This window comes from Zingiber officinale, chromosome 3B (genome assembly GCF_018446385.1).
Source record: "Zingiber officinale cultivar Zhangliang chromosome 3B, Zo_v1.1, whole genome shotgun sequence".
Classification (NCBI taxonomy): domain Eukaryota; kingdom Viridiplantae; phylum Streptophyta; class Magnoliopsida; order Zingiberales; family Zingiberaceae; genus Zingiber; species Zingiber officinale.
In genome coordinates, this window is record NC_055991.1 from 96,378,655 (window position 1) to 96,522,833 (window position 144,179).

General features: G+C 38.4%; 2 protein-coding genes across 2 annotated transcripts; one reads left to right on the forward strand and one right to left on the reverse strand.

The window, feature by feature from the left end:
- Positions 1-1,779: 1,779 nt before the first annotated feature.
- LOC122055047 lies at positions 1,780-3,228 on the reverse strand. The gene has a single exon (XM_042616446.1). It carries the CDS (start codon positions 3,226-3,228, stop codon positions 1,780-1,782), a length of 1,449 nt encoding a protein of 482 aa, XP_042472380.1.
- Positions 3,229-11,144: 7,916 nt separating this feature from the next.
- LOC121967141 (D-xylose-proton symporter-like 2) lies at positions 11,145-73,501 on the forward strand. Its single transcript, XM_042517187.1, has 14 exons — positions 11,145-11,418; positions 11,546-11,637; positions 13,666-13,744; positions 22,062-22,121; positions 22,209-22,275; positions 22,364-22,488; positions 33,769-33,870; positions 33,948-34,316; positions 34,468-34,515; positions 34,606-34,668; positions 35,287-35,367; positions 42,337-42,435; positions 43,325-43,462; positions 73,198-73,501. Exons 1-14 carry the CDS (start codon positions 11,341-11,343, stop codon positions 73,327-73,329), a joined length of 1,533 nt encoding a protein of 510 aa, XP_042373121.1. The 5' UTR covers positions 11,145-11,340; the 3' UTR covers positions 73,330-73,501.
- Positions 73,502-144,179: the final 70,678 nt, after the last annotated feature.

The window sequence follows — 144,179 nt, forward strand, 5'->3', positions numbered from 1 at the left end:
AAAAATTTAGCATTGAAAATCCAAATGGATCAATTTTGAAACCTGTAGCAATGTTAACCCAATCGCATTGAAAAAGAACAATTCGTCCACGACCACCATAATCAAGTGAGATGATATCAGTTAGTCGACCATAATAGATTGACTCATGATCATCATTATCATGCATCGCCTGCACCATAACTCCGCTATTCTGCACATTTTTGTTTTTTTCAGATTCCACCGTGCGAAATGCAAACCCATTTATGTTGAACCCATGATAACTAAATGCTACTGGATTTGGACCACGCGAAAGCACCCTAAGATCTAAGTCATCGATTCGTTCATTTACTCGATCAACCTATAAGGTACACATATAATTTTTTACAGTAAAAAAATTAACAAGTATATTTATTAAAAATTTATAATATCAAATAAATCACATATATTACTTACTCGTCTTGCAAACCATTCTGGAAATTGCATTCTAACCATGTCATCCAACTGAGAATTACTTGGGCGTTGGCCATATCTATGTCTTCTCTTCAGTTCATTTCTTATTTCACTGTTCAATATCAACATTAATATATAATTAGAAAAAATGATTGATCATAAAATAATAAAACATTATGCAAAAAAAATAAAAAATAGTAATACTTACTCAAGATATGGTTGCAACACTGCACAATTAGAGAGAATATATCTATGAGCTTGAGTCAGAGTTTTGTCATCCAAGGTAACTACTTGAAGCCCTTTTGTTGGTCGCCTTATATGTGGAAACATCGGTAGTGTGGGAAACTCATCATTTGGTGTCTCTTTATGTCGTGTTCCAGGATTGTTTAATGAGCTGTTACCATCTACATAACGAGAACAGAACACAACGCATTCATCTGCTAAATATGCCTCTGCAATGTTGGCCTCTGGTCGTGCTTTATTTCTAACAAAATTTTTAAGTTTCCCTAGATATCTTTCTATTGGGTACATCCATCGATAATGTACAGGCCCAGCAATTCTTGCTTCATACGCTAAATGTACCACCAAATGAACTATTATTGTGAAAAAAGATGGTGGAAATATTCTCTCTAATTGACATAAAACCAAAATAACTCCTTCTTCAGCCTTCTGTAATTCTTCTTCTTGTAGGGTCTTTGCACACACTGTTCTAAAATATTCACACAAAATAATAAGCGGAGCAGTTACCTTTTTTGACAACACGCGACGAAGAGCAATTGGAAGGAATTATTCCATCATAATATGACAATCATGGCTTTTCAAGCCCATAATCCTACAACGTCCAACATCCACACACTTTGAGATATCAGATGGCATACCATCAGGAACACGAATATCTTTTAATACAGAACAAAATATCTTTTTTTCATCTTTAGACATAGCGTAACATGCAGGTGGCAAATACTCTCTACCATCTGATTGTGCCCGAGGCCATAATTGTTTCATAATACCCAAATTCTTTAAATCTCTACGTGCTGCGTAATTATCTTTGCTCTTGTTGGCATCATCTAAAAGTGTTCCAACAATGTTGTCGCAAACATTTTTTTCAATATGCATAGGGTCCAAATTATGTCGGATCAAATTAAATTCCCAGTATGGAAGGCTAAAAAATATGCTTTGTTTTCTCCACATTTGTTCAATTGATCCTGTTTTTATTCTCACATTTGGTTTTGATGCATTACTCTTACCAAAAATTACATTCTTGTTTAAGGTCATTCATAGAACATCAGATCCCAACAATGGTGCCAAATCTAACTCACGTAGCTCTGGTTTGCCATAACTTGACATTGTTCACATTTCTGAATCTAGTGGTAGAAAACGACGATGCCCTCTGAATGACCACTTTTTGCCATGTTTTAGGTACACTGCATCTGTATTATCAGCACAAGTTGGGCATGCATTCTTGGCATATGTATTCCATCCAGACAAACAACCCAAACCAGGAAAATCACTAACTGTCCAAAGTAATGCAGCCCGCAGTTGAAACATTTTTTTGTCACAAGCATCAAATGTGGCAATTCCATTTTCCCATAAATCTTTCAATTCAGTCAATAGGGGGCGCAAATATACATCAATATCATTGCCAGGTGCTTTTGGACCTGGAATAAGGGTGGATAAAATAATAGAATAAGGCTTCATGCATTCCCAAGGCGGCAAATTGTAAGGCATCAGGACAATAGGCCAAGTACTATGTGAAGTGCTTTGATTTTTAAATGGATTAAACCCATCAGCGGCGAGTCCCAAGCGTACGTTTCTAGGATCAGACGCAAATTCATAATGACGTTCATCAAATTCCTTCCATGCTCGAGAATCAGCTGGATGCCTTAGATTTCCATCTGAAACACGTTTTTTGAAATGCCACTGCATATTTTCAGACGTCTTAGATAACATGAATAACCGTTGCAATCTTGGTTTCAATGGAAAATACCAAAAGACTTTGGCTGGAATTTTAACCTCGAGACGTTTTTTTCCACCTTTATACGATCTCCTTGATGATTTCTGCAAATTTTTCCATCTGGGAAGGTTACACACTTTGCAAGCCTGTTCATTCTCATTTTCTCCCCAATAAATCATGCAATCATTTGGACAAGCATGTATTTTTTCATAATGAAGTCCTAAACTAGAAATTAATTTCTTTGCTTCATAAAATGACTTAGGCACTTGAGCTTCAGATGGAAGTACTCGACGAAGGAAGTCCAACAATGCTGTAAATGACTTATCACTCCATTTTCCATTCACTTTCAGTTGAAATAACTCAACAAGGAATGACAGTTTAGAAAACTCTGTGCATCCGGTATATAGCTGTTGTTTCCCTTCCTCAATTAGTCGATAGAAATCTTTAACATTAGACTCCATCGGTGTATGACTTGTTGATGCTCCAATGTAATTTTCATTACTTGTAGATCCTTCATGAATTCCAAATGCATCATGCAACATTTCTTGTACCATCGGTTCATGGCTAGTTACTTCAGAAACTTGTTGCACTGAATAATGAAGTTCTTTGTTATCATGATCTTGTACAATTAGTTTTTCTCCATGAAAATTCCAAATGCGATAATCTTGTAAGATACCATTTATCATCAGATGTTCGTGTACTGTCTCACGATCATGACTCAATGAATTTATGCATTTGCAACAAGGACATGGTCTCGTGACATCTGGAGCCGCATCACCAAATGCATAAAGTAAAAAATATAGGATTCCCACCCGATACTCAAGACTGCCACGTGGCGCAGCCATCCATTACTTCTGCATAATTTGATGCTGTTCAATAATTTATAAAAGTTAAAACATTGAAGCAAGATTTATCAAAATTAAAGAAACTTCGTAGATAAAATTTCAAAGAACTCAATAAACATATATATACAATTCCTAAATATAAAAATGAAGCTTAGCATCATAGACACATTGTAAGCAAACTACAATAATAAAATTGAAAGATAATACGAATAACTTGCAGAAAAAGACAAATTAAATTAAGGGATTCATTGGAAAAATTTACAAATCTACCGGCCAACACAAATAAAAACATAATCGATTATAATTTTTATCACCATTAACATATAAAAACATTGTCAGCATACGAAAACTAAACCAAGAAATTACCTCGAGAAACAAAAATCAAAGACGATTTATGATGTTGATGTCGAAGGATGATGCTAGGGTGCAATTAATGTGATGTGTCGCTAGAATAGAGAGGATCGCTGGAACATAGATGGTCGATAGAAAAGAGAAGGTCGCTGAAACAAAGAGGGTCGCCGAAATAGAAAGGTTTGATGGAATTGTGAAAATAATATGAGATGCGAGCATGTTTTTTTATTAATCTCGTAGGTACCCTTTAGAAGCGGTCGTAAGTAACCTTTAGAAGCGGTTTCGAACCGCTCCTAAAAGAAACTTATAGGAACGGTTCTAATAACTGATTCTATATGTGTCAAATAGCAACGGTTTATCAACCGCTTCAAAAAAACTCAACTGAAGCGGTTTTAAGAGCGGTTAAACTTGACCGATTCTATTGGGTCTGCTTTTACAAGCGCTTTATCAACCGCTGCTAATATTGCGGTTCTAATGTCCAATTTTTTTGTAGTGTCAGAAAGAAGAATTATAGTGAATTGTCAAAGGTATGATCAAGGATCGTTGGTCTTGTTGGTACCCCAAGGTTATTTTGATGTGATCAAACAAGTTAGGTTAGGTCCTGTTGTGTTTAATCCTATGTCTAAGTGTGCAGAAACTTACGAGCACAGGATGTCTAGCAAAAGACGCAGCTAGCAAGAAGGACCGCATGGGAGAGAGCTAACGGACTCGTCGCGTCTGAGGGACGAGGTGCTGTGGAAGAGTACGCGGGCGGACGAGAAGGAGGCGCGCGACATTTTCGAGGGACGAGAAACCCGGAGCGGAAGCTTGCTCGAGAAGGGGGGAAGTTGGGTTTGGGTGAGCCCTATTCTGGATGGCTGAGATCACCTAAGCAAAAAGAATTAGAGCGGAAGACCCAGACTGAGGTGAGCAAAACTGGAGCAGAAGGTCCGGACTCAGTCCGAGCGCTCGGAACAGGATTTTATCGAGATCACATTTGACCGTGATTTGTTGTGAAGGAGATAAAGTTTTATCCCCCTCCAAATGGCTGGAACCTTTCCAAGTGCCCCAAGCAGGGCTATATAAGCAGCCCTGCTCCCATAAGCTAAATAGAATAAGAATTATTCAAGCAACACTTGTACATGCTTCTTTGTCTATTTTAGCTTCATCTTTATATGCTTCATCGCTGTAAAGAGGCTTCTCCGCCTGAAGGAGAAATTAGCGTGACTTTACTCTTTGGATTAACAACTTCCCCGGTTGTAACCAAGCAAAATTCTCTGTGTCTCTATCTTTTTAGTTTATTTTTTATTTTATCTATGCAAGTGTTTTATTCTAAGTTATAAGTCTGAGAAAGGTATTTGTTTTGTTTAATTTGTGCAGGGGCTATTCACCCCTCCCTCTAGCCGGCCGCTAAGGGTCCTAACAGGTCTTGGAGTAAGAGTCGACCTAAGCTCTGAACCAAGTAACCAAAACGAGTTCTTTATTTTCCGTTGCACTACTCTTGTTTCAACGCCTCAAAAGAAAAAGTTTTTAACGTGCGATATTTGACCCCCACCTCCTCTATGCATCTTTCGATCCTTCAGTTGGGTTCTTCTTTTGGTTTATCCCCAAATCCTCATGGGATATGAATCTCATGATTTTGGCATCAAGGCCATGTTAATATGGTAGATCCATACCATAAACATACATTTCATCGAACAAGAAATATACAAACTTAATAGATTAAATGAAAAGATGTTCACATATCAAAAGGATTACTCCCTACATCCTAGAATAAAAAAAAACTACTTTATAACAAAGGGATTACAAATAAAAGACACTAATAAAAGCATTAATACAATCCAAAACAAAGAATAGAGATGACGAAATGATTAGGGAGAAGATTCCCAATGTCTTGGGTATCATTCCTTGCTCCGGAGGTAGACAAATCATCTTGATGGAAGAAGATGACTTCTCTAGGGTTTCCCCTAGAGGGGGAAACTCTCTCCAAGGAAGGGGATGAAGTCCCTCTGGTCCAAGATGTCAAACAAGGGTTTGCTTGACCCTTTTATACCTCCTCTCAAGCTGTCCAGATCTGTAGGTTTATATGGCTCCACCATAATAGATTTTTTGACCCTTAGACCCTATTTTCTTAGGTTGGACCCTAAATCAAAGTTATAGATCTTAAAATTATCTACATTTCTATAGGCGTCATGACCTGTAACTCTAACCAAGTCAAAAGTGTTGGATCGTAAAGTTCACTAGAAGGGGGATGAATATCAATCGTTGAAAATCGTAAATTGAGTTGAGTAAGCAGCGGAAATAGAAAAATAAGAACAATGCTAACACACTAAGTTTTTTACTTGGTTTGTATCCTTTGTCGACTCCTACTCCAAGGCCCGCACTCGTCGAGTGCTTTCATTGGCCAATCCACTAATAGTTCATAAAAAGAATTACAAGATTAGTACAAGAACTATACAACTGAATTACCGACAACAAGAAAATTAAAATGTAGTCACAGGTTGTCAAAGGATCTTCCCAGCATCGCAAGAACAGTGTGTAATAGAGCAATCATAGAAGAAAGTTGTTATTCTTTGCTCCTGGTGGAGGTCGGTTTATATAGGAAGCTTCAGGCGCCCGGATCCCTTCCGGGCGCCTGGAGCGTGACGTCGGCTCAGCCAATCAGCGTGCTCCACGTTGTGACAAGATAAACTTTTGCATTCCGGGCGCCCGACCTCTTTTTTCCAGCAAAAGTTTTTTTTTTGCAAAAAAAAGATTAGTCCGAGGCAATAAATATTATACTACCATAGAAAATAAAAGTTAGCACAAATATATATATAAACAGAGTAGTAATTAGATTCTATCTCCTCGAAACTAGAATCTAGTCACGACCTCAACTTAGATTTTCAAAATGGATCTAAGTTGGATTGACGCTTATAGTTCCCTCAAACAGGGAACACGTCCTCACTAAGTCACTCCCCTCCAGTGACTTTACTTACCTTTTGTCAGACATCCGGTCAGCCCGTCGACCTATCTGCTCTTCGTGCCAGCTATCCAATCGGCCCATTGACCTAGATGGACTTCGTGTCAAATATCCGATCGGGCCGTCGACCTATCTGGACTTTGTACCAGCTATCCGGTCAGCCCGTCGACCTAGCTGGATTTCTTGCCAGATATCCAGTCGGCCCGTCGACCTATCTGGACTTCTCCTACACACTAAGTTAGATTGTTATATCACAAGTTCCTATGTATTTGTATCAATTTCTTGATGAAATAAATTGCCTCAAATATTAATTTCATCCAATATATTGAGATCCATAATTTTTTTAACATGAATGAGTTTAAAAAATCTAACTCTTGTTAAGAAAATTACGAATCTCAACATATTAGGTGGAATTGATATTTGAGGTCATTTATGTCATCAGGAGATCAATACAAATATATAGAAATTGGTTTCATACTATTTCGAAATCTCTATTTTTATATATTGAATTTTGTATGCATTTTATTTATATTTTTAAAAAATTACCAATTTTACGACGAACCTCTATATTCATCGCCAATTAGATTCATCAGCAATTTGTGATGAATCTTTGGATTGGCCACAAATTAGTAATTTTTAAAAAATACAAATAAATGTGTCTTAAATATGGGATATAGACCTAGAGATCTCAGAATGACATGAAACAAGTTCCTATATATTTGTATCAATCTTCTAATGATATAAATCGCCTCAAAAATTACTTCCACCTAATGTATATTTTTTTCATAGTTAAATCAATTAGATGAACTTTATAAATCTAATGACTTAGTGAAAAAAGCTATTGTTTGAAAATATTAAAGTCATTTTGATAATAAACAATCATTGATGTCAAAATATTGGGTGAAATTTATGTTTGAAGTCATTTATGTCATCAAAAGATCGATATAAATACATAGGAACTGATTTCATATCATCCCGGGATCTCTAGGTCTATCTCCTAAATTTAAACACATTTATTTTTATTTTTAAAAAATTACCAATTTGCGACGAATCTATAAATTCGCCACCAATTGACGATGAATATATAGATTCATTACAAAAGTTTATTTTTAAAAAATACAAATAAATACGCACAAAATTTGGTAAATAAATCTAGAGGTCTCAGAATGACATGAAACAAGTTTCTATGTATTCATATCAATCTCCTAATGAGATAAATTGCCTTAAATATCAATTCCACACAATATATTGAGATCCATAATTTTTTTTAACACGAATGAATTTGAAAAATCTAATTCTTGTTAAAAAAAAATATGGATCTCAATATATTAGGTGAAATTGATATTTAAGATCATTTATGTCATCAGGAGATCGATACAAAAACACATAGGAACTGATTTTATGTTATTATGAGATCTCTATACCTATCTAGATTTCATATGATTTTATTTGTATTTTTAAAAATTACCAATTTTACAACTAATCTATGTATTTGTCGCCAATTTGCGACGAATCCCTAGATTCATCACAAATTGGTAATTTTTAAAAATAGAAATAAATGCGTCTTAAATCCGAGGGATAGACCTAGAGATCTTGGAATGACATGAAATAAGTTTTTATGTATTCGTATCGATCTCCTGATAATATAAATAACCTCAAATATCAATTTCATATAATATATTTTTTATAGTTAAATCAATTAGATAGACATTATAGATCTAATAACTTAGTGAAAAACTATTGTTTGAAAATGTTAAGGTTATTTTGATATTAAACAATCATCAATCTAAATATATTGGGTGAAATTCATGTTTGAGGTCATTTATGTAAAAGATTGATATAAACATATAGAAACTGGTTTCATATCATTCCGATATCTCTAGGTTTATCTCCTAGATTTAAGATGCATTTATTTGTATTTTTTAAAATTACCAATCTGCAACAAATCCAGATTTATCGCAAAAGTTTATTTTTTTTTAAAAAAAATACAAATAAATACCTACGAAATATTGTAGATAGACCTGGAGATCTCAGAATAACATGAAACAAGTTTCTATGTGTTCACATGATCTCCTGATGAGATAAATCACCTCAAATATAAATTCCACCAAATATATTGAGATTCGTAATTTTTTGTTAACATGAATGAGTTTGAAAAATCTAATTTTTGTTAAAAAAATTATAGATTTCAATATATTGGGTGAAATTGATATTTGAGGTTATTTTTATCATCAGGAGATCAATATGAAGACAGAAAAACTAGTTTTATGTTATTCCGAGCTCTCTAAGTTCATATGTCTGATTTCAGATATATTTATTTTCATTTTTAATTTCTGTGTCAATCTGATATGAATCTATTGATTCGTCATCAATTTACGATGAATTTGTTGATTCGTAGTCAATTTACGATGAATATAGGGTTTTGTCGTAGCATTGACTGCATCATGTCTTAATCTTATGCAATGAACTCTATTTTCGTCGTAGAGTTTACAATATTATAACGAATTTCAAATTTTTACGTTGATTAGTAATGAAATCTGTAATAAAATATTATTTATTGTTATTTTACGATAATTTTATTTTGTTATCAATTAATGAATTTTGTTTTTATCACTAAATATATTGTAGATTTGTGACGTCCGTTTTAAAATTTTGTGCCAAAATTAAGATTGTTTTACCGTGTTTTTTTTAAAAACAAATTATTATAATAACATCTTTATTTATAATTTCTTTCCAAAAAGTACTCTACTTTCAAATAACTTATTAATATTATACTATTTTGGAATTATTTTAATTAAAGTTTTTATTCAATTATTCAAATGTCTAAGTTCCATCTAATTAACTGTCGTGGTAAATGATCTTCCTTGTGATTTATTTATATGTATAAATTTAGAGTACAATTTATATATATTTAAAATAATATTTTTTTAAAAAAAATTTGGCGGGAAAGCGGGAGATGAGTGAAATACCTTTTTATCACATAGATTCAAATTTTATTTTATTTTTCTGAATATTTAACCATTATATTATATTTGTGGGAGCATTATTTTGATTAAAATTATTAGAGTTTCGAATTGTTTAATTAAAATAATTTCATCTTAGAGCTAGTTTGAGTAATTTATTACTCGATCTTGAAATTGCTTTAGTAAAAAATGCGCCAACTTTAAAGTTGCTTTTGACTAAATCTGCCTTAAGATGATCAGGTTGAGGATTTATATTTTTATAAATACACCAGTTGCGAATGGAATATTCTAGAAAATTATAGGTATAAAGGCACCATTTTATTTTATTTTTATCAATTATTAAATATCCGATGCTATTTTAATAAAAGGAAAGAAAATGTAAAATCGGGAGAGGTGGAGTTTCAATTTTGAAATCGAAGCATTACAACGGAATTTATCCGAAGCGACTGAAGCTAATAAAGGGTATCGCTGTTATAATTTATCCGAAGCTAACAAGGGGTACCGCTGTAAGTAGAGTATTTTTTTTTGTCAAAATACGACCGTAGGAGGAATGTGAAAAACAAACTTGGACAAAAATAAAAAACAACCCTCATCATTTACAAAATCATCCAATTAAAGTCACATAAGTATCCTAATTAACATGATCTATCTAAAATATTTTTATATTATATAAGCTAATTACTAGCTTTTATAATAATATTTTTTTTATTTTACTTCTCTGAATGAGAATATGATTAAAACAATATTTAAACGACGAAAATAAATGATAGAGACTCCATAACATTCACTGTATTTTAATGAATATTATTTGATTATGATCGAATGAGTAAAAGTTATTATGTAACTTCTACATAATATAAAAGCTAGCAATTGGTTTATATAACGATGACTTTCTATCATTTTGATTTCGCTTCTTGTGATAACTTAGTTAAAATAATATTTTAACAAATAAAACAAACGTGTAGTTACTAGGATATTCATTATATTTTAAATGAATATAATCTAATTATGATAGAGCGTGTAGAAACTAACATATAATTTTTACAACGTGTAATAACTATCTACTAAAAATATAATGAATCAGATAATACTGAATCTGGAGAGACCGATCAAAAAAATATTGAACTAGGTAACATTAAACCTGCGATGGCCTAGTACTATGAAAGTTTATCACCGACTCATAGCTTTTACGAAAATAGGTTCATATATATAAAATCTGATTTGGGAAATAAAATCTCCCAAATCGAATGTCAAACCATATAAGATAACTAAGAGTTTATCCTCTACAGTTAGACTCCTTGATCATCGTTTAGTACTTTTACAAAATCATCAAATTACCACATCATCATATATCATATATCACACTACTACAATCCACCCATTGTGATATTTACAAAAAAAAAAAAATCTCATAAAACATTATGGAAGACTCAATCCTCTATCATCCAATCAACTCCATGAACTGTATTTTTATAGAAATTATTTAATAGTTTCTACCATACGACAACGTTGAATTTAAAATATTTTCAGATAAAATTATAAAAGAGACATACATTTATTTTTTTTTAAAAAAAAAGAGGTGTCAAAATGGTATTTTTCTTAATTTGGAATGCCTTTTAAAATTTTTACCAAAAAAAAACTTTAAACTCTTGTTTTGGGAAGGGGTGTCCTGGAAGACTGACGACCGCGTGTTATGGAGCCGCCGGTCCATCTTCGTCTCTACTCTGCAACTTACCTACCACATCTCCCTCTCTCAGGCTTTTAGTCCCTTTCTTCTCATTATCTCCAACTACGCGCTCTATTTAATTGGCGTCTGTAACAGATTCTTTCTCCCTTCTCTTAATCTGTTCCCGAAAGATGGCGTCCATGGAACCGGATTCCAATTCTAAGCAGCCCAAGTCGTGGACCTTCTCCGCTTGGTTTCCCGGAAGAGACGTCAGTCATCGATCTTCTTTTCATCTCACTTTTCCATTTTTTTTAAATTCTTATTTTGATTTCGTCATAATTTTCAATTGAATCTTCTACACTTGGGTTGTGCATTAGTATTTATTTCTTGAATTAGGCTGCGGCTGGTGAAATAGAAGACCCGAGGGAACCTCTGATCCACGGCGATGTATCTGGTGATAGTTATTCTGTGGCCGCAGCGATCCTCCCGTGAGTCTATTTAACTTCTTGTGCTTCTTGTGAAAAGAAGCAATTTTCCTCAATGATTCGTCAATCTATAATCTATGAATTTTATGTTACCATAGTAAGGAAGGTTACAGAGAAGTAGATTGGTGTCTCAAGAAACTATAACGACTATCAAATTCGTCTTTGTCATTTCTGTATAAAATATGGAGAAAAATTGAGCAAAAGCAATTACATAGATTTGGCAAAAGAAATGTAATGAAAGGAATAGATTATTCGCTTGTCAAGGTCTAGTGTGCTCCATTGCAAATAGATAGTACAACAATCGTGCTGATTTCAGTTAAGCATTTGGGATCACAAAGTACTGATCTATGGACCATAAACAACTAAAGGAGACATGGTAATTTTTACCTTGACCTTTTCCAACTCATCAATTAGTATCATTAATTTTAATCATCTACATCTACCCTGCCTAAATCCTTTCTTGATGGGAGTTTCATGCTCTATGACTACCATATGGCTATCAATATAATTCCCTTTAAATCTAGTTTATCACATGAAACTATGGATGATAAATCATAGAGAATCTGCATTTTGTGAAAGTTCATACAACCAAGATCACCATTTCACTATTAGTAAGAATATTTTTCTCAAACATGACCTTCATAAACCTTCTATGAGGGACGATAAATATGACTGAAGCCTGTTGTTGCTCAATGGTATTTCTTTTGAAGTTTTAAATGGTAGGGAACACTGAAGAACATCTTTAGGATGTTTCCTTTTTTGCTTCTCCGTCTAATTGCCGTCATATTTAACATGCTTCCATTTTGCTTCTATTAGTGTAATTGCCAAGACCTTTTTCACATATTTAAATCTACTTAAATTTATGTTTTTTAATATTCTGGAGATTCTTCATGAGAGATTTATTGTAAGCATGAAAATGCACGGTCTGAAAACTGGGCTTTCAAAAGCCCTAGTTGTCACACAATGATAAAGGACCTATTCAAAGTGCTTGACTGAAAATGCACTGTTTGAAAATCGGGCTTTCAAAGCCCTAGTTTTCACTAGCTTTTATGGTGAGAATGGACCTAGAGGAAGAGAAAGAATTGCGTGTGATCAAAATTAAGATTTAACTTGGGATTAAACACACAGACATACAAACACAACCTTTCGATCTCTTGAAATAGGTGCTACGCTTGCTCAGCTAAACTGCAATCCCTAATGGTCTGTTTGGGAGGAGGTGAGGGAAGGGTAAGTAAAGGGAAGGTGACATTTACCCTTGTTTGGGAAGAAGGTAAGGGGAGGGAGGGGGAACTTTTACCCTCCCTTACCCCTCAAATGAACTATTTTCTTACACCCCAAATCGGGGTGTAAGGAAGTTCCCCTCCCTTCCCCTTCCTTTCCTTCCCTTCCCTTTCCATTAATGAACCTCCCCTCACCCCCATCCAATCAGAAGGTAAGACTCTTTGGACAAGAGCAACAAGAGCAGCAATAGGAATTACAGTTGAGCATGCGTTTGAGACTCTAATCTATCTTTTAGCTGCCGTGTATACAACTACCAGCTTTTGTTAGTTTGAAGTATGTACCTAACCGCAGATGAAACTTATCATGTGCCTTCCAGTTCTTCATCTCTTGTCAGTCTTTCTCTTGGTTTTCCATCTCTTTCCATGCCAAACCCAAGGTGAGCTTCCGAGTACTTTCCGAAACTTTCGCATGAAGCGCTCTTTCCTCGTATGCTTACTTTGATATGAGGATACGAGGATACTCTGAACTTCTTTATCTATTTCTTTATCTTACACATACATGAAAGGAGATTTTTATACGAGACACCATTTCTTTATCTTAAGCGTACTTGTTTCAAGAATAGGCCTATGGATATAATAATTTATCAAGTGAAGGTTTTTGAAGCAGTGAATCCTTCTCCATCCTGTCTCTAAATTTCATTCTAAACTTATCTAGTGCTTGGCCTTGGATCAGCATGATCGTAGGTCTTTTAAAATAATGAAGATATCTGTACAGTATGGTGGCATGCTTGAGTAACTCAATGTATTTTAGGTTCTTATTCCCAGCTATAGGAGGGCTACTCTATGGTTATGATATTGGTGCAACATCTGGTGCTAAAATTTCTCTTCAGGTATTTTTTTTTATCAAAGTTTATAACTTATGTTCGTGACATTGTTTATAGTTTACTTTAGTACAATGATTTATAGATCTCAATTTATTCAGTTATTTGTCTTTGCCTGCAATGCATATTACTAATAGTAGATTTCATAGTTTTAAACCATACAAAACTTGCCAGAATAGTTAGTACGTGCAGATAGATAGGTGAGCTTGCTGATTTCAGTGTTGTATCCTTGTGAATCCAATATGTTATACCATCTGTCTGTATAGGGTAGGTACCAAATAGTATGGTGCTTTATACAGGTTAATGCTAGCCTAGTATATCAATATCAAATGCATGGAAGTAGAAGATTGTTTCAAGTACCCATGGTTACATGATTTGGTTAATCATTTTGAATAATGTTTTCATAAGCCAAAGGAAGGATAGGAAGAGCTCATTTATAATTGATAACATTTTTTTTTATCATAAGATCTCAGCTCTACAGATAAATGATAAACCAATCTCAAATAAATTACAGAAACATCTCTTGTCAAAACACCAGTACTTAATTGCACCAGCTTAGGTTAGCATAATGCTAAAGAACTCCTTAAGAAATTTGTAGGCATAAAAATTATATTTAAAAAGTATAATCACAATTTGATTTGTGCTTAAATTCAAAGACGTATGTAATACATGCCACCATTTCACTTGCACATTTAGTTGTCTTAACCTGAAAACATTATAAGACCATACCACTAATATATAACCACAATCTAAAATGGAAAAATGACAAGGTAATAGTAATGTTATAAAACAACACAAGAAGATATTATGAAGGAACTTTAACAATATGAAACCACATTGTAGAAGCATTAACATTAACACTCATTGGATGAAACTGCATCGTAAATCACTACAGAGGTACTTCAAAGTGTTGAAACAACAATATAGAAACAAATTCACAATAGGTAACACCAATAGCATGAAAATACACCTGCAATACTATAAATTCCTACAACAACAAGGAACCCTAATAGATTGAAGTCCCTATTTAGGAAGAAAGAATAGAATATCAATCAAAAAACAAAGGAATTCAAACAAAGAAAATATGAACCAAATTGCAAGCCTCAAATACTCTTAGCCCCGTGGCTCATCTCCGTTAGTTCTGAAGAAAATCCTTTTCACAAATGTGCACATAATGCCACTTGCAGTCCCAATCTTCATATAATGTGAGTTCAAGTGAATATTGAACAGGGGTAGGAATAGGTCCTCTCAACTGGGATATTCCAGGAAGGGTAGGACGTAAGAGAACTTCTTCCACTTTTTGCTAAATGTGAGATTACCGGCCAATTTGTGGAGAGATTGGATAACAACCTTTTTGCATGTAGAGTTTCCTGGGGAAAATACTGTTTGTTGGTTGTATTCTTAATTTGTTAGCCTCAGATAAAAATACTATTAAGGACTTGAAGAGTTGGGGGAAAACTGCGTAATTGTAAGGTCCTAATAATTCAGAAGTTAGACAAGGAAGATAGGGAAAGGGAGACAATGTTGTTAGTGATAGTGCTTAGAGACAATTGGATTTTAAAGAGAATTCATCGTAAAAGTTACAATGTAATTACATGTTATATGAACGAAATTATTTTTTTATTTACTATTTGTTAGATGTTCTAATAGCATCACTGCTTTAGTGATATATCAAGATAGATGTGTGACAATCATAATGATGTTATTGAAAGGGCCTTGATCTTAATAGTGATTTTGAGATAGGATATCTATTTCACTACTATACCAAGATGGACATATTAATGTCTAAACAAACACGTAGGTGATATTGTTGAACAATATCCTAATGGACATGAGCAGTTATGAGAACACATTTGGTATGCTGCTCAGTTTTTATGAGGGTCTTATGAAGATGACTCCAATTGGTCTTAAGATTTGAAGTTAGTTTCATCTCATAAGAAAAGTAACATAATCAGATGATGTTGGACCTTTAAAATTGTTACATATATACTTGTTGGACATTGTTGCTAGTCTTATGGAGATGAATGAGTAATCAATAGAGGACTTTTAACTCTTGGTAAAAGATAGAGCACATTGCACAATCAGTTTGATTGATGACCATTTAAAGTTCTCAAGCTAATGTTCCACTAGTTTATGGTTGTATTTTATGATTACTCGATGTACAAAGACTAATTGAAATACTAAGAGAACATTGCTATAAAAGATGATAAAAGGATTTATATTGCACGGTAACTGTATGATAGAGAGGCTTTTGTGGAAATCATCAATTTTAGAATAATGGGTAGTCTTAACACCCTACTAGAGATCAATATACCTAAATTGATGAAGAGGGTCTTCATGTGGTATCAAAGATTTAATAGCCTAAGTGCACTATCACTATTTCTAGGAGTATAGACCCACAAACACAAGGCTCAATCCATGACATGAGATGCATGTAGCTTGAGAGAGGACTACTGGATAATTAAGAGTTTATTATCTGAATTAATTAATTAATTAAGAGTAATTAGAATTAAATCTTAATTAATCTCTTATAATTAGTTTAGATCAAAAGGTCAAGTTTAGATCTCATATCTATAAGTATATGACTTATGTTGTGACAATCAATGCTCCTCCAATAGGACCTAGTTGTCTAACCTCTCTAAGGGTGTCAATTTGGGTGGGTCGGGTTGGGTTGGATCGGGTCGGGTCAGGTTGAGTTTTTTTTTAACCCAACCCGAACCCGAGTTCAACCCAAAACCCCTAAACCCGAACCCGACCAACCCGAACTCGACCCGGATAACCCAAAAATCCGATTCAAAATGACTTTTTTTTTGTTTTGACTATTTTCTCTATAATTCTTCATTTTTATCTCAATACTCCATCATTATCATACAAACATGATATTAATATACATCAAAACATCTTAATTTTCAAAATGAAATTTGATTTAACAAAAAAACCCCACTAAACCCTATATTTAGGTCAATCCGGGTCAACCCAAACTTGAACCCGACCCGACCCAACCCAAAACTTTTTAGCCCTTCAACCCTCCAACCCGAACCCGACTCGAACCCGAAAATGCCCAACCCGAACCTGATTATTTTCGGGTTGACTCGGCTTGGGTCATCGGGTCGGGTTCATTTTTGACACCCCTAAACCTCTCTCTCCTCTCATCCACGCTGATACCGACTACTTGCCACCAATGCCACTTCAATGAGCTTGACAAGACGTCCTCATCCCTCTCTTGCCAATAAGCATTAGCACCTTTATGGTATGATGAGAGTTTGCATCGTGTGGATAACCTAGAGGAAGTGTAACTTTGTGCATCTCTTACAAATGATGGTATGATAAAGTTTTTTTTTAAAGCTTTGTTTTCATATGCTGTATTTAACATTGTTGGGAAAGTTAGCAAAAAAATTAAAATAAGTTGCTTCCACCATGCCATTGTGCTTTTGAATGTTGTGATGATCCTAATAAATGCCAGATATAAAAAACCAATAATAATAACCAAGCTTTATCCCACTAGGTGTGGTCGGCTAGATATAAAAAGATCTTAGAAGAAAAGTAATGTTTCCATGGAGGGTTATAATCCCCGTTAGTTCAAGTGGGGGCATGGAGAAGGAAAGATTGGGGGATCTTATAAAGATTCTTGTTAGAAATGTAATGCATCCCATTGAAGTATAGAATCCCTATTAGTTTAGGTGGGGTATGGAGAAGGAAAGACTTGGGTAACCAGTACTTCTGCTTAATCATATTGAGCTTGTTTACAATCACCATAGAGGTTTTCCCATGCTCACTTAGCCTTCTTAGCTTGCTCCCTAGAAGGAAGCATTACATGGAGGGCGGTCCTCTTCTATGTGCTGTATATGAACTTACTAAAAGGCAGTTAAGCAATAGAGTTACTAAGGAACAGAAGTTAGAAGATAACTAGGGCATTTTTATCAGTTTGGTAAAGAGAATTTCACATTACTAATTTGTCTTTTTTTCTCATTTAAATTGGTTTGTAATTTGATGATACTAAGGTAGTACAATAATTAAGAGTTTAAATCATGATTATCGGTATATTGCTCCTAAAGGTGATTAGTAATGAAGGGTTACCTTACGACACTTGATTAAAGTATTGTCGATCCAAAGAGATGTGTCACTTAATACGGTAAGAGTTGTAGCATTATATTGGATCGTTTCTAGAGGAAGTAGTTTACTAGGAGGTTCATTTAAGGTTAAGCACTAGTGCATTAGTTTAAGGGTCAATGATCTCAAGTGAAGACTCAGGTCTGCTAGGAACTATTTGTTGTGCTAAGATCGGACTTGCCTCTAGGTCGCTAATTTTCTACTAAAGTTGTGGTTGAGGTAAGTCATTAAGTGACTTTCCATAGATTGGATCTTTTGACTGTATCTTAATAGATTGTTCACCCAAGGAGGGACGACTTCTACATTTCTAAGGTTGACATTGCTACTATAGCAGCCTTTTTTGTTGTTATGTTGGGTTTTCATTATGAGGGTTTGAGGTTTTTTTCTTTGTTATGTGTGGTTTGGTTTAGATTTGGAAGGGTTAATCATGGGCAATTTAAGGGAAAAATGTTACACTATATCTCATCTATATAGGATCTCATATGGATAGAACCTAAGACACTTCTCTAAGGGAGAAAAGAATGTTTGATCTAGCTATGCAACTTTACAAGTATTCAAGTGAGGTTGTAGTGAGTTGGATTTTGGCAAGTTCCTTTTATAAATAACATTTATAGAACCACTTCTATTCAATGATAATTTTGCATGTTGTACCTCTACATAATCTGTGTATAAAAAATGTTAGTGTTTTTTCATGTGTCATCTAATGCAATTAGATACATTATTATGTTATGTTTGTAATTTATTTTGATCTACATCCATTGGTTCACCTAGAGAGGATCTATTCTAAGCTGCCCAAGTTAATTTTCTTTAATCTAGGTTCATCTTGCATTTTGGTTTTAAGAAGACGTTTGCTATCTTCCACACCTTTCAAAATAGTGGTGATTTTTTTCTTTAATCATGTTGATCTAAGATGATTAATAAGTTATGGTGCTTAAAGAGCTAGTAGCATGATAAACTAGACAAAACGCATAAAATGTTTTCTATTATTTTTGAATGATGGATGATTATAAAATTAAATAATCCACTACCTATATGAAGATCTTTTTTCTTCTATATTAATGATGGATAATAGGAGAGCCTTAGTGCAACGGTTAAGTTGTTGTCGTGTAACATGGAGGTCACGAGTTCTAGTCTCAGAAATAACCTCTTGCAAAACAAGATAAGACTACATACAATACACCTTTCCTCGAGATCTCGCATTGGCAGGAGCTTCGTGCATTGGGTTGCCCTTTTATTTTAATGATGGATGACCATAGCTTTTGAATAAGTTTATCAATGTGATAGATGATAAACTATGATATGATGATATGCCATGGTTTTCTAGGTAAATAGCTAAATGTAGAATAATCAAACTAACCAACTAGTTTAACAAAAGGTAATTGTCAAAATAGAATTTAATTTATTTTGGGATTTTGTAAATCAACTTCATTTTCATTTTTGAAGTTAGCGATCAATGTCTTGGTGTGGATTGTTTGCAAATTAATTTAAGTGTGGATTATAAAACTAATCCACACGTCAAGTTAATTATCTCTAAATATAGACAAATAAATATTAGAAACATTCAAATTAAAATTTAGAGCATTATAAAAAAACTTCAACTAATGTTTATGCCTTACTAAAATCAAAATGACCATTGTGCATTAGACGCAAGCATAGGTTATTGTAGCATCCTAGTAGAACCGACTTGTATAATTTTTTAAGATCCCTATTAAGTTGTGTAGTTAGGATACCTTATTTCTCTAGATGTTCTAAAATATATCTTAGTTAACAAACAAAGTTGGATGGACTCTAATGTCACTCCTTTTTTTTTTATTGTTGTTGGTGCTCTAGACGTTGCTTCCCCTATTTAATTGCTCTCTTTTATAGTATTTTCTCCTTCCTGTGACTTGATAGACGAAATTGAAGGATGAGCTATGACAAAAAATCTTTGTTTGCCGGTTGATATAAACGCTTAATCAATACAATGATTTGATGTATCATGCCAGAAATAAAAGAGAGGGAAGAAGATGAGAAGAGGATCCCGTGGCGAGCATATTAAGGCCGGTAGCAAGTTGCATGCAGGTGTTTCAGGAAGGGTAGCAAGTAGGTGCTACTACGGTGGCACGAGCATGATAGCAGATGATGGTAGTGGCGGTGAGTAGTGATTTGTGGGTTGTGGCAGCGAGTGGGTGGTGGCATTGAATGGGTAGGACGAAGGCCGGTGGAAAGACAAAAGGAAAAAAGAATTGGAGTTATATAATATTTCCTAATCTTTTAAAAATACTACTAAAATAAATACAAATGAACCATTTGTATAAATTTGGTTCAATTTTAAACTAACGAAAGTAAATTCATATTGAGCTTAGTTTGAACCCACTAAATCCTAATCATTATATTTATTTAATAGGCTCCATCTAATCCAAATTTGACTTTTATCTTACCCCCAAAACTCAAAATATTAATTAAATTTAGTGTAATTAGTATTTGAAACTAAAATTAAAATATACTAAAATTAATAATGTAAAATTTGATATTTACAATCAGCAAACATTTTTTTTATGTCAGAGGATCGTGTGGGCAAATAATGAGAAAATTATGATTCAATGAGATCAATATTTTACTTATTTGTATCTTCTCTTTTGTTAAAATATAAAAAATAGAGTTTGACATTACATTTTTATTAAATGAAAATTTATTAAACTAAATAAACATAATTTATTTATTTTATTATTTTACATTTATTTTATTGAAATATCATTTAAGATACATGATAATTACAATATCTTGCATTGAATGGGTCAAGTTATTTTTAAAGAAAAAAAGCTCTATAAAGTTAAATTTCAAAGTATATTTTTTTTTGACAAATTTAAATTTAATTTTATTAAAAAAATCTTTAATCTTAAAATTTTAAATTTGAATCAAATTTGTGATTTTTTTTTTTATATTTTCATTTTTAAAATTATATTTATAAAATTCAATAAATTTAATTACATAATTTAAAAAATCAAATTTAAGCCTAAAGTATAATATTTTACATCTCAAAATTTAAAAAATCTTAGATCTTTTTTATTTTTCTTTCATTTTAATAATTATAGTTTGAAACAAAACCTTAACAATGAAAACCTTTTGGACCTTCCAATTGTGTGTTATAATGTTATAAATTCAAGAATAAAATATGCCCTAATTTATAGAAAAGTATAAAACAAGTCTTGTTTCCTCATTTCTTGCATAATTGATATTCCCTGCGATAATTTACAAGCAACTAAAAAAAATTAAAATTTAATTTAATTACTTGCAAACATTTTTAACTTTAAGGACTGAAATGATCAAATTAATCAACAAATATCAAGAAAAACAAATATGTATTAGCAATGTAATTAATTATTAAATAAATAACTAATTATCAATAAAAAAGTAATTAAAAAGATACAACTTATACAAATTAAAATTAATCATATTAGTTTTAATTCAATTGAACAAATATTGAAACCATACCAAATGGCATGATACAGTACCAAAAGTTCCCTTGGGGCGGTGCGGTGGTTAAGAGGTGTTGCCACATGAGGTCTTGGGGTCGAAACTCGACGCGTCCGAGTATGTCTCCCCCACTAATGGCTAGTAGGCAACCGTGATTTATCTTCTCTGTGTTGGCCTAGGGATGGGTTGGCAGGGGCGCTGGGGCAAGCAAATCACCTTTTGCCACATGATACAATACCAAAAGGTATTGTTTCGGTTAAAAACTGAAATTACGGTGTGGTTTAAAATTTTGAACTTTGATTAAAACCACTAAAATAGTGTTGGAACCGTTGGAACAGTGAGATTTATCAATGTCGCAATGGTTTCCATATTGGTCGGACGCTTGAATGATATGTTTCAATTTCATCGACCGCTATCAGACACTTGAAACCTTGATTGTGTGGCCAAAACCATAAACCTACTCTAATTCTTGATTTTCTGACCAATATATTAATCTTATTAGTATATGTACAACCAAATAATTTTTTTTGTCATCCTTATATAACGGAAACTATTTCCTTTCTTTCTTTCTTTGTTTTTTTTTTTTATTTATTTTTTTTTATTTTTTGCATATAATTGATTCATTGTAGGTTTTGAAACTGGTATAAATATGAAATTTCAAAGATAGCTGACTCACTATTTATTTTGACTCCTTAAAAAAATCATTTTGTGGCTGCTTTTTGGATTTTGACTAAGAAGTAAGAAACTTTTCTTCATGCAGTCAGCAACCTTAAGTGGGACAACATGGTATGGTATGTCGTCCATAGAGGTTGGACTAGTGGTGAGTTAATATCATGCTGTATTACAGAAAGCATATATTTGTGTAGTTCTAATCACTATTTGCTGTTAATTAAATTTTCTATGACAGGTCAGTGGATCTCTTTATGGTGCCTTGATTGGCTCAGTACTCGCATACATCATTGCTGACTTTTTAGGTCTTCTGTACAATTCCTTGTACTTTTGATGCAAAGATTGAGCATACTATATATCTTGAAACTTATACAACAGTGTATTTCAATGAAGGTAGACGGAGGGAGTTAATCCTCTCTTCTATGCTATACTTTGTTGGAGCTTTGATAACAGCATTGGCACCAAACCTTTCTATTATGGTGGCTGGACGCTTTATTTTTGGTATAGGGATTGGATTAGTAAGTCAACTAAGTTATCTGACATTTATTTATTTTTTGATTGTAACATTAACTTATGACTTTGTTTCCTATGCTTTTTATCAGAGATGCACATATTGGGTATCTGAAAGTCAATGATCTTCTAACATTTGTATTATTGTTTTTCTTGCTTGTTCTCATGACAATTCTAAATTATAAAATATGTAGAATTTAGCAAATAAATATTGTATGGTTTATCTTATAATGAGATATATGTGTAAATATAGCTCATGTTAAACTCCTAAACCTAGGACTATTTATGTAAGACTAAATCCACTAGATTAATAACCTAATGCAATGTCTCCAATACCGGCCAAACTAAAGCATAGATACTACCTATTTTCAACTTGTTATCTAAATTAGAGAAATTGAGAAATTTTCATCAACAACCATAAACTAGATGATAAAATTGAAAATAAACATAGTAGTCAAATGTAGACAAAATTAAAGAGATAATGAAACATGCAACTAAAGACCCTTAGACCTTTCATTAACAAAGCTCTAAAAATAGCTAGCTGAGTACATGAACACAGTCGGGTTGAGGGCAAAGGCTAGTAGTAGTCTTCTTTGTGTTGATGTGAGGTGTAGTCGTTGATAGACTATAAGATTAGGAGCAAAGCTTGTTCGTGGTAGTGCTTGTGTCTCCTTGAAGTCCTCATAGACGCTAGTAGCGACAATTCTCCACTATACTTGGTTTTGACATTACTTTTAACCATACACAACTATTTTCCCTAATGGCTTCGATAAATTAGTTTGTTCAATTGTCATTGTTGGTAGCTTTGTCAGAGGTTAACGTGGAAGCGACGAAATGTTATGGCAGTGAAGACAATAATTGTAGGATCGATGCCCCAATTGGGTGAAAAGTGGGTGTGTAAAAAGACAACACAAAATCCTTGCACAATCATAGATTCAAATAATCTCTAGCAACAATTGCATGTATATGACAGTATCAAAGTTTAATATGCATAGTGAAAGTAACATTAGAATAAATACACACTAATAAAAAAAATATACATGTTTTAGAATGCCCAATCCTCCACGACCTGTCATTTGGATGCAACACCCTTAATAATAGAATTGGTTGTCTTGTCTTTAACATGAGGTAATGAAGCAAACCTCTATAATAGAAGATGAAACCTCAATAAGGATGAGACATCAATGGGCTACAAATCTTGGCCCATTCAAAGCTCGCCAATAGGACTTCCATGAGCTAGAGAGCTCGACCCAACCAACAAACTTCTATAAATTATAGATCTTAACCCAAAGAAATGGGATTTCCGTGAGCTAGAAAACTCAACCCAACCAGTGGGACTTTGAGCTAGAGAGCTTGACCCAACCAATGGGACTTCTACGAGTTAGAGAGCTAACTCAACTAATGGGACTTCCATTTGTTAAGAGAGCTAAACCCAAACACAAATAATTTGTGATCTACTCTCTCATTATTATTAAATTCAAGTCCTAAAATACATCTCACTACTCTAATAAATTGAAATCTAACCTTAGTATGAATAGAGTTACCAAGAGAACTTTAACAAGGATGAAACCATGGATTAAAATCTCGAGCTTTTTCGTCCAATACCAGGTGAAACATCTCTTTCTACATGCGGGCCGACACTGGCACAAGCATGCCTCTTGTGTCGGCGTGCCGCGATGCGTTTGGATGTGTCGTGTGGGCCCGACGACACGTCCGGACATGTTGCCGGGCATGGGTGATGCGTCCGAACGCATTGTGGGAGCCCAGCGATGTGTCTGAACGCATCGAGTGAGCCCGATGCGTTCGGACTCGTAGTGCAAACCCGCCGACACGTCCGGACTCGCCGCCCAGGCTTGACAATGAGTCGGACACATCGCATAGGCCGCATGTGCTCGCGGTCGTCACGGAACAGAGGCAACAGAATAGGTAAGGTTTTTTTTTTATAGTTTTTAACTTGAGCTTTAATTAAATAACTTAGTTTAATAATTTTAATCAACTCCTAACTATGATTGAGATAATTTAAATAGACTTAATTAAAGCTTAATAAAATTATCTCATTAATTTAATATATATATATATATATATATATATATATATATATATATATTTAAATATTTATATTAATTTTTTTATTTTTTGGTTAATATATTTTATATTTAAAAATATTGAAAGTATATTAACACGGCACGATATGATACCGAAACTGTTTTAAACTATAGATGAAACCTTGAACAAGCATTTAAAAGTCCATTGGTGATTCTTTGGCATTTTAACAAAGATAGAGAAATGCTAGATGTGTTTTTTGTGAAGTCTAGTGTCGAAACAACCATTGAAATTACTAATAAATGGTCATACATTTTTACTCTTAGGTTGAACTACCTAGAGTCTTCTGTTAACCTAGCTTTAAGGAATCTGATAGTTGGAAGTTGACATTGAAATCTAGGCTTGGTCATCTTAGCCAATATACTAGAAAGGTTAGGTTGATTTTACATTCTGTGTAAGATAGCGGGCCAAATTATCTAGTTAGGTTAACCTAAGATAAATCTTATGGCAAATTACCGAACCACATAGATGAAATTTCGGAACCCAAATCATGTATCTAAGTTTTAAAATTATCAAATCATGTACCCCATACCCATTTTTCCCTCTTTCTATTACCATCGATTGCTACAATGTAGCAATCTACCAATCGATTGCTATAGTGTATCTACTAATTAATTAGGAATGATTCTCTGATCTTAAATAAATCTTAAAATTTGATTGGTGTTAAAAAATCACCGCTCTCAATATAGTGGGTCAAATTGATATTTGAGGGCATAAAAATAATCAGGAGAACTAGACGAACACACATGATGTGGTTCCATGTCATTCCGATCTTTCTAGGTCCATTAGTCGTGAGAGTCGTGATTTTTTGAACACAAATCAGATTTTTTGAACACATTCGTGTTAAAAAAATTGGGCAAATTCATATTTGAGGGTCTGGATATAATTAGGAGAACCTGGTTCCATATCATTTCGAGTTCACTAGGTCCATCAATCAGTTTTGGCCGAAACTGGTGAAAACCAACTGATAGACATAGAGAGTTCGGAATGACATATAAGATTCTACGTGTTCATCTAGTTTTCCTAATTATATTCATGCCCTCAAAAATCAATTTGACACACTGTATTAAGAGCATTGATTTTTGAACACAAATCAAATTTTTTGAACACATTCATGTTAAAAAAATCGTTGCTATCAATATTGTGTGTCAAATTAATGTTTCAGGGTATGGATATAATCAAGAGAACTAGATAAACACATAGAACCTGGTCCATATCATCCGCTCTCTAGGTCCATTAACCGATTTTGACCGAAACTAGTCAAAGGTAATTGATGGACCTAGAGAGCTTGGAATGATTTGGAACCAGGTTCTATGTGTTCGTCTAGTTCTCTTGATTATATCCATGCCCTCAAACATTAATTTGACACGCTATATTAAGAGCAGTGATTTTTTGAACACAAATCAATTTTTTTTAACTTATTCGTATTAAAAAAATTGCATCAATATTGTAGATCAAATTGATATTTGAGGGCATGAATATAATTAGGAGAATTAGACGAACATAGAGAGTGTGTTTTCATGTCATTACGAGCTCTTTAGGTCTATCAATTAGTTTTGGCTAAAATTGGCCAAAACCGGCTAATGGAAATTGGCCAAAACTAGCTGATGGACCTAGATAGCTCGGAATGACATGGAACCAAATCTACCCTATGTATTCGTCTAGTTCTCCTGATTATATCCATGCCCTCAAATATAAATTTGACACACTATATTGAGAGTAGTGATTTCTTGAACATGAAATGGATGTTTTTAATACATTTTTGTTAAAAAAAATACTGTTCTCAATATAGTCAGTCAAATTGATGTTGATGTTTGAAGGCGTGAATATAATTAGGAGAACTAGACGAATACATAGAACCTGATTCCATGTCACTACGAGCTCTTTAGGTCCATTAGCCGAGTTTGTCCGAAATCAGCTGATGGGCCTAGAGAGCTCGAAATGACATGAAATCAGATATATGTGTTGGTCTAGTTCTCCTGATTATATCTATACTCTTAAACATCAATTTGATCGACTATATTGAGAGCAATGATATTTTCAACACAAATCAGATTTTTTTAATTGATTGCTTAGTGTAACAATCAATTCTGGACTTTATTATGCTGATGAACAGTATCCTAAATTGATCGCTATACTATAACAATCAATTGGGATAATTGCGAAGGGGCAAAATGAGTATGAGATGCGTGATTTGGTAATTTTGAAACTTGGGTATGTGATTTGGGTATTTCGGATTTTCATCTACGTGGTTTAGTAATTTTAAATTAAACCTTGTCCCTAGAGTAAATCCTTACTCCCAAAGATATATTACAACAACTTCGAGTCATTTGAGTGCTCATCAAGTTTGATCCAATTTCAATGTAGATGCTTCATATCAAGGTTTAAAATTTTGAACCATAGTTTAGGGAGAAGAAGACAGTAGGGAAAACCTAACCTCGATTTTTATTAAAAACTTAAACTGTTATATTATAATTATAATATAACAGTATATAACTTATATGTTATATAGTTTTAATATAATATAGCTCTTATATATATATATATATATATATCTTAAAATTAATTTTAAATTTAAAGAATAATTTCTAATCTTTTATAAGTTTAAAAATTAAATTTAAAATACAAAAAATTATTTTGAATTTTTAAATACATTTTAAAGTTTTAAAAATAATTAAAATTAAATTTAAAATTCTGAATGCATATTAAAAACTAATTAAATTTAAAATAATATAAAAAATTTCAAAAATATAATTTTAAATATTCCAATTACATTTTCAAAATTATTTTTTTAAATATATTAAAACAAACTTTAAAATAATTTTTAAAGTTATTTTTGATATTTTAAAATATTTTTTCTTTAGTTTTATTTTTTTTTAAAAATATTTTTTTAATTTTTGAAAACACTTATTTTATTAATTACTTTCACAATTTTTAATTAATTTTAAAAATTAATTATATATTTTAATAATTAAAAATAATTTAAATATTCAAACATAACCATTTATATCAATCGATTATTAATAAAATGTTTAATTAATATATATATTTAAAAAAATGAAAACTATAGTGACATGATATGATACAGTATCAAAATCGTATCATTCTAAATTTTGATATAGCTCGAAATTTTAAACATTGCTTATTATTGAGCTAGATTATCCCGTAAAATGTTTAATACTTATGGAGTAATAGTTGATTTTGGGTCAACAGAAGTTTAGCTAGTAAACATGGCATGATTAAATAGATTTAAGCTAGATTTAATTTGAGTTTATTTTGATCCGTTTAAAATTAAACTAAATTTATATAAAACAATTTAATTAATTAATAATAGTATATTTTATAAGGTTAGAAATTATATTAATTTTTTTATCTTTCCTAATAATATATATATTTCTCATCCTTAAAGAGGCTTTGTTCTCTCTTATTATCTCTCTTGGACGGATGAATTAACCATAAATGAATGGACGAATTTTTTTTTGTGTTCCATAGATGGATGGAGGAAAAGATAACAGATGAAAAAGAAATTAATAGACGGAAAAGATAACAGATAACGGATGAAGAATAAAAAAACATGAAAATAGGGTAAAAAGACAAAAAGGGAAAAAATTTAAAAAACAATGGTCGTGAGGCCTCCTCGACCTGCCATGAGGTCGCGATGCTGAGCTCGTTGGTGAGCGAATTCATAAATTATGTCTGTGTCAACCAACATGGCTCAAAATCTTATACCTTGCTTCACACAACTCTACATTTGTTCTTGATCATCAATCAAGCTCACTCACCTCTTCCATAATCTCCACAAACATTATGAGTGTGAACTTGCACACACTCATAATCAAATAATTAGATATAAACACCTAATTAAAGAATTAGTCGAACATCAAACTTCTTGATAAATTCTAATAATAAAGGAGGAACCAATTTTCCAATGGCCCATCAAGCTCAATCACCTCTCCCATAATCTCCACATACATTATGAGTGTGAACTTGCACACATTCATAATCAAATCATTACATATAAACACCTAATTAAAGCATTAGTCAAACATCAAACTTCTTGATTAATTCTAATAATAGAGGAGGAACCAAATTTCCGATAGTGACATTAACAAGGAGTGGAAGACAGTTGGAGTGCCAATTTACGAAGAGTTGGCTTACAAGAATCTTAAGCAATAAGTTGTCAAGATCAATTTGAGATCTTGTAGAGAGGAACTCCACCATAGAGAACTCGGTGAAGGTACCGGCTTGTTTGATGCTTCCTTGGTGCAATAATGGTGACAGGGGTGGTCTCATTTGTTATGTCCTTGCATCCTTTGTCTCACCAATTTCAAGCCTTAGCCTCTATCTCCTTTTAAAAGGAATACTTTCTTTTAGTAAATCCTTATCCTCAAAAATAACTTTGAGACCATAAAGAATTTTAGAAAGAAATATTGCATTTCTTAGTAATAACGAGAGAATTATTACATTAGTATATATAAACTCTTCATAGATCTTTGAATCTAAAACTATTGATGTGAGACTAAACTTACTAGTCAATCATTACCTTGTATCTCATTTTTTGTTATTTTTACTACAATTGCCAATTCAGAAAGTTTGCTTGCTATTTTGCTTTTCATAAGATGCTTTTAATCTTATTTTTTTCCCCAATGATCCTTTGATCAGTCTACTCTTGGTAATAGCCAACTAGATACAATGTTTCACATTATGCTTCTCAGCTTGTGATATTGTCTTGTAAGTAATTGCCATCTCCATGACCTTCTAGTGCTAAAGTATCTCTAAGACTTATAGAAAAGTTTTACAAAACGATGTTAGACCAACTATGTTATATGGAGTTGAATGTTGCAGAGATGAGGATGTTAAGGTGGATGTTCGGACATGCAATGATGGGCATGATAAGAAATGAAAATATTAAAGAGAAAGTTGGGATTGCACCTATTGAGGGAAAACTTTGGGAGACATATTTAAGATGGTACGAATATGTACTTAGATGACCAATAACTGGCGATGTGAAACTATGACAAATATCCATATCAAATGAGGAAGACAAAAAAAAAAAAGACTTGGTTAACAATAATAAAATAAGATACAACAACAACAACAACCAAGCCTTTTCCCACTAAGTGGGGTCGGCTGTTTAGTTCATTTATATAGTAGGGGATAAAACTCAATGGCCTAGAAGGATCCATATAACCGATGCCACTTAGTGGGATAAGGCTTGATTGTTGTTTATTTTGTGTAAAATGTAATTTTGTCGCACACCTTGATAGAAGTAGATCTTATGACAGCTGGTTGACACAATCAGGTTTAATTTCATAGCTTTTTTCCTGACTTCCCATTGTTGCTTATATTATAGCAGAGCAGCTTCTTTAGTCCCACGTGGTCAGGTCCTGGAGATATTTATGTTCTTATGTGGAGGAAGTCTCCCCAAGTGGCTTGCCATTGTGTTAATTGGGATCCATTCCATGTTGGTAATAGAGCTACCCTTCCTGATCATGATCAATAATTAGGGAGAAATATCACATATCTTTCTAGAACTAAATCCATGGTAGTCTGGTTAATGGTGTTAAGTTCCATAGCCTTGGCTTGTACTGTCCAATTGTTAAGGTAGAGAGCTGGATTGCCTTCTTTACTGCACATGTGCCTAACCATTTGGGTGGATTAAGGCCCATAACACACTTGGTGTTAAATAACTCTAGCATGGCTTGTAGACAACAATAATGATAGCTTTACGACTGGTTATGCTGGTCAAATTAATTGCAAGTTGGACTATTAAGGGCAGTGGGTTACACGCCAAATAAATGGTAGGGAAGAGGAAAAGAAGATAGGGTACATGGCTTAGCATCATTACCAGTGTAGCAGAATCACACACAAAATATGGAATCACCCACACACCCAAGACACATTTGATTGAGGAGAAGAGAATTTCTATTGTCAAGGAATGAATGTCTTCTCCTCAGCTTGCAGTATATATAGAGAAGAAAAGGAAACAAAGAAAACCAAACTTTTACAAAAAGAAGTAAATTTGGACTGAGCTAACTAGTTAGAATAAAACACTTGCTTTCAAATGTCCTTCCTTTCCTTCTTTGATTTTGCCTCATTCACCTGCTCCATCTTTCTTTTGGTCCTCATCGTGCAATGTGAGATTTTAATTGGGGCGATCAAAGTAAAGTGGGTCTAACTTGAGTTGCATCATCCTCTCTTGATTGTGAAGAACTCTACACTCCAAACCTGCCAATCTTCGTTCAATCAAGTCTTGGATGGCAACCCATGTATCTTCACTAGTAGGCTGCAATGGACTAGATATTCTTGATAGGTTTCATTCTTTGTAATGATGGTACAAATATCTACTGCATCAATCTCTTCCCTCAGTTTTGCGTCTCCTTCAGCATGCTACGTTAAAGACGTGGCTATCTGTGGGCAAATCAAATCGCTATGCATCACGTTCCACTTGAAAAGCTTTGGAAAAAGTCAGGCAACGCTAGAACGAGAGCTTTGATAGTGCTTCCTTAAGGTGTTCAAAACTTTGTTGGGCTTTTGCATTCTAAGAGAATTCATTTTTTCTTCAAAACATACAGCATAGGGGCAATAATAGCACTTAAATTTTGGATGAACCACTGTTAGAGGAAGCAAGGCCATGAAAAATTTGAATGTTGTTGAAGCTTGAGGGAGTAGTCCACACTATGATAGCTTCAACCTTCAAATAATCCATTTGAATTCCATGCACCCTCTCCATGTAACCACAAAAGACAATTGAGTTTAAATTCACATACAACTTGTGTTCGCAAACTAGAAACACTTGTGCAATTTTTTCTGGAGATGTTGTATGTGATCCCTATTTTAGATCAATATATCATCACAATAAACCACCATGAACTTCTCCATAAGTTTAGCTTGGTTATCAACCTCATGTATACAGGGCATTCGAAAGCTTGAATAACATGGCAATCTCATTCACGCAATCCAAACTTGGTCTTAAAAGCTATCTAGCTATCTTCCACTCCTCACCCTCTTGAACTCTATTTAGCGACATGTGCTTCTAAGATCAATCTTTAAGAAGTGAGCCCTAGCTAGTTGATCGAGCAAGTTATCTAACCTCTGAATGAGAAATTTGTATTTCTTATAATCTTGTTAATTGCAGATTTGTCTATGTACATCCTCCTAGCTCCATCCTTCTTAGGAATAAGGTTTATATGACACATGGACTCATGGATTCTCGAATTAAACTTTTGTTAAGAAACTTGTTCACTTTTCTTGCAAAGCTTCAACCTCTGTGACATATGGACTTATGGATTCTCGAATCAAACTTTGGTTAAGCAACTTGTTCACTCTTCTTGCAACGCTTCAACCTCTGTGACATTTAGTAGCGAGGTAAGTTAGGTAGAATAACACCTGTAAATCAAATGAATGCGATGTTGTACATGCCATATGGGTGGATATCCTTTTGGAAGTTCTTTTAGGAGCCATATGGGTGATGTTGCCCCTTTAAGAGTCTAATCCAATCTTCTAAATTTTAGTGGCTTTCATCATCTTGTTGCTCTTCGCCTCTTCTTGTAGGTCTTGTAGAGGTGTACCCTTCATTATCAAGGGCATGCCTCCCACCTTGTTGACTTAGTAATGGTGAGTTGTCGACATTGTCTTCTTGATCATGCCCTTAAACACACCTTCCATCTTGTCGGATTGGCAGTGGAGGGTTGGAATCTTTCTCATGATTCTCTCGATTATCTCTTGCATGGTTCGATTAGAGATCCTCAACTCCTTGATGTCTCCCAAAGCTTATATAGATATAATGGGTATTGTTTAAATAGTTCCAATTGACTAAAATTCTTTCCAGTTAAATAGTCAATTGACTAACAATCTATTAGTTAACTCAAATGTGTTTCACTCAACTCAACACAATTCAATGACTCCAACTTAAAACTACTTTAGTCGAGATGTTGAGACATTGAGATTGAATTTTCTTAAAGCAGACTGAACTAGAAACAAAACCATTGTGTTCTCAAGCAAAACATTGTTAGTTGACTCAACTTTTTCAATCGATTGTATTTGCTTGAGATTGAGTTCACTAGTTGACTTTGATGCGAAACAACCTTGTTTCTTAGTTGAGCACATTCTTAAGGTGAAATTTACATAAACACCCAAGATTACAGCTTCTCGTAATCTCTCACTTCTCACATGCCAAGAGACTTCACCTTTAAATCTTCTTCAGTTTGCCAAGGCCTTTGGGTCTTCTTCGACTACTAGGAGGTCTCACCTATGTGTCTTCCTTAATGGTTCGTATCGTGCTCTTGATCAACCTTGACCTTTTGAGCATCCTGCCAACACGTGTTCGTCTTCTCCATATGCCTACCAAGACCTGATGGGACTTTTCTATTTGCCAACACCTACACACATTGAACTTCTAAATCTACCAACACGTTGAACTTCTCAATTTACTGACACCTGTTGAACTTCTCCATATTCCAAGACCTCTTGGATTTTCCTATTTGCTAAGTTCTTGTTGGACTTTTCCATTTGACAAGCATCTCTTAGATTTTTTTTCTTTTTCCAAAACAATATATCCAATCAAGACTGAAATTTCGGCATGGCGTGAGATTTTAAACCTTGAACCAGACACATGTAGGGCCTGAGACTTTTTATGTGTGGAGCTAGACGAGAGAGAGGGCTTGAGACTGCAAATGAGGGAGATAGAATCACAATGGCTTGACATTTGAATATCATGTTTGGCGTAATGGGAATAGTGTGCAAATGAAGGAGATGGGAATCACAACCGCTTGAAATTTGAATATCATGTTTGGCATAATGGGGATGAGGATGGATCCCGAATATCTAAAATTCCTGAATTCAAATTTATGTGGATGTCTGTGATCTATCTTAACTATTTCCTCACTCGAAGAACACAAATGAATCTTACTGTTGTATTTTTTGCTCTAATGCAAATCGCTTGAGTGGATTGCTGAATTACTAGAAATTTTACATAACATTGTTCCTTTGAATGAAATAAGCATCCTTGCTAGATGGTCATGATGAGATTAGCTTGATGCTGCATGTCAGATTTCCATCAATATCCTTTTTTTTTTGGAGTATCACGTTGATGTTGTTTTCTAGTCCTACATTTTCTTTGTATGAAATATGAGTTGGTATACAAGTACTATTTTACTTGTCTCATGGCAGTCTGATTTCATCAGGCTATGCATGCTGCTCCCATGTATATTGCAGAAACGGCACCAAGTCAGATACGAGGAACACTTATTTCTTTGAAAGAGTTTTTCATAGTCTTTGGGATGCTTGTAAGTCCTATTCTGTTATGCTGAAAATATCTTGCCTCAAATATTCTAACAGTCAGTTTTCTATTTTCTAAATGTAGTTGGGTTACATAACTGGAAACATTTATGTGGATTTGGTTGGTGGGTGGCGCTACATGTATGCAACCTGTGCCCCAATATGTATAGTTATGGGCATAGGAATGTGGTGCTTACCCCCATCTCCTCGTTGGCTGCTTTTGTGTGCCATACAGGGAAAAAGAAGCGTGCAAGATGCAAGAGAACTTTCCATTAAATGTTTGTGCCGTTTAAGAGGTTCAGCTTTTGATAGTTCGGCTTCGGAACAAGTTGACTTGATTCTGAATGATTTGTCTCATGCCAATCATGGAAAACAATCAACATTCAGGGAGATCTTTCAAGGGAAATGCCTTAAAGCACTCATAATCGGTGCAGGACTAGTTTTTTTCCAGCAGGTTGCCACTGAATGACTTCAATGTGCTAAAATATCCTAATTGATATTCTTAATTAATAATGCTACTTCCAGAATCAAAAGTTGGTTTATTGCTTAAGCGCTAGTATTCGTGTAATATTACCTATCTATCTGTTTTTTTTCTCCCATATCAGATAACTGGGCAGCCAAGTGTGCTGTATTATGCTGCAACCATTCTTCAGGTATTCCAACCAGTCTTGTGACCATTACAAAAGTATTTTGCAACAGTTATGTATCTTTTTCTTCTTATTAACAAATATATTTTGTAACAGAGTGCAGGATTCTCTGCAGCATCTGATGCTACACGTGTTTCTATTCTTCTTGGTTTACTAAAGGTCAACTTTGAATGCCTTACTGAGAAACATTCTGGTTTGTTTAACATTTCAAAATTCATGAATTTACTTATATGTGTGTTGCTATTGAGCAAAGTCTTGTAATAGTCACACATGTAAAAATTTATTTTGTTGATTGTTCATCTCATTATAGGATACTTAATTCTTGAAATTTGTATGTCTGATCAAAAGCGAAGTAAGTCTGAAAGAATTAGACTGGCTTTCTCGGTATCCTGGCTGGGCACAAAAATAGCACCTATTCATATTTGTTTGAATTTCATTTTCCTTCCACACAAATGATTATACCTACTTCTACATGCAGTTTTTGTGAAACAACAATGTACTCCAAATAACCATACGGTCCATACCTAACCCTCTCTCTTAATTCTTAGCACATCTTCATCCATGATAGCAATCTGTCACTATCATCATCAAGTTGGAATATTTCCAGCTATTTGCTTGTGTGAATACTAACTACTTAATAAATAGTTTTCACTTTAGTTCTCTTTTTTTAAAGGTTAGTTTATATGCTATAATCATTTAGTATTTCAACATGCTTTCTCAGGAAAATATAGTTTCTGTAAGGTTGCAAATAATGGTGGTTTTTGCTTCCTTGTGCAGCTAATTATGACTGGTATTGCTGTTCTTGTGGTAGATAGACTTGGACGAAGGCCATTACTTATTTCAGGTGTCAGTGGAATTGTAAGTTACATGCTATTTTCGTGCCATGACATGAGTTTTACACTCGTCAATCATCTTTAATTGGAAACTGTTTTTTCCTGATAAGCACAGAATATTTTAATATTGTTATATGGTGTCGACAAAGGTACCTTTAAAGTATTGTTCTGTGCTGGGTTTTGAATCCCCAGATGGGATGGTATGATTTTGGTTTCACATTATATAGATTGTAGGTTTTGTTTAGCATATGCTTCTTTTTTTTTTCTTTTCTATCAGAGTGTTACGAATGCAGCGGAATTATTTAACATAAAAACAATAAAGAGACATTTGATTTTACTTGGTTCACACCCCTACGGTGTTACACCCAAGACTATGCACTCAACGTGAGTCCACTAGTATCTCTCCTTTCCAGAGGCAGATAACCTCTTACAGATTGATAAGTACTATCACAAGTATGAAAGTAGGAATTAAAAGCACAAGCATAAAAAGAAAACAAACTCGTGATGATTCGGCTTGAAACCTGAATGCCGCGGCACTCCTCTTGTGCATCCTAGATCACACAAGCAAGACTTTGAGCACTTGAACGTGAGAGCTTTGATTGCAGTTGTTTGCACTTGATGTTGGAAGCATATGCCTTGACTCCCCTTTTATAGAGCTCGCTCGACACTCTTCCAGACGATTGGAAGCTCCTTTAGTTGATTGGACTTCCGCTAACTCGGCTGCAATCCTCTTCGATTGTAGATCTGGCTAACTTTTGTGACTTCATGTCCGTTGGAACCATAATTGTCAAAAGCACGAGGTGCAAATAGGCACTCAATGTCTTGGGGCTTTAAGCGCAAAGCGATGCACACATTTTATGGAAAAAAATGTAATAAACAAATGGACTATTATGAGTATAAATCTGATTTATATGAATTAATGAAATTTATTAATTTTTTTAAAAGCTTTTATATATTTTATTAAGATAATTTAATTGGAATTTATGATAGCCTATTCGAACTATCCCATTTAAGTTGGGAGTTGATTGAATTAATTAAATCCGCAGACCTAAGTTTTCGATCGGTGGGCATCACGATCCCTTACGGCTATGCAGGATGTGCCACAGGATGCTTCCAGCGGCTTTGGACCGCTGAAAGCATTGCTGGAAGCCTCCGGGACGCTAAAAAATGCAAAAGAGTACAAAAATTTAACAAAAAAGAAGACAAGAAGTTCTTACCAATGATCGAGAGGTAGATGCTTCTGGCGGTGAGAGGCAGACGAGTGACAGACCAATCAACTTAATGATCGATTTAAAGAGGGTTTAGGACTTTAAACTAAAAAAAAGGGAAAATTTCTGCGCTTTATGCAAAAGCGAACGCTTGTGCTTTTGCACAAAGCTTAGTGAAGCATGCGCTTTAGAGACCTCATGTGCTTCCGAGGTCTCTTCGGTCGTCCGAGCCTTCGTCCAACTGCGGTTTCCTACAAAACAAACATGCAAAACCTAATGCTTGGTCTACCTAACCAGTAGCTTCTTTTACCAAGTGTTCTAGCTCACCTACCGAGACTTCCTTCAAGTGTTCACTCTCAGCTAACCCTCTTGGACTTCACCAAGTTCCCAATTAGATTTGTCTAGTCCCCAATTAGGTCTTCCACCACCTAGTCTTGTTAGGACTTCCACTGCTGGGTCTCTGGTCTTTCATGGCCTAGTCCTACTATGTCTTTTTGTAGCCTGGTTCCCAACCAGGATTTCCGTTGCCTAATCCCACTAGGCCTTTCTATTGCCTAGTTCCAAGTAGAATTTTCACTGCTATGACTGTATTGCCGAGTCTCACCAGGACTATAGTCCCATCAGGACTTACACTACCTAGTTCCCAACTAGGACTTGCCACCAACTGCCAAGTATATGGTCCTCTCACTCATTTCTAAGAATTTAGTTAACTTTGACTTACTTGGACTCTATACTCAAATTGATCAACCTTGATCAAGTTACATGGTCACCCTTGACCAAATCCCTTTAAACATATTGTTCAATCCAAACCATCAAAACCCTCGAGGCCAATTACACCTACAACCTATCTTTTGAAAATTTCAAATTTAAATTCTGATTTTTAATTTTTGAATTTAAATTCTTATCTTTATCTTTTGAATCTATCAAATTTAAATTCTTATTTTTGAATCTATCAAATTTAAATTCTTATTTTTATCTTTTGAATTTAAATTCTTTTTATGATTATCTTTGTTAATTAATTTATTATTTAAGTTTGAATTATATAATTTAATTAAATTTGAATTGTCTTGAGAATTATCTTTATTATTAATTATTTTTTTTATTAAATTCAAATTATTTGAATTAATTAAATTTAAAATTTTCAAATTAGAATTTTCTTGATTAGTTGAGTTCTTAATTGAAATTCAATTGTTCAAATTAAAATTAGTTAGATTTAGGTTTAGATAATTATATAAGTTGATTTAATCAATATCATTGAATAGATCAAATATACTTTGATTATTAATCTGATCTAGGTCTAGATGACTTGATCATATTTTTGATTACTTTTATTATCCAGATTAATTAAATACAAATTATTTATTTTTTTATTGTTTGAATTTGTATTATTAATTGAATTAATAATTTTGAATAAATTAAATTTAAATTATCATAATTAATTGAATTAATTAACTTGCTAGGTCGCTTATTGCATTAATTCGAAGAAGCTAAGCTATCATCATTATATCAAGGGCATTTTCTTAAATCTTAAGTTTACTAACCTAGATCACTCACCTTGGATCCTTGGATTTCTTCTTCTCCGGATACTAGTTCTTGTAATGACTAGATTGCTTGCACTTGAAGCACACAACGCGCTCTTTGTTTTTCCGATCTCATGGTATCGGTTCCTCCTTTGCCGTCGGTTGTGTTGTCTGACTCTTAATAGTAGGGCACTTATTTTTACAGTGCACTCTATCCCTACACTTGAAACATATAATAAAAGGACATCCCGATGCACGAAGCTTCCACTATGCGAGATCCGGGGAAAAATCCATTGTACGCAGCCTTATCCTGCTTTTTGCAAGAGGCTGTTTCCAGGATTCGAACCCGTGACCTTTTGGTCATATGGTATTTAAAATTTTACCTTTTGTGATCTTGTTAGGGCTCTCCCCCTCAATCTCTGGCATACTTGGCTCCCTTGGCGATTAGTCTAATCAAGATTCTGCTTGGCTCTGATACCAATTGTAAGAAGATTGGACGTGCTAGGAGGGAGGCGGGCGGTGAATAATGAGTCTCGCTCTCTCGCTTGATTCGTTGAGTTCTTTCTTTCTATCAGATTAGCACTTGCATCATAATACAATACACAATAAAGACACAAAGAAAACATGAGGTTTACTTGGTTCCCAACTCTCAGAGTTAGTATTATAAGGCCTATGCACATGAAGCGCTTTTCCACTAAGCCTATCTCCTTGCTGGAACTTTTCCAAAGGTGGAGAAAGCTCTTACAAGTTTGTCTCACAATCACAAATGATAATGATGCAAGTGCATGTAATATAATAACAAATTATATTGTTGATACGGTCTGGAAGTCCTAAGTGTCACATACGCCTAGTGTGTCCCGATCGCACGAACAAAGCCTTGAGATTTTTTCGGAGCACAAAAGAAGAGTATTGAGAATTGAGTTATCCTTTGAACTTTGATCCTGATGTTATGTTATAGAGTTTTTTCGGTTGACCTAAAACTTAGTTCGGTCCGCCAAGCTCTTTGTGATCTAGAACGAGCCCCGCAATCTCATCGTTATAAGGTTTATTGGTCGACCGGAACCTTTCCAATCAACTGAACTAGATCAGTCACCAAAACTAGACTCAAACTCGAGTCTAGCCACTCAAAGTCATCTAGTTTAGACTGGGTTTTCCGGTCGATCAGACCCACCACTGATCGACCGGATTGGTTCAAGTCCAATTCGACATGGGCCAAGTCCGGTTCACTTTGGACTTGGTCTAGTTTTGTTGGGTTGCATTTGTTTGCTCTTCGTTTTGCTTCATCTCCCGATTCCGATAAAATAATCATACAAAACACAAACAAACAAACAAACCTTAGTCTACTTGATCTAGGGCTTACCTCTTGCTCAGAGTTTTCTTCTACTTCTAACCACCCAAGGTATGCTCTCTTAGGATTATTTTCTTTACCAAACATCTGATCATCTTGACCTGGAGGACTTGCCATTTGCTAGACATCGGATCATCCTTGACCTGCTTGGACTTTCCCTTTGCTAGAATTATGTCAACCTTGACCTGCCTGAACTTTTCACTTGTCAGACATCAGGTCATCCTTGACCTTCTTAAACTTTCCCTTTACTAGCCATCTTACCTCAACTTTCCACTTGCTAGACATCATATCATTCTTGTTACCTGACTAGACTTCTCACTTTGTTAGTCATCCAGTTAATCTTGATCTGACTAGACTTATTAATTTACTTTCAAACATCTGGTCCTGTTTGGACCAATCTTTCATCAACCTTGACCAAGACACAGGTACATTATCAAATATAAAAACCGTGAAGGCTGATTGCACCAACAAATTGTTAGGCAAATATTTTGAACAACTGCATAATTATATCATCTACTTTTATAATTAAATCATGCACGAACACAAGGTAAATTTCCTCAAAAGAAATCCATTTTACATTGGCACATCCACATGATATCCCTCTACGATCATTTATAACTTGCTCTATAAAACATCCATCAAAATAAATATTAAGTATGAATTTAGAATATCAAACAAAACCAAGATAAGAAACATGCCATAAGTGATAGGCTTTTCATGTGAAGATGGAGGAGAGGTGGCAATGTAGTGATAAGGATATGTGTAGCGACATAGGTGTTGTGCAAAACAAAACAAGGGATAGGGCACCAGTTGGGAACATGGGTTAATTAAATTGGCAATTTTATACATAAGTCCACATTTATTTATTTTTTCAAAAATCACAACTAAGTCCTTTGAAATTTTCAATAATATAACAACTATACATACTAATACATGATAAAAATCAGTACTTGTTAAGAAGCCGCCTAGATGAATTATGTATTCCACTCTATATCACCTTTTTTATTATCCTATTTATATACAAATATATGGAGTGCACTATACGGTGAGGAATCTATGCATTGAGTGTTGTCTCATGCATGGTTTAAAATTTTGACTTGTGCTAGAGTTTCAGTACCATATCGAGTCGTGCTGATACAGTTTTGGTAGTTTTTTAATTTTTAAATATGTGTATATTAATTTATTAATATTTGATTATTAAATATGTTATATTTTGAGGTAATGAATTTATATTTCAATATTTTCTTAGAATACAATGTCTATTAAATTTTTATAAAAATTATTAAAAAAATAAATAATTCTTAAAATTTAAAACTCATTCTAAAATTATAAAAATTCTTTGAAAGGCCCAAAAGATAATTATAAAATTATTTAAAATTCTATTTTTTTAAATGTATTTATAAATTTTTTATTTTTTAAAATTTATTTGAATAATTTAAGAATTATATTTTAGATTATTTTAAATTTATTTTTAATTTTTAATATCTATTAAAAAATAAATTATTTTATAAAATATTTATTAAAATTTAAAATTATTTTAAAATAATTCTTATATTTTATAACTATTATTAACAATATATTATATTAATAATTATTATATATAATTAAATTTTTATTTATAATAAAAAATATCTATTTAGAAACATAGAAAAATAACTTTAAAAAATCATGACAGCAAGTGTCGTGACCTTGTGGAGGCTGCCACATGGTTGTGACACCCACATTACTTCCGAGGAGGGCCTCGACACCTTTCATGCCTCATGACCTCGCTTGCAATGAGCTTGGAAATGGAGGGGTGCGTGGGTGACCTTGCGATGACCTCGCGAGGCTTTGCGGCCATGGTGTCGATTTGTATCAAAATGATAAATATTGTCGGTTTCAAGTGGCAGGGCACAAGATTTCTTTTTTTTTTTTAGTAATTTAGGTATCTAGGATCGTACAACTAATCTTGGAGGTGTCTAGTTAGGTCCCATGGGAATTTTTCATTAGCTATTAGGGTAAATACGGAAGCACAAGTGGCAGAGTAGTCCTAGAGGTTCAAAAGCGGGAGGCGAATTTCTTACGCTCCTTGGGTGCATGGGCAGTCCCAATGTGTGCTTTCAAACCATGGTCTCACATTCATATCCATGATACTTGTATATTCACAACTATAATCCTTGTATATTTATAAATAGGTTTATATCAAAACATGATGGATCTATAGAAATATTGATGTGCTTAACCTACTATTAATGAAAACTGAAGGAAAGAAGAATAAGGAAGTTAGACATTTGCTTCTACAAAAACAAAGTTAATTTTAGATTAGTCTTAATCCAACTTTTAAGATGTATTGCTATCATGCCCTATGCTAACAATGTAAACAATCATGAAGGAAAAAAAAAATGTGACAACTAAGCAGACGACTACCTTCTTTCTTGTGTTTTACTTGATTAATTCCTGTTAGGCAAGTGTGACAACTAAGCATACGACTACCTTCTCCTATGTTTTACTTGATTAATTCCTGCTAGGCAAATGTGACAACTTAGCAGATGTCTACCTTCTCTCCTGTGTTTTACTTGGCTAAGTTCTGCTGGTTGAGAATTTATAAAGGTTTTGGCATCTAGCAGAGGGCAGATGGGAGACTTCATGCTTTGAGACGATGTTGAAGTCAATTGACTATTTATTTCCCTAAAAACTCAGTGTTAGCAAAGAGATTGATCTAGAAATATTATTATTAGTTTCGCATAAAGGATAGGGGTACATTATTACGAACAAATACTCACAATAGTTTTGGCACTTGGGTAATAAGACGAAGGAATGTGTCTTTCTTATTGGTGAAATTTGTTAACAATGTTGTTGGAGCATATTGCATGTAAAGATTATTATGATCATTATTGTTGTTATTATTATTATTTAAGTATTTTGCCTTGTGATTGCAGACAATCTCCTTATTCCTTCTTTCTTCATACTACACCTTCTTGAAGGATTTACCCTTTGTGGCCGTGATTGCATTGCTGGTGTATGTTGGATGTTATCAGGTATTGCTTTGCGATAATCTTTCTTCTCTCATTATTTTTATAGAACATTCAATGTTATCGATATTTGGAAATTGCTATAATTGACAGTAAAATATGTTAGCATACAAGTCATATCAAATTCTTTCTGATCATCTCAGTGGTTTATGCATGCATCTATGTTATAAACAGAAGATCCACCTGTTCGTTATCAGGCACTAGTTTCATAGTCATTCTTGTTTAGGATTGGATCCTTCTTCATGATTGGTAATCTGCTTTAGTTTCAACTAGTTCATGCCATTAGTCTACTATCCTATTTGTAAATGCACACTTTTCCAATCTACACTAGACCAGCAAAAGACCACCAGGCATCAAGTAAACTAGTCTTCCACATTGGATTCTTTGATCATGCCAACAATCTGATAGGTGAAGCTCTATCATCACTAGGCTTATGGTACAAATAATGAAAGAAAAACTTCACCAATTTCCCAGGATTATAAAGGGCGCTAATTATGTAGTAAATGACATCTCAAGTATTCCTCCTGTTAAGATAACAATGATTAATCCTAATTGTGGTCCCAAAAGCTGGTGACAACATATGTTCATCAGGTGTGTGCTATTTGGTTATGTTTCTCATTCTTTTGCATGATGCATTGATACACTTTGACCTGAAAGTACGAAACATACTTTGTCATGCACTCATGCTCTGGAAAATCTTCACTTTTTTGGTGTGTGTGAATGCTGAATGTTGAATACATTAAAAGTCTGTAAAAAGAACACTATAATACTAGCTTTAGAAACCAAGTCCAAAGTCCTATTGTCTTTTTATCTCCTTTAAGTTTAATATGCTGCTCATAACGAGCTAATAGTAGATGTTTGTTTTGTTTTCCTGATTATTGTCTCATCCTTGCAGTTATCATTTGGTCCAATTGGTTGGCTGATGATATCAGAAATTTTTCCCTTGCGATTAAGAGGTCGGGGTTTAAGTATTGCAGTGCTCGTTAACTTTGCCTCAAATGCATTAGTGACTTTTGCTTTCTCACCATTGGAGGTACTTTTTATTATATTTTCATTATTTTTTCTTTTCTAATTAGATTGATTGAAGGGGAGCCTTGGCGCAACGGTAAAGTTGTTGCTTTGTGATCAAAAGGTTACGGATTCGAATCCTGAAAACAACCTCTTGCAAAAAGCAGGGTAAGACCGCGTACAATGGACCCTTCCCCGGGACCCCGCATAGCGGGAGCTTCAAGGCACCGAGCTGTCCTTTTTTTTCTAATTAGATTGATTGTAGTGAAAATAACAGTAAATCTCTGATATGGTTGTCAATCATTAGTTTTTTTTAATAATATTATTCCATTAAATCAATTAGAAAACTACCAGTTCAAGTAACCCTCCAGAGTAACTAGTCTGCTCTTCTTTGATACAATTTTAGCAACCTTTTCAGCTTTCTTGTTACCATCCTAACATACCTCCATATCTTAGCCCGTGTTTAAAACACCGTGCCGAGCCGGTCAAAACGGCTAAAACATCTTGTTCCTTACTGACATCGGCACCAAGCCCCACGAGATTTGGGAGGAGTTGTGTGACCACGCAGACACAATGGCGGGGTCGCATGACCCCGCAACAACAGCTGAGCGGTCACATAACTCCACTGTGGTCGCCACAAAGGCGTTGCGCGGCTGTCGCGGAGGGGTCGTGCGACCACGCGACCGCCGCGGAAGGGTCATACCCCTGCAACCGTGCCAAAGGAATTGTGCCACCCTACTACCATTGTTGAGGGGTCGTGCGACCTAGTGACAGTGCCGAAGTTGTGGGAGCTCGTGAGTGGTGTCGGCTTTTTTTTAATTAAAATTTAGGTTAGTTATTTTAATTAACTCCTAACTATGATAGAGATAATTTAAAGAGACTTTATTAAAGCTGATAAAATTATCTAATTAATTTTATATAACATTTATTTTATTAAAAATTATAATAAAATTTTTATTTATTTATTTATCTATTTTCATTTTTTTCTTGTTTTAAAAGATTATTTTTTATATTGTTTATTTTTAAAATATTTATGTTAAATATTTTATGTTTAAAAATACTGAAACTATATTGGTACGGCACGATACAGTACGGTTCTGGTGTAGGACCAAATCATTAGTACGGGTCGAAATTTTAAATCTTGATCTTAGCAACTTGCCTTATCAAGAAAAAATGCCATCAACTAAGACTTGACCTGCCAAGGAGGGTCATTGTCATCATAAAGACTATTGCAATATTAAAATCTCAATCTGTGCAAGTCAACTTGGTGAAAATTTTTAGTTTGTTCATTGACTGGTATGGTTGAAGTTACGAAATCCTTGGTGCGCTGAACGAAACTTAATGTCTACCCTTGCAACTTTATTGTGAGATGCTTCCTTTGTTGGCATCTTCCATGAGAAGTTTTGTCTTATCTGAATAGTTTGTCACATCGAGCTCCTCGGCCCTTGCTTTGTGAGAAGCTTCAAACTGGTATGTGCTGAACCACCCTCCTTCATGTTCAAACTCTAACCTCCTCTACACCGAAACTCTTTGACATAGAAAAGCAGAAATATAAGATGCAATCCTCAGCCAGAGGAAAATTACCGATTCTCACCTAGAGTTAATTCAAAAGTTGTTCATTACATTGGATCTTGACCTCATTTTAGAATTTGATAACATGACCTATTCTTTATAAAATAAAAGATCTTTTCTAATAAAATGCTAATTATTTTAATAAGACTAACTCTTTAAAAAAATAATAATATAAATTTTTAAAAGTTTTAATAAATTATAAAAATTAGCGACTTAGACAACTTTATAACAAAATCCTAATTATCCTAATAAAATTTGATTGATTTTTTATAAAGAAATAAAGTAATTTTTTAAAAGTCTCAACAAATTACCCAAATCAATGACTTAATGACTTTTAATAAAATTAAATTCTAGACTGTATTATTCTCCTCAACTGAAGGGAAGTTAACTTCGTCAACTGGGATGGTGGAGCAATTGTGAAGTGGAAGTGCCTTTTTAGCCGAATCAAATATTTGTTGATTAATTTCTTTGATCATTGCTTTGGTAACTTGGACTAGTAGATGCTAATGTGTTTCCTTGTTTGTATTATTGATGCAGGGACGAACGAGTAATTTTAGTATTTTTTTATTATTTTGTTAAATTAGGTTTGTGATGTTATTTTAGTCTTTTGCATATTTAGGGTTTCAGTATTTAAACACTTGTTTAATTGTTTTTAGGGATTTTTTTTATTAATAAGAATTTGCGACCCCTTTGTTCTTTCCCAAACATCGAATTTGGTTGCTTATCTCTTGATATTCTACAGAATCAACAGGTTTAGAAGATCGCGTCTGGTACTCGTGCGCAAATCAACAGGGTTGTGGAACAATTTACTGAAAGAATGGCAGCGATGTTGAGAATCTTGAATAGAGACACCTAGTTCAACACAATAGCTATATCATCAGATAACTTCGGATGTGAAGGACGTTTATGAAGAGAATGTTCTTGATGAGGAGGAAAGAGTTTTTATTTACAAGGAAGACATGGATGGCAAGATCGAAATCTTCGGTGATTCAATTTATGACCATGTTTCGGAGGACGAAGTCGATCTTGAGGAGAGGGTGGACCCCAACGGGATGGCAGCCGAAAAGACGACCTTGTCCACGGCGGTGTCAAGAAAGATTTCTTAGAGCTCACCCAAACCCTACCCTGGTAGTTCCACGGCGTCGCTGCGTTCCTCGCTCCTTCCACCACCTCCTTTAATCCTACCACACTTGGACACGATGAACCCCGAAGCGTTCTGGGATTTCCCCTTTGTCGAAGGACCTCAGAGTCACCTCACTGAGATCGGAGGGAGATTCAAGTCCGTCATCACCAGGCCCAAGGCAGTCATGGAGATCTCCAAGATAGCATCCCCATTCATTCATTTTAGGCTCTGGAAGAAGATGTTGATGGAAGGGGCATGTTGTGAAGCAACAGTGTGAGGAGGTGTTAGTCCCTAAAACAAATATGGAATCGTCACATTAACGACCCCCCACGTGACGATGCCACGTTGATGGAAGGAGGTTAATTAGGAGCACAAGTGTTAAGTGCATGGTGAGACAAACACAAATGATGCACTCCTTGGGACTCGAAGCTTGCCCACTATAGGCAAACTACCATGCATTTACCATCTATGCCAAGCCCGGGGCAGGTGTTAATCCCTCAAAATATGATGGTTGATGGTTCAGATGATCTATTTGATTTCATTGCTTCAGCTTTAGCAAATTTTGTTGCTTATGAAGATGAGGATTGTCACCTTCCCGATAACAGCAGAGGTTTTGTTGTATCATTTGGATCTTTGCTTGGTTTCTTACCTTACAGACATTTTGGTGCGAAGCGGAAATTCTTAGCTTTTGAATCATGATTAAGGAAAAAGGGGGTGATCCCTCCTTATACAGGCAGAATCTGAGCATTGTGGGCAGTTTTGATGTTAGCAATAAAATCCTTGAATTGGAGCCTATATCTCAAGAATCTTATAAAAAACTGATGTGTCACCATCATAGGAAAAATTTGAAGAACTTCTTAAAGCATACAACCTGAAAAAAACCAAGTTCCTACCATCTTTTATGGGTTAGAGTGTAATTGTCACGCCCCGAGAGTAAGGGTGTCCAATCGAAAATCGGACAGCACCTCCCTTGTAACAGTGACAATTGGGACCAATATGCATACACAAACGACATAATAACATATTCATCAGCCCACACGGCTGGAACATACATAACCACGCAATTTATATAATACAGCCTACTCTGCTGGAACAAAACAACAACACCCACGTAGTTTATATCACTAACAGTCCACACGGCTGCACTGAAAACACAGCGAATAACGGAAAGAAAACCCACAAATGCAAAGTCCACAAAACATCGCAGATACAAAGTCCACAAAACCAGTGTCAAAACATAGTTAGTTCTCACAGCACCAAATCCAACGAATACGAAATGCAAGTAAAGAGAAACAAAAACCAAAATCATTCCTCGGATATGACGCAGGACTGGCAGGCAGCATCCCTCCAAGCATCCATGATTCATATACCTGGCGAAAGGAAACCAGTTTGCGAGGTGGTGAGTACAGGAACTCAGCGGGTAATAGACAGATAGTGTCTGAACAAAATAAATAAATAGAGAATGTCAAAAGGAATATAGTCTCATAAGGAAAGATAGCAGATACTACCATGATGTCAAAATAAATATTCATACCTGAAGCCATATCCTAGGCTAACAATAGAAGGTCAGGGGTGACACAAACTTGCTATAGTACTGCCTATAACTACAGGGGTAAATATATGAGATGCATCCATTTTACCAATAAATAAACCAGGGTCTAACCACCTACAACGAGTGTATATCTCAACATAAGTAAGCATATCAGCATAAGTGAACAACAGTAGTAAACGATGGCATTATAAGTAATCAATAACAGTATATGTAAACAGCAACAGCCAAAGCAAGTATAATAACAGCGTATGCACGGATGGTCACTCCCACCCATCTCTCTGCACCATGACCCCTGTATGGTCAAGAGGCCGGGTCAGTGACAGACTGTACATCACTCCAGCTACCACTCTCTCAAGTGGCCGAGGGGACAGTTGCATAGTAGCTAACTAGTTATGTCTGCGACGGGGTCCCTGCTGCTCGCAACTCCAGCTATCACTATCTATGAGTGAGCGAGTGGAAGCACGACAGGACAAGCGACATCTTCTCCAGCTATCACTACCTATGAGTGAGCGAGTGGAAGCATGACAGGACAATCGACATCTGCTCCAGCTACCACTCTCTCAAGTGGCTGAGCGTGCGGCCCTGATAAACGACTCTCTCGACCACAAGGGAGAATTTGTCGTTGATGTGCATGGAATGATATGATGCGCAAGATGCAACAGTCATCATACAAATATAAGCAGAAATTAGGTATGCTACATGAAGCCAGCATGCTCAATACGGAATATAAATAAACAACAATCAAAACTTGCAAACATGACATCTAGTATCTGCTACGTATCATGGATAACAATGAGAGACTGTATAGATATGGAAACGAATATCTCAAAAATCGAGTGGAAGTATCAAACGCAGGAAAAATAAGAGTGGAGTCAAGGTAAAAGTAATTTCTAACCAAAGATAGCTCATGCACTAAGTTCAAAGAACTAAAGAGTCAAAGTAAGAAGTACCCGCCTTTAATATGTAGTCTGAACCAAATCACGCTCCATCACATCAACCGTCTCAATCAACGTCCTGCACCAGCGCACACAAATTAGCCATCTTCATATGAATCAAATGGCTAATACCAATTCTCAAACCGTATCTAACCAAATCCTAGAACAACCTTCAACCATCAGCCTTTTTCGAAATGGATGCATAAAAACAACCAAACCCCAATAGCCGGTTCGGTTCAAAGAATCAGCTGCATCGAGAGAACACTACACAGAGCCCCGAAATCCAATCAAGATCTCATAATCTCCAATGCAAAGCACAATGAAAAGTCATTTTAAACACAACTTTAACTCTGTCCAGATCCGAAACTATCACAAGAACAGAACCCATTAGAACCTCACTACAACCTATTAAATCTGTCCACTACATCACGGCCAGGTCGGAAACAAAACATAACTCCATTACATCCAAATCCCTTTCAAATAGAACACAGCCAATACAAGAAAACAAAACTTGATGAATTGCCCGTCCCAATCAAGCAAATCTATCTGAAACTTCAAAATCACCAAGGAAAAGCCAGAACCATCTTGGAAATACATTAAAACTCACTGAATTTGCCCCCAAAACTGTCAATTCCCAAAGTAAACAAGAACAACATTGGATCAAATCCCCCACTTCCCAATTCTATCCAGCATTAAAAAAAAAAAACTCCATGAAGATGCAGAGACATCATTGGAATTGTTTTGCATGCCCACTCCCAATCTACTTCCCAAAACCCATACTTAGAGAGGGGATTATACTTGTAGAAAATTTACACAAAGCAAACACGAACTTTCACTTACCAAACCAATCAGAAATCAAGAAAAAGAACAATCCTAAAACCCGTACAAGGAGAAACCAAGCCGATTCAAATCTCTCTACACAGAGCAGTAAATCGAGCATTGACACAAAAATCCGGACCATCCTCTAAATCCCTATGCTCAGCTACCAAGGAAAACAAACTTCCATACCTACTAGGGAAGCCTACTTGCCTTTTCTCAGGGTTTGGAGAAGTTCCGCTTCGAGAGAGGAGTGCTGGAGAAGCGGTGGAGAGGGGTTAGTGCACAACTGTGTCGGCAGCAGGGCTCTGTTTGGGCTGATCTGAGAGAGATGGGAGGAGAGGGAAGGGTCGCGACTCTGGTGCTCGCCTGAGGGAAAAGGAGCTGCGGCTGTGGCTTGAGGGAGAAGAGGAGGAAGATCTTCGGCTGCGGTGCTCGCGTGAGGAGAGACCCACGGCTGTGTGTGGTGCTCGAGCGAGGAAGAAAGGTCGGCTCAAGTGCGGGAACTCGCGGGAGGGAGAGGGAGACCGGCAATGGCTTGGGGAGAAGAGGCTCGACGAAGAAGAGGAGGCGGCGTCGCGAGGTGAGGCTTGGGGAAGAGGAGATTGGCGGGTGAATGGGAGTTAGGGCACGGGAAGATTTTTCCTTTATAGCTTAGGGATTTGTAAATTAAACCCTAGATCGATTTCTCAATCAACTCCCACCTCCGGGTATCCCAAATAGGCTTTTCTCGAGCCTATAAATGCATCCCCTCAAAATACGTCATACGAGCTCCGAAAAAATCTCAAAAAATTTCTAAAAATTTCGTTAAGGTTATTCCTCAAATAACCTTATTATTTTATTATTATTTGGGTGTCGTATTTTACATTCTCCCATACTAATAAAAATTTAGTTCTCAAATTTACTGTTCAACTGAGGGATCCTCATCCAAAGATAACAACTAAACACCATACTCATAAACTACAAACTCTGCCAAACACGTGTGGTGAATCACGGACCTCAATCCGATACAATACTCAGAGGAATACCATAAAGTCCGGTAATCTCTATATAGTATAACACTACTATTCGATCCAAAGAATTCATCCTACAGTTCGATAGAAAAGGAGCAAATTAGTCAATCAATCAACGATTACCCAATATCGCCACATATCCTCTATAAGTCCTGGGTAATCCCGCAACAAAAATCCATCATATCATACTCCCAACTCCTTTCCAATATGCGAGTCTACCGAAACAATTCTACTGGTCTCCGATGTTCAGCCTCCACTGGCTGACATAGTAGACATCAAGTTACTAATCCGCGATGTCTTTGTTCATGTCGTATACACAATAGGAATGCTTCAAGTTTTCATACATCGGGTGTCACCCGGATGTATCACAAATCCAGATCGAGGTGTTTCCTGCAGTAACTCCTCCCAAATAAGAAGTGACTCAGGAACACACATAATCTCCCATGGAAATAAAGAATCTCATTCTCCTTACACGAGAATTCTGTCTACTAGCACGAGGCTACTCCGCTCATGCTACATTGGAACTGCACCGACTCCCAGATACGATACATCTGTGTAGAGTACAAATCCATCTACACTAGAAAGTACAACTAAGATGAGTGCAGTTATCAACTTTTCGTTTCAACTCCTGAAACTGATCTCATAAGCATCTATCCAGAAAGTTCCATTCCTTTCCTAAACAGTCTAGTTAACGGCATAATGCTGAATAACCCTCTGCGAGTCTCCTATATAGACTTCAACTACTCCGGTAACAACTTCTATCTTCTGTGGATCCATAGGTGTACCCCTACTGGTGACCATGTGTTCCAGAAATCTCATAGAAGACAATCAAAATACGCACTACTGAACTTCACATCGAAACATTTCTAAAATTATGCGAAGATGGTGTACGTGATCCGCCTCGGATTTGGAATAGATCACAATATTGTCACTTAAGACGACCTAAGAATACCAAATTCATCGAGTCCATGGAAATATCCAGGGCTAAACCTAAATGACAATATCAATGACTCATAATATCCATACAACAGACATTCTCAACCGTAAGATCCCCAACAACAAGCATATGATCGGTTCACCAACTACAAATCACCAAATCCATAAATATCACACAAATGCTACTCATGTTGCAATCAACATCAAATACCAAACAATAGATCATCAAGTCATACATCTATTAATATCTCATCAGAAAACAACTTATCACAATATCTGATCCAACAATATCCATCAATCTTAAAGCATCCTTAACATCAATCAAACCTGATAATTTTCCAGTAACCAATTCTCATCATGGTGTACTATCAAGATGTAGAAATATATCACAATCTTACCAAAAATGTATGACTACTGAAGTACAAGAGATATCTCTTGACTTCCTGATCGATAATCAACAACTCTCCAAGTGACAGAGATATGATCAATCAGATATGAGTATAAACACTCTACTAATCTTATCTAAAAATATCCAAAGAGTATGTCAAATCTCATTCTTCAGTTACTCAAATATCCACAATAAAGAAGTGACAATCCAAAGTCCAAAGGGTCCCTCAACCATCCTGACTAAGAGTCTACCCATCCGAGAATATCACCACACATCTCATAATCATATCCGTAAAATGTCCTCCGATAACTGTCGATAAAAATATCGAACACTTTGATTTAAGATATAGACTTCAAGACCTTTAATAAATGATCATATGATCAAGGTCTTGAGCTACTCATGGAGACAATGATAGTTGAATCGACTAACCATTGTCTTGCACTACATCATACTATGATTGCTCCACCTCTAGTGACGAGCAATGCACACAAGAGTAGAGAAGCACTATCAACAAATAGCTAACCGACATAAGTATTAAGCAGCTAACTCTATATTTTTCCATATCAGTGGAGGGTCATTTATCTGAATATACCTTCTAGGTTATCCTACCAAACACAAATAACTCAAAGGTCAGAATCTTCAGGAAATAGAGTAGGTCGGCCTCCTACTGACCGACACACACAAGTCATACATGGTATAAACAACTAGTCAAGTAACAACAGAAGTGTATGATAACAATATACCACATATCTCCTATAGCTTGGAGATTCCTGTCGCTGCCTGATCCCAAAACCCGAAAAGTCACGTCGAGAAACCAAATCACGAAATACAAAACACGATATCAGGTCTCGTAAACCTGCTCTAATGCTAAAAATTGTCACGCCCCGAGAGTAAGGGTGTCCAATCGAAAATCGGACAACACCTCCCTTGTAACAGTGACAATTGGGACCAATATACATACATAAACGACATAATAACATATTCATCAGCCCACACGGCTGGAACATACATAACCACGCAGTTTATATAATACAGCCTACTTTGCTGGAACAAAACAACAACACCCACGTAGTTTATATCACTAACAGTCCACACGGATGCACTGAAAACACAGCGAAATAACGGAAAGAAAATCCACAAATGCAAAGTCCACAAAACATCGCAGATATAAAGTCCACAAAACCAGTGTCAAAACATAGTTAGTTCTCACAGCACCAAATCCAACGAATACGAAATGCAAGTAAAGATAAACAAAACCAAAATCATTCCTCGGATATGACATAGGACTGGCAGGCAGCATCTCTCCAAGCATCCATGACTCATCTACCTGTTACCTGGCGAAAGAAAAGCAATTTGCGAGGTGGTGAGTTCAGGGACTAATGAACATAACATACAGATAGAGAGTGCCAACCGTACAGTCTCATAAAGAAAGATAGAAGATACTCCCATGATGTGAAAATAAATTTTCATACCTGAAGCTATATCCTAAGCTAACAATAGAAGGTTAGGGGTGACACAAACCTATTACAGTACTGGCTATAACTACAGGGGTAAATATGTGAGATGTATCCATTTTATCAATAAATAAACCAGTGTCTAAACACCTACAACGAGTGTATATCTTAACATAAGTAAGTATATCAACATAAGTGAACAACAACAGTATACGATGGCAACATAAGTAAACAATTACAGTATATGTAAACAGCAGCAGCCAAAGCAAGTATAATAACAGCGTATGCACGGAGGATCACTCCCCCCCACCTCTCTGCACCATGACCCCTGTATGATCGAGAGGCCGGGTCAGTGACAGACTGTACACCACTCCAGCTACCACTCTCTCAAGTGGCCGAGGGGACAGTTGCATAGTAGCTAACTAGCTACGTCTGGTCTACTAAGTTCATATACATAGCTCGCAAGGGAACTAGAAGCCTCTGTCCTCCAAATGTCTCAGAACCGGCCATGTAGATTATAGTATTTGCTGGATAACCCATTGCACGCAGAATAAGTCCAACCTGCAGAGATTCAACCTAAAATTTAAATACAAATATAAAAGAAATTATAACTCAAAAATTGACATAGAGAATATTCAATATGCAGACATTCAACCTACAACCATAGATAATATAGTAGGGTTATTTATAACTCAAAATAAAATTTATAGCATCCTCATTGGAAGCAATATTTATCGAGTTAGAAAGCAAATACAAGATAATAGAAGAGTTGGACCGAAATAGCTTCACTAAGTTCAGAACTAAATAGTCAAAGTAAGAAGTACCCGCCTTTAATATGTAGTCTGAACCATATCATGCCCCGTCACATCAGCCGTCTCAATCAACGTCCTGCACCAGCGCACACAAATTAGCCATCTTCATATGAATCAAATAGCTAATACCAATTCTCAAACCGTATCTAACCCAATCCTAGAACAACCTTCAACCATTAACCTTTTTCGAAATGGATGCACAAAAACAACCAAACCCCAACAGCCGGTTCGGTTCAAAGAATCAGCTGCATCGAGAGAACACTACACAGAGCCCCGAAATCCAATCAAGATCTCATAATCTCCAAAGCAAAGCACAATGAAAAGTCATTTTAAACACAACTTTAACTCTGTCCAGATCCGAAACTATCACAAGAACAGAACCCATTAGAATCTCACTACAACCTATTAAATCTGTCCACTACATCACGGCCAGGTCGGAAACAAAACAAAACTCCATTGCATCCGAATCCCTTTCAAATAGAACGCAGCCAATACAAGAAAACAAAACTCGATGAATAGCCTGTCCCAATCAAGCAAATCTATCTGAAACTTCGAAATCACTAAGAAAAAGCCAGAACCATCTTGGAAATACATTAAAACTCACTGAATTTGCCCCCAAAATAGTCGATTCCTAAAGTAAACAAGAACAACATTGGATCAAATCCCCCACTTCCCAATTCTATCCAACATTTAAAAAAAAAAAAACTCCATGAATATGTAGAGACATCATTGGAATTGTTTTGCATGCCCACTCCCAATCTACTTCCCAAAACCCATACTTATAGAGGGGATTATACTTGTAGAAAATTTACACAAAGCAAACATGAACTTTCACTTACCAAATCAATCAGAAATCAAGAAAAAGAACAATCCTAAAACCCGTACAAGGAGAAACCAAGCCGATTCAAATCTCTCTACACAGAGCAGTAAATCGAGTATTGACACAAAAATCCGGACCATTCTCTAAATCCCTACGCTCAGCTACCAAGGAAAACAAACTTCCATACCTACTAGGGAAGTCTACTTGCCTTTTCTCAGGGTTTGGAGGAGAAGTTCCGCTTTGAGAGAGGAGTGCTGGAGAAGCGGTGGAGAGGGGTTAGGGCACAGCTGTGTCGGCGACGCGGCTCTGGTGCTCGCCTAAGGGAAAAGGAGCCGCGGCTGTGGCTCGAGGGAGAAGAGGAGGAAGATCGTCGGCTGCGGCGCTCGCATGCGGAGAGGCCGACAGCTGTGTGTGGTGCTTGAGCGAGGAAGAAAGGCCGGCTCAGGTGCGGGAACTAGTGGGAGGGAGAGGGAGACCGGCAATGGCTTGGGGAGAAGAGGCTTGGCAAAGAAGTGGAGGCGGCGTCGCGAGGTGAGTCTTGGGGAAGAGGAGATTGGCGGGTGAATGGGAGTTAGAGCACGGGAAGATTTTTCCTTTATAGCTGAGGGATTTGTAAATTAAACCCTAGATCGGTTTTTCAATCAACTCCCACCTCCGGGTATCCCAAACAGGCTTTTCTCGAGCCTAGAAATACATCCTCCCAAAATACGTCATACGAGCTCCGAATAAATCCTAAAAAATTTCTAAAAATTCCATAAAGATTGTTCCTCAAATAACCTTACAGTAATGCCCCAAGTTTTTTTTCTACAATTCGTAAATAAAGCTGCAGACGTCACTTGTTTATACTTCCATAGCAGTTTCTTAGTTCAAATAAAATTACATAGAGGGGTTGAAAAAAAAAACATAGTTAAATGCGGAAATTAAACTGGTAGGTCTTTAGGTTGTGCTGCCATTGTCTCGAGTTGGCTCACTGGTCAACGCCTCCCGTCTTATTTGTTCCTTTGTCTGAAAAAACATTGAAATCTATGAGTCGAGAGACTCAGCATGTTCAAAACTGTGTTAGACAATAGTTAGTATCTGTTCAAAGCAAAACCTAAAATCTCGTATCTTGGGAGCCACGAGTTAGGCCTTTATATAGGAAAGAAGATATATAACAAAAAGTCAAAAATACCCTTATAAATATTTTATTCTAACACTCCCCCTCAAGCTGGAGAATATAGATCATATGCACCAAGCTTGTTGCATATGTAGTCAATTCGGGGACCTCTAAGACCATCCACATCAGTATCCTCATCCAAAATTTAAAATTTAAAGTAAAAGATCTATTTTATTAAATTTAGATATTCACTTGTCATTATATGATATATCAACTTTCCTATAATTTACTATATATTTATTTTTTATATTATCTTTTCTCTTTCTTTTATATTTTTTATTATTAGATGGAGGAAAGAAATAGAGGAGAGAGAAATTTTTTATTATTAGAAGGAAGAGATAGAAATAGTATTTAATATTTAGGAATGGAATCCATTCCTTAAATTTAAAGAACTACTATTCATAAAATGTATATTTAAGGAATGAGTAGGGTACCTAATGCGGATGTTTTTAATGCAAAATGTAAAATTTAAGGTAAAAGTTTAGTTTAGGTATTAGATGTGGACGCTCTAAGTGACTTAGTGAATATATTTGCTAGCTGATCACGTGAGTTGACAAAACTAGAGGATATTTCTCCGATACGACTTTCTAACGTCGACACCAACTTCAATATTCTTTCGTTCTCTGTAAGACCGGATTTGAGGTACATGATATAGGCTCTGGTTGTCACATATGGTGACATTCGTAACCTCCAAACCTTAGCTCCAAGCAACTGCTAACATATAAGTTCTTGATGGTTATAGCTATAGCTCGATATTCGCCCAGACCGGATCTCGCCACAACATTCGCTTGTCCAAGAAACAAGATTACCCGACAAATATAAAATCCGTAGAGATCTTCATCGAGGGATCCCGCCAACTGCATCGTAATACCCCACAACTCGAGTATGTCCTTTGTCTTCATATAAGACCCTTTCCGGTGCACCTGATATATCGAATGCGAGTCACGACATCCCAATGTTCTTGCACGGAGAGTCGAGAAACCGACTTACTACACTTACCGCAAACGATATCCGGACGAGTGACGAAGGTAGTTTTGTTTCCTACTAATCGCCTAGACGCTCAGATCCCCTAGGCGCCGGAACCTTCCAGCGCCCACCAAGGCTATAAATATAGCTTGTCCGAAGCCGAACTCACCGATTGTAAATCCAGTGCAGACGCCCTTTAGTCTAAGCTCTCGCGCCACATCATTGTGCAGGCTTCTCCCATCAAGGAGATTTTTATTGAGCTTAATCTTCTCGATTAACAACCACACCGGTTGAACCAGTAAATACTTTGCCGCTTTTTTTATGCTTTAATTTATCGCTTAGTTTATGCAAGTGTTAGCTTAAAGAGTTCAAGGAGGGTTTGTTTTTTGTGTTAGCAGGATATCCAACCCCTCCTAGCCCAACAACCCGTCCTTCTCGAACCCTAAGAAACATGTTTCTTCCGTATCCATCAGATACTTCCTTTGGGATATAATGATCCCATCTTTAGACTGTGCCACTTCTATCCCTAGGAAATATTTGAGTTTGCCGAGATCCTTTGTCTGGAAATATTTGAAAAGATGTTTTATTTGTGAAATCCCAAGATGATCATTAAATGACAATATCATCAACATAAACCACTACATAGATGCAACCAGTAGTTGAAATGCAGTTGCCGTGCCGGGCGGCACGAACGAAATTTACCGTTCTCCTGGGGAGCGAAACAAGTCCAGAAGACTCCCCCTAGCAACAAAACACGGAGGTTACTCCATGTAGACTTCCTCAAGCATGTCACCATGTAAGAATGTATTTTTGATGTCCAATTGATGAATGGGTCAATGGCGAATTGCAGCAATAGACAAGAAAAGACGCACAGAAGACATCTTGGCAACAGGAGAAAAAGTGTCTCTATAATCCAATCCAAATACCTGAGTATAACCTTTAGCAATAAAACGAGCCTTAAGCCGATCAACAGTGCCGTCTACACCAACTTTCACCGTAAACACCCATCGACAACCAACCACTGACTTCCCAGGAGGTAGAGGAACGAGGTTCCAAGTCCCACCGCTCTGTAAGGCACTCATTTCATCAAGTATAGCTTGTTTTCATCCTGGATGGGCAAAGGCATCACCTGCAGTCTTTGGAAGAGAAACAGACGACAAGGAAGACAGACAATAATAATAGGATGGAGAAAGACGATGATAGCTCAAAGAAACATAGTGAGGAGAAGGATTACGTGGAGCTGATACTTTCCATTCATAGGAGAACATCGAAGAGTCGGAGACCGAGGAAATGGCAAAGGACTGGCCTCAGAAGATGCTTGCCCTCCATGTTGGGCATGAGTTGGGCCGTACCCGGCAAGGAGGAGGAATGGTGGTAGAGAGATGAGGACAAAAGATAGTTACGGGTGCGGAGAGGAGAAATCTCGACTGAAGCGGAAGGGCAAAAAAAAGAAACCGAGTCAAAGAACGTGACATCGCAGAGATGGCACCGATAAGAGTAGGGGAATAACACTTGTACCCTTTCTAAGACCGTGGGTACCCAAGGAAGACACACTTATGAGACCGAGGAGAGAGTTCATCAATGCCAGGATCAAGAGCATGAGCAAAACATACAGAACCAAAGACCCGAGGTGGTAAAGGATGAAGAGACTGATGTGGATAAAGCACCGGATGAGGTATTTTACCCTAGAGAGTGGACGAAGGCACGCGATTGATGATATAACACGCAGTAAGTACATCATCACCCCAAAACTGACGAGGAACGTGGGTAACGGTCGAGTTCTCTTAAAGGAACAGACGATTCGTGCATATACCATTCGACTAGTAGCGGGAAAACAGCATAGTGTTTTTCAATCGAGCTAGATATAATAACTTGCGGTATTATCACTTTATGCAAAGTTCAAAGGGAAGTACCAAATTGAAGTTTTATTTCTGAAAAGGATTCAAAAATAGAAAATAATTTAACGATCCTTCATTGAGATATAACCACGTACAACGGGAAAAATCGCTCATAAAAGTAACAAAATACCTAGACCCCATCAGAGAAAACATGACTTACCCCAAACATCGAACGAATCAAAGCAAAAGGAGACATCCGAAACTATCACAAGAACAGAACCCATTAGAACCTCACTACAACCTATTAAATCTGTCCACTACATCACGGCGAGGTCGGAAACAAAACAAAACTCCATTGCATCCAAATCCCTTTCAAATAGAACACAACCAATACAAGAAAACAAAACTCGATGAATAGCCCGTCCCAATCAAGCAAATCTATCTGAAACTTCGAAATCACCAAGGAAAAGCCAGAACCATCTTGGAAATACATTAAAACTCACTGAATTTGCCCACAAAACAGTTGATTCCTAAAGTAAACAAGAACAACATTGGATCAAATCCCCCACTTCCCAATTCTATCCAGCATTCAAAAAAAAACTCCATGAATATGCAGAGACATCATTGGAATTGTTTTGCATGCCCACTCCCAATCTACTTCCCAAAACCCATACTTAGAGAGGGGATTATACTTGTAGAAAATTTACACAAAGCAAACACGAACTTTCACTTACCAAACCAATCAGAAATCAAGAAAAAGAACAATCCTAAAACCCGTACAAGGAGAAACCAAGCTGATTCAAATCTCTCTACACAGAGCAGTAAATCGAGCATTGACACAAAAATCCGGACCATTCTCTAAATCCCTACGCTTAGCTACCAAGGAAAACAAACTTCCATACCTACTAGGGAAGTCTACTTGCCTTTTCTCATGGTTTGGAGGAGAAGTTCTGCTTCGAGAGAGGAGTGCTGAAGAAGCGGTGGAGAGGGGTTAGGGCACAGCTGTGTCGACGGCAGGGCTCTATTTGGGCTGATCTGAGAGAGATGGGAGGAGAGGGAAGGGTCGCGGCTCTGGTGCTCGCCTGAGGGAAAAGGAGCCGCGGCTGTGGCTCGAGGGAGAAGAGGAGGAAGATCGCCGGCTGCGGCGCTCGCGTGAGGAGAGGCCGATAGATGTGTGTGGTGTTCGAGAGAGGAAGAAAGGCCGGCTCAGGTGCGGGAACTAGCGGGAGGGAGAGGGAGACCGACAATGGCTTGGGGAGAAGAGGTTTGGCGAAGAAGAGGCGGCGACGCCGCGAGGTGAGGCTTAAGGAAGAGGAGATCAGCAGGTGAATGGGAGTTAGGGCACGGGAAGATTTTTCCTTTATAGCTGAGGGATTTGTAAATTAAACCCTAGATCGGTTTTTTATTCAACTCCCACCTCCGGGTATCCCAAATAGGTTTTTCTCGAGCCTATAAATACTTCCTCTTAAAATACGTTATACGAGCTCCGAATAAGTCCCAAAAAATTTCTAAAAATTTCTAAAAATTCCGTTAAGATTGTTCCTCAAATAACCTTATTATTTTATTATTATTTGGGTGTTGTATTTTAAAGTAATGCCCCTAGTTTTTTTCTACAATTCGTAAATAAAGCTGCAGACGCCACTTGTTTATACTTCCATAGCAGTTTCTTAGTTCAAATAAAATTACATAGAGGGTTTGAAAAAAAACATAGCTAAATGCGGAAATTAAACTGGTAGGTCTTTGGGTTGTGTTGCCATTGTCCCGAGCTGACTCACTGGTCAACGTCTCCCGTCTCATTTGTTCCATTGTATGAAAAACATTGAAATCTATGAGTCGAGAGACTCAGCATGTTCAAAACTGTGTTAGACAATAGTTATTATCTGTTCAAAGCAAAACCTAAAATCTCGTATCTTAGGAGCCACGAGTTAGGCCTTTATATAGGATAGAAGATATATAACAAAAAGTCAAAAATACCCTTATAAATATTTTATTCTAACACTCCCCCTCAAGCTGGAGAATATAGATCATATGCACCAAGCTTGTTGCATATGTAGTCAATTCGGGGACCTCTAAGACCATCCACATCAGTATCCTCATCCAAAATTTAAAATTTAGGGTAAAAGAACTACTTTATTAAATTTAGATATCCATTTTTCACTACATGATACATCAGCTTCCCTATAATTTACCATATATTTATTTTTTAATTATTTTTTCTCTTTCCTTCATATTTTTTATTATTAGATGGAGGAAAGAGATAGAGGAGAGAGAAATTTTTTATTATTAGAGGGAGGAGAGAGAAATAGTATTTTAATGTTTAGGGAATGGAATCCATTCCTTAAATTTAAAGAACTACTATTCATAAAATGTATATTTAAGGAATGAGTAGGGTACCTAATGCGGATGTTTTTTTAATGCAAAATGTAAAATTTAAGGTAAAAGTTTAGTTTAGGGTATTAGATGTGGATGCTCTAAGTGACTTAGTGAATATATTTGCTAGCTGATCATGTGAGTTGACAAAACTAGAGGATATTTCTCCAGATATGACTTTCTCTCTAACGAAGTGACAGTCAACTTCAATATTCTTTGTCCTCTCATAGAAGACTGGATTTGAGGCAATATGCATAGCGGCCTGGTTGTCACATATGAGTGACATTTGTGTAACCTCTCCAAACCTTAGCTCCTGAAGCAACTGTTTTAACCATATAAGTTCTTGACTGGTTATAGCCATAGCTCGATATTCTGCCTCTGCACTGGATCTCGCCACAACATTCTGCTTTTTGCTTTTCCAAGAAACAAGATTACCTCCGACAAATATACAAAATCCAGAAGTAGATCTTCTATCAGAGGGAGATCCTGCCCAATCTGCATCAGAATACCCCACAACTTGAGTATGTCCTTTGTCTTCATATAGAAGACCCTTTCCCGGTGCACCCTTGATATATCGAATAATGCGAGTCACGACATCCCAATGTTCTTTGCACGGAGAGTTGAGAAACTGACTTACTACACTTACTGCAAATGAGATATCCGGACGAGTGACAGTAAGGTAGTTTTGTTTCCCTACTAATCGCCTGTATCGTTCAGGATCCCCCTAGGGCGCCCGGAACCCTTCCAGGCGCCCCGACCAAGGCTATAAATATAGCTTTGGTCCAGAAGCTTTTGAATGAACTCACCGATTGTAAATCCAGTGCTTGCACGCTCTCTTTTAGTCTAAGCTTCTGTTTTCTGCGCTACATTGTTGTAACCAAGTAAATACTTTTGCCTCGCTTTTTCTTTATGCTTTTAATTTACTGCTTAGTTTATTTATGCAAGTGTTAGCTTAAAGAGTTCAAGGAGGGTTTGTTTTTTTTGTGTTAGCAGGATATCCAACAACCCCCTCCTAGCCCAACAACCCGTCCTTCCTCGAACCCGGAAGAAACATGTTTCTTCCAGAATATCCATTGCATACTTCCTTTGGGATATAATGATCCCATCTTTAGACTGTGCCACTTCTATCCCTAGGAAATATTTGAGTTTGCCGAGATCCTTTGTCTGGAAATGTTTGAAAAGATGTTTTATTTGTGAAATCCCAAGATGATCATTACCTGTAATGACAATATCATCAACATAAACCACTACATAGATGCAACCAGTAGATGAGTAGCGATAAAAGACAGAATGGTTAGCCTCGCTTCGAGTCATGCCAAACTGTTGAATTACGGTACTAAATCTACTGAACCATGCTCTGGGTGACTGCTTGAGACCATATAAAGATTTCCGCAAGCGACATACAAGTTTAGAAGACTCCCCCTGAGCAACAAAATACGGAGGTTGCTCCATGTAGACTTCCTCGAGCAGGACACCATGTAAGAATGCATTTTTGATGTCCAATTGATGAAGGGGCTAATGATGAATTACAGCAATAGACAGGAAAAGACGCACAGAAGACATCTTGGTAATAGGAGAAAAAGTGTCTCCATAATCCAATCCAAATATCTGAGTATAACCTTTAGCAATGAGACGAGCTTTAAGCCGATCAACAGTGCCATCTACACCAACTTTCACCGTAAACACCCATCGACAACCAACCACTGACTTCCCAGGAGGTAGAGGAACGAGGTTCCAAGTCCCACTGCTCTGTAAGGCACTCATTTCATCAAGCATAGTCTGTTTCCATCCTGGATGGGTAAAGGCATCACCTGCAGTCTTTGGAAGAGAAACAGACGACAAGGAAGACAGACAATATTAATAGGATGGAGAAAGACGATGATAGCTCAAAGAAACATAGTGAGGAGAAGGATTACGAGTGGAGCGCATACCCTTTCGAAGTGCAATAAGAACATCAGAGTCAGGAGATGGGACCGGAAGAAATGGCGAAGGACTTGGCTCCAAAGATATGCCCACCGCAGTGTCAATATTGGTCGGCGGCAAAGCAGAACGAGGACGACGCCGATAAACCTGCAAAGGAGGAGATGAGGCTGGAGGTGATAGAGGCCCCTCCGGAGGACAAAAGATAGTTACTGGTGCAGGTGGAGAGGGAGAAACCTCGGCCTGTGAAGCGGAAGGCCCAAAAAAAGAAACCGAGTCAAAGAATGTGACATCAGCAGAGATGAAGTACCGACGAAGAGTAGGGGAATAACACTTGTACACTTTCTGAGACCGTGGATATCCAAGGAAGACACACTTATGAGACCGAGGAGAGAGTTTGTCAATGCCGGGATCAAGAGCATGAGTAAAACATATAGAACCAAAGACCCGAGGTGGGAAAGGATGAAGAGACTGATGTGGATAAAGTACCTGATGAGGTATTTTACCCTGGAGAGTGGATGAAGGCATGCGATTGATGATATAACACGCAGTAAGTACGACATCACCCCAAAACTGATGAGGGACATGAGAATGGAGAAGTAGAGTCCGAGTGGTCTCAAGGAGATGACGATTCTTACGTTCTGCAACCCCATTCTGTTGAGGGGTAAAGGGCAAGACGTGCGATGCAACACACCATGAGATGTCAAGAAGGTACGAAACTGAGTAGATAAATACTCGCGTGTATTATCACTTTGCAAAGTTCAAAGGGAAGTACCAAATTGAGTTTTTATTTCTTGGAAAAAGGATTCAAAAATAGAAAATAATTTTGAACGATCCTTCATTAGATATAACCATGTACAACGGGAAAAATCGTCTATAAAAGTAACAAAATACCTAGACCCCATTGTAGAAAAAACATGACTCGGACCCCAAACATCAGAATGAACCAAAGCAAAAGGAGACATAGCCCGACTCTCAATGCGAGGAGAAAAAGAACTACGAACATGCTTACCTAATTGACACGACTTACAAGACAAAGACTCTAAGTGAGAAAGACTAGGATGTAACTGTTTCAACTTATTAAGAGCTAGATGTCCCAACTGAGCATTAATAAGAAGTGGAGATGCCGCCGCCGAACCAACAAAAGAGGGTTGTTGAAGCCGATATAAGCCATGAGATTCACATCCGAAGCCAATCATCCTCCCCGTACTCCGGTCCTGTAGGGAAACAGATGTGTTAGTAAAAGAAATGACACAATCGAGAGATCGAGTAAGTTGACTTATCGACAATAAATTAAAGAGAGCTCCGGGAACATAAAGAACATTATGAATGGAAAGAGATGAAGAAGGATGAACAATGCCAATACCCTGGGATCGAGTTTGGGAACCATTGGCCATGGTGACCATTGGTAAATTACCAGAAATAGTGAAAGAAGAAAAAAGGGATTTATTACTAGTGATATGATCGGTGGCCCCAGAATCAAGAATCCAAGGACCCGAAGAACGAGATATGCCAGCAAAGGAAGTACCAGCGTCTGCAATGGTAGCAGTGGAACCAGAAGCCTGACGATCCTCAAACCATTTCAGAAAGTCAGTATAGGAAGGTGTTGGAGTCGAATCAGGTGTTAACTGTGAAGTGGGAGCTGAAGAAGCAACAGAACTCTGAACGATCTGAGCAGCACGAGGAGGATGACCATGTAGACTCTAGCACTTATCAATCGTGTGTCCTAGTCGATGGCAATGATCACACCAAGGACGTCCTTTGCCACCCTTGCGAGGTAGAGGTCCTTTGTGTCGAGAGACTAAAGCTGACGAGTCGACAGGAACGGAAGAAGGTATCGTCAAGACTTTGGCTAGGACACGGAGGAGAGTCGCCCAGGTATTGTCTATGGTAGCTTCTGTGGGGCTGCCCAGGATCTGATCATGGACATGAGAATAATCTGTGGGCAGACCATATAAAGCCAGAGGCATAAAAATTTTCTTCCGATTTTCAAGCTCTTCAGCAGGATTGGCCGCAGGTGGGAGTAGTTCATTGAAGTCATAAAGAAGGCTAGAGACTGAACCAGATAAGTTGACATTGAATCCTTAATCTGATGAGCGCTGAGGATGGTCATGAGATCTTCACAAACTTGATAGAGTCGCCGAGAGGTGTTTATAAAGAGTTGTTGAGCCTGTGTTCAAACAGCTTTACAGGTTTTGTGAGTACGGAAGACATCCCTAAGAGATGGATGGATGGTGGCTCGGATAATACAACACAACTGAGCATCAACCTTCTTCCACAGAGGACGATCAGCGACTTGAACATCCTCTTCAGTTTGAGTGAGATGTGTCTCTTACCCTGTCCAACAAGCCAAAGCTCAACGTGAGATGCCTAGGAGATATAATTTTTACCATCCAACTGCTCGGAAGAAAGGAGTGCAGTAATATGGTTGTTAAAGATTGATGTATCTGGCTTTGGGGCGCCAGATGTAGCCATGAATAAAACTGTGAACCGGACTGCCAGAATCGATAAACTGAGCTTGCTTCTGCTGGAAGAGATTGCTTCTTCTGGCGTCGGGCTTGTTGGCTGCTGGTGACTGAGCAGAAGAAGGGCAGAAGGGCAGAAGGGAACAACGGCAGAAGCTAGGGCAGAAGAAAAAACCGAAGCTAGGGCAGAAGGAAAAAACCAACAATGGCAGAGGCTTGCTCCGTCGCCGCTGGAGAACTTGCGGAAGAGAAAGGCCGACGAGGCGCGAGCTCGATGAGGGACATGACGGCGCTAAGCGGGAGTGTCCGTGTCCCGGGATAGGAAGCGGCCGCCGAAGAGCTCTTGCTGCGTAATGACGCTGACGATCGAGAAGCTGCTAGGCGTTGCGGGAGACACGCGCGAGGCAAGATGGGGGCGCGACAGAGAAAGACGGCGCGGGGGAAGAGGAAAGAAATTAGGGTTTTAACTTGGCTCTGATACCATGTTCAAAGCAAAACCTAAAATCTTGTATCTTGGGAGCCACGAGTTAGGCCTTTATATAGGAAAGAAGATATATAACAAAAAGTCAAAAATACCCTTATAAATATTTTATTCTAACAGTATCTATAACCTAGTGTACTAAGGAAAAAAAAAACATATGCTAGGTGACTTAGGTCCCAGGTTACAAGCAAACATCGTTACATAAACATAAACATGAGCATGTACATAGGCCTAGGCACAAGCATAAACATAAGCATAAACATAGTCAAAAGCGTAAACGTGAACATGACTTGAACATATTGGTGTGCGTACTTATAAACATATCATTGTGATGTTCTAGTTGCACTTAGCAGTACCGTAACATAAGTTGTTGATCAAACAACTATCCTAGCATTAGGTTGGTAGGGGTCCGAACTTAGGACTGGTGTCCCCCTTTATTTTGGTGCGCTCATCGGGCGTAAGTCCCCAGATCATACCACCATCCCAGAACATAACTTAATTGATTCTAGCGTGCTCACTGGGCGTAGGTCCCCAGATCATACCATCATCCCAAAACATAACCTAATTGATTCTGGTGCGCTCACTGGGCGTAGGTCCTCGGGTCATACCACCATCCCAGAACATGCACTTACTTACTCGTAACACATTAAAGCAAGAAAACAAACATGCATACTATCATTAATTCCAAAACATACATAATTAATAGGTACATCTTTGTAAGTGGGCTTATTTCATGAGCATTTTAAGGTTATCATAATGAGAAGCAAGGAGCAACATGAACTTACCAAATCTAGAGGTCCGAAACCTAGATATAACACATATAGTCATCACGTAGAACATAAATACGTAAAGCGAGTAGGAATAAAAAAAATCTAGATACTGGACCAAACAATTATGTAAATCAAAGCTGGGCAAAATATTACATGAAAGCAATTATTCCATTTAATGAAGCAAATCGCAGGCGGGTTACTCACTTATTATTTTATTCAATTTGTTTTAAAGACATGCATGAAAACATACCTGACTTACAAATTTTAAACTAATCTTTTTTTTATGGTGAGTTCCACGTCTCCTTGTTGGCTAAGCATTAAAATTTAATTTAAGACAAGGTTGATTTATAAGAAATCATAATTATGAATGTTATGATATATATCTATTGAATCATAATTCTAAATATGAAACTGTGCACATTTATCTCGCAGTAATAGAGGTAAAGAAGAAAAATTAAGATTTTAAAAAAATACTTGTACATACTCTGCACTTTGACATGGTATGCACCTATTATAAACCCTCTTCAAAACATTAAAGCCGAATCCATAGAAGCATATCTATTCTTTTATAAAGCACTATTAACACACTTAAGCATGAGACATATATGCATATATTTCCATAAAACATCATAAACAGTATAAAGCCTAGAAGCCAAAACCACACATGCACTTACTTACCCTTAACATATTAAAGTATAGGAACAAACATGCATATTATCATTAAAACATGACCGAACCTATCCCTATAGTCCATGATTAAATTATACTATAATAGCTTAATCAAACATTTATCATATATATAAAAAAAATTTATAACATGCATGGTCATTAGACATTGTTGTCCGTATGTATCATCTAGTAATTTTCCACACCTACTACAAGTCTATAGACAGCGTACAAACCCTTAAAAAGAAACTCAAGAAGAGAACTTAAACTAGAACATCATACATCAATCCTTGGTACCCAAAATTCACCAACCATAGAAACTAACTAGGGCATTACAAGTTAGAGAACATGCCTTTGAGTCTTTAACTATTACCCCTCTTTTCTTGTCTTCCCTTGGAGCTAGGGAACCGGTGCAACTTGGTGAGGGTGGGGGCTTAGGGCCGGCAGAACTCAAAGGAGCAAGGTGGAGTTTTTAGATAAGGGTTTTATAGAAGGTGGTAGTTCTTGGACTTTGTCTCCTTTTTTTTTTTTACACTTAGTTTTATCCATCTATAAATATTAAGTCCTATAATATTTTTTTTATATACCAAGTCATCAACTTTCCTATCTATATCCATATATATATCATGTATATATAATTAAAATGTTATAGTTTCTTACATGTTGAATCTTTATTTATACTATATTTATATTATATATTATATATAATATTTCTTAGTTATACGTTATTTTAATCTTACATTTTTTTAATACTATATATATATATATATATATATATATAATATGTTATTTATATTTCATTTTCATATTGTTTAGAAGGATAATTTATACACATAAATTATATAAATACTAAGTCTTGATATATTTGTATCTTATATTTTCTTAATATAATTCACTAATCCAAATTTCCTAATTGCAGGCTAACTTAACTAATTAAATGTAAATAAATTCTTAATTAAATCAAATAAATATCCTTAATTAAATGAATTCCAAATCTTATTGTAATTAATCCAATAAATCCCTTAAATAAATTCGGATTCTAATTATAATTTAATCCAATAAGTCCCCTTAATTAAATAAGGGGTTTCGAACACTACATAGAGACTTCGAGGATTAGTAATTCTGGTTGATAGCAAATCCAGGAAAATAATGTTCTATGGGAGGCCAACAGAAGGAAGAATTCATTGAGAAAAAGAGAAGTCTTATGGCTAGATTCAGTATTGGTGATGTTGTGAGATGTCAGATCAGGAAAATTACATACTTGGTGATATATTTGGAGGTTGAAGGAGTATTTGCCCTTGTTCACCTATCAAAAATTTCATGGGATGCAACTTTAGATCCATCCTCGTACTATAAATTTGGGCAGATGGTGGAAGCAAAGGTTCATCAACTAGATTATTCTCTTGGAACGAATTTTTTTATCTTTGAGGGATATAATGCCATATCCATTGATGGAGGCCTTGGAATTTGTTATTGGTGATGGTACTTCTTTGGATGGAAAACTTGATGCCACACAAGCTAATGTCGAGTGGGCTGATGTGGATTTACTCATAGAAGTGTTGTAGAATATTGAGGGAGTATCTAGCCTTTCTAAAGGTCGTTTTCAAATAACAGTTGTCTACATTAAGGTTGTTGCTAGATTTTATCATGATTTTAGCAAGGGGCGACAAGATTGACCACCTATACTACTTCTGGTTCTTTTGGTCCTTGGTTAAAAAAAAATTGACCTGAGTGCGATGCAACACCTACCTCTAGGTGTGATCGACCTATCATTGACCATTGGGTTCTATTGTAGAGACAAGGATGATTTCAAAGGTTTTTGTTCGCATTCCACCTAGCTAGCCGACAAATCAAGTGGATCATCATTATTCACAATCCTCGTCATTAGGTTGCGCCTCCCTAGTCGACAAATCACCTTTCCCTGGTGATTCGTCTAATGATGATATGACCAGCAATTTGAGAACGAATTTTCTCCATCCGAAGGAGAATGATGCAGGAACGAAAGAGTAATTTTAGTATTTTTTTATTATTTTGTTGAGTTAGGTTTTTCAGGATATTTTAATCTTTTGCATATTTAGGGTTTGAATATTTAAACACTTGTTTAATTGTTTTTATGGAGTTTTTTTATTAATAAAAATTCGTGGTCGTGCCGTTTCTTCCCATACATTGAATTTGGTTGCCTATCTTTAGCATTCTGCGAAATCAACGAGTTTAGAAGATCACTTCCGGTATTCGTGCGCGAATCAACGAAATGGATAGTTATCCGCTGGATCAATTATTCTCCTTCATTGAGAAGAACTCGACTCCCAACGAGTTATTAACTTTTCTTCTTGAATCTTCTTGTTCGAGTGTAGGGAACAGTTGCTTTGGTAACTTGGACTAGTAGGCTAAGAAAGTTGTCATTGATGGGAGTATAGGAGTCAACGCTAACTAACAGTATTTGACCCGGAGGCAATTCAACAAACAAAGACAAAGACTTGAATGCTCCTCGATATGATATTAAGTCCTTAACCTTGAAAATTAGATTAATGTTTAAAAAAATAGGCAAATTAACAACATATGCATTAGTCTAATTTTTCTTATAATTTGAAAAAGACCAAAAGAGGCGTCATGAAGATTTTTTGAGAAATTTTAGGGAAGTACTTGGGTAATGCGAACAAGCACATTGCCTCGTACATTATATTCCTTAAATTTACAATGTGTACTACTTTGAAATTTATAAGCCTCATTATTTAGTGCAACCTTTCTTCTGACATCAACTTGTATCTCTATTGCGCTTAGTAAAATTCTCTACTGATTTAGATAAATAAGAATTTGTAGGTAAGGGAGATACATTAACATGTTGATGAGCTTTCGATCGATTCACGATTTTGAATGTACTATAACCCAAATTGGTTTATCATGTTGTTGTGAGCAAACATGATAAGTTGTAGGTTACACAATTGAGATCTTGGAATCATATTCTTGGTGCAATGGGGCATGCACATATATGGGGGCCTGTAAGGTAACTTTGTGCAACTTATCTTCTTAAGCTTTGTAGGGCCTGATTTGATGTCATGAGTCACTAATGGTATTATGTCCCTTTTATTTTCAAATATGCATTGTGTGAGAAGATGGTGGGGTTGTCTCAAGGGTCGGATTGCTTTAGATTGCAGGTTAGGTTTGGACTCTGTGTTGCTAGACTTGGCTGTTACATTTTAATTTTTTTTCCATTGTATTTGGAAGAGTAGGTATTTTCTCATCCATCATGTGTAACGAAGAGATCGTAAAGCCAAGGTCAATCAAGAATGACACGGGCCACACTCTTAGGAAGAATGTCACACTATATGTTATCTTTATATGAACTCATGTCTATTGGAACTAAACACCTTTGTGTAACGGGAAGGGAGATTTGATTTACCTATGCTACCTTATATAGACTCGGGTGTAGTTTCAGGGTGACTTGAATCCTAGAGGGGCCTGTGTGGAAACTATGTCCACACAACTCCCCCTATTGTTTATGATTTTACAAGACTTACTCCCACATTTTCATGTGTGTTGAAGATACTAGTGCATTTCTACGTGTCGCATGACGTAGGTGTTGAAAGGATACAACGGTCTACACTAGTTCCTTAGGCCCAAGGCTAAGACTTTGTGTGGGCATTTAGATGTTATGACCTTTGTCATGACAATTAAAATTTTGAATATTAAACTTCTCTATTTTCCTAGTTGCTTTTGTATTTATTGTCGTTTGTTTGATGACAAATCTAGGAAGAGTTAGGTTAAGAGGCTTGCTAGATGGTGGTGGTGCTCCACTTGTTGAGGAGTCTAATGAATGCTTGTAATGGGTTTCACAAAGTGCTCAATCTCTTTAACCTTTTGGAAAGTATCTTCAATTGAGATTGGGCCAAATAATTTTAGCTGTCTTTGAATCTCATATCTCAATCTATTAAAGAAGTGAATCAAGGTTTCACTAGTGTCTAATTTGGGGTTACTATGCACTCATAAGTTATCAAATTTACCTAGATATTCGTCAATGTTCATGTTTGATACTGTACTCTTGTTTTCTAAAGTTTGTCAGAACCATGGTTTAAAATTTCATTAATTGTCGAGTGAAATAGGTAAAATTTACTGTTCTGTCCGTTGCTTGGCACTAACACCATGGGATGTCGTGAGTCATTGAGGCCCCACGATCTTGCGGCAGGCTTCGTGGCATTGCGACGGGGATGCCCGGGGGTGCGCAAATGGGATGCAAAAAACAAATTTAGGTTATTAATTAAACTTAGGTTAATAATTAAACTTAAATTAATAATTTCAATCAACTTATATATATATATATATATATATTTGTTTTAATTTCAAAAATATATAATAATATTTTTTATTTATTTACCATATGGAAGCACCACAATCCCATATTTATTATTCTTGTGCGCAATGGGCTACAATGACCTCGTGACGAGTGAAATTTACTGTTCTACTAGTAAACTGACATGGGCGTGAGGTCATAGAGATGTCGTGACCTCATAGCGGGGCTCGAGGGTTGTAGCGACCTCGGTTCGAGCAACGAACAAGTCCTTTTCTATATTTTCTTTTTATTTATTTCTTATTTTTATTTTTTATTCCTTTTTTCTCCTGTTTTTAAATCGTTTTTATTTTTTCCATTGAAAATTATTTTTCCCCTATTGTTTTTTTTCCAATATTCGTCCATTGGAAAAAAAAAACTTCTATCTGTCTATAATTAATTTTTTTTCTTCATCCATTTATGAGGTAAACAAAGTAAAAAAAAATCCGTTTATGAGTAAACAAAATTAAAAAAAAAAGTTTCTTTTGAGGATGAAGAATACAAATTATTAGGAAAGATAAAAAATACAACATGATATAATTTCTAACCTCATAAAGTATATTATTACTAATGAATTAAATCATTTTATATATAAATTTAGTTAAACTTTAAATCGATCATAATAATCGAAACCCAGTCCAGTTTAAACATACTTGATTGTGTCATGTTTACTAGGTGAACTTCAGTTAATCCTAAATCGACTTTTATTCTATAAGCACCAAACATTTTACAAAATAATATCAAATCTAAATCAATAGTAATCAAATATTAATAATTTTTTAATTAATATATTTTATATTTGAAAACTACTAAATCATCTCGGTAGGGTATGATATGATATTGAAATTGTATCATTCTGGTTATAAATAGAAACTTCGACATGACTTAAAATTTTAAATCTTACTAGCAGCCAACTAAAAATAAGCTATGTCTAACTTGACGTTCAAGAAATGTTTTCTACAATTAAAAAAAAAACATTTTTCATCATTTGAAACAGTCTTCGTTTTCATAAGCCTGATTCTGCTTGGCTGATGGTGTGCATTTTTCATCATATAAAACATTCAGCTCAAGCCACATGCTATCTTATGCACTTACAAATTATGATCATAAGATCAACTGCTTGAATTGGTTTCTAGTATGGTGCTGAAATATAAGTGTTGAACAACTGCAGAGCCTTGTTTTTCTTGTAGCGAGGATAAATTAAATTTTGATCAGATTTCATTTAGTTGATACTGTTAATTCCCCATATTACAAAGGTATTTGTGCAATGCAATTCTGATGTAACAACTTCACTTCCTCTCCATTTGTTGTACTTGCTGTTTTATTTTCCAATTATTCTAAATGTCTTTCCCTGAGATACAATTTTCCTTTTTGTGATTATAGGAACTAGTTGGTACTGGTATACTTTTTGCCGGCTTTGGTGTGATTGCCATTGCCTCTCTGTTATTCATATTCTTCGTCGTGCCAGAGACAAAAGGACTCAGTTTAGAGGAAATCGAAGAGAAAATCTTGTGAAAGGTTCAGACAATCTTATATATGTAATTTATAATTATAATTGTTTAGATTAGTTTGATACAATTATAAGGTGATATTAGTGCTGAGGTGTCATGAGATGCCTTATCTGCTATTTATCTAAAAATGTAACTCAATACAATTTTAAGGCGATATCAGTTTACTGTTGCCAGTAGTTCTCTTAGCTGTTATTTATCTTGCAATTTTGTGCTCCCAAGCAAAGATTGTCGAGTTAGATTTATAACAAATACAAAGAGTTGTGATTCTGTGGGGGCAGTGTACAAAAAGATTAGGACTTGTTTCAAAATTCATGAAATTGTAAACGTGAGAATTGTTTATGTCCATGGCCAAAAAATATATTGACACAATTTAAAGTGCCCCTCACATAGAGGAATGACATTAGGTAAATCTTAGATTGTGGCTATTGTTTGAAGAGTTGAGGAGATCAAAGTGAAGTTAATCAAATTCAGACGATTATTCAACGACAATACATTGAGGAACTGATTAGGGAAAGCTTATTTGTGCCAAAAGGCTGAGCAATCAAATGATGATTCACTTGAGAACTAGTTCAAAGCCATATACAAAATAATTGTAGGGTGGGCATATGATGGTTAAAGCAATAATAATTTGAAATACTAAGGAAGATGGGGGGAAGGACAATACATTGAGGAAGAATTATTTGGGATAGTTTATTGTGCCAGAAGGTCCGAGAAATCAAGGATTGAGATGAGAACCAATTCAAAAGCATAACAATGTAATTTTTGGAGGATGACAATCTTACGGTGAAAAAAACACACACAAGTTGAAATTCTGTTATTGTGCTTTGATGTAAGTGGAGTTTGGAGTACAGATGGAGTTTGATATTTTTCTGAGAATTGAGGAAGATGTCGGGGAGAGTTACCCTTTATAGTTGTAGATTTTAAAATGATTGTATCAAAAATATTTGGAAAAAAATGAATTTCCTTTGATACATGAATGTAATTACAAGGGTTTACACAACCCTAGAATACACAAAGCTCAAAAAAATCATAAAAGTTTATAGAGGTTCTCTAAATTATTTTTCCCACATAAAAATAATCTTTCAAGAAAATACATTTTAAATTTCAAAATTTATACAAATATGAAAAGTAGCCAAAATAAAAAATAATCTATTGTAAATAAGGTAAGACGGTATATAATAGATTTTTTTTTCTTGGATCTCGTATTAGAGAAAGCTTTGTGCACTAATCTGCTATTTTTTTTTAATGAAAATTACCCAAAAGTTTTAATATATATCACTTTCATTTTCAAAATTTTTAAAACATGAAATTTATTTTCAAAATAAAATTTTCTTTGATTGTTGAGTAGAATTTACTATTGTTAGATAAGTGAATGTGACTAGAGGGAGATGAATAGATCACAGATGAATACATTATCATACTCATTATTTCAAATTCAACGTGTTTAAAAATCTAAAATGCACATAAATTAATACAATATAAACACCTATACAAATCAAGTTTAATGTAGTTCAACCATCATCCCTTGTACCCCTAGTTTATAGCTAAGATCAGTCATCTACAAATCAAACATGCACATGAAATACTACAATCAAAACATAGACACAAATTGAGTTTAATGTTAGTCAACCGTCCTCTTGTACCTCTAGTTCATAGCTATGATCCATCAATAGATCACTCCCACATGCTCTATATTTTATTATTTATAGAATTCTTCTAGAGGCGAAAAATCTCTTACAAATCTAGTTTTATAGTAATACATCAAGACAAAAATGCCACGACCAAGATAATGACTAGGGAGTGAATAACCCTTTGAGTTTTTTTCATCGTTCTTGTCTATAATGATTAGTTACACAATGGAATAGATAAAAATACAATCCAAATAAGAATCGAAACATAATACAAAATTTTTGCATGGTTTGAAACTCCCTACTTCTACCCTATGATCTAGGCAAGTCACTCTCGGAATAACCTTTATCTTTCTCCTTGAAATCCCTGTAGAGTTAGAGAAACCTCTTACAAATTTGTTCTTACAAACAATACACAAAGATATAAGAAATAAAAGCAAATACAAGTATAAATGAACAAATCCAATTATAAGAATGAATTTTGCTTTTGCTTGCTAGTTGCTTACTTTTCTATGCTCGAGGAAGGCTTTAGAACATAACATTGTTCACCCTAGAATTGATCAAGATCCCTATCTTTGAAAGCCTCTCGAAATTAGCCTTTGTAAGCTTCTGCTTGTGCAAGATAACACTGATTAGTCAACTACTGAAGCACCTCTAGTCGACTATTTCACTTAGTCATGTTAGAATCTAACCATTTTCCTACAGCTTTTCTTTAATGACTCATTCTAGCTAGGCATTAGTCGACTAGTCTAGTTTTTTTCCCTTCACCAGTCAACTAGCCCAATTGATTGACCTACAATGGTTGACTGGCCTAATCAATTCAACTTCATACAAAATTGAATAGAGCCTTTTTGTTCGTTTTGATTTTATGCTAAATCGTCTGCTTAGTTAGTTGACTAGTAGGCCATCATTAGTTGACTAATCAAATCTTGAATTCACTTAAATAATAACTTCCTTGTTTTTGGATCATCAATTTTATTGGTTGCTACTCGAAATACCGTTCTAGTTCCCCTGTACAAAAATTTATAGAAACATAGAACTATCCTAGCTACCCATGTGCTCTACTGAAGTTAAATTTGGATTGCAAACGATGCTTAACATTATTAATCCAAATTGTCCTTCAGAAGTTAAACTTTGATTGGAAATGATACTTAACATTTTTACTCCAAGTTTAACCGATGTGTTCTTCATAAGTTAAACCATATTACAAAAGTTAATTAAATATCTATTTCAAATATCAACTTCCAGGTTAAACATGGCGAGGCACTAGACCTTCTTGGGTATGAGATCATCCACCACTTCCTAGATAAAGTCTTTCAAAAAAATCGGATATTTAACTTCTTACAGTAAACCTAGGTTTAACTACAGAGACCACAATAGAAACATAAGATCGAAACGCAAAATCGAAATACAAAATCGATAGCATAAAATCAAAACATAAAATCGCTAGCCTCTTGTGTTAGTGTTTCAGAATCCATGCAAGGAAAACTAACTAATTAATTCGAAGTGGAAACCATTAATTAGTTATACCTTTCTTTATAGCTAATAACCTCTTGATCTTCTGTTGTATTCCTCTCCTCCTCTTGGACGTCGTGTGGGCAACGATCTACCAAGACGAAATCCACCCGAACCATTTCTTCTCCTCCAAGAAAATTGAGCCACCAAGGAAAGCCAAAATAGGAAACTTCCTTCTCTTCTTCTTCCTCTCCAAGCAACCGACCACAAGAAGATACCAACTTGATGTGCCGCCGGCCCTTAGGAAGCAAAAGAGAAAGGAAGAAAAGAGAGAAAATCCGGCCACCAACCACCAAGGGATGCTAGGATACAATGTCTCCTTCTCTTCTTTTTCTTCTCTATACAACCGACCACCAAGGATGAGGTTCTCTCCTTAATGCCGCCGGCCACAAAGAAGAGGGAAGGGAGAAGAGGATGGTCGGCCACACCAAGGAACAAAGAGGAGCTAAGAGAGATCAATTCAATTAACCATAAGACACCCTCTACATCTCTTTTATAATCCTTGGTCATGGCAAAAAAGAAAATTTTAATGACAATTAAAATCTCTCTCTTTTAAATTTCCTATTGTACATGGCAACAAAAGGAAAGTTTTAAAATTAATCTCTCTCTTTTAAATCATGTAAACATCTAAAAACATGAAAGATTAGAATTAAAACTTCTCTTTTAAATCATGGTCACATAAAAGGAAAGTTTTATCAAAAATTAAAATCTCTCTTTTAGATAACTACAAATAAGGAAAGATTTTAACAAAATTAAAATCTCTCTTTAATCCTTTGTAGATAGCTATAAAAGGAAAGATTTTAAAATTTTAAAACTCTCTTTTAAAACCATGAAGATGGCTATAAAAGGAAAGATTTTAAATAAAATCTTCCTTTTATTCCTTTAGTGGATGCTAAAAAGGAAAGTTTAAATAAAATTAAAATCATTCTTTTAACCATTGTAGATAACTACAAAAAAGGAAAGATTTTAATAAGAATAAAATCTCTCTTTTAACCATTGTAGATAACTACAAATAAGGAAAGATTTTAACAAAAAATTTGTTTAAAAAACAAAACTTCCTTCTCTTCCACTAGTGGTCGGCCACATCTTGGACACCAAGATATGCTTGGGCCGACCACCTCTTGGACTCCAAACAATGCTTGGCTGGCCCCTCTTGCTCAAAGCAAGGATGTGTCCGACCCATTACTTGGATAAGAAGTGGACTTTGTGAATACAAGGCTTTATAGAGACGACAACAGGGGCCGAGAGGAGGAATTGATTTTGGTCTCCGATGAGCTTGAGCTTCCTGTGTTCGCCCCGAACAACCAACTCAAGTTCATCAATAATAACTCAAACCACTAAAGAGTTATTATTGAACTACCGCACCAATCATATATTACATTATGAGCTCCTTCTTATTATGAGTGTGTTAATCTCCCTGTGTTTAAGATATCGAATGCCCATTAATCAAATGAGTTACTAACACTCACTTAATTAACATCTAGCTCCAAGAGTAGTAACACTCAACTTCATTGTCATGCCGGACTAGGTCCACCTGCAGGGTTTACATGACAATCCTTATGAGCTCCTCAAGGGGACATCATCAACCTAGATTACTAGGACACAGTTTCCTTCTATAATCAACAACACACCATATAAATAATATTATTTCTCAACTTATCGGGCCTATTGATCCAACTGAATAAATCTCACTCATTGATAAATTAAAGAAATAAATACTAAGTATATGTGCTTGTTATTATATCGGGATTAAGAGCACACACTTCCATAATAACAGAGGTCCTGTTCTTTTATGCAGTCAGTATAAAAGAATAACCTCAAATGATCCTGCTCAATACACTCATAGTGTACTAGTGTAATTTTATAGTCAAGATAAATTAATACTAAATTACACTACAACTATTCCAATAGTTTGTCTCAATCCATCTTGGTTGTGAGCTACTATTTATAATTTATAAGGAACTGATAACATGATCTTCTATGTGACACCACACACCATGTTATTTACAATATAAATTAAATGGACAACTACATTTAATATAAATGCAAATATTTGACTAATGTGATTATTATTTAAAATAAATGTTCATACAAAATTTAGGCTTTTAGTATACATCCTAACAGTCAACTAGTCAAAATCTAATCTAGCTGATATTTTCACAAAACACTCCTAGAAGTTGAATTTAGTCATTTACAATGGGAGTTAGGAATGTATATTGTAGGATAAATTTGCCTCCATAATTTCTTCAAGATTAATACGAAAGCAACGTTAAAATCCTATAGACAACTAGATTTAACATTTTACTACATCTCACAAAATATAAGGAATACCTTGGTTGTGTATTGAGACACTTAGATGACTATGAGATGTTAGGAATAATCTCCTGGCACATAATGTTTGTTATGATGCATTACTTTGGATAAGAAATTGAAAAACTTTCATGAATCATTAATTTGATTAATTATGGGGAAGACCAATACATAATTCATATGTATTTGGTTCAAAGATCATGATTGAAAATTGTCACGAAAGAAAATCACACAAACTACCCAAACAAATCAATAACCATGTCATGATAGATGACAAACTCATCCCATGCGTATACTTGTGACAAACACATGATATGACACAAAATTGAAAGTCACTCACTAATTATCATATATAACAGTCGACGGTTTCACATAATTCATCGTATAGAAGATTTCAAACTTGACTGGGCAGTTGGGTTCCACGGGACAGTGAGTCTATTAGGGTTTATGAGTCAATTGTGATATACATGCAATCGATAGATGGTCGTGTACCACAATATAGAAGGTTTAGGACTCGATTGGGCAGTCAAGTCCCATTGGGTAGAAGGAAATTTTAGGGTTATCATAGAAGGCTTGGAACTCGACTAGGCAATCAAGTTCCATTGGGTAGCAAGTGTATCAAGATGTTTTAATCGATTCCTCTAGTTGAACAATTGATTGGTGTTATTGTACCCGAGCATAGAAGGTTTTGGGCTTGACTGCGGGATTTGACTCTTGTTGATCAGTCGATTGTTGAGTTATATTAGTTGGCTAATAGCTAAACTTTTTAAGTGTCAAACCCTAGCAATTGACTCCTCATTCGTAAACCCTCAGCACCTAAAACTATCACCTGCTCCTCTCCTTGAATTTTTCGGTCACCATCTTCCTTTGGTAAGCTTTGAAAATACTAGATCTGGTTCCCTTGCATCATTTCCTCCCATTCCTAACCTTCCGAAGGGACACTAAGGTTCACCTTCTCTTGGTTAGATGAACACACCCAACTAAGATTTCAACCAAGGATTTCTCCGATGATCTTTGCAGCATGTCCATCATTGTCAAGACTTCGCAAGTCTACGTGTGTAAATGTCACCAAAGTGAGGCTTCAAAACCCTATCTTTAGAATTTTTCTTTTGATTCCTGAAATTTGTTCCAAGTGCTAGTGACAGAAAAATTAAGAAGTGTCTTGTTCCTGAATTAGTAAGGTTTAAGAGATACTCTCTTAATGAGCCTATTTAGAGAGGAGAAAAGCAGAACTTCCCCAAACCATGCACTCCATATTAAGAATGACAAAGGTCAAGCTTATGACCTAAAATATGCGCTTCTTGAGAAGCAAGACAAGTTTATTTTACATTTTAATTTTTAATTTTCTTTTGTTTTGCAATTTGATGTTTTTTAAATATGTCTAGAATACTCAAGAGTACAATGCCTAATTTTTCAGAGGAACCAACAAGAACCATGGATTGCCCATGATAGCAACCACTGTCATGGTTCATCAAAAAGTGAAAAGTTAGAAATTTTGCAAAAAAACGACACCAAACACAACCTATTGGTGGTGGGTACATGATCGTGGCCCCTTTGCACACTAAAGAGCATACATCTATCTCTAGGTCATATCTATCCACCTCAATATGTTTTTTTATATACTGTTAACTCCTTTTTTACATTGAGGACTATGAAATATTTAAGTTTGGGGGAGTTTAGTTTGGATGAAATTAGTTTTAGTTATAACATTTCATTAGTTATCATGTTTTTATTTCACTCCTTATCATGTTTTATATTTGTGTTTGTGGCATGACATTATAATGAGAAAAAAAATCAATGTTTGAATAAGTGCTCTAATCTTTAGCAATTTATTTTCTTCTATCATATTAATACGACTTGAGTGTTGTTGTGTAGGAGACCTTTGTTGTTAGACTTCTTGATAAGGATCTTTTTTCACATTCACATAAACTTGACTTCAAGGGTTGAAGTATCAGAGAAGAGTTAATATTCACTACATTGGACTAGTATCTTATTTTCTTGGGGACTCCCACTACATTTTGGTTATTGAAGAAACATTCGAATTGTAACGACCCGCCTCCTACTGACTAGGCTGTAAGGCGAATCGTTACGTAACTGCTGTACTGACTGTGCGGAAAACTGAGCTAATTTAAATTTTTTGCTAAATTGATCAAAACTTAATGCTCTGGGTGTACCTAGGAGTCGTACACATGCTAAGGGAGATATCCTATACATCCCCAATGACCTGTTATCTACAATCAGGCATCTCAATCGATCCATGGATCGATTGGGCTGTCGGATCGATCCCGTGATCGATCCAGCTTGACACTGGCACGGTAGAAGGCTCTGGATCGGTCGGCAGACCGATCCACAAGCTTTCCCCTTTTCTTTCACATGCGCTGGATCGGTGCCCGATCCGGACCTCAAGATCGGTCGGATGACCGATCGGTGAGCCTCCGTCTTGCTGGCGCGGTGGATCGATCACCGTTCGAGAGCACCTGATCGGTCGGTGAGACCGATCGGTGACTCTATGTTTCGTTAGCCTGCGGATCGGTCGGTGACCGATCCATAACCCTGCCAACTCTGTTGGTGGGTCGGTGGCCGATCCGTGACACCAACTCATTCTGATCGGTCGGTGACCGATCGTGGTTTTTGATTCGAATCGAAACTCGATTTCGACCGGTTCGTGCCAAAACCTCCCACTACAACTATCTAATGTATAATAAACATTCTAGCAACATGCAGTAACAATTCTAACTTAAGCTAAAGCAAGGTTTACTGATTCATGACATTTTAACAACTTGAAGTGCATGAAGATATGAATTTCTAAAGTTCTAATTGCTTAGACTTGCTAAGGTTCAAAAGTACCTAAGACATGAAAACTGAACTAATAAACTGTAAAGTGCTAAAGTAAATGCTAAATCCCCAGAGGGTCTTTTATTCCAGTTCCTTCCACACACATCCTCATCTGCATTGACCCCCAGCCTCCACTGCTAGTCCATTTTCCTTTTACCTGTATCTGCAGTATAAGGAAAATAGTATCTGTAAGCTTAAAGCTTAGTAAGAAACCATCTACCTCACAAAATTATGCATACGATGCAAATATGATTTTAAATCATGCTGTTTGAAAAATATACTGAATATGCAAGCATGGCATGGCATGGTATCATACAAAGCATGGCATAACATAAAAACTGAACATGCTTTAAACTGAACATGGCATACTTATAAACTGAGCATAAAACTGAACTAGTCATGCATATATCTAACTCTGTACATGAACTCAAATCATATAAACTGAACCTGAACTGAACTGAAAGCTAAACTAGTGTTCTCATCACTGGTTTCAAATTTGAAAACTATACATATAATAGATGAAAATACTAAACATGCTGTTTGGGGCCTGGCAATTGTACTTGCTGTGCGCGCATCCCTAACTAGACCCGGGTTTGCAAGTCCCAAATTTAGTAGGGTCTACTAGGTTATCTGACCTAGCGACTGACTGGGTTATCTGAACCTTACTAGGTTATCTGAACCTAGGGACGACTGTGGGAGTCCAACCCAATGGATATCTGATCCAGTACAGTGCCACTGAAAATAAAATACTGATATCTATAGCTAACTGATATAACATGTTGTTTCTAGGTTATCTGAACCTAGAGGCGACTGTGGGAGCCCACCCATTGGACCGTAGTCCCATAAAACTGAACTAAACTAATGTGCTGGTTTAAATGCCTCTAATGCATTTAACTGAGCTATTAAACATAACTGAGGTGGTATTTAGCTACACTAACATTTTACCGAACACTTGGTGTGCTCCAACTCTCTCCTCTAATAGGGAGATCACCTCTAGGCACCCGACAACGTCTAGAATCTCCAACTAAAGGAGAACAACGTGTCCGGCCCGTCTAGAGGTGTTCAACTAGATCCCTAAATCCTCGAGGAGGGTTTAAACATACCCTATGTGCCGGAAAAACCTGCATATAGCTAAAACTAATGCGTAGGAAACCAAACGGAGCTATTATACCGCAGGTGAGGGGTTTCTTACCTCTTGATCGTAATTTCTTACGATTCTATTTGCTAGAGTTCCGGTGGAGATGATCCTCTCGACGATCCGATCACGTCTTCGCGTTCCGGTGGAGAAGAACTTCTTTCGTGTTGGAGTCGTTGCCGGAAGATGAACCTATGGACCCTTACCTTGGTGTGTCATGCGTGAGGAAGAGGAGAAGGAGGGAGAGGCGGCGGTGAGGTTTTGGAAGAGAAAAGTGGCGTGAGGTGAGGAGGTGCCGAACCCCAAAACTTAAACCAACCCAACTTAAGTTATTTAATTTATATTAAGTGGATACTAGGCCCAACTCAAATATAAATATAAGTGTTTCCCTTCTCTTTCAGCACGGCCCTGCTGGGTTCAACTGGTTACTAACATTATCCCTTAAACCATAGGTCTCGGGTTCGATTCCCACTTAGGCCGTTTTCGTTTATATTTATTTTTGCTACTTCCGCTACTCGGAAAATTCCGAAAAAATATCTAAAAATTCTAGAAAAATCATACTATATTTCTAAAACAGTTTTGAAAATTTTCGTGCGTTACAATCCCCCATACCTTATAAAAAGTTCGTCCTCGAACTTAGAACAATTCTGGATACTTCTGTCTCATGCTGGCCTCTGTCTCCCAAGTCGCCTCTGTTGCTGTGTGATTTTGCCAGCTGACTTTGACTAATGGTACCTCCTTGTTCCGTAATTTCTTTACTGCTCGGCCTATTATCTGAATAGGCCGACTGTCATAGCTGAGATCATCACGAACCTGTACCAACTGGGGCTCAATGCTTCTTCAGCATGGAGACATGAAATACGTTGTGGACAGCTGACATCCCCTGAGGTAGCTCTAGCTCATATGCTACCTTGCCCACTCTCTTCGTGATAAGGTAGGGTCCCACATATCTGGGAGCTAGCTTGCCTTTCTTCCCAAAACGCATGACTCCCTTCATGGGAGCTACTCTGAGGAAAACAGTATCCCCAACTGAAAACTCTAGGGGTCTGCGTCGTGTATCGGCATAGCTCTTCTGACGGCTCTGTGCTGTCTCTATCCTCTGGCGAATCTGCTGTATGGCTGCTGTGGTATCTGCTACTAGATCTGTCTGAAGCTCTAGTTCCTTATGTTCACCACTCTCATACCAGCAGATTGGTGATCTGCACCTCCGCCCATAGAGTGCCTCATAAGGAGCCATGCCGATAGTGGCATGATAACTGTTGTTGTATGTAAATTCTGCTAGACTCAGATATTTGCACCAATTCCCCTTGAAATCTAGGGCACAAGCTCGGAGCATATCTTCGAGTACCTGGTTTACTCGCTCCGTCTGACCATCTGTCTGAGGATGGAAGGCTGTGCTGAATTTTAACTGGGTGCCCATAGCTGACTGCACACACTTCCAGAAGTGTGATGTAAATCTGCTGTCTCTGTCTGATATAATGGTCCGTGGGACTCCATACAGCCTGACAATCTCCTTGAGATACAACTGAGCTAGATGCTCCATGGAGTAGGATATTCTAATAGCTAAGAAGTGGGCTGATTTAGTCAACCTGTCGACTATTACCCAGATGGCATCAAAACCATTCGTGGTTCTGGGTAGTCCCACTATGAAGTCCATAGAGATATCCTCTCACTTCCATTCTGGGATCTGTATAGGCTGCAGAACTCCTCCTGGTCGCTGATGTTCTGCCTTGACCCTCTGACAGGTGAGGCAGATGCTAACATATCTGGCGATGTCTCGCTTCATCCCGGGCCACCAAAAATGGTTTTTCAGGTCTTGATACATTTTGGTGGAACCTGGATGCATCGCATAAGGAGTCCTGTGAGCCTCATCTAAAATCTGTCTCCGTAGCTCCTCCTGATCTGGAACACAGAGTCTGTCACCAAAATACAACACCTCGCTATCGGACACTCTGAATTCTCCACTTCCTGATTCTGCTAGCCCTTGCTTGATTTTCTGAATTTCAGGGTCCTGCTCCTGAGCTGACTGAATATCACCAAGCAAGGTGGACTCTAAGGTCATAGTAGAGAGCTATCCAACGATGAGTTCAAGACCGAAATCTACGATCTCCTTCTGTAGGGGCGGTGACATGGCTGTAAGAGATAATAAGGTAGCACTGGACTTCCTGCTGAGTGCGTCTGCTACCTTATTAGCTTTCCCTGGATGGTAGAGGATATCTATATCATAATCCTTGACCCGCTCTAACCATCTGCGCTGTCGCATATTCAGATCTTTCTGAGTAAAGAAATACTTCAGACTTTGATGATCTGTATACACTCTGCACTGAGCTCCGTACAAATAATGTCTCCAAATCTTGAGAGCGAACACTACTGCTGCAAGCTCAAGGTCGTGAGTAGGATAGTTCCTCTCATAATCCTTGAGTTGTCTGGAGGCATAGGCGATCACCTTGCCCTGCTGCATCAGTACTGCTCCTAATCCCAATTTAGAGGCGTCACTGTAGATGTCGAAGTTGTTTGTGTTTTCTGGTATAGCTAAAATAGGAGCACTGGTCAATCTCTGTTTTAGTTCACTGAAGTCCTCTGTCCACTGAAATTTCTTGTTCTTCCTGGTGAGAGCTGTCAGTGGGGAGGCTATCCTGGAGAAGTCCTCTACGAATTTCCTGTAGTAGCCTGCTAATCCCAGAAAACTTCTGATTTCACTGGCGTTCCTGGGTCTCTTCCAGTTACTTACTGCATCTATTTTGCTGGGATCTACCATAACACCATCTTTGGAGATAATGTGACCGAGAAAGGCTACCTGGTCTAGCCAGAATTCACATTTCGTGAATTTGGCGTACAGCTGGTTCTGCTGAAGGATCTGCAAAACTGTCTTCAGATGCTCTGCATGGTCCTCTTGAGTGCCTGAATAGATAAGAATGTCATCGATAAACACGATGACAAACTTGTCTAAGTATTCTCTGAATACTCTGTTCATGAGGTCCATGAAAGTAGCTGGAGCATTTGTCACGCCGAAAGGCATGACTACGAACTCATAATGTCCGTATCTGGTCCTGAAAGCTGTTTTAGGTATATCACCTTCCTTGACTCTAACCTGGTGATATCCTGATCTGAGGTCAATTTTAGAGAACACTGTGGCTCCCTTTAGCTGGTCAAACAGGTCATCTATCATGGGGAGAGGGTACCTGTTTTTAATTGTGACCTGGTTCAAGGCACGGTAGTCTATGCATAGGCGCATGCTTCCATCCTTCTTCTTCACGAACAACACAGGTGCTCCCCATGGTGAGTGACTAGGGCGTATGAAACCCTTGTCAAGAAGCTCCTGTAATTGCTCCTGAAGTTCCTTCAGTTCTGCTGGAGCCATGCGGTATGGTGCCTTGGAAATTGGATTTGTGCCGGGAATGAGCTCTATCTCAAATTCAATCTCCCTGTCTGGTGCTAAGCCTGGTAGCTCTTCAGGGAAGACTGCTGGGTAGTCACAAACGACTCGAACCTCTGATAGCTGTTGGTTCTTGTCCTGGCTGGTGTTGACTACATTTGCTAAAAATCCCATGCATCCTGAATCCAATAGCTGCTGTGCTTCCAATGCTGAGAGAAACTTCCTGGCTTTCCTCTTTGGCTTCCCCGTGTACTCAAACTGTACTCCTGCTTCAGGTTGGAATATGACCTTCTGTTTACGGCACTCTATAGAAGCGCCGTATCTGATCAGAAAATCCATTCCAAAGATGACATCGTAGTCAGTCATTTCTAGCACTATCAAATCACCAAAAAGCTCCATGTCTGCTATAATGACTGGCACTGCTCTGAGCCAGTGCGTAGATGCCATAATGTCTCCTGAGGGTAGTGTCGTCAAAACTGACCACTGAGTACTTCTGGGGGTATTTCTAATTTTTCGGAAAACATCCTGGCTATATATGAATGGGTTGCCCTAGTATCAAATAGGACAGTAGCGCTATACTGTAAAATGCTAATCTGACCTGTGACAACTGTCGAGGCATTGGCTACGTCCTCTCTGGTGAGTGAGTAGATCCTCGCATTCGCCATAGCTGGAGGGACTTCTAATCTGCCCTGGCTGATAAGTGGACCTTCTAGAGCGGCCTGCATCTGATGTAACTGAGCTGGCTGGCCTGCATACTAGATCTGCTGTGGCTGAGGAAGACCGGTCTTGTTCGGGCACTGCTTGGCCATGTGCCCTTCTTGTCCACATTCAAAGCATCCTCGTGTGCCCTTACGACAAACCCCAAGATGGAATTTCCCACAAGTAGCACACTTTGGATATCTGGGCTGCTTGCTGGCTGGTCCTCCTTTTGGTTAACCTCCTGGTTTGCGCTTGTTGCTGGAGTTCCCTTTCCGGTTAGAGCCATGAGAGCTATGGCCATGTTGTTTCTGAGTGCCTGAGCCTCCTTGACCTTTAGCTTCTGAGAGGACTTGCTCCTGCTGCTGATTAGCCCTGAGGGTGGCTATCTCCTGCTGCTATTCAGCTAGCTGCTGCTGTAACTGAGCCACTAGTGCTGTAAGGTCTGGGGGAGGCACTGAACTGTCTGCCTCATGCTGGGGCTCAGTAGCTGGTGTCCTTCTAGCTAGGCGTCCTCGTGCCATTTCTAATGACATAGGGGACATATGTATAACTAATACTATCACAGTTATCTAACTACTGATATCATGTTTCAACTATCCCATACTAACAAACAGTAGGCATATAAACATGAACTGTAATAAGAAAACAAGAACAATAAAGAGAATAGAGGTATTCTTACTTGGAAGCTGCAGGTACAATGCTGATGTGTGTGTAGGAAGTATGGAACACTGCTCTGTGAGGCCGATCGTTACGTAACTGCTGTACTGACTGTGCGGAAAACTGAGCTAATTTAAATTTTTGCTAAACTGATCAAAACTTAATGCTCTGGGTGTACCTAGGAGTCGTACACATGCTAAGGGAGATATCCTATACATCCCCAATGACCTGTTATCTACAATCAGGCATCTCAATCGATCCATGGATCGATTGGGCTGTCGGATCGATCCCGTGATCGATCCAGCTTGACTCTGGCACGGTAGAAGGCTCTGGATCGGTCGGCAGACCGATCCACAAGCTTTCCCCTTTTCTTTCACTTCTGTACGCACCTGGATCGGTCTGCCGACCGATCCAGGACCTCACTGATCGGTCGGACTGACCGATCAGTGAGCCTCCGTGCGTCTGCTTGCTGGGCGCAGCTGGATCGGTCTACCGACCGTTCCAGGAGCACCCTGATCGGTCGGTAGACCGATCAGTGCACTTCCTATGTTTCTGTTCGCCTCTGGATCGGTCGGCTGACCGATCCATAACCCTTGCCAACTCTCTATTCGTGCCTGGGTCGGTCGGCTGACCGATCCAGGAACCTGGACCGATCGGGGTTTCTGATTTCGAATCAGAAACTCTGATTTCAGCACTGGTTCGTGCCAAAACCTCCCACTACAACTATCTAATGTATAATAAACATTCTAGCAACATGCAGTAACAATTCTAACTTAAGCTAAAGCAAGGTTTACTGATTCATGGCATTTTAACAACTTGAAGTGCATGAAGATATGAATTTCTAAAGTTCTAATTGCTTAGACTTGCTAAGGTTCAAAAGTGCCTAAGACATGAAAACTGAACTAATAAACTGTAAAGTGCTAAAGTAAATGCTAAATCCCCAGAGGGTCTTTTATTCCAGTTCCTTCCACACACATCCTCATCTGCATTGACCTCCAGCCTCCACTGCTAGTCCATTTTCCTTTTACCTGTATCTGCAGTATAAGGAAAATAGTATCTGTAAGCTTAAAGCTTAGTAAGAAACCATCTACCTGACAAAATCATGCAACGATGCAAATATGATTTTAAATCATGCTGTTTGAAAAATACTGAATATGCAAGCATGGCATGGTATCATACAAAGCATAAACTGGAACTGAAACATGGCATAACATAAAAACTGAACATGCTTTAAACTGAACATGACATACTTATAAACTGAGCATAAAACTGAACTAGTCATGCATATATCTAACTCTGTACATGAACTCAAATCATATAAACTGAACCTGAACTGAACTGAAAGCTAAACTAGTGTTCTCATCACTGGTTTCAAATTTGAAAACTATACATATAATAGATGAAAATACTAAACATGCTGTTTGGGGCCCGGCAACTGTACTTGCTGTGCGCGCATCCCTAACTAGACCCGAGTTTGCAAGTCCCGAATTTAGTAGGGTCTACTAGGTTATCTGAACCTAGCGACTGACTGGGTTATCTGAACCTTACTAGGTTATCTGAACCTAGGGACGACTGTGGGAGTCCAACCCAATGGATATCTGATCCAGTACAGTGCCACTGAAAATAAAATACTGATATCTATAGCTAACTGATATAACATGTTGTTTCTAGGTTATCTGAACCTAGAGGCGACTGTGGGAGCCCACCCATTGGACCGTAGTCCCATAAAACTGAACTAAACTAATGTGCTGGTTTAAATGCCTCTAATGCATTTAACTGAGCTATTAAACATAACTGAGGTGGTATTTAGCTACACTAACATTTTACCGAACACTTGGTGTGCTCCAACTCTCTCCTCTAATAGGGAGATCACCTCTAGGCACCCGACAACGTCTAGAATCTCCAACTAAAGGAGAACAACGTGCCCGGCCCGTCTAGAGGTGTTCAACTAGATCCCTAAATCCTCGAGGAGGGTTTAAACATACCCTATGTACCGGAAAAACCTGCATATAGCTAAAACTAATGCGTAGGAAACCAAACGGAGCTATTATACCGCAGGTGAGGGGTTTCTTACCTCTTGATCGTAATTTCTTACGATTCTATTCGCTAGAGTTCCGGTGGAGATGATCCTCTCGACGATCCGATCACGTCTTCGCGTTCCGGTGGAGAAGAACCTCTTTTGTGTTGGAGTCGTCGCCGGAAGATGAACCTATGGACCCTTTCCTTGGTGTGCCGTGCGTGAAGAAGAGGAGAAGGAGGGAGAGGCGGCGGTGAGGTTTTGGAAGAGAAAAGTGGCGTGAGGTGAGGAGGTGCCGAACCCCAAAACTTAAACCAACCCAACTTAAGTTATTTAATTTATATTAAGTGGATACTAGGCTCAACTCAAATATAAATATAAGTGTTTCCCTTCTCTTTCAGCATGGCCCTACTGGGTTCAACTGGTTACTAACATTATCCCTTAAACCATAGGTCTCGGGTTCGATTCCCGCTTAGGCCGTTTTCGTTTATATTTATTTTTGCTACTTCCGCTACTCGGAAAATTCCGGAAAAATATCTAAAAATTCCAGAAAAATCATACTATATTTCTAAAACAGTTTTGAAAATTTTCGGGCGTTACACGAATCGAGGAACTTATAAAAAAAATAATGTGTTTTGAAAGAAAATGCGAAGAAAAAAATTATGTTTGATAATGAGTAAAAGCAATCAGGTACCCCTTTAAGACCAACGATTACTAGAGAAATATCGATTAGATACCCCTTTGAGATTCAGTGGGAAATCAAGTGTTCCTTTGAGACCAAGTGTGAAAACTACAAAGCATTAAGGGGGGCAAACCTTGCATGTTGCAAGTAATGTGCCTCTTGCGCTAGAAATTTTGAGAACATAGTGGAATGGAGATATAGCTTAGATTGATATCTTATGCTTTAGAGTCAATGTACAATGCACTGCACACAAAGAACTTTTAGGTTAGGCCATAATGAAATATTTGTATGTCTATACTCATTATTAATATTGCATGATAGAATTAGATGAATTTGCTACGTATAATGAGTCTCATTTACACATATTAGTTTTAATTGTATGGTTTTCTTGAGGACAAGTAAAAGTTTAAGTTTGAGGATTTTGATGTGTGTGAATCATGTATATGTTTTTAGTCTTATTTAGCATATATTTACTACAATACAGGACTATTGTTTGTACTTTATATTGACACAAAGTGGAGATTTTGGCATTGGAACATACTTGGAGATGTAAAGTCTGAAGAAACAACATTACAACATCCACAACCATAGATCATCCAGGGAGTTAGATTGGTCATTGGAGCATCACTCAAAGCAGCAAGAAGAACCACAACTAGGCCATGGCGCCTTCCACGGTCGTAGTCCATCTTGGATTTTTTATGAGAGGAAGCAACAAGATACACGATCGTGAATTTTACTATTCACAATGAAGAATTAAGCTAGAACTCACCATAGTCTGCCCATAGTGTGTTCCACGACCATGGAGCTTCAAAACGATGTCTACCCTTATTCTTAGAAAAAATTGTTAGCCTCCCCTTATTTTTAGAAATTCTATTAGCCTCCTTTTTTTTAGGAAATTCTATTAGCCACCCCTTTATATTATAAAATTATGAAAGGATTTTTCCTAGTTTTTAAGAAACTCTATCAAAATTTTGAAACTATAAAAGGAGGAAAGGGGCAACAGTTTAGAGACATTTAGTGATCAGATGATTCTGATCACGTGACAAGGGATCAAGGAGGAGGTTGAATCAAAGACATCAAAGGAGTTATGACGTCAATGAAATCTATCTCTAACCTAATGGAGTAGTTTTCTTTATTGTAGGATTAGAGTGTAACTCGATGTTAAGTTGATAAGTTTGTGATTCCTCTTTTATTCCATGATATGTTTTATTCTTTTTTTTATATATAATCTAGGTATCCAACTCCTATGATCTGACTAATAGTGTAGGTGATTGATCTGGCCTCACAAAAGTTTCTCACTGACCATAGGGTAAACAGGAAGAGTAGATGGGTCATGGAGGACAACCAATGTCAAAAGTGATTTGAACTTCTTGGGTGTAATGTGCTCTAGGTGAGATTTGAACCCTTGTTGCTTTGGGAGTCCGTCCCAACGCTTACCATTGTATCGTAGCCCCGAGGGTAGATATGATATGTTTTGATTCTTGATTTAGTTCTAGCATGCTTTAGCAAGTTGATGTATGATGATGTGATTCATACATATATTTTTTATCTTATTTTTCATATATTTTCTACATTACATGAGTATATTTGCATTTACCTCTAGCATTCTCATTCATCTTCATCTTTTTAGCTCAAGAGACTACTCTTCTACATTTTATGTTAACAATATGTGAAGATCTCAGTATTTAGACACATTTAGAGACAAAAAGCATTATTTTAGCATCATACACTGCCTACTCATGGATCTTGCCAAGGTCGTGTACCATCTTTGGAGAAAAAGCGCCCATTGGAGCACAAACAGGACGTCTAACACTGAACATAGTTTGGTCGTGTCACTTTACATGGTCATGTTCGACATTGCAGGATGGACAAATTCACTCTAGAGAGCCACACGGTTTGACCGTGTTCTCCAACATGATCGTGGCATGTGTGACCATTTCCTTGAAAGTTTATGGAATCCGTTGGAGTCCTAACAATATTTGAAGGCTATAAAAAGGACAAGGGGCACCAACTAAAGAACATCCAAGGGTTTGTGATAGAAACCCTAATAGAGAGAGCAATCTTCAATGAGATCAAGGGAACCAAGATATTCCACCACCAAGCAGCACGTGGAGTTCTTCTAGAGACATCGAGATTGTCTAAAATCGAGTTCCTTCCATACTTCACTCTTATTTCTAGTTGTAGAATGATAGTTATCAATGTTTTTGCATTGTAACTCCATATCTGTAGAGTAGTCTCCTTGATTTTAGGATTAGTGAGTAACTTGATATTTGTTTGACGAAATATATGCATTGTTCCTCTTTCTATTATGATGCGTATGATTCTTGATTGGATCTAGTTCACTTTCTCTATCCATCTATGTTTGTAGATTCAAGTTAGATATTAACCTCTTTGGGATAGACCAAAGGGTGAGCTCTAATCCATAGTCAAAGCATATAAACATACAATTGGATTCATAGTGAACTCTAATCTCCGATCTATAGAACCAACTTCAGAATTCATTTGTGAAAGGGGTTTGAACTCTCTCGAGGCTTACATGATTTGTCATAGATTATAAAGGGTTTATCCTAATTCAACATCATGGAAGTAGGTGGTGCGTTAGGATAGATACATTGATTTTTTTTTTTCTTTTCTTCTTCCCATGGACACATTCAATTAGCTTTAGACAAACCCCTTCAAGCATAATTTGTTGGTGATTTCCATAAAATGGAAATATATGAAGGAATAAGTAACCAGAATAATTGTGTTTGTTCAATTGTATTCCTTCATGTATTGGTGTCTTTTGATGTTTGAACAAAAGGCTGTGATCCAAAAGACATGTCTTATCATAGAGAATGATTTGAACACTATAAAACTCCATTCTACACAAACACCCTCTCATCTTCATAAAAAAAAAAAATTCCTCTCAAAATTACTTACTTTTAAAGTCTTGTTTGTATATTGTTATTCTAGAGTAACAAAATACAAATATTTAATTGTCGAGCTTGAATAAATTCAAGGTATTCGGGGTTGTTTTCAAATGTGCACTTTGGAAACAACTTTATTAAGAATTTTATTATATCTTGGAGGAACACTGGCTTAGTCCAAGTGTATCACCGTAATGAGAGAAAAATGGTTTTTTAAGGAAAGTGAGTGTACACACCTTGAATTCTTTCTCTAATTTATCGAAGGATTTATGGAGTTCCTCGACAGTGGCAATTCCCAGATAAGAGCATAATTGAAGAAGCAAAATCTACAACAAAAGACAACAACACTAATAGTTCCCTAATAGAAGCAGATTCGACCAAGATTTCCCACCAACAACCTTAATAAATTATTTGACTTCTTAAGGAAATTCTCTTCATAACTTTGTTGTGGATTTTGTCAAGTTGGAAAGGTTTGATGGAGAAATATTTTGACATTGGAAAAAAAATTGCAATTCCTACTCACTTCGCTAAATGTGGTATATGTTCTTACCACATCAAAATCAATAGAAAAAGAAAATGAAATTGTGGCACAAACAAAGGAAAGACAACAATGAGATCAAGACAATTATATGTGCAAGGGGCATATTTGCAATGCAATGCCTGATGCTTTGTTTGACCAATAATACAACAAGGAAACAACAAAGAAAATATGAGACTCACTTGAAGTTAAGTATCAATCTAAAGATGCTACAAGTAAGAAATTTCTAGTTTCCAAAATTTTCCAATATCGCATGGTCGTCACTAGAAAAAATTATTGAGCAATTCCATGAAGTCATACACTTTTATAATCAATTTGCACAACATGGAATGTGTATGGATGAATCTATTGTTGTGTCTTCGATTATTGACAAACTTCTTAATTCATGGAAAGATTATGCAAATAATCTCAAGCATAAAAATGAGGACTTGTCTTTAGAAGAATTAGCTAGCCATCTTTGTATTGAGAAAAATTTTTGTGCTAACATTTCGAAGGAGCAATCCTCTTAGGTGCTTATGGCGGAGGAAGTCAAAAATCCGAGGAACAATAATAATGGTAGCTCCTCTAAACATAAAAAGAGAAAAGTTGATGACAAATAATAGAACTCTAGGAATGAAAAGAGAAAAGGTAACTACCATCATTGTGGTAAACCAGGGCACTACAAAAGAGAATGTCGTATCCTAAAGAAACAAAATCAAGATGGGAAGTCTGTGTATGTGGCTATGATCGTAGAGACATGTTTGGTGATTGGTGGATTGATATTGGTGATACAAAGCACATTTGTATCAATCGAAACCAATTCTCTACCTATTCACCAGTAGAAAAAGAGATAATTATCTACATGGGGAACCACTCTACGACAATTGTCAAAGGTATTGGTACTGTCAAATTGGAGTTCACTTTAGGAAAGACACTTACATTAACTAATGTGTATCATATTCTTGAAGTTAGCAGGAACCTTGTTTCTAGAAACATACTTAGCAAGTGCGACTTCAAAATTATCATTAAATCTAATTTCGTAATCATGCTTAAAGGAGGTGTATTTGTTGGCAAAGGATTTGTGTATGATGGAATGTTCAAGATGAATATAAATAAAACTATTGTTTCTACTTATATAGTTGACTCATTCAATTTGTGACATTTTCGTCTAAGATATGTTAATTCTAGACAAATTTATGACATAAGTAATCTGGATTTAATACCAAAATATAAGGATGATATGCTAGAAAAATGCAAAGTATGCATGCAAAATAAAATAACTAAAACTCCATTTCCTAGTATAAATGTATGTGATTTACATGCTATACCTATTAGGGGAGGAAAATGTTATTTTGTTACCTTCATAGATGAATTTTTTTTTAAATGTTATATTTATTTAATGAGGACTAAGGATAAAGTGCTCGATAAACTTAAAATTTATAAGGTCGAAGTAGAAAATTTATGTAATTCTAAGATTAAATGTATTAGAAGTGATAGAGGAGATGAATATCACTATCCTAAATATTGTGCAGACAAAATAGAATGACAAAAAGGGAAAATAGAACTCTTATTAAAATGGTGAATACTATGTTGACTTATTCACAACTAAGTAAGGATTATTGGGGTGAAGTGATAATAAATGCATGCCACATTCTAAATCGTATTCTTTCTTAAGGAAATAAAGACATCTCATATGAATTATGGAAGAAATGCAAGCCTAATTTATCTTACGTATGAGTTTGGGGATGTCAAGCTATTGTTAAACTACTTGAACCAAAAGTGAAGAAGTTAGGAGAGAAGGGCATTGAATGCATCTTCATGAGCTATACTGAGCAAAGCAAAGCGTATAGGTTCATTATTATTGAACATAATAATTCCATTTTTGTTAATGTCATATTGAATCACGTGATGTTGTATTTTATGAAAATTGATTTTCTACTATACCTAAAGCCTTAAATTTTGAAGTTCCTTATGATTCTACGACTAGTGCATCGTTAGTTAGTAATGATGTAACTATTCATTCAAATATTAATATTGATCCTCTTGAATTAAGGAGAAGTAAAAGGGATAGAAAGGAGAAATCCTTTGGATTTGACTTCGTCATGTATCTTTTAGGGGGAATTAGGGATTCAAATGTGAAGCAGATAACCATATCTGATTCATTGAGATCCGATCCCAAAACATATGAAGAAGTAATGAAGTCTAGGAATGTTGCATTCTGGAAAGAAACAATTAATGAATAGATGAAGTCTATTATGAGCAATAAAACATGAAAATTGGTTGATCTTCCACATGGCTCAAAACCAATCGATTGTAAATGGATATCTAAAAGGAAGATAAAAGTTGATGGAACTATAGACAAGTTCAAGGCAAGGTTAGTAGCAAAGGTCTTTAAACAAAAGGAAGGCCTAGACTATTTTGATACTTATACACGTATTGCTAGGTTTGCTACTATTAGAACATTGATTGCATTAGCATCAATTTATCATCTTGAGATACATCAAATGGATGTAAAAATAACTTTTCTTAATGGAAAACTAAATGAAGAGATTTATATGGAACAACCGGAAGGGTTCATTATGCCTAGACAAAAGCATAAAGTATGTAAATTGGTTAAGTTATTATCTAGACTTAAACAATCTCCTAAACAATAACATGAAAATTTTGATCATGTGATAGTTGTTAATGGATTTAGAATCCATGAATGCAACAAATGTGTGTATAGTAAGTTTAATAATAATAAAGGTGGTATTATTTGTATTTATCGGGAGGACATGTTGATCTTTGGAACCAATATAATTAGTGTAAATGACACTAAATCATTGTTGTCATTCTGCTTCGATATGAAAGATTTGGCTCAAGAAGAAATGATATTAAGCTAGACCTGACCACAGTTCGGAACCAATAGTTCGACAGTTCGAAACCACTGGTTTGACAATTCCTGATAGGTCGACCCTTAACCTTAATCGTCCATGACAGTTACAATTCATGGTTCAGAATTGTCAGTTCATGGTTCGGTTTATGGTTCATCACAGTTCAAGATTATTATATTAAAAAAAATTAAAATTTATTTAAAAAAGGGCTTATACTTATTTAAGTTGCCTACATATTCCCTTAGGATATAGGGGAATTAAAGTTCATGTAGTTCTTTTACATTTGTACACTTTTACATTAGGAAGTGGCGTTGTTACTCACTTCTATTTCTTGAATTCCCATTGTATTTGTTCCTTCAATATCAAAATCTTCGACTTCATCATCAAAGAGTTGCATTCTTTGGATTATTTTCTCAGCTCTGATCCAATTGTCGACTTCGAAGACAAAGTTAATCGTTGTTCATCTAATATGTTGCTGTCGATATTGAATGTCTGCTCTAAAGCAATAGTTGACATTGGATAGCTAAACTTTTTTTGATGATCACGGAAAGGACGAGAAAACTTTGAGCTTTCTATGACTACCACTTTACGATATCAAAATTTTTACTATCTACTTCATTAAAATCAAAAGAAGTCATAAAATAATTCTCAAGTTCTTGTGTGGAACTTAAGGATTCTCGTGAAAATTTCGTCCATTCTTTTAATAGTTTGTTGTATTTCAAAATATTAGGTTGTTTTTCATATTTTACATAATATTGAATATAAATATCATATAAACTCTAACATTATATGTAATATTAATTGAATCAGGAGAAGAAGAATCTTTAATTGGAGTTAAAACGTCATAATACAAAGTTGACATTTCTTGTAAAACTTCTAATTTAAATTTAGGATCTAAAGCAAATGCAATTAAATAAATTTCAGAAATAACATAAAAATATTTTTTTCATTTAGTTTTCATAGATAATATACAAGAAGATAAAGATTCACTGTTAATATGTTTATTTAAAACTAATACTATACTAGAAAAAATTTCTAGAATTAAATGAGCAGTGAGATAATAAACATCGAAAAATTGTTCCGTTGCATTGTTTAATACTTTTAAAAAATTTCAAATATTACTACAAATATTTTATTATTGTGAAAATAAATATATATTAGTATTAGTATTTTGTGCAAAAAATAAACATAATAATTCTTTATATTTAAATGAATTTTGTAATAATTAACATGTTGGTACATCATGTGAAAATTTTTTAAGTCGTATTCCATTAGTTTTACAAAACTTACCACATTGTTTCATTATAGATGAATGTGACCATAAATAAGAAACTACAGTTCTAATTGGTTTAATATGTTTTTTTTTCTAAAAATTTTACTCTATCTTAAACACATAAATTTAAAGCATGATATACACAACGAATATGACAAAAATAAACCACCAATAATAGGTTGACAAATAAATTTTTGCTCTTCTATACAAGCGATATTGAACTAGCATTATCTAATGATATTGAAAATATTTTATGAATTAATTCATATGCTTCTAAAATTAGACATTATAATTGTGCGATGTTATGAGCAGTATATGATTTATTAAAAATTCTATAAGGTGATAATTTTTTTTTGGAGGTTCTAAGAGTTATCGATCCAATCGCAAGTCACACCCATATACGAATGTGTTTGCCAATGATCACTTCAAATATCGAAACATAAAAAAACTTTATTATTTAATTTACTAAATTCATCAATTAATTTTTTTTCCTTATTTTACTAATTTTTTATTTGTATGAGTAAGTGTAGTCCTAGGAACACGTTTAGCACATGGATTAAGAGATTCTTTACAAAAAATTTCAAACGTGCATTTAGATAAAAAAAAACTAAAAGAAAGATATTGTCACGCCCCAGGTAGTCTCTGCCAGAAGAAATTTCAGCAGCATCTCCCCTATACGGGTGACAATATGAATCCAAGAATACATATATCACTCCTTGGCCCACACGGCCGGAACAATACAATACAAACAACAAACAATCCACGTAATTATATAACCAATCCATGCAGTTTATATAGACAATCCACGCAGGTTAATATACAACCTCCGGTTGACAACAAAAATACTAAAAGAAAAGACGATAAAGGAATCATCGCAGATATTGTTAGTTAGAGCCCAGCCAATCATTTGATGATTGTATGGACTCATGTATATCATATTCTTGTATATTAATAAAGGTATTTGTTTGGTTATTATACTTATTTATATTAGTGCCAAATAGACTAAGTATAATAGCGTCCTTGAGTAGAAGGTTCTTACCTATATCAATCGATTGGTTGAATCGATAGTGAGATGATATAGGGAACACTACTCTAAATCATTCCTAGTCGAGTATTAACATTCAGGGACAATGTTAATACAATAAGACTAGCATGTAGGTTAGCTCGATGACTTGATCTCACAAGTCATGGATATAGAGATATCAAGCTGACACATGGGTATGCATTAGAGAATGTATACTGAATGACCCGCCATGAGAAAGTATCATGGATCGTTATATGAGTGTCATATACTTTCTCATGTGGCTATTAGTATGACTATTAGTCCTTAGACCTGAAGTCACCATGGATCCCTACATAAGGAGTTATGTACTTTGGTTTCGTCAAACGTCACCCGTAACTGGGTGGACTATAAAGGCGATTACTGGGTATATAACGAATTATGTAGATGGATGTAGATGGGATCTATCCCTCCCATATGACGGGAGCGACATCGGTATTCTTGATAGAGTGAGACCACTAAGTGCATGGCCATGCCCAAATGAGTCAACATTAGATGTTGAGCTCATTTGATCGAGTGAGTCTACTTGGAGTTCAAGATTTAGATTGATTAGAGGATGACACGGTCTATGCCTCATATTGATCAATCTAGATGTCTAGGATAGAAGGACACTTGTCATATATTGTGAGGAGTCACAATTAGTAGTCACTGGTGGATGTCGGCTCGACATTCTTATAACTAATGATGTGTGATTACCACTCATTACTTATGCTCCTAAATAGGTTTAGGGCATTGCCAACGTTACAAGTGTTGGTGCAACCTTAGGTCAAGGTTGACTTGGTTGACCTGACTCGAGTTGACCTGACTCGAGTTGTGTTTTGATGTTTGACGATGTTTGACGATAAGAGAGTTGTATTCTTGATGTTTGACAAGAATAGGTGTTCGGGAGATTGTAGGTGCAACCTTAGGTCAAGGTTGACCTGGTTGACCTGATTCGGGAAAAGTCCAAGCAGGGAGCTTGGCACGAAAAAGTCGAGCAGGGAGCTTGGCATTGGAAAAGTCAAGTATGGAGACTTGGCATTGGAAGCAGGCAGCTTGGCACGCGAAAAGTCCAAGTATGGAGACTTGGCAGGAAAAGTCCCGTGAGTAAAGCCAGGCAGTGAGAAAGTCCTAACTGGGATGTTAGGCAGTTGGAAAGTCCTGGTGAGTGAAGCCAGGCAGTGGGAAAGTCCTAACTGGGATGTTAGGCAGTTGGAAAGTCTTGGTGAGTGAAGCCAGGCAGTGGAAAAGTCCTAACTGGGATGTTAGGCAATGGGAAAGTCCTAACTAGGATGTTAGGCAGTTGGAAAGTCCTGGTGAGTGAAGCCAGGCAAGGGAAAATCCAGATGGATCAGGGATGATCGGACATCTGGTGTTGAGGAAAGTCCAAGTAGGTCAAAGGTTGACCGGACACTTGGCGAGGGAGTTCTAGCAGGTCAAGGAGTGACCGATGCTTGGGATGAAGTACCAATAGGTCGAGGTTGACCGGATATTGGTTTGAAGTCTTGGAACTTGGTTTGGGCAAAACCAAGCTCGATCGGTCACCGAACCGATCGGTGATCTGTTTGCTACGATCGGTCCGGTGACCGATCGGATCTAAAAACTCTACGATCGATTCGATCGGTCGGTGACCGATCGAGCGAAAAAGCGGTGATCGGTCCACGGGCCGTCGGGCCATGTCTGATCGGTGCGGGACCGATCGAGACGATGTCGCGAGCGGATCGGCGTGGACCGATCAGCGTAACTGATCGGTCCGCAGGCCGTCGAGTCGCCTGAAGGTTACGTGCACTAACGTCGATGCGGGACCGATCGGCCTGGCTGATCGGTCGTGGGCCGATCGAGTTCTAGCTGCGACGCAACGCTAGTTTCTTCGTCTTCTTCGCGGTATAAAGGGGTCGAGGGTTGCTAACTTCTTCCTCTTCTCTTCTTCTTCTTGCTATTCCGGTGCTTGAGCTTTGTTGAGCTCTTCTTAGCTGAAGCTTCGCGTGAGCTTCTCTAGGTGTTCTGAGGAGCTGCTGCTTCAACGAATCCAATCGGCAAGGAGGCAAGAAAACCTGTGTTTTTACATTCATTGTTCTTGTCTTCTTGTATCTCTTGTTGTATTCCTTTGCTGTTGCAAATATTGTGGCGAGGTTTCTCCACCCACAAGGAGTATATTGTATTAGCCGGTTTTCCGGGGACTCATCCACCGACGGATTGAGAGGCTTCGTCCACCTTACGGACACGCCGAGGAGTAGGAGTATCATCTCCGAACCTCGTTACATCGACGCGTTGAGGTTTGATCTTCTTGTTTTCGTTTCCTTGTTTGTTTTTCCGCTGCGCTGACAAATTGTAGGAAGAAACGCGAGAATTTGGGGTCGGCTATTCACACCCCTCCTCTCTAGCCGTACGAAGGCTAACAAGTGGTATCAGAGCGAGGCCGCTCTTCGACGGATCAACACCCGGGGGAGCACGGGCTAGAGATGGATCTCTATGGAGAAGACATCACCATTCCACCCTTCTACGAATGCGGCGACTTCGCGTATTGGAAGGTAAGGATGAAGTACTTTCTTATGACTAACATAATGAATTGGTTTTGTGTACAAGAAGGTTTTACTCCTCCGGTGGATAAGGAAGGAAAACCACTTGAGAAGGAGGAGTGGACAAGAGAACAAATTCACAAATCCGAAATCAACGAAGAGGTAACGAGAATAATTGAATTTTCATTGCCTACTAATATCTTATGTAAGATAGGTTACAACAATGCCAAGGAATTATGGGATAACTTGGCCAAGTACCATGAGGAGAGCTCCACTTCAAGCCATGAAGAGGAGCCTAGTGAGCCAAGTAGCTCACATCATGGAGGGAGCGAATTGGGAGTTGAGGGCTACTCAACATCCAAGGAAGAAGAGGAGGAGAGTTCCTCTTGTTCAAGATCGGAGCAAGAAGAAGATTCTACCTCCGGAAGGGATGAAGGAGAGAGTCATCCATCTCAAACCCTAGGTAACTCAAGCATTTTAGTTTCAAGTAAATTACATATATTATGCTTTGAGTGTAGGGAGTATGGACATTACAAGAGCAAATGTCCAAAGAGAGTTAGGAAGACTCCACCGGCGCCAAAGGTCAAGGTAGCCGGAGTCCCAACACGCAAAGGCAAGAAGCACGTGGTGTGCTTTCAAGCAAAGGGGACACTATAGGAGCCATTGTCCGAGGGGGAGGCAACCTCACAAGGGCAAGAGACCGGGCACATCGATAGGGGGAGCTAAGGCAAACCCTAAGGTATCTTTTAAGGCTCATTCGTGCAAGTCTAGTAGGATACATGCTAGTAATTTTATTGCATTAGTCAATAATGATAAGCATGTTAACACTAGAAATCAATACATGTGCTTAGGTGCTAAACATGTCAACCTAGATAGGGATACTACTAGGAATGCTAACCCTAGGATTAACACTTCTAAGGTTAAGGAAAACCTAGGTAGAAACCCCAAATCAACTAGACACATGCCTAGGAATGCCTCAAAGAAGAATGACAAATCAAAAATTGAGGTATTAGAGAAGGAGAATCAAGTCTTGAGGTCAAGACTTGACACTTTGGAAAAGGCTCTTAAAAACTTGGAGAAGTCATCTCTAGGGTTTAAGGGTCAAAAACCAATGTCCAAGGACAAAAAGGGTTTGGGTCACAAACCTAAGTCCCAAATGGTCAAGCCCACCTATCATAATGTTCCATTCAATTATGGAACAAAACCTAAGGCTAGGAAGATCATTACCAAGGTCACAAGGGGAGTCACCCCTATAGTTGACCTTGATGAGACCCAAATGACCAAGACTTTAAAGCCTAAGAGGGTCATTAGGAGGGTTGCTAGGGAAGTCATCCCTAGTGAATTTTTAGTGAACCCAATGAGCTCAAGTAGGTATTGGGTTCCTAGGAGCATTTTCTCTACCCCATAGATGGGTTAGAGAGTGTCAACTCCAATAAGAAGGGTAGTTAACCCAACTTTGAGGAAATTGACACTCAAGGAGCATTTTCAAGGTTTTTGGGAACCTTTGAAAATGAAATGGAATAATCTTTATCATTCACTCCTTGGAAGAGTAAAGTGTGCCAAAGTGAGAATATATTAATCTTACTTTAAATTGACACAATGTGGAAAAACCTAGAGAAATATCAAATTGGGATTTTTGATATTCTCTTAGGTAATCAAGGCAATCCAGGCCTTAATTTAGAAGTGCTACTCTTGTAAAATTTTTAAAATGGTATAAATCAAACAAGAGATCAAGAAATGCCAATTTGGGTTTTGACATTTTCTTGGAGCACTTTGGGCAATCTAGGATTAGAATTTAAGTTAACTAAGTGATTAAGGATACTTAGATAGATAATCTAGGTATTTTATTTGTGTTAACTTACCATGGTTGTTTGCCATATGACATGTCATGACATCATGTTTAGTTTTATCATCATTTGAAATGTCATGATAGTGCTTAGGCTAGTTTATATGTCATGCTCTATTTAAGTTTTCATACTTTATGCCATGACATCATGACATTGGCACATGTTTTCCATTTATGATATCATTTATGCCATGTCATCATCTCTTGCATTAATAATCAATTGAATTGATTTAAGGATGAAGAACACATCTTGATATTGAGATCAAATTTGTGTTTAGAAAATGCATGAGACCTTAGCCTAAGTTGACCTTAACCCATATCTCACATCAAATTGACTTGAATGTGGTTTGATGCACCTTAGATGTGTGTGAGATATTAGGATCATGAGTTAGGATCAAGGTGCATAGTCATTGTACCTAGATGACCCTAATTCAAGAAATTAAGGATCATAGGGAAAGCTTGTGTACAAGTCATGTACATCTAGCCCTAAGATTATGGTCCTAAATTCAAATGGTTTTAAAAACATTTTAAAATTGATTTGAAAAACCTTGATGAAGCTTTCCTAGTGATAGCATTCTTCATTGAGCAAGATGATACAAAGATGACTTAAACTTGAACTATTTCAAAGTTTTTGAACTTTGTATCAAGATTGAAAAATGGAAACTATTTTCATAGAAAACTATTTTTCCTTGATAGTATATGGTATGAGGAGTGTATCCTCAAAATTTTATGATTTTTGGAATTTTCTGGAATTTATTAGGAGTTTCTGAATTTCCGGGAAGGGAAATCAGAAATCTCTGATTTCAGAGTGTGGATCGGTCACCGGACCGATCCAGGGAAGGCATGATCGGTCGGTGACCGATCGGTGGCAATCGATGCGATCGGTGGCGTGGATCGGTGGGGACCGATCCGGGGCTTCGATCGATCTGGGGACCGATCAAGGCGTCCGAATTTCGATTTTTAATTTGTTGATCCGAAATTTCAGGAAGTTGGTGTTGTGGATTTCTAAAGGTTTGAAACTCTCCAAGACATTGGGGCAATGGTCGAGGGGGAGTTGACTTTTAGGGAGTTTTACTCCTTGAGGATTAGTGATATGGGATTATCACTAAGTTGGTTGTTGAGTTTAGTATCAGGGGAAATTAAGAGTTTCAATGAAAGGTATGGGACTTTCATTGGGAAGAAACTCTTGACCTTGATACCCTTTTTTTTGATGTGTGTCAAAAGGGAGCGTTCATTGGAGAATTATTGGAGAACCCAAGTTAGGTTATCGGGTTAACCTAAGCTAGGGGAAGAATGTCAAGGAATGTTCAAGGAAGAACATTGGAATACTTTTTGATGTGTGTCAAAAAGGGGGAGAATTATTGGAGAACCCAAGTTAGGTTATCGGGTTAACCTAAGGGGAGAATGTCCGGAGAATGTTCAAGAAAAGAACATTGGACATTGGAAGATGGTTGGAAAACCTAAGTTAGGTTATCGGGTTAACCTAACTTGATTTTGGATTTTGTCAAACATCAAAAGGGGAGATTGTTGGTGCAACCTTAGGTCAAGGTTGACTTGGTTGACCTGACTCGAGTTGACCTGACTCGAGTTGTGTTTTGATGTTTGACGATGTTTGACGAGAAGAGAGTTGTATTCTTGATGTTTGACAAGAATAGGTGTTCGGGAGATTGTAGGTGCAACCTTAGGTCAAGGTTGACTGGTTGACTGATTCGAAAAGGTCAAGCAGGAGCTTGGCACGGAAAAGTCCGGCAGGGAGCTTGGCATTGGAAAAGTCCAAGTATGGAGACTTGGCTGGTCCAAGGGAGGCACGGGAAAAGTCCAAGTATGGAGACTTGGCAGGAAAAGTCCCGTGAGTGAGCGGTGAGAAAGTCCTAACGGGATGTTAGGCGGTTGGAAAGTCCCGTGAGTGAAGCCAGGCGGTGGAAAGTCCTAGCTGGATGTTAGGCAAGGAAAAGTCCCGGTGATGGAAGAACGAGGGAAAAGCCTAACTGGGATGTTAGGCAATGAGAAAGTCCTAACTGGGATGTTAGGCGGTGTGGAAAGTCTGGTGAGTGAATCCGGGCAAGGGAAAATCCAGATGGATCGGGGATGATCGGACCGGTGTTGGAAAGTCCAAGTAGGTCAAAGGATTGACCGGACACTTGGCGAGGGAGTTCTAGCAGGTCAAGGGAGTGACCAGATGCTTGGGATGAAGTACCAATAGGTCGAGGTTGACCGGATATTGGTTTGAAGTCTTGGAACTTGGTTTGGGCAAAACCAAGCTCGGATCGGTCACGAGACCGATCGGTGATCTGTTTGCTCGATCGGTGCGGTGACCGATCGATACCGTCAACAAACTCTCGATCGATCGTTCTTGGTCGATCGGTGACCATCGAGCGAAAGCAGGGCGAAAAGAAGGCGGTGATGTCCGGGCCGATCGGGCCTATCTGATCGGTGCGGGGCCGTCAGGAGACGATGTCGCGAGCGGATCGGTGCGTGGACCGATCAGCGTAGCTTGATTGGTCCACGAACCGATCGAGTACGCATGAAGGTTACGTGCACTAGCGTCGATGCGGGGACCGTCGGCCTGAAACTGATCGGTCGTAAGAGCCGATCGGGTTCTAGCCGCTTGACAGCAGCGGCTAGTTTCTTCGCCGCCTTCTTCGCGGTATAAAGGGGTCGGGGTTCTTGCTGGCGACAACTTCTTCCTCTTCTCTTCCTCTAGGAGCTGCTGTTAGGTGCTTGAGCTTTGTTGAGCTCTTCTTCGCAAGCTTCGCGTGAGCTTCTCGACTGGGATATCCTGCTGTTGTAGGTGTTCTGAGGAGCTGCTGCTTCAACGAATCCAGTCGGCAAGGAGGCAAGAAAACCTGTGTTTTTTTACATTCATTATTCTTGTCTTCTTGTATCTCTTGTTGTATTCCTTTCTTGCTGTTGCAAGAATATTGTGGCGAGGTTTCTCCACCCACAAGGAGTATATTGTATTAGCCGGTTTTTCCGGGGACTCATCCACCGACGGATTGAGAGGCTTCGTCCACCTTACGGACACGCCGAGGAGTAGGAGTATCATCTCCGAACCTCGTTACATCGACGCGTTGAGGTTTGATCTTCTTGTTTTCGTTTCCTTGTTTGTTTTTCCGCTGCGCTGACAAGTTGTAGGAAGAAACGCGAGAATTTGGGGTCGGCTATTCACACCCCCCTCTCTAGCCGTACGAAGGATCCTAACAACAAGAACCTATAGGGTCACACACTGAGGACAATTAGATGGAGATTTGGTTCATATGATGAACCAAGAGGATTAGATTTATTTGATGAATCATATTGGATTAAGAGTAATCCAAATTGGGCTAATTGAGTTGGACTCAAGTTGATTCATGTATTCAATGAGTCTAATTTAGATTATGACTCATTAAATCAACTTAATTTAATGAATTAGATTCATTATATTAAGTTGGCTTGAATCATATGGTTGGATTAAATCAACCATGAGAGAGATTTGATCAAGTTTGACTTGATTTGAGAGGAAGAGGAAAAGTCATGTTTGACTTGACTTTTTGCCACATCACTAGTGAGTTGGCAAGATGTGGACCAATAGGATTGCTCCACATCATCAATGTGTGCCACCTCATGGAGGTTACAAGCCTCCATAGCATTTAATGTGGCCGGCCCACATTAAATGAGGAGGTTACACTTGTTGCCATGTCATTTAATGAGGTGGCAAGATGTGGACCAATAGTGTTGATCCACATCATCCTAGAGTGCCACCTCATGGGGGTTACAACTCTTTAATGGCTCCACATTAATTGCATTTAATGTGGAAATGGGAGTTAGACATGAGAAGGTGGCCGGCCACTTGAATGAGGAGAATAATTTTCATTTTGAAAATTATTCCATCATTCATTCCTTCTTCTTCCTCCTAGAATTCTTCTTGCTCTCTCCCTCTCCTCCTTCCTTGGCCGAACCACATAGGTGCTAGCACACCTTGGTTTTTGGTCACCTCCATCTAGTGTGTCCGTGTGGATACTTCTAGAGGACCGTACGCTTGACGGTCTTGAGATCCGGCACCATTTGGACGAGCGGGATTCGCGTGGGGCGCGCATCAAGGGTAATGATCTTAACTTTAGTGTAGATCTAAAGTTTTTACAAACTCGTACAAGAAAAAGGTTTTTTGAAAAATTTTGTTTACGAATCTTTGCACGAGATCCATGGCTTTGGGTGACTCGGGGTTTCCGCGACGCGAAAAAGCGGTTTTCGCGGCCCGACGAACCCAACATTTGATGATATAAACGTGAACTTGTTTGGATGGTTTATATTTATGAAAATAAACTTGTTTTCTGTAAAAATTGAGTTTTTAGAGTTTTTATGAGTAATTTTTCCGTAGAAGCGAAGCACAAGTGTCTCGGCACTTGTAGGCTTCGGCTACCGGAAAGTTTTCTTTTAAACGGCTTCGTTTTGCCCCAAATCTGTTTGGGACAGCGGGGTCGGGTGCCATTAGATTGCAAAGGAGCAACTCACGATGGTTAGATCGTGGGTAGGGGCATAGCCCCTAACCCCGCAAGGGAATTTGCTTCGCGATTGCACCCGAAATCGCTAAAAACGAACCCGCCGGGAAGATTTTTCCGAAACGGCAATGTCTCGACCCAAATCGTTTTGGGACAGCGGGTTTAGGCGCTGTTGGATCGCAAAGGAACCCTCGCGATGGTTAGATCGCGGGTAGGGGCGCTGCCCCTGGGCCCCGCAAGGGGATCCGTTCCGCGATTGCGCCCGAAACCGCTAAACGGGACCGCCGGGAAATTTTATTCATAAAAATTGTAAAAATTATTTTAAAATTATAGAAAATTATGAAAAATATATAATTTTGAATTATATATTAATTTGTGATAGTCATGGCCCAAAATACCCAATAAGATTGGATTTGTGTTGTAATTCATAATACGGCCTGCGTGCCGTCATATGATTGTGTGTGCTGTATTTTTATTTTTTTTCCACGGCCTGCGCGTCGTGCCTTTCTCTTATTCTGGTTGTAAATTAGATTTAGACTCGAATGTAACTCGAGTTTCAAATTGTAATGTACAAATTGGAGCGGTGGAGGGTCCACACGAGACGGAGTTCCGAGGCGGGCACGAGCAACACAAGGTGGTCAAAGGGAGCTTGGAGAAGCTGTTGACCCTAGGTTGACCATTCGATCTTCTCATTGGCTTGAGAAGATCGTAGTAGGGCCATGACTAAATCACAAATAGATTAATTAATTAATTGTTATGTATCTGATGCATGTTTAATAATTAATTAATTAATTAGTGCCTTAACGATTAGATTAGATCTAAGTCGTGCACATGATGCACCCTTGCGATTAGATTAGATCTAAGTCGTGCACAAGATGCATCCTTCTCGATTAGATTAGATCTAGATCGAACCAACTCTAAATGCCTAACCATGCCGTGATACCTATCACTACCTCGATCACATGTATTGTTGAATCTGCCAAAGCAGATCAATACATATTATCTTGGTAGGGTACGGAGGGACAATCTTGGTCCCGCCTATCAACGCATGGGTGAATACAAACTCAATTAGATTGAGTATTCCTAGTTACTCGGTTGGATCGAGTCAACTATAGGCATTCTTCCAATAGTTGGAAAGGTAGGACAAAATCACGTTTATATTAACTCTCGGGCGTATTAGCCAAAGCTAACTCGAGTTTTAATATAAATGCGGATATTGATTCTATAAACAAGAGTTGCATAGAGATGTAATTGGTAATCGTTACCTACCGATCATACTAAGCCTTGGGCGTATTAGCCAAAGCTAATTCAAGGGTTAGTATGATGTGGATCTTGTCTCATAAGAATTATAGAATTCAGTGGGAGCATCATTTAATTAAAGGCCTAATTAAATGATTTTAAAAGAATATGATATTTATTTCTTCATTTATTTCTGTTGTAGAATATCCATGACGTCGAATACGAACACTTTCTCTCTACGATCTGTCCTTAAGAAGGACAAGCTCAACGGAGCAAATTTCCTGGTGATCGCAGGAACCCGAGAATAGTTCTCACTCGAACGTAAAGCTGTATGTTCGAGCGGCCATTCGGAGCTCCTCACGCCACTTGCCTTGGTGGCCGGGATGCTTATAAGAAGCATCAAGATGACGATTAGATGTGTCTCGTCTAATGCTCGCAACCATGAAGCTTCAGAAGCAACATGAGTTGATGGGTGCTTACGATATGGTTGCATCTTCGCCAACTATATCAAGGACAAGCGAGGCCTTTGGAAGAGGAACTTCACAGGACACCGGAAGATCTTAACAAGAAAATAAGATTTCTACTTCAGGTATAAATGTTATAGAAGTCAACCTCTATTTCTTCGACGTGGGTATTAGATACCGGATGTGCTTCGCACATTTGTACTAATGTACAAGCGAGAAATAGCAGAGCATTGACAAAGGGCGAGATAGACCTACGAGTAGACAATGGAGCACGGGTTCTTCATTCTTTGTAGGGACTTATTTTCTATCTCGCCTCAGGCTTATACTAGAGTTAGAGCGATTGTTGTTATGTGCTGCATTGACTAAGAACATTATATCGGTTTCTTGTTTGGACAAGAAAGGATTCTCGTTATAATAAAGAACAAATGTTGTTACGGTCTATTTAAACGATATGTTCTATTGTGCACCTCGATGAACGGACTCTATATTCTAGACCTTGAGAGCTCTATCTATAACGTTAGTACTAAGAGGTTCAAATCGAACGATATGAACCACACCTAACTCTGACATCGTCGCTTAGGTCATATAAATGACAAGCGCTTATCCCATCTCCATAAGGATGGTTTGCTGGACTCATTTGATTTTGAATCATATGAGATATGCGAGTCATGCCTACGAGGCAAGATGACCAAGACTCCCTTTAGTGGGCACGGTGAGAGAGCAACCGATTTGTTAGGACTCATACATAGTGATGTATGTGGCCCTTTCAATGTTGCTGCTAGAGGCGGTTATAGATACTTCATCACATTTACTGATGACTTCAGTAGATATGGTTATGTGTACTTGATGACACATAAGTCTGAATCCTTTGAAAAGTTCAAAGAATTCAAGAATGAAGTACAGAACCAGCTTGGCAAGAGTATTAAGATACTTTGATCTGATCGAGGTGGAGAATACCTTAGCCATGAGTTTCGTGACTACCTAGCTGAGTGTGGGATTCTATCCCAACTCACTCCTCCTGGAACACCACAGTGGAATGGTGTATCCGAAAGGAGGAATCGTACCCTATTAGATATGGTACGATCTATGATGAGTCACACAGATCTTCCGACATATCTATGGGGATATGCTCTATACACGGTAGCTTTCATACTCAACCGAGTTCCATCAAAGGCCATGATAAAGACACCATATAGGATATGGACTGGGAGAGATGCCGGTGTCTTTCATGAGGATTTCGGGTTGTGAGGCTTACGTAAGACGTCAAGTCTCAGACAAATTAGGACCCAAATCTGACAAGTGCTATTTCATCGGATATCCCAAGGAAACTAAGGGATATTACTTCTACATTCCCAGTCAGCACAAGGTAGTTGTGGCAAGACCGGGGTCTTTCTAGAAAGGGACTTTGTTTCTAAAAGACTAGTGGGAGCGCGTTCGATCTTGAAGAAGTTCAAGATGCGAACAATAGCACTAATGCCACGATGGAAATTGAACTGGAACCACAAAGTGTTGTGGATGATGTTGTTCCACAAGGAGTTGAGGAACAACAACCGTTCATGTAGACATACCTCTTCCCAGTCTGATAGTACGTCGTCAGCCTGAGATACTCATTTCTCTTGTCGACCATGATGACATTGTGCTCATAGAGGATGAGCATACCACCTATCAAGAAGCTGTGACCAGATTCAGAAATGGCTAGAAGCCATGAGATCCAGATGGAATCCATGTACACCAACCAAGTATGGACTTTGGTTGATCCACAGAAGAGGTAAAACCCATTGGGTGCAAGTGGGTCTTTAAGAAAAATGACATGGATGGACCTATCTATAAGGGTCGCTTGGTAGCTAAAGGTTTCAAGCGATTCATGGTATTGACTATGATGAAACCTTTTCTCCAGAAGCAATGTTTAAGTCCATTCGGATCATGCTTGCTATTGCGACCTACCATGACTATGAGATATGGCGAGATGGATGTCAAACCGCGTTTCTGAATGGAAACCTACTCGAGGATGTGTACATGACACAACCCGAGGGTTTTGTTGATCCACAGACATACTAGTAGAGTATGCAAGTGCATAGGTCCATTTATGGACTAAAGCAAGCTTCTCGGAGCTTTCGATTCGATGATGCGATCAAGCAGTTTGGTTTCATCAAGAACGAAGATGAGCCTTGTGTCTACAAGAAGGTTGTAGGGGACATAGTTGTCTTCCTCATATTGTATGTGGATGACATACTACTCATTGGGAAGGACATCCCTATGCTTGATCAGTCAAGACATGGCTAGGGAGTTGCTTCTCAATGAAGGACTTAGGTGAGGCATCCGCATTCTAGGGATACAGATCTATAGAGATAGATCTAAGAGATTGCTTGGCCTAAGTCGGAGTATATACATTGACAAGGTACTCCTTCGGTTTGTCATGCAGAATTCCAAGAAGGAATTTCATCGATGTCACATGGCGTGAGTCTTCCGAGACTCAAGGTCCCTCTTCTAGAGAGAGAGACCGCATGGATCGGATCCCTTATGCCTCAGCCATAGGATCGATCATGTACGCCATCTTTTGTACTCGACCGATGTCTCGTATGCTTTGAGCATGACGAGAGATACCAGTCAGATCCGGTGAAAGTCATTGGATAGCGGTCAAGAATATTCTTAAGTACTACGAAGGACTAGAGAATATTTCTTGATATATGGAGGCAATGATGAGCTAACGTAAAGGGTTACGGTGATGCCAGCTTCCAGACCGATCGGGATGATTAGATCGCAGTCGTGGTTCGTATTTTGCATTAATGGTGGTGTCGCTGGAAGAGTTTGAGCGGGATCGATGGTTGATTCTACAATGACCAAGGTATATTCTGCATCGAGGCGTGAAAGGAGGCGGTTTGGATCATGAGTTCATCATGAACTTGGGGTGGTTCCTAGCATCGCTGACCCAGTTAAGCTCTATTGTGACAACAATGGAGCTATAGCACAGGCGAAGGAACCTCGCTCACACCAGCGGACCAAGCACATACTATGGCGCTTCCATCTCATTCGAGAGATTATCGATAGAGGAGATGTGAAGATTTGCAGAGTACCTACAGAGGCTAACATCGCAGATCCCTTGACCAAGGCTTTGGCACAGAGGAAGCATGATGGTCACACTAGGTCTTTAGGCCTTAGAGCCTATACTGATTGGCACTAGTGCTAGTGGGAGATTGTTAGTTAGAGCCCTAGAGCCAATCATTTGATGATTGTATGGACTCATGTATATCATATTCTTGTATATTAATAAAGGCATTTGTTTGGTTATTATACTTATTTATATTAGTGCCAAATAGACTAAGTATAATAGCGTCCTTGAGTAGAAGGTTCTTACCTATATCAATCGATTGGTTGAATCGATAGTGAGATGATATAGGGAACACTACTCTAAATCATTCCTAGTCGAGTATTAACATTCAGGGACAATGTTAATGCAATAAGACTAGCATGTAGGTCAACTCGATGACTTGATCTCACAAGTCATGGATATAGAGATATCAAGTTGACACATGGGTATGCATTGGAGAATGTATACTGAATGACCCGCCATGAGAAAGTATCATGGATCGTTATATGAGTGTCATATACTTTCTCATGTGGCTATTAGTATGACTACTAGTCCTTAGACCTGAAGTCACCATGGTTCCCTACATAAGGAGTTATGTACTTTGGTTTCGTCAAACGTCACCCGTAACTGGGTGGACTATAAAGGCGATTACTGGGTATATAACGAATTATGTAGAGGGATGTGAGTGATGTAGATGGGATCTATCCCTCCCATATGACGGGAGCGACATCGGTATTCTTGATAGAGTGAGACCACGAAGTGCATGGCCATGCCCAAATGAGTCAATATGGGATATTGAGCTCATTTGATTTAGTGAGTCTACTTGGAGTTCAAGATTTAGATTGATTAGAGGATGACACGGTCTATGCCTCATATTGATCAATCTAGATGTCTAGGATAGAAGGACATTTGTCATATTTTGTGAGGAGTCACAATTAGTAGTCACAAGGTGATGTTGGATCTCAACATTCTTGTAACTTGGGTAGTAATGATGTGTTGCTAGATACCGCTCATTACTTATGCTCCTAAATAGGTTTAGGGGCATTGCCAACGTTACAAGAACCTATAGGGTCACACACTAAGGACAATTAGATGGAGATTAGGTTCATATGATGAACCAAGAGGATTAGATTCATTTGATGAATCAAATTGGATTAAGAGTAATCCAAATTGGGCTAATTGAGTTGGACTCAAGTTGATTCATGTATTCAATGAGTCTAATTTAGATTATGACTCATTAAATCAACTTAATTTAATGAATTAGATTCATTATATTAAGTTGGCTTGAATCATATGGTTGGATTAGATCAACCATGAGAGAGATTTGATCAAGTTTGACTTGATTTGAGAGGAAGAGGAAAAGTCATGTTTGACTTGACTTTTTGCCACATCACTAGTGAGTTGGCAAGATGTGGACCAATAGGATTGCTCCACATCATCAATGTGTGCCACCTCATGGAGGTTACAAGCCTCCATAGCATTTAATGTGGCCGGCCCACATTAAATGAGGAGGTTACACTTGTTGCCATGTCATTTAATGAGGTGGCAAGATGTGGACCAATAGTGTTGATCCACATCATCCTAGAATGCCACCTCATGGGGGTTACAACTCTTTAATGGCTCCACATTAATTGCATTTAATGTGGAAATGGGAGTTAGACATGAGAAGGTGGCCGGCCACTTGAATGAGGAGAATAATTTTCATTTTGAAAATTATTCCATCATTCATTCCTTCTTCTTCCTCCTAGAGTTCTTCTTGCTCTCCTCCTCCTTCCTTGGCCGAACCACATAGGTGCTAGCACACCTTGGTTTTTGGTCACCTCCATCTAGTGTGTCCGTGTGGATACTTCTAGAGGACCGTACGCTTGACGGTCTTGAGATCCGGCACCATTTGGACGAGCGGGATTCGCGTGGGGCGCGCATCAAGGGTAATGATCTTAACTTTAGTGTAGATCTAAAGTTTTTACAAACTCGTACAAGAAAAAGGTTTTTTGAAAAATTTTGTTTACGAATCTTTGCACGAGATCCATGGCTTTGGGTGACTCGGGGTTTCCGCGACGCGAAAAAACGGTTTTCGCGGCCCGACGAACCCAACAGATATATGTAAATCCTACTCCACTACAACGAAGAAATGAAATCCACGAAGTAATGAAAACACCTGCAGTGGAAAAACAAAAGTAGCAACCCCAAATAGTCGATATAAAGTCCATAATACAAGAACCCACATCATAAGTGTCTAAAGACATAAAATCGAATACGAAAGTTTACAACCAAAAATACTCGCGACAAGGGGGCTAGCGACTGGAATCTCCCGACGGCCTCAACCTGAAAAGTAGTAATGTAACGGTGTGAGTCCAAAGAACTTAGCAGGTAACCAATAGATATGTACAGTAACATATAACTACCAGCAATAACCTATAGTACAATCTCCTAAATAATATAGCAAGTATGCATAACTGAATAAACTGTAGTAATCAACAATAGACATGTAATACAGTCTACTGCAAGAATAGTAAGATATGCAATACTGAAATAAACTGTACTCACCTATGAGGCTTGAGCAAATGATTGTGAACATACACAGATAAAAATAGTCAGAGCAAATAAGCATGTATCCTGTATGCATGTCAATCATATGCAGTCACCAAAATGCATCATCCAATATGCAACAATCACAATAAAATGTAATCTCTGCATATGATGCAATATGACATGGTCACCCCTGACGTCAGTCAGCCATCTCACACGCGATAGTGAGACCGAGTGGGTAGGGCTGTAACATGGTGCACTCTGCCATCACTACCCCTAAAGAGTGACCGAGTGGACGGGATGCTGTCGGAGTACACCTATCGTCCTACCTCAAACATAGTGAGGGAGTGTAATGCTCTCATCTCCCGGTACGCGATGACGGGGAGGGATCCCTCCCTGCTACCACACTGCAATCACACTACCCATGAGCAGACCAGCGGAGCACTACAGAGCAACTGTCATACACACCTTGGGTGTTGTGCCACTACCCATGCAGTGGTCACGTTGTGTGCAGGCCCATGTAGCCGGCCGACGAGCTCAACAATAATGGAGTCGTCAATCGCCCAGCATGTAATCATGTGGAATGGTGCATGATGCTACAGTATGTCATACCTGAACATATCCTCGCTGAGATATATTTGCCAGAAAGATATCCACATATATAATAATGATATAAGCAGCATAAATCCAAGAACACATAACAAGAATCTCTAGCAACTATTCCAGTATAAAGAAGCACTATAAATACATCTATCTCTATGAACACAGATACGCATGGCAAGACAAAACACATACCAAACTAATGTAAAGAAGATAACAGAAGAAGCATGTATCAGGTATCAAATAAGCTAAGACCAGGGAAGTGCTAAATCTACCGATTACTACTAGTTATGTATATACTACACATATCATAAGACAATATCATAAAGATAAGTCAAAGGGTACCCGCCTCAAATAGAAGGTAGTATAAATCTAATCCGAAGTCGAGACGCCCATCTCGAATCAGAGTCCTGCGTTAAACAACATATATATATTTTATTTGGCTAAATTCATATGAATAGATAAATAAAATCCCTAAGACTAAATTAGGGTAAAACCCTAATCACATCACCCTTATTCTACCTAAACTAATCCAACAATTAATTAGGGTTAGTTACCTAATCCCTAATCATCCATTAGATTAGAAATCCAAATCTACATAAATTTCACAAAATCAACATTCAATTCAATACATAAACCTAACCAATCTACACATGATCATGTAATCAAATCATACGTAAATCTACACATAAACCTAATTCATATCATTAAACAAAGTAACAATTGACCTCCAACAACTTACCCAAATCCAAAGTGATCACCAGGAGATAACAACCAAAGATGTTGCTGTCGGTTAGGGAAAGCTGCTGGATACCACATCAATGATCACAATTCTAGCATCACAGTAATAGAATACCTCTACCTCACAACCCCCTGTTTGTTGATCCACAGCCGGGATTGTTGATGCTAGCAACAAGACAAGTTGCTGAATCAAAAGGAACTACAGAGCATACCCTCTCAACTGGAATCCTACCTACTCAACGGATCAAGATGAGATCAACAAGAAGATCACAGATCAGATCAATAATTGAGATCATTAATTCCATTAACATCCTAATTCCGGAAACCAAATCTTACCTTCAACCGAGACTTCAATCACAACAAGGAAGGAAAAATCCAAGATCTGATCCAGCGATGTAAGTAGGAAGAATCGAAGGGTAAGGCCCGAAGCTAGGGCTAGGATCCCCCTTCTTGATCGGAGATCTGCTCACACGAAGCAGCGATCCGAAGGGCAAAGCACCAGCAACGGACCTATAGCACGGTTCGGAGAGAATCAAGAATAGAAGAAGAATCACCAATTGTGCTAGGGCATGAATCATAAAAATCCAGAGATGAAGAAGATTCAGTTAAAACTAGCTTACCTATGCCGGCGATCGAGCGGACCTGGATCGATCTAATGGCGTCGGTTGTCGGCTAGAGGAGACGCGACGCCGTGTCTGCGACCCGGAGAGGAAAAGCGTCGGCCGGATCTGAGCTCAATGGGTGTCGATGCCGGCCAAGAAGGATAGCCGGAGCTGCAGCCTCGCCCCTGTAAGCGTCGCTCGTCCGTGAGAGAGAGAGCACCGAGCGTCAGGGGAAGAAGAGGGGAAGGAGTTCGGGTCGCGGTGGTTTGGGGGGAAACAGCGATTTAGGGAGGAAATGAAAAGAAAAAGGAATTTAAATAATAAAACATTTCCTCACTTAAACGGGTATCCCAAACAGGCTTTATCCGAACCCGCCGATTCATCCCCTCAAAACCCGTCATACAAGCTTCGAAAAATTCCCAGAAAAATTTCTAAAAATTCTGGAAAAATTCTATAAGGCTATTTCCCAAATAACTTTATTATTTAAATTTTTAGATATCTTACATTCTCCCCTACTAATAAAAATTTGGTCCTCAAATTTTGCTATAACCAACAACAAGCACTAGAATATAACCAAATAGTATAAATGTTGAAAGGAACTCTAACCCGCATACCTCAAGTAAAGATGGGGGGGTATCGAACTCGAATCGTATCCTCCAGCTCCCAAGTAGCCTCCTCGTTAGAATGATACTGCCATCCGACTTTAACCAGCTAGACAGTCTTGTTCCGCAACTGACGCTCTCTGTGGTCCAGAATCCGTACCGGAACTTCCTCGTAAGTAACGTCAAGCTAAATGGGAACTGATATATCTGATAGAACATGTGATGGGTCGGATACGTATCTCCTCAGCATAGATACATGAAATACATCGTGAATGCCAGCTAGAGATGGTGGTAGCGCCAGACGGTAAGCTACTGCTCCAATCCTCTCTAAGATCTGGAATGACCCAATATATCGTGGAGCTAACTTACCTCGAAGATCAAATCTCTTCACCCCTTTCATGGGTGAAACTCTCAGAAATACATGATCACCAATAGAGAACTCCAGGGGTCTCCGTCTCTGGTCAGCATAACTCTTCTAACGGTCCTACGCCTCTGACATCCTCCGTCTGATAGTACGAACCATCTCTGCCTCCTGCTGAGCTCTCTGAGGTCCTAGCAGCTGGGCCTCCCCAACCTCCTCCTAGAGGATGGGTGCCCGACAAGGTCTACCATACAACCCCTCAAACAGTGCCATCTGGATAGCTGAATGATAGCTATTGTTGTAGGCGAACTCCACTAATGGCAGGTGATTCTCCCAACTGCCTTCGAAATCCATAACGCAAGACCTCAGCAAGTCCTCCAAAGTCTGAATGGTCCACTCTGACTGTCCATCTGTCTGTGGATGGAATGTCGTACTGAAACGGAGTTGCGTGCCCAAGGCTTGCTGTAGATTCTGCAAGAATTGGGACATGAACCGTAGGTATCTATCCGATATAATTCTCAAAGGAAGACCATGCAATCCGATAACCTCTCGACAATATAGCTCTGCTAATCGATCTAGAGAATCAGTCTTCCGAATCGCTAAAAAATGTAGGGATTTGGTTAATCGATCAATGATTACCCAAATCGCGTAATGGCCTCGTCGAGTACTAGGCAATCCTACTACAAAATCTATAGTAATGTGCTCCCATTTCCACTCTGGAATAGGGATCCCCTGAAGTAATCAAGTAGGTCTCTGGTGCTCAGCCTTCACCTGGTGACAAACAAGACATCTAGCTACAACCTCCGTGATGCCTTTCTTCATGGCGTTCCACCAATAGGAACGCCTCAAATCGCGATACATACGGGTTCCACCTGGGTGGATAACAAATCTAGAGCGATAAGCCTCCTGAAATAACTCCTCCATGACCGGGTGAGACTGAGGCACACATAATCTGCCTCAAAAATAAACAATACCCTCGTCATCTCGTGTAAACTCGGTCTGCTGCCCGGAAGCTATCTGGCTGCCAATGAACTGTAAATGATGATCTCCGGCCTGGGCCTCTCGAATCCTCATCCTAATCGACAACTGAGCAACCATGGTGAAAAGAATACCCTGCTCTGTCCGTCCCTGCTCCTCAAGGCCCAACTCGGAGAAACCCTGAATCAAGTCCGTGACTATAACTCGGTGGCAAGCTAAAGTCCCTCTGGACTTCCTGCTAAGTACATCGGTAACCACATTAGCTTTACCCGGGTGGTAGCTAATGGTACAATCATAATCCTTCAGGAACCTCATCCATCTCCTCTGTCGGAGATTAAGTTCCTTCTAGGTGAAAATATATTTGAGACTCTTATGATCCGTAAGAATCTCAAAGGTAATGTTGTACAGATGATGCCGCCAAATCTTCAAAGAAAAGATGATGGTGGCTAGCTCCAAATCATGTACTGGGTAGTTCTTCTCATGCTCCTTCAACTGATGAGAAGCATAGGAGACTACCCTGTCGTGCTACATCAGGATAGCGCCCAAACCCTAAAGAGATGCGTTGGTATAGAGCACAAATCCGTCCTCTCTGGAGGGTAAAACCAAAACTGGAGCCGACTAATCTCCGCTTCAGCTCCTGAAAGCTGGTCTCGCAGGCATCTGACCAAGTGAACTTTACGCCTTTCCTGGTCAGACGTGTCAACGTCATAGCAATGCTGGAAAAACGCTCAACAAATCGTCTGTAATATCCAGCCAATCCTAAGAAACTATGGATCTCCTAGGTTGACTTCGACTGCTCCCAGCTCATGATAGCCTCGATCTTCTGAGGATCTACTGAAATACCTCGGCTTGACACTACGTGTCCCAGAAAACCAACTGAGGATAGCCAAAAAGCACACTTGCTGAACTTCACATACAGATGATGTCGTCGAAGAGTCTCCAAGACTATGCGAAGATGCTATGCATGTTCCTCTTCGGAACGCGAATAGATCAATATGTCATCAATAAACACAATAACAAACTGATATAGATACTCCAGAAAAATACGGTTCATCAAATCTATAAACGCTGCGAGAGCATTGGTAAGCCCAAATGACATTACCAAAAACTCGTAATGTCCGTATCTAGTACGAAATGCTGTCTTCTGAATATCAGAATCTTTGACTCTCCGCTGATGATATTCGGTCCGCAGATCAATCTTAGAATACATTGATGTATCTCTGAGCTGATCAAATAAATCCTCAATCCGTGGCAATGGGTACTTATTCCTGACAGTCACTGCATTTAGCTGCCTATAACTGATGCACAACCTCAGAGTACCATCCTTCTTCTTGACGAATAATACCGGAGAATCCCACGGAGAAATACTAGGGTGAATAAATCCCCTATCTAATAACTCCTGGAGTTGAACCTTTAGTTCATCCAACTCTTTCGGTGTCATACGACAAGGAGCTTTCGATGTTAGCGCAGTTCCCGGAATTAGCTCGATAGCAAACTCCACTTGCCTTCGGGGAGGCAAACTTGGTAGCTCATCTGGGAATACGTCCGGATACTCTTGGACCACTGGAACATCTAAGACCTAAGGACTACTGCTGTCGTCATCACTAATCAATGATAATAGAAATCCCTGACATCCATGTGACAATAGTTTCTGAGCCTGTATCACAGAAATGGTCGATATCTCATCGTCTCGAATGCCAGTGGAATCCCACGAGGGTTGGTTCGGAGGTCGGAAGGTGGCCACCCTCGTCTGGCAATCAATCGTAGCATGGTATGCTGATAGCCAATCGATGACAAGGATAATGTCGAACTCGACCATTTCCAACACTAATAAATTTATCGTGAGTATAATGTTGCTAAAGTCTATCGGGCAACCTCTGACCTCCTATGTGACATCCAAAGTATCACCAGACAGTAAGTAGACAGTCAATCGCCGCAGTCTATGAGTAGGTAGTCTACCAATCTCCCTCATAAATGCACAAGATATAAAGGAATGTGAACTACCTGTATCAATTAGCATATCAGCAGAAAATGCATAAAGTAAAATCGTACCATGGAAGACGGATCCGTCGGCCCGCTGTGCCTCCTCTCTGGTGACCGCGTGAACTCGTCCAGTATCTGACGGTGGTAAAGGTGGTAGAACTGCCAAAGGTTGCTGTATCTGAGCCTGAGCCTACCACTAAGTCGGTACTGAATACTGAGCTAGGGATGGGCTTGTGGGTTGCAGTAGGTACTGAACTGGTGGCTGAGGCTGCAACTGATACTGTACCAATGGCTGAGGCTGCAACTAATACTGCACCAGTGGCTGAGGCTGCAATTGATACTGCCCCTGTGTTAGATACTGAGGTCCCGAAATAGAACTCTGGGATTCTATAAGGACACCGGAATGCTCCTGACCGTGCATGTCATATGCAACCGCTACAGGGGGAGCTGTCCTCTGCTGACGATGTGAAGATTGGGCTTTTGGCCCTCCTCGCTGAGTCCCAGACTAACCAAACTGTCCTCCCAAAACAAAAACCCCGGAGGCTACATGCTGAGCCTTCAGCGAACAGTCTCGGCTCAAGTGCCCAGGCAGTTTACAATAATAGCAAATTGACTGTCCCAGGGTGCATGCAGAGGTGATGTGATCTCGGGATCCATATCGGGTGCAGTGAGAGTCATCGGTGGACTGTTTCCGGTTCTACTGAGCAGATAGGGAATGTCCAAATGAAGATCGTCTTGACTTCTGGGGTCGGCCAGATGACCCAGAAGTACCCTGACCCGACTGAGTATGACTACTCTGCTGTCCTTTGGTTTATGACTGCTGAATCTGTCTGAAAGTATGATCAGGCTGCTTCCTCTTCTTGTCTGCATTCACTCTATGCTGAGTAGACTCAATCATAAGAGCTCTATCCATTGCCTCTGTGTATGATGAAGTACCAAAATCGGCAATCTTCACCTGAAGATGCCCGTCCAGTCCCTAGACAAACTGGAGCATACGAGATCTGTCTTCAACAACCAACTCTGGACAGAATCTGACCAACCGATTAAATTCGGCATTATATTCCATAACTGAGCGGTTATTCTGCCGAAGACTCAAAAAATCCTGCCGACGTGTCATCTGATATGCTCGGGGAAAATACTGACTCTCGAATGCCTCCCTAAATCTCGCCCATGTAATATGATGCTCGCCGATAATCGAGCGTTGTGTGTCCCACCAGATCTCTACCCCATTTAGTAGGTGGAAAGCAGCCAGCTCAACCTTCTCCCACTCGGAGCAAGTCACATAAAAGAATGTCCGCTCCATAGTCTCTATCCAGGACTGAGCTATGCTCGGATTAGTCTCCCCGTGGAACAATGTGAATCAACTTTTCACCGAATCTGCCAAGGCTGGGATCCGTGCTTGTGCCGCAACTATATCAGTAGGGATCGCTATGGAACTGGGCAGAACCATTGGAGCTGATCCTATGGGTGGTACTGCTGGATAGGTCAGAAGAGATACCACTGGTGCCGTCGCATAAACCGGGGTAGGTACCACTGGTGGCACTACAGAGTAAACATAAGTAGGGGTGACTGTAGGTACAGTGGGCGGTACCGGGTAAGAAACAACTGGTACTGCTGGTGCGGGTGTCGAGTATGTAGTAACCGACACAGGTATATGTGGTACCGAGTACGTAGAAGCAAACACGGCTAGAGGGGGTGCCGGGTATGCCGCAGATACTACTAATGGGGGAGGCGCCGGATATACCGACGGTGGTACACTGGTGGTACTATCGAGGTAGGTAGCTCTGAAGTCGGATCCGTCGGGATCTTTGTTTATTATCAAAATATAAAAATAAAAATAAACTAGAATCAATACTACCACTAGTTGAAAAAAATCTAGATAATTATGTTTGAGAGCGATCGAGTCTATATTCCATCGGGTGCTTTGTTTCTACATGTCGTTTCAATGAGCCATAGTTGACACTGGCTTGGAATTTGTAGGAAGGATTGCAGTGCTTACATTGTGCACTTAATTCTCCCAATGAAAAAGTGACATTCTCAAAATATTTAGTAAAAATAGAAAATTTTATAGGAGGAATTTTCCTAACCTTAGAAGTAATTGTATCGGTACTTCCTTATATTTTGGGTGTCAAAATTGGAAGGTGCTCATCTCATCATCGGTGGATTGAATGTTGGGTCCTCATGCGGATTCACTATTTTCTTTCCCCTCTAAGATCGAGATGATGAACCTTTACGACCTCCTTCCATTGTAGTTGAAAATTAGAAATGAAAGTGAGTAGAAATGGAGACTTGGAGTAGAAAACGTGTAGAGAATGTGTAATTAAAAATGAGAGTAGAGAAGATGTGTGTGAAAATGATAAAATGAACTTTCTATTTATACAGTTTGGATAGTAACAAATACTAAATCATAGTCATTGATTAAAAATAGTTAAATAATCTCAACCGTTGAAAAAATACCAAAAAAATCATCCACCACCCCTCAATAGGTAGGAACTACTAGTTCTAACGACCACAAAACAAAAAAAATTGAAATTGGTGGTTAACCGGAGATCTACCGATTTTGGGGGCCTAAAACCAAAATCGGCCCGACAGGATGCTGAGCCAGTTCTGGTTCACCTCGGTGACTTGGGTCAATGAGCAACCGATCCGTTGACCCAGTTATGGGCCCAAGCCAAGTCCGGGCTAGAACTGGCCCGGGGTTAGGTCTATCTTGGGTATAAAGACCTTGAGTCTTGTTCTTTCATAATCTCATTACATTAAACAAGTATTGAGGAAGTTTGATCATTTTGATTGTAAAATAGTTACAACACCTTTCGATTCTAATATCAAACTGTATCCTAAAAAAGGAAGGGTAGTTAACCAACTAGAATATGCTAGGGGTTATCGGCTCCCTGATATATGCAATGTTCTCAAATAGACTTGATATTGCATTTGTAGTTGAAAAATTGAGTCAGTATACCAGCAATCCTAGTCAGTTTCATTGAAATGTAATTTATCGAGTATTGAAGTCTTAAGACACACTATGGATTATAGTATACATTATCTTGGATATCCTCAAGTTCTAGAAGAATATACAAATGCTTGTTGGTTATCTAATTTAGAAGATCATGCATCTACAAGTGGATGGATATTCAATATTGGTGGAAGGGCCATAACTTAGGGTTCTAAAATGCAAAATTGTATTGTTGACTCCATAATGGCAGCCGAGTTTATATGTCTTTTTTCTTATGCTAAGGAAGTAGAATGATTGAGGAACCAGTTAATGGAAGTCCTTTATGGATCAAAACAATGCCTCCAGTTGCTATATATTGTGACAGTGAGGCTACACTATTAGGGGCATATAACAATATTTATAATGAAAAGTTAAAGCGTATTGGATTGAGACATAGTTCCCTCGGATTTTGGTTTTGCTATAATGATTGTTGACACCCTAAGTTCTATTTACTTTCCTATCTCTATGTTTGTTAGCATGTAGGTGTTTATCCAGAGATACTGATATAGACTTTTGAAATTATACCAGCGTGTGTACTTAAACTCGGCATTTACTTTCAAGGTAACCATACTAGAGCGACCAATTTCTAAGGGAGACTCCTGTCATAATGCCCCATGGTCCCCTAGGTGTCATCTACTACTTTGTGACACTGAGTAGGGGCAAACCCATTAAGGTCTGTGATAGCCAATGGTAACCTTATGAGCTTTTGACCTACTTTTATGGCCAACCTATTAAGTCTCGGTTCTTTATGAGTCAGAGAATTGAATTCAACTTTCGATCCTTCCTGGTCACTCATGAGAAATGAAGGCCCACAGTTAGTGTCACAAATGGGTATCCACAATAAAGTCAGATCATGAAACAAAGATACCATGCAATAGGAAAAGATAAATAGATTCATAAAACCATGTCAACAATTGCATTGGCTGACTCCCTTGTTGTATAATCTAGAGAACTACTCTATAGAGATAGAGTTATAACCAAAAGACATGGAATTAAGCATCTACAATCTCAAAACTAAAAGAAGAGAGAAGAGTAAGCTTAGTCAATTAATGTCAATGTCTTCGGATGGATTCTCCAAGCTCCAAAGGTGGATGGATCACTTCAACGGCGCTTAGACGATAGCCCTAGGGTTCCTTGTGGTATGGAAAACCCTCTTCCATGTGTCTATTGGCTTCATGGGAGGGTCAAAAATAGCCCTTCAACCATCAAAAATAGTTGGAAATAACCCAACAGTCGAGGCAAATTGTCGTGCCATGACCGTGCTTGGGAGGCATAGCCTGGCCATGTCACACCAAGGGGTGCAGACGAGGGTTAGACACAACCGTGCCACAGGGCATGACCAGGCCATGCCCATCTCTGGGATGAAACACATTGTCGGGGGAGTGTTTGGAGCGGAATGGAAAGGCACGGTCATGCCAAGGGGCATGGTTGGACCCTGTTGCTTGCGATGGAGAAAAGAACGATCATGCCTAGAGTCACGACCTAGTTTATAAGTTCTTAGCTGTAGCTAGATGGGGCATGATCTATAGGATCGATGTACGCTAGAGGGAGGTGAATAACGCTCGTGGCTTTCACGTTCGTTTAGAAATAATCGGAGTAAAACACAGCGGAAATAAAGATAAACGAAAGGTAAAAACACAAGCAATCGAAAACACACCAAGCTTTACTTGGTTTGAAGCCTGTGACGACTCATACTCCAAGGCTTGTACGTGAGAGTGCTTTCGATGGGCAATCACTAATCAAACAAAAGATTACAAGTACAATTTTAAATTTTTAGCGTAGTCATTATCGGGGCAACTTTTGAGTGTTGAGGCATTTTCACAGTAGCACGAAGAAGCGAAAATTGCTTGGAATGATGTTTTTAAGCCACTGGTGTCATGCCCCGGAGGAGTCCCTGTCCAAGGAAATTTAGGCAGCATCTCCCCTGTACGGCGGACAATCTAAAACTTTTCTACATCCTCATATACCTCAGCCACAGGCGGCTGGAATAATAAAAATAATAAAATACAACACACAGATATTTCATGCAGTATAATAAGCAATAAACAAAACAATAATACCAAGACTCGAAAATAACCCTACTCCACTACACCCATAAAGCTCAAATCTGATTTTTTTTTCCTACTCCACTACACTCATAAAACACAAATCTGACAAACTCACCTCTTCTACCGTCCAGGCAGGTATGTAGCAAGACACATCCAAAAACTATAACCATCGACACAAAAATCCATACAATATCCAAATCCTCAAACAGAATAAGTCTAACACAGCCTAAATAAGAAACCAAAAAAAATAAATACAGCTTGTGGTCTGCAGGGGACTAACAACTGGAACTCTCTCCTGACAGCATCAACCTGAAAAATAACAACGGAGGAGGGTGTGAGTCCAACACTCAGCAGGTACAACTGATATACATAGTAAGGAAATAACATCTACCACTAATCATGCGTACAGTCTCCTGATATAAGAAGGATAAAATGCAACTGAAGTAAACAGGAGAGAAACTGTACTAACCAGGACCTAGGTATAAGGACAAACAGTCCGATAGGTATAGAAATCCTGTATGCATGTCAAACATAGGCATCCAAACAATATGCAGCATATAAATGCAGCAAACACAAACACAAGCAATAAATGCATCATGCATATGATGCCAATGATGCGTCCTGGTCACCCCTGACACCAGTCAACCATCTCACACACAATAGTGAGGTCGAGTGGGTAGGGCTGTGATAACCGTGCACTCTGTCGTCACTGCTCCTGATGAGTGACCGAGTGGACGGGATGCTGTCGGAGTACACCTATCCTCCTACCCCAAATCATAAATGGGGGAGCGCAATGCTCTCAACTCCCGGTACACGATGACGGGGAGGAATCCCTGCCGGCTACCACGTTGTGTCACACTACCCATGAGCGGACCAACGGAGCCAAACAAAGTCCCTGCTGCAACACACTCTCCTAAATCGACCACTAACCCATGAGTGGTGGTGTGTACAGATCCATGTAACTGGCGATGTGCTCAACAACAATGGAGCGGACTATCGCACAGCATGCAATCATGCAAATGGTGCATGTCAACAACCACAAAATATCCTGAACTAATCCATATACATACATAAGGTGTACCATAAGTCAATGAATCAAACAACGATACACAGATCAGATAAGGTATACAACCTAGGTCCTGAACATGGTGAAGCATGGTATGTCACTACCCCCTATAAGCATGTATAAGCAGGTAAGGAATACATGAGATGCAAAACAAGCAATCAACCAAGCATGTAATAAGTATTGGGTAGTGACTAACCGAAACAAATGAGAAACATAATTATTGCAATTTGTTAAAATCACTACGATGTATATCAAACGACATAAAGTCAGAAGTACCCGCCTCCAATCGAAAAAGTCCAAACTGATCCAAATACGACGTCGAAATACTCGTCTCGCGTCAAAGTCCTGTGTCACGAATAGAAATATATTTTATTTATCTACAATCATATAAATAGCTAAATAAAATCTCTTACACTAATTTAGGGAAAAACCCTAATCCATAAACCTGACCAACTAGGGTTAGCTTCTTAAACCCTAATTCGTTCCACTATACAATTTGATTTAGGTCTAAACCTAAATCAACTTGAACTCTTCCAAATACGAACCTAATACCAAAACAAAACTTATACACCTTACCTCACTTCTCACAGCAAGGATGTTGCTAGAAATTATGGTCGGTGATAACAACTGATGCTCCGAATAGATGGCGAACAGTATCACTGAAACTAAGTAGACAAATCAAACCCACATCAATACCACATCCGAACATTCATTCGTAGCCTCACAGCCCATGAGGTTGCTGTAAATAAAACCCAGGTGGAGTCACTGACCTGAGTAGCCGGAGATGGGCAGATCAGATCTAGGGCACCAATGAAGAACTAGGGCTAGACCGGATGAAGGAAACTGTAGTGATCAGCGGTAGTGTGGAAATCGGCGGTGATCGGTTGTGAGTCCGCAGTGGACAGCAGCAACAAAATCCTCGGCAAAGAGGAAGAGATCGACCTCGGAAAACTAGGGCTCGTCGTGGAGAAGGAGAGTCGGTCGACTGTGAACCCAAAATAGGGCACGGAAATTGGACGGCTCGGCACTGGGGCAAGGGTGTGGCGATGCTGCTCGGGTCACAAGTCGGCGGCGGCGTCTGCACACAAGGGTGACAGTGGATCGGCGGTGGCAGATTCGTCGCCGGCGCTTGGGGAAAGAGGAAGAAGAAGGTCTCGGTGGCTGGCGGCTAGGGCACAGGGAAAGGGGAGAAGAGAACAGTTGGCTCTCTTGTCTCAACTTATGCACGCGGGAGGAGAAGAGGAAAACCGTCGTGGGCGCCGGTTAGGGCACAGAGAAATCGCGTCGGGCGCGCGGAGGGGGAGAAGTCGGCACGGGTTCGGCGTTGAGGGAAGGAAACAGCGGGGGGAAAAGAAAAATAAGGAAAAGAAAATAGAAAAAGAAAATAAATAAATAAATCTAACTTTTCCTCGCTTAAATGGGATAGCCTAAACAGGCTTTTTCCCGGGCCCCGTTTTTATCCCCGTTAACTCGTCCATACGAGCTCCGAAAAATTCCCGAAAAATTTCCAAAAAATTCCAGAAAATTCCCTTATTAATATTCGCCTATTTTTGATATTTTACAACTGGTCGAAGCCTCTTTTTATAACCCATTCAAGGTGCCAAACCACCCCCGGACGGCAAGACCGTGATGTAGATCCGCCAATCATCTTGTTCTAGCTCGCTGCAAAGATAGACTTTCAGCCGTCCAAACGCTTGGAGCTACTCTGGGAGCCCAGACCACGAGGGCGCCTGGCTAGGCGCCTCGCCCGAGCGAAGGCTTCCCAGGCACCTGGTGCAGCTCCGGGTGCCCATACTCCCTCTGGGCGCCCATACCACCTTTTCTGCTAACTTCTTTTCTTGCAAAACAAAGTTAGTTCAAGCAAATAATAGGTAACGAATGATAAGATTTGACAATCTTTGGACTGTCTGGTCCTGACTTTGAGGAGACACTTGGTTCACGAAAGGGATGGGAATGAGAATGGGAATGAGAATGAGATTGATAGAGGTGGAGAATGGGAATGGAGGGGTTTCAATCCGAACAGTGTTTTTTCCCATTCCCCCCATTTTACTTGGTAATGGCTCATTCCCATATTTGGGGGATTGAATCCATGAAACCCACCACCAATCCCCCAAACCAAACACCAACTTTTAATCTTTTTCCCATGCCCCACTCCTATTCCATCCAACCAAGCACCTCCTAAGTTTCACTAAAACTCTATGTCAGACCGACGCCTACTATTCCCTCAACAGGGAGCGCGTCCTCACCTACTCCTCTTAAGAGAAATTACCTTTTGCCAAATCGGTTCTCCAAACCGTCTAGACTTTTGCTCAGCGTCCGAGACGTCAGGACTTCATGCTAAACATCTGACCCCCGACTCGTCCAGTCTTCCACCTGGTGCCCGCGGCTCCTAGGATTTTCACCTAATGTCCTCGACACTAGGATTTCGCCCAACATCCTCGACCCGCCAAAACTTCCCCCCGTCCCTCGGACTAGGACTTCATTGCCTAATCACAGTTAGAACTTTCCATAACCTAGGGTTACCTCCCCCTAGGACTTAGGGTTACTTCCCCCTAAGGTTTTCCACCTGTCTAGAATCCACTAGGACTTTTGCCTAAGAATACTTAGGACTTTCCTACAAGATCAATCACACTTGTTAAACAACAAGATATCTTAACTTTTGAACCCTTTGTCATTATCAAAACTCAGGTTCAATCATCTGGTACTTCCTGCACCATCAATCTCCCCCTTTCTAATTATGACAACTTGATTCAAAAATTAAGTAAAACATATAGCAACATATAGCAAAAGTGCACCAAAAAATTAAGAGATTCATTCATTAAAAGAAAAGAGTTAACTTGTTAGCCGCCTTTATCCCTTAACTTTCTCTCCTCCTTAACTTTTGAATATTCTCTCCCCCTTTGACATATATCAAATAATTTAGGGAGAAAAAAATATATAATTTCAAAATCTACTATTTTAGCTGTCCAAGTACTTTGAAAAATATTTTATCTTTAAAAAATACTTTGGAACAAAACTCTTCTTTTTAAGATAGTATCATTTTTGTTTTGAAAACTTTTGACAAGGGAGAGGTAAAAATAGTTTCAAATAGACTATGATTTGAAAGTAAAAAATCTTGAAGAGGAACTTGACTTTTGAAAATACTTCATTTTTGAAAGATATATTTTTAAAGATTTAGTATCTTTGAAAGTATACTTAAAGGCTTTTGATTTTTTCTTAAAAAACTTAGCTAAATTCTTAGATTTGAAAAACACTTTGTCATGTACTTAGTTTTAGAAAAATTTCATACATATACTTAGTTAAGTACTTAGCTTTCAAAAAAGATTTCTTATATAAACTTAGTTAAGTACTTAGCTTTCAAAATATTTTGATAAAAACTTTAGTTAAGTACTTAGCTTTAAAATATTTTTATAAACACTTTAAGTACTTAGCTTAAAAAGATTTTGCCAAAACTTAGTTTGAGTACTTAAAAAAATTTAGGTAACTTATTTAAGTTTGGGAATCTTAGAGTCCAAGCATAAAAAATTAAGAGCATGGTTAAAATAATTATTTATTTTCCTAATTTTTCATTTCACCCTTTTTAAGTTGTCAAACATGTTAAGTTTATGAGTTTGTGTGAGATAGAGTTAAGTTAATTTTGAAGTTGAGAATATTATCTCTAACTTTGAAAAATATTTATATTTAAATTTTAAAAATATTTGAGTTTAAATATTGAAAAATATTAAAGTTTGAATTTTAAAGTTTTGAATTTTGAAACTTCAGATTTGAAAATAGTTGAGATTTGAAAATTAAAATTTGAATAATGATTAAGATTTTGAAATTTAAATTTTGAAAATTAAATATGATCTAAAAATTAATTAACATTTGAAAATAATTATAATTTTAAAATTAATTAAAATTTGAAAATTATTAAGATTTTGAACTTAATTAAAATTTGAAAATTATTAAGATTTTCATTCGGTTTAATTAACCTTGATTAAGTGTAGGTTAATCAAATTGTAGGTTAAGTTTGATTAATTTGAATTATATTTTCATTGATTAAGTTAGATTTAAGATTTAATTAACTAACTTTAAACTTAAATCCATCTCACCCTTTTCTAGATTATCAATCAAGGAATCTTATCTGTTTTTTTAGATGATTAATTTTATCTTCAATTTAAACTCAAATCTAAGGATTGATTTACACATGAGTTAAACTAAGGTTTAACAGTTAGTGAATTAAACATTCATTTTAATAATTGGATTCCAGGCTGTGGCAAGGCACTAGGCCTTTTTGGATTTTAGAACACCAACCACTTCTAAACAAAGCCTTTTAAAGAAATTAAATGTTTAATTTTCTTTCTGAGAATTCTTAGTCTAACTAAACAAGTGTTGATCAAGCCTAAGTCCTTATCTATCATAATCTAAGCATGTAAAAGGAAAAATCAATAAATCAAGCATCAATCAGGTTTATTTATAAAGATAGTCTTTCTATTGGCTCCCCCTGGAGCATAGCCTCGATAAGGTCTATCAAGGTAGTGGATTTGATCCTTGGGGATCCAATATTGATCAAGTTCAACTTGATTAGTCAGGTTAGACTTGGAGATCCATGCTTCGACTAGGTTCTTAGTTGAATGATTCACTAAAGATAAGTAAGATTTGAATCAATTTCTAGCCTTGTACCAAAGTCCGGTTAGGTTGTATATGGCCCTTTGTTTTCCAAGAATCATATCAAGTTTCTTGGAACCCAAGGTGAACCGTTCCAACGTGTCCTTAAGTTCCTTGACTTGACTTTTCAAGTTAAAATTTTCTTCCTCAAGATGTTTGACTTGATTTGAAGTTCTAGCTTGAACAGATTCGGTCAAGGAGCTTGGGTTGGTCACTTCCTTGAGGGTTTTGACCTCCGCTTGGAGTGACTTGACCCAGAGGTTGGATTTAGCTAGTTTTCTAGATAAGTACAAAATTAAGTTATAAGATCTAATCAAGGAGATACTTTCAGTGGATTTAGACTCTTTTCAATCGGATATGGATCCGTGGCTTCGCTCGGACTCAGTTTCCAATTCAGCTCCAGTTTTGGACTTAGACTTGGTTTCGACAATGTACACTTGTGATGGTTGAGCAACAAAGTTTGCTTGCTCGTGTTCTTCATCAAAGTCTTCCGAGGATTCAGACCACGTTGCTTTCAAGGTCTTCCTTCTTCTTTACTTATGGTTTGGACATTCAGGCTTGATATGCCCCTTCTTGTTGCAACCGTACCAGGTGACTTCGGACTTGGCTTTCATGTTCAATTGAGTCACCTTCTTCTTTTTGTACATTTTTTGTACCAGTTTCATGAGCTCTACGGTAATTTCATCGTCGTATTCTGAGTCCGATTCATTTTCAGGCTAGGGTTCGGTTCGGTGCTTGATTTTTTATTTGCACGTTCTGCTTATTCCTGCAATCAAAGCAATACCTTTCTCGAATGAGTGTGCATTACTTTGTTCATGACGCTCAAATTATAAAAATAGTTCATCTAGTCTAATTAAAGAAAGATCCTTAGATACCTTGTAAGCATCTACCATTGATACCCACAATGTATTCCTTGGAAAAGTATTTAGTGTGTACCTAATGATGTCGTGATTCTCCACTTTTGTACTATCATGTGGAGGTCGTTCAACAGATCTTGGATTCGAGCATGGAGTTGACTTGCTAACTCATCATCTTGTATTTTAATATTGTATAATTTATTTAAAATCAAGTCGTGTTTTCTTACCTTAGTGTCGGAGGTGTCTTCATGCAGCTCGATTAGCATTTCCCATAATTCCTTGGCGCTGTTGAAGGGGCCGACCCAGTTCAGTTCTTCTTTGGATAAGAAACATTGAAGAGTCTGGGTTACCTTTGCATCAACTTCAATCTTCTTACAGGTTGGTGCGTCCCATTTGTCGCAAGGAACGAGAGCTCTGTCTTCGGTGTGAATCCCGTCTAGATAATTATCCACATTTCGACATGCGTTTTGAGGTGGTACTCCATTCAATTCTTCCAGTAACCGAAATCCTCACTGGAGAATAGTGGTGGTTTTGCAGTACTGTAGCCTTCTTGGTGGGCCATTTAGAAAAAGACTCTTGCAAAGACAAAAATGCTAAAACTTGTTCCAAGACTTTGTCTTAAATTAGTAGTGCGGTAGGAAAATAAGGTAATAAATCAGCTCGAATAGTGTTGCACAAATTTTGAGAAAAAATTTGACGAATCGACAAATTTATCAGGAGTGGTTATTAGATTAATTCTGACTTATAGCAAAAATTTAAAAATAGAAAAAAGACGTAAGAATTTATTGGATGAAAAATGCTCGAATGATAGTTGTACTGATTCAAAATGACCCCGCTTTAATACCAATTGTAGGATCGATGCATGCTAGAGGGGGGTGAATAGCGCTTGTGACTTTCATGTTCGTTTAAAAATAATCAAAGTAAAACGCAGTTGAAACAAAGATAAACAAAAGGTAAAAACACAAGCAATCAAAAACACAGCAAGATTTACTTGGTTCGGAGCCTGTGACGACTCCTACTTCAAGGTCTGCACGTGAGAATACTTTAATGGGTAATCAGTAATCAAACGGAAGATCACAAGTATAATTTTAACTTACGTTCATGCAATATGAAAGTAAACAATACCAATGACTCAGAGAATTAAATCTTTAGCACAGTTGTCGTCGAGACAGCTTTTGAGCATCGAGGAGGCGTTTTCATAGCAGCACGAAGAGGCAAAGTTGCTTGGAATGATGTTTTTGAGCCACTGGTCGAAGCCTCTTTTTATAACCCATTCCGAGAGCCTAGACCATCCCAAGCGCTCGGACCATGACGTAGGTCTGCCAATCATCTTGTTCCAACTCACTACGAAGATAGACTTTTGGCCATTCGGGCGCCTGGAGCAACTTCGAGCGCCTGGACCACGAGGGCACCTAGCCAGGCGCCTTGCCCGGGCGAAGGCTTCCCGGGCACCCAGAGCAGCTCCGAGCTCCCGGACTCCTTCTGGGCGCCCGAACCCCCTTCGGGCGCCTGGACCACCTTTTTTTGCTAACTTCTTTTTCTGCAAAATAAGGTTAGTCGAGGCAAATAATATGTAACGAATGATAAGATTTGACAGCCTTTAGACTATTTGGTCCTAACTTTGAGTGTGAGATCTCGGAAAAATTTAATAAATAGGGTTATTTCAGAAATAGCCTTATAAAATTTTTCTGGAATTTTTAGAAATTTTCTGAGAATTTTTCGGAGATCGCACGACGAGTTTTGAGGGGATTAATTTCGGGCGCGGATAAAGCCTGTTTGGGATACCCGTTTAATGGAGGAAATGTTTTATTTATAAAACATTTTCATTTTTCTTTTTATTTCTCCCAAACGCCGAACCCGACCCTCCTCTTCACTGCGATTTCCTCTTCTTCCCCGACTCCCTCTCTCGGTTCCTCCTTGAGCCGAATCCTCTCTTCTTCCTCTCGCCCGATCTCTCTCGATTTCTCTCGCCTTCGCCGCCGATCCTGAGGAGCTCGTCGCCGGATCTTGACGGTGCCGAGGAAGACCAGGCTGCCTTCGGCCGAGGGGTCTCTGCTCCGGTGGTTCTTGCGGCCGAATGACGACCCCTTGGTGGCTAGGGCACGGTGAGGAACAAGGTTCGTGTCATCTCCCAACCTACCGACTCCCTCGTTCATCTTCCTCTAGTTATTCATGGAGCGATCTGCGTCTTCTCTAGCCGAATTAGACAGTGATGCCATCGGGAGGTGATCTAGAGAGGTAAGGCTTCGTTAGATCTGTGTTGATTCATGGATTCTAGCTAGATTAGGGTTCTTATTTCGGTATTGACTCGTCTTGTGCTGGATTTTTCTCCCGATCAGATTGGTCCTCCTCTTCTTGCGGCTGATTGGGGAATTCGGTTGGAGAGGTTGAGACCAGTGAGTGGTGCTTGGGCTGTAGGGCAGAGACTTCAGGTGTTGATGCTTGATCAGTAGTCTTCCTGCTTGATTCCACTGTGATCCGATTGATTTCCAGTGAGGTTGAGTGTCTTGTGGATATGGAATTGTGGTTCCGGCAGCACCTCAACCAGTAGCTCCTTTGGTTTCAACAATCAACAGCGGTTGCTAATTGAGGATCTTGTCTGGTCCAGCAGATCACTTTGTTTTCCAACAGCTCAATTGAGGTATGTTGAGGAGTAATTGATACATGTTGATGAATTAGGATTGATGTGTTGAATTGTTGATTCTTGATCCGATTGAATCCAATCCAGCGAGGTTCTGTTGCTGTGATGCTGGAGTTGTGATCTTTGAGGTGTATCCAGTAGCTTTCCCTAACCGGCAGCAACACCTTTGATTGTGATCTATTGGTGATCACCTTGGATTTTAGGTAAGGAATAGGATAATTGATCTTAGTGTAGATCATGGTGTGTGATCTTTGATTTCCATTATTGATCTTCTATTTGATCTGTGATCTCTTGATCTTTCTTGATCCGAACAGAGGATTGGTTCCAGTGAGGTTGTAATTAGTTGTTAAATTGTGTAGATTTAATTGTGTAGAATAAATCTAATGGAATCGTTAGGGTTAGGGTAATTAACCCTAGTCAACCGTTGGATTTATAATCTAATTGGTGATTAGGGATTAGGTAACTAACCCTAATCGACCATTAGATTTAAATTGGTAAGTTGTGATGGTGGTGATTAGGGTTTTGCCCTAATTTAGTTTTGGGAATTTTATTTAGCTATTTCATTTGGATTTAGCTAAATAAAATATATATGTTGTTTGACACAGGATTCTGATTCGAGACAGGCGTCTCGACGTTGACTTCGGATTTGGGATTGTACCTTCTATTTGAGGCGGGTACCCTTTGACTTATCTTTGGATACTGTCTTATGATATGTATAGTTTATATATAATTACTAGTGATAGATGGTAGATTTATTTCTTCCCTGTCTTAGCTTAGTTGATACCTATCACATGCTTCTACTGTTAGATGCTTTACATTAGTCTGGTTTACTTTTATCTCTTGCCATGTGTATATGTGTTTGTGGTTATGGTTACTTATAGTGCTTATCTACCCATGATTAGATGCTGGAGATACTTGTTATATATTGTTGGGTTCATGTTGTTTATATCTCTGTTATATATCTGTGTTTACCTTTTGGCACCTACGTATATGGAGGAGGATACGTTCAGGTATGACATTCTGTAGTCGCATGCACCATACCGCATGATTACATGCTGGGCGATTGACGACTCCATTATTGTTGAGCTCGTCGGCCGGCTACATGAGGGCCTGCACACAACGTGTCTCATTGCATGGGTAGTGGCACAGCATCGGGTGTGTATGGCGGGTTGCTCGGTGGTGCACCGGGTGCTCATGGGTAGCACGACACAGCGGGTCGGTAGGGATCCCTCCCCGTCATCGCGTCTGGGAGTTGAGATGCGCTCCCTCACTATGTTTGAGGTAGGAGGATAGGTGTACTCCGACAAGCATCCCGTCCACTCGATCACTCTTCAGGGGTAGTGATGGCACGGTGTCACAGCCCTACCCACGCGGTCTCACCATTGTGTGTGAGATCAACTGGCGTCGGGGGTGACCATGTCATATTGCATCATATGCACATTGCATTTATTGTGATTGTTGCATATTGGATGATGCACTTGGGTGACTGCATATGATTGACATGCATACAGGATACATGCGTATTTATTCTGACTATCTTTATCTGTGTATGTCCACAGTCATTCGCCCAAGCCTCGCAGGTGAGTACAGTTTATTTCAGTTATGCATTTCTTATTATTCTTGCTGTAAACTGTATTACATGCTTCTGGTTACTCATTACAGTTTATTCAGCTATGCATACCTGTTATATTGTTAGGAGACTGTACTGTAGGTCCTATGGTTTAGGAGACTGTACCTTAGGATATTACTGGTAGTTATATGTTGCTGTACATATCTATTGGATTACCTGCTGAGTTCCTTGAACTCACCCCGTTGTTACTATTTTTTTCAGGTTGAGGCCGTCAGGAGAGATTCCAGTCGCTAGCCCCATTATCGCGAGGATTTTCTTTGTCGGATTATATTTTGCTGTTGCATCTTATATACTTGTATTGTGGGTTTGTATTGTGGACTTTACATTGGACATTCGGGTTTGCTACTTTTGTTTTCCGCTGCGGTTGTATTTTCATTACTTCGTGGATTTGTTTTCTTCGTTGTAGTGGAGTAGGCTGTTTACATATATCTTCGAGGTTCTATATCGTCTTTCCTTATTAAACTGCGTGGATTGATCATATATTATATCTGTGTGGAATGTTGATATAAACTGCGTGGTTTGTTTCTTAATTGTATTGTATTGTTCCGGCCGAGTGTGGCCGAGGTATAGATATATGTATACTGAGATTCATATTGTCCGCCGTACAGGGGAGATGCTGCCGAAATTTCTTCGGACAGGGACTACCTGGGGCGTGACAAATTATTTGGTATCAGAGCCAAGTTTTGCGATACCTACTTGTCGGGTTTCGGATTTACGATGCTTACTTTCATGAGCCTTTCTCGATATTTTCGGATTGTACGGATTTCCGTCGATTTTCTCGTTTCGGAATTCCGAGGCATTTTGACGAGGTTTTATTGGTTCTATTTGGGGCTAAGCAGCGACAGGATATCTCCAGACGGCAATAGGTAAATCAGGTAATTTTATAGTTTTCATACCTGTAGTGATATCTGGATAACATTTTTTGTTTACTGATATGATACATACACGTGTTCTAGTACTTAAACGTGGTCGCACATGTATGAGGGCGATCGATTCTCTAGAGACAGAGTCTCCAGAGAGTTCTGTTAGGGTTGAGCCTGTCCGTAAGGGATAGACTCCTCAGGGTATTGTGACCACGTTAGACTGTCAGATCCTGACGGTTCCGACTTCAAAGGTACCTACCTCGCCTGTACCGCCAGTAGTACCTACAGGGTACTCGGCACCTTCTCTAGCCGTGCCTACTGCGTACTCGGTACCACCACAGACTCTGTGTTGGTTACTACATACTCGGTACCTGCACCAGCAGTACCGGTTACATCTTATCCGGTACCGCCCATCGTACCTTTAGTCGTCCCTACTTATACCTACTTTGTAGTTCCACTAGTGGTTCCTACCCTGTTTATGTGGCAGCACCAGTGGTACCTCTTCCAACCTATCCATCAGTACCACCCATAAGATCAACTCCTGTGATTCTGCCCAGTACCGCAGCGATATCTACGGATATGGTTGTGGCACGAGCATGGATCCCAACCTTGGCGGAGTTGGTGAAAAGCCAATTCACGCTATTTCGCGGGGAGACTGATCCGAGCGTGGCTCAATCTTGGATAGAGTCTATGGAGCGGACATTCTTTTACATGGCCTGCTCCGAGTGGGAGAAGGCTGAGCTGACTGCTTACCACTTACGAGACGGGGCAGAGATCTGGTGGGGCACGCAGCGCTCGATTATAGGCGAGCAGCATATTACCTGGACGAGATTTAGGGAGGCATTCGAGAGTCAGTATTTTCTCCGGGCGTATCAGATGACATGTCGGCAGGATTTTCTGAGTCTTCGACAGAATAACCGCTCAGTGATGGAGTATAATGCTGAATTTAATCGGTTGGCCAGGTTCTGTCCTGAGTTGGTTGCCGAGGACAGATCTCGTATGCTTCAGTTTGTCCAGGGACTAGACGAGCATCTTCAGGTGAAGATTGCCGGTTTTGGTCATTCATCATACACAGAGGCATTGGGTAGAACTCTTATGATTGAGTTAGCTCAGCAGAGAGCAAATGCGGATAAGAAGAGGAAGCAGACTGATCGGACTTCTGGACAGATCCAGCAGCCACAGACCATAGGACAGCAGCAGAGCAGTCGTACTCAAACGGGTCAGGGTACTTCTGGGTCATCTGGTAGACCTCAGAAGTTAGGATGATCAGGACGTTCCCGGTCTGCTCAGCAGAACCGGAAACAGCCCACTGGTGACCCTTTCTGCACCTGATGCGGATCCCGAGATCGCATCATCTCTGCATGCACTCTGGAACAGTCAGTTTGCTATTATTGCAAACTACCTGGGCACATGAGTCGAAACTGTTCACTGAAGGCTCAGCATATAGCTTCTAGGATTTCTGTTCCGGGAGGACAATTTGGTCAGTCCGAGACTCAGCGAGGAGGGCCGAAAGGCCAATCTTTGCATCGTCAACAGAGGATAGCTCCCCTTGCAGCAGCTGTATATGGCATGCACGGGAAGGAGCATGAGAAGAATTACCCAGTACATGATTTAGAGCTAGCCGCTATTATCTTTGCTTTGAAGATTTGGCGACATCATCTTTATGGTATTACTTTTGAGATTCTTACTGATCATAAGAGTCTCAAATATATTTTCACACAGAAGGAACTCAATCTCTGACAGAGGAGATGGATGGAGTTCCTGAAGGATTATGATTGTACTATTAGCTACCATCCGGGTAAAGCTAATGTGGTCGCTGATGCACTTAGCAGGAAGTCCAGAGGGACTTTAGCTTGTAATCGAGTTTAAGTCACGGACTTGATTCAGGGTTTCTCTGAGTTGGGCCTTGAGGAGCAGAGACGGACAGAGCAGGGTATTCTGGTTACCATGGTTGCTCAGTTATCGATCAGGATGAGGATCTGAGAGGCCCAGGTCGGTGATCAACACTTACAGCCCAATGGCAGCCATATAGCTTTCGGGCAGTAGATAGAGTTCACTCGAGATGATGCAGGTATTATATATTTCCGAGGCCGGTTATGCGTACCTCGATCTCACCCGATCTTGCAAGAGCTACTTCAGGAGGCTCATCGCTCTCGATTTGCTATACACCCAGGTGGAACCCGCGTGTTCCGAGATTTGAGACGTTCCTATTAGTGGAACGACATGAAAAAAGACATCGTGAGATTTGGTTTACTTCAGAGGATCCCTATTCCAGAGTGGAAGTGGGAGCATATTACTATGGATTTTGTGGTAGGACTGCCTAGGACTCGAAGAGGCCATGATGCGATTTGGGTAATCGTTGACCGATTAACCAAATCCGCACATTTTATAGCGATCCGGAAGACTGATTCTGATTGGAGTTATACTGTCGAGAGATTATCAGATTGCATGGAGTTCCGTTGAGTATTATATCAGATAGAGACCCACGATTCACGTCCCGATTCTGGCAGAGTCTGCAGCAGGCCTTGGGCACACAGCTTCGTTTCAGTACGGCATTCCATCCGCAGACAGATGGACAGTCAGAGCGGACCATTCAGACTTTAGAGGACTTGCTGAGGTCTTGCGTTATGGATTTCAGAGGCAGTTGGGAGGACCACCTGCCATTAGTGGAGTTCGCCTACAACAACAACTATCATTCGGCTATCCAGATGGCACCGTTTGAGGCGTTGTATGGTAGGCCTTGTCGGACACCCACCTTCTGGGAAGAGGTTGGGGAGGCCCAGTTGATAGGACCTCAGAGAGCTCAGCAGGATGCAGAGTTAGTTCGTACTATCAGACGGAGGATGTCAGAGGCTCAGGACCGTCAGAAGAGTTATGCTGATCAGAGACGGAGGCCCCTGGAGTTCTCCATTGGTGATCATGTATTTCTTAGAGTTTCACCCACGAAAGGGGTGAAGAGATTTGGTCTCCGAGGTAAGCTAGCTCCCCGACATATTGGGTCATTCCAGATCTTGGAGAGGATTGGAGCAGTAGCTTACCGTCTGGCGCTACCACCATCTCTAGCTGGCATTCACGATGTATTCCATGTATCTATGCTGAGGAGATACGTATCCGATCCGGCACATGTTCTGTCAGATATATCTGTTCCTATTCAGCCTGATGTTACTTACGAGGAGGTTCCGGTGCGGATTCTGGACCATAGAGAGCGTCAGCTGCAGAACAAGACTGTCCGACTGGTTAGAGTCGGATGGCAGCATCATTTTGACGAGGAGGCTACGTGGGAGCTGGAGGATACGATCCGAGCTCGATACCCTCATCTTTTTACTTGAGTTATGTGGGTTAGAGTTTCTTCAGCGTTTATATAGTTTGGTTATATCCTAGTGTTTGCTGTTGGTTATAGCGAAATTTGGGGACCAAATTTTTATTAGTAGGGGAGGATGTGAGATCTCGGAAAAATTTAATAAATAGGGTTATTTCAGAAATAGCCTTATAAAATTTTTCTGGAATTTTTAGAAATTTTCTGGGAATTTTTCGGAGATCGCACGACGAGTTTTGAGGGGATTAATTTCGGGCGCGGATAAAGCCTGTTTGGGATACCCGTTTAATGGAGGAAATGTTTTATTTATAAAACATTTTCATTTTTCTTTTTATTTCTCCCAAACGCCGAACCCGACCCTCCTCTTCACTGCGATTTCCTCTTCTTCCCCGACTCCCTCTCTCGGTTCCTCCTTGAGCCGAATCCTCTCTTCTTCCTCTCGCCCGATCTCTCTCGATTTCTCTCGCCTTCGCCGCCAATCCTGAGGAGCTCGTCGCCGGATCTTGACGGTGCCGAGGAAGACCAGGCTGCCTTCGGCCGAGGGGTCTCTGCTCCGGTGGTTCTTGCGGCCGAACGACGACCCCTTGGTGGCTAGGGCACGGTGAGGAACAAGGTTCGTGTCATCTCCCAACCTACCGACTCCCTCGTTCATCTTCCTCTAGTTATGCATGGAGCGATCTGCGTCTTCTCTAGCCGAATTAGACAGTGATGCCATTGGGAGGTGATCTAGAGAGGTAAGGCTTCGTTAGATCTGTGTTGATTCATGGATTCTAGCTAGATTAGGGTTCTTATTTCGGTATTGACTCGTCTTGTGCTGGATTTTTCTCCCGATCAGATTGGTCCTCCTCTTCTTGCGGCTGATTGGGGAATTCGGTTGGAGAGGTTGAGACCAGTGAGTGGTGCTTGGGCTGTAGGGCAGAGACTTCAGGTGTTGATGCTTGATCAGTAGTCTTCCTGCTTGATTCCACTGTGATCCGATTGATTTCCAGTGAGGTTGAGTGTCTTGTGGATATGGAATTGTGGTTCCGGCAGCACCTCAACCAGTAGCTCCTTTGGTTTCAACAATCAACAGCGGTTGCTAATTGAGGATCTTGTCTGGTCCAGCAGATCACTTTGTTTTCCAACAGCTCAATTGAGGTATGTTGAGGAGTAATTGATACATGTTGATGAATTAGGATTGATGTGTTGAATTGTTGATTCTTGATCCGATTGAATCCAATCCAGCGAGGTTCTGTTGCTGTGATGCTGGAGTTGTGATCTTTGAGGTGTATCCAGTAGCTTTCCCTAACCGGCAGCAACACCTTTGATTGTGATATATTGGTGATCACCTTGGATTTGAGGTAAGGAATAGGATAATTGATCTTAGTGTAGATCATGGTGTGTGATCTTTGATTTCCATTATTGATCTTCTATTTGATCTGTGATCTCTTGATCTTTCTTGATCCGAACAGAGGATTGGTTCCAGTGAGGTTGTAATTAGTTGTTAAATTGTGTAGATTTAATTGTGTAGAATAAATCTAATGGAATCGTTAGGGTTAGGGTAATTAACCCTAGTCAACCGTTGGATTTATAATCTAATTGGTGATTAGGGATTAGGTAACTAACCCTAATCGACCATTAGATTTAAATTGGTAAGTTGTGATGGTGGTGATTAGGGTTTTGCCCTAATTTAGTTTTGGGAATTTTATTTAGCTATTTCATTTGGATTTAGCTAAATAAAATATATATGTTGTTTGACACAGGATTCTGATTCGAGACAGGCGTCTCGACGTTGACTTCGGATTTGGGATTGTACCTTCTATTTGAGGCGGGTACCCTTTGACTTATCTTTTGATACTGTCTTATGATATGTATAGTTTATATATAATTACTAGTGATAGATGGTAGATTTATTTCTTCCCTGGTCTTAGCTTAGTTGATACCTATCACATGCTTCTACTGTTAGATGCTTTACATTAGTCTGGGTTACTTTTATCTCTTGCCATGTGTATATGTGTTTGTGGTTATGGTTACTTATAGTGCTTATCTACCCATGATTAGATGCTGGAGATACTTGTTATATATTGTTGGGTTCATGTTGTTTATATCTCTGTTATATATGTGTTTACTTTTTGGCACCTACGGAGGAGGATACGTTCAGGTATGACATTCGAGCCGCATGCACCATACCGCATGATTGCATCTGGGCGATTGACGACTCCATTATTGTTGAGCTCGTCGGCCGGCTACATGAGGGCCTGCACACAGCGTGTCTACTGCATGGGTAGTGGCACGGCACTCAGGGTGTGTATGGCAGGTTGCTCGGTGGTGCACCGCCGGGGTGCTCATGGGTAGCACGACACAGCGGGGTTGCAGCGGGATCCCTCCCGTCATCGCGTACCGGGAGTTGAGAGCATTGCGCTCCCTCACTATGTTTGAGGTAGGAGGATAGGTGTACTCCGGCATCCCGCCACTCGATCACTCTTGAGGTAGTGATGGCGAGTGCAGTGTCACGCCTACCCACGGGTCTCACCATTGTGTGAGATGCTGGCGTCGGGGTGACCATGTCATATTGCATCATATGCATTGCATTTATTGTGATTGTTGCATATTGGATGATGCACTTGGGTGATTGCGATATGATTGACATGCATCACGGATACATGCGTATTTATTCGACTATCTTTATCGTGTATGTCCACGATCATTCGCCTAAGCCTCGCGGTGAGTATTTATTTCAGTTATGCATTTCTTATTATTCTTGTGTAAACTGTATTACATGCTTACGTTACTCATTACAGTTTATTCAGCTATGCATACCTGTTATATTGTTAGGAGACTGTACTGTAGGTCCTATGGTTTAGGAGACTGTACCTTAGGATATTACTGGTAGTTATATGTTGCTGTACATATCTATTGGATTACCTACTGAGTTCCTTGAACTCACCCCGTTGTTACTATTTTTTTTAGGTTGAGGCCGTCAGGAGAGATTCCAGTCGCTAGCCCCATTATCGCGAGGATTTTCTTTGTCGGATTATATTTTGCTGTTGCATCTTATATACTTGTATTGTGGGTTTGTATTGTGGACTTTACATTGGACATTCGGGTTTGCTACTTTTGTTTTCCGCTGCGGTTGTATTTTCATTACTTCGTGGATTTGTTTTCTTCATTGTAGTGGAGTAGGCTGTTTACATATATCTTCGAGGTTCTATATCGTCTTTCCTTATTAAACTGCGTGGATTGATCATATATTATATCTGTGTGGAATGTTGATATAAACTGCGTGGTTTGTTTCTTAATTGTATTATATTGTTCCGGCCGAG

Bases quoted from the DNA above. Each gene is read 5' to 3' on its own strand.
- LOC122055047 (XM_042616446.1), bottom strand. From the start codon at position 3,228: ATGGCTGCGCCACGTGGCAGTCTTGAGTATCGGGTGGGAATCCTATAT.
- LOC121967141 (XM_042517187.1), top strand. From the start codon at position 11,341: ATGGCGTCCATGGAACCGGATTCCAATTCTAAGCAGCCCAAGTCGTGG. The intron at 22,276-22,363 runs GTCTTCTGTACA...ATTTCAATGAAG, and splicing joins CATCATTGCTGACTTTTTAG to GTAGACGGAGGGAGTTAATC. The intron at 33,871-33,947 runs GTAAGTCCTATT...TTCTAAATGTAG, and splicing joins TCATAGTCTTTGGGATGCTT to TTGGGTTACATAACTGGAAA.